Genomic DNA, 144,179 nt, shown 5'->3' on the forward strand with positions numbered 1-144,179 from the left:
CCTGACCAGGAATCGAGCCGTGACCTCCTGGTTCATAGATCTATGCTCAACCACCGGGCAATGCCAGTGGGGCAATGTCCCTCCTTTTAACTTTTAACCACTGGAAGGTGGGGGAAGCAACACTGTGGTATTTCCAAGGCCAAATCACAGGAGGCTGTGTGGCTTCTGCCTTGTGCTCTGGGCACTCCTCCTTAGAGCCCTAGGCCACCATGTCACAAGTCTACCCTGAGCCACCATGCTGTTGGGGCGTCTAACCACATGGACAAACCACGTGTAGGCACGTTTGTAGGTGACCTTGGTCTTCGAGTTCCCCCAACCCCGGCACCATACATGTGAGAAAACAAGCTTCCGCTGAGCCCAGCCCCCAGCGGTCAGGCCCCCAGCCTTTGAGCCTCATCTGTTGAGGCCCCAGAAATTGTGCAGCATGGACAAGCTGGGCGTGCTGTGCCCTTCGGAATTCCTGACCCACAGAATCCATGGGCACAACAAAACGGTGGTCATTCTGTGCCTCTGACTTCGGGGTGTTTTGTTATCTAGCACACTCAATAGAACAACAGCTTGCACACACTTAAGGGCACATGTGCTAGCACGGCTCTATATGCTATAGCTTCATCTTCACTGTAATCTCATGAGGTAGGGGCCATTCTTATCTACATTTTACAATGAAGACAAACCATCCAGTGCTGTATGACCAAGGCGAAGCAGAGCAGTGGCAAATGGTGCGTTTGTGCATTCATCTGAGTAGTGGGAAATTTAAGTATTGTCCCCAGACCACATTTCAACCTTTCTATCCTTTGCAAAATGAACGTTTTAGTGTTTTTATGGACACATGCCATTCACAAATATACCCTCAATTGTACAATGTCTCAGACAACTCCTGGGCACGGCTCCAGACACTCTTGGCACCATCCGTCTCTTATTACGGCTGCTGCCACCAATTCTTTGTGGATTTGGACCCATGGTGCCTCTCCTCAAGCCTGAGCTACATTCCTCATACCTACTGCCCTGGCTTCCCGTTGGCTCCATTCCGGAAACCTACTCAGCAGCCTCACTCGGGCGACCTGAAGTCCCAGAAGAATTAACTCCCTGTAGACCAATGGGCGGGAGAGCTGGTGAAGAAGTTCTTGCCTGTTTTTCTCCACTGAGACAGTCCTGACACTGCGCGGTTGTGACAGTTTCTTGAGGAGGGATCCCATGAGATTAAACAAAACCGCCAATTCAATCGCATCTTTGCAAAGGTCCCCCCTTCCTCCTCTGCCTCACAAAACCATCATCCCTCACTCATCCTGCTCCCGGGCTTGCACTCAAAGCATGTGAGCCTGCCTTCTGGGGACCCAGGCTAAGACATTTAAAATTCAAACAGCATTCAGGTATACTGAGCACTGTAGGAAAGTCCTTCATAAACACTCACAGCACTTTCCCCACACCCTCCTCCCTACCAGGGCTAACCAGTACCAATAGCTTGTATGCAGCCTTCTCGTCTCCTCCAAATGCACATGTGTATAATACATACATACACATATGTATGTTTATATATACATAAACATATGTATCTTTAATGTACATGTATTAAATTATACTATTAGCATTATTCTGGGGTTTATTTTGTTTTATTTTTACTGAGCAATCTACTTTGGATATCTTCCCAGGGCATTTAAATGTGTCAAAGAATAACTCATACATATAGGTAGTGATTCTGCATGCTATTTCGTTATTTCACATGCAAATCCTTTATTCATATGTTAGTGAGTCAGTTGGTAACAATGAGTGGAGAAAGAAAAGCAAAACAATTTGTAAACATATTTTGCAGGGGGGAAGGAAGGGGAGTGTTTTAGCTGGCAGCTGGCAGCGGAGCCAGCGTGGGCATTCTGTACTTGAATAGGCTGACCAGCACGGAAGCAGCACAGTCTCAGTAGTTTGTGGATTCTCCATAAAACCCTCAGAGTTTCATGCTGCAGCCTCAGGACAGGCCGCCTCTGTGGAATGTCTGCCAGGATGTGCAATAGCGCCTCCACCTCAGCCAGGTCTGTGACATTTCCCACAGCAGATGGAATTGTCCACTGTTAGGGACTCAATGCTGCTTGGCCACCGTGCCCTCACCCTGCAGGATGGGAGCTCAGACCCGAGTACAGGGAGAGCAGGCCCAAGAGAGGGGTGAGCTTGGGAAGACTCTGGGCAGCACCCACACCCAGCTCAGGAAGCCCCGTGCTATTGACTTGGTTCCCTTCCCGCACACGGCTTCATAATCAGAAGCAGCAAAACAAAGTTTTGAAATCCAGGTTTGCAGGGGCTCACGAAAGGACCATTGCTCTGGTGGTACTTCCAAGGTCACATCCTCCCTGGTAGATGGAAGGGAGATCTTCAGGCTTCTCCCCTCCTCAGCTTCCTTTGAATTTCAGCCTCTCAGCCTCCACCTGAGTATGGGGCCCCCAAGCCATGCTCTTCCTGCACACCTGTGAAATGTAGGGAAGTTCACGTTGTGTACACACATACATGCACACACCACACACACACACACACGCACACACACACACATCCCACTGGCGTCATTCATTCTGAGGAGTGATGTGGAAAGAGCAGGAAAGAAAATAAGCCTGGCCCCGTCAGGACCACCCCTTGCACAGCCCCAGGAAGCACATTTCCTGACATTCCGCAGGGCTTCTGGAACACGAACATGTCCAAGAATCACCTGGAGGTCTTGTTAAAGGCTGGTTGTGATTCGGTAGGTCTGGGTGGGGCCAGCACGTTTGCATGTCTAACAAGCTCTCCGATGCTGCTGGTCCAGGAACCACACCTTGAGGAGCAAGGTCATAACGCACCACTCAGCTGTCTAACAACAAAGGTCTTTTCACCTGTTTTTGAACTTCACATACAATGCACCATGCAGTACATACTCCTTTCAGTTAACTTGTTTATGAGATTTATCTGGGATACTGCATGTAGCAGCAGTAACTTGTTTCGTTGCTCTATAGTATTCTATATTATGAATATATTATAATTTATTGATCTATTTGCTACTGAGGAATAGTTGGCAATTTCTATGTGGTTTTATTATTAATGCAGAGACACTTTGAGAACCACTGCTCTAGAGAACAAAGGAGGCCTGGGAAGTTCAAGGTTTGTCCCCAGCCAAGACTCCTGACCATGACTCTATGGCCTTCACATTCCAGTGCTCAGGGAGAGAGCACATCGTGCTAAAGATGCCAGCACTGGGTGAGTGAGTCCCTTCCCTGCAGCCCCATCTCTGCTGTGTGGGCCCATGTTCTCGAAGCTTCCTCCCTCCCTTCCTCCCTCCCTTCCTTCCTTCCTTCCTCCTTCCTTCTTTCCTTCTTCTTCCCTCCTTCCTTCCCTTTCTCCTTCCTTCCTTCCTCCCTCCCTCCCTCCTTCCTTCCTTCCTTCCTTCCTTCCTCCTTCCTTCCTTCCTTCCTCCTTCCTTCCTTCCTTCCTTCCTTCCTTCCTTCCTTCCTTCCTTCCATCTTAGTCATTTCTTCTGTGACCCCGCAGGATACTTTGCTTTGGGCCCTGCAGCGTGTCTGAAGACTGCTTTTCCAGGTTAGGCTCCACCATCTCACACATCTTGTAAGGACACAAAGCTTTCAGGAGTTACCTGCCTGCAGGTGGGTGATCCTGAGGTGCACCCACACCCCCTCCAGACTCCATCCCTGAGGCCTCAGTCCCTGACTTCTTACAGAAACTGCCAACTTCCAGTGACATCCTTTGCTTCCCTGTATTGGGAAAATGGAATAATTTCCCATGAATTATCTCATGGGAAGAGCAAAAATAACTGTTGGTCCTTCGTTTCTTGGTTATATTGTCTCACTCTGATAAGAGTCCAATTTTTCATTTCATTGACAGATTGGGGACACTGGCATTAGAACTTGAGGACAGAAGATTCTAGTGAAAGAGGACACGAGATAAGCTTTATTTCTGAACAGGTATAATAACTTTGGCCCATTTGAAACATTAGGTTCACTTATATAAAATTGCTGTTTTTAAAGGTGACAACAGTCATTTCATATGGTTCAACATAATTATATACATCCTAATTGTTTATAGTAAATATTATATGTATTTAATTACATATCTTAATTTCATATATACTAATATGTACTTAATAGCTACTAATTACATATGTATACCATACTTATATATATCCTATATAATAAAGAGCTAATATGCAAATGATTGTCTCACCTCACACCCTCATGACCTCACACCGGGGCAGGGGACCTGAGGCTGAGCCCCCCACCCAGCAGGGCTTGGTGGAGGACCTGAGGCTGTGCCCCCTGCCCTGCAAGGCTTGATGGGGGTGGGGGTGGCCAGGTCTGGGTCTCACATGATTTCGAGGTGCACACAGGTGGGCAGGGACTTGACTCTGGGTCCCATGGTGCACCCTAGACTCCGACAGTAGGGAGATTTTCATATACATTTTACTAATTTTCTTTCTTCTCTGACACTTCTATTATAGAGAAAGGGCAAATAGCAATATTAAAATATTTCCTCTAATTAATTCCCTTTTAATGTGCATGAATTTCATGCATCAGGCCACTAGTCTAATTATAAATGTATTTTAACTATATAGACATATATATTCTATTATATATTATAATTCCATGTATTTATATTGTATGTATTCTAGTTATATATGTTAATTACATATCCTAATTATGTATCTTCCAATTTTAAGCATTTTATTATATATGTGTGTTTGTGATTAGATAAAGATACTATACGTAATAGGATATGTGTAAAATTACAACATATTATTAGAAGTTACGCACACATTCATGGTCAACTGAATTCAAAGTCATACCTGTAAATAAAAATCAGGATATTTTAAAATAGTTTTCTATTTTTCAATTATCGTGGACATACAATATTATATTCATTGCAGGTGTACAACACAGTGATTAGACATTTATGTAATTTACAAAGTGATCGCCCTGATAAGTCTAGTACCCACCCGGCACCATGTATGGTTACTGCAATATTATTGCTATATTCCCCATGCAGTATTTTACATCCCCGGGACAAGAAAATGAGATGTCAATGTTCATCTTTTGTGTGTGCAGCGGCAGATATAGGTGAATTTCTGAGCGCACACCACCACCTTGTGTCTTTTGGGGAAACTACATGTGAGTAGCATAGCATGTTGCCTTAGAACAGCGGTTCTCAACCTTCCTAATGCTGCGGCCCTTTAATACAGTTCCTCATGCTGTGGTGACCCCCAGTTTCACTGTTACAAATTGAACATAATTAAAGCGTAGTGATTAATCACAAAAACAATATGTAATTATATATGTGTTTTCCAATGGTCGTAGGCGACCCCTGTGAAAGGGTCGTTCGACCCCCAAAGGGGTCGCGACCCACAGGTTGAGAACCGCTGCCTTAGAAGAAAGGGACTTGAGGCACTCCTTTATCTATGTAATAAACATTTATTTCACACCTGCTGTAAACTTTGCCCTAGAAGGTTCAGAGTACAGGGCTTTCCAGTCTGAAGCCTCCCTGGAACTCCTCAAGGCACATAAGCTCCTTCCCCCAGGCAAAGAGTGTCAGGGACAAGGAGGCTGAGCAGAGGGAGCTGGAGAGTCCATGTCCCACATAATCAAGCAGCCACTGCTCAGCTCTAGACAGTTGCTCCCAGAGGGGTATATGGGCCTAGTGGTTTTCTTCTAAGAGAAGCCGGAAGTTCAAATGTTGTTGTGCAAATCTCTGATTTTTCAGTAACAAGTAATTCTAATTATTTCTAAATATCATGAGCCAACTTTGAGCATCGACAGGCTCTGCTCTGCTCAGAACGCCCTTCCAGAAAGAACTCCCTGCCAGGCTGAGAAGAGTGTGGTTAACTGAGAGTCACGCGGGCTTCAGCTTCCAAAGGAAGGCGTGCCCTTCCTGGAACAGCCCCCAACCAATAACAGCAAAGCAGCCATACAAGGGCCTGGACATCTGTACCAAGGAGGGCACCTCTAAAGAACAGCATTGGCTCTGGAGTCCCCAAAAGACTGACAGACTCTGTCAGGTCTGCATGGCAGGCTGACAGTTCCCCTTCCCAATCCTTTTTCTCCCCACTTCCTTTCACACAGGTTTCCAATATTTTAGCCTCTGATTCCCCGAGAACCAACATGTAACGTATGGCTAGAATACCACTAAGTGGTTGCCTGAAAAGCATATGTTCAGTCTGAAATGCCCTGCTGGAATGTCTTAGAATAATGATGACAATAGAAATAGAATGTTAGCCAAATGTGTAATTCTAAATTTTCTAGTCAGCACATTAAAAGGGAAGCAAAACAGGTGAAACTTATTTTAAAAATATAGTTTACTTAATACAATACATTTGAAAGTGTCATTTCAGCATGTAATCAACATAAAAATAATTACATATTTTATATTTTCTTCTGTTCTAAGTGTTTGGGACCTGGTATAAATGTTATACTTACTAGTACATCTTAATTTGGACTAGCCATATTTCGAGTGCTTCCAACGAGGAGAGGGAGGTCTCCTAAATATACAGAAATTGAGGAGTGCTGTAGACAAAGGGAAAGGATGGGAATTGCTTTTGCATTTACAGCATGAATTAATTCAAGTGTCTCCTTCTGGAGTCCTGACCAGGTAGCTGCACCACAAGGCCCTTGCCTTTTTTGCTTTTTTTATTGAGATATAACACCCTCCTCTTCATCACAAACATATACCAAACTTACTTTGTGTCCTCAAACTCCTGAAGATATGGGCCCTGACACATGTTGTCCTCCCATTTCTACCTCTGTCACCAGGCAGGACTATCGATGACATTTTTATCTAAGCGGATAACCCATCCCCAGTCTGTCAATGACATAAACAGTGGTCTCTTATCAGAGTAAGTGAGCCAATGTAATCAAGAAAGCAAGGACCAACAATTATTTTTGCTCTTCCCATGTGGGGAGTCACAGCTGGTGTTTGTGGGAGGGAAATGATTCCATTTTCCCATTACATGGGAAGGAAAGGAGGTCAGTGATTTTTGTAAGAAGTCAGGGACTGAGGCATCAGGGATGGCATCTGGAGGGGGTGTGGGTGCACCTCAGGATCAGCTTTGTGTCTTTACAAGACGTGTGAGATGGTGGAGCCTAACCTGAAAAAGCAGTGTTCAGGCACACTGCAGGGTCAAAAGCAAAGTATCCTGAAGGGTCATAGAAGACATAATAAGGAAGGAAGGAAGGAAGGAAGGAAGGAAGGAAGGAAGGAAGGAAGGAAGGAAGGAAGGGAGGGAGGGAGGAAGGAAGGAAAGAAGGAAGGGAGGGAGGGAGGGAGGGAGGAAGGAAGGAAGGAAGGAAGGAAGGAAGGAAGGAAGGAAGGAAGGAAATATATCAATAAACTGTGGTATATTCATAATATACTACAAGTGTTTGTGTCTTTAATGTGTAGCTCTGTGCCTGGTACAAAGTAGACATTAGTGTTCATTGAATAAATAAATAAGGAATAAAGATTACATGCATAGGGAGTATATAAGCTCAAGGAGATATCACAATTACCTGGAATATTAGGAAAGGCTTCCTTCAAGGTGGACTAGGAGTTCTACAAGCTGTGATCAGAGGGAGAGCGTTAGACATAGAAGTCCAGTTTTGAGTGAATAAAACTGCATTCAGCTGCTCTAGTGACTGCAAACACTTTGACAATGTGGCCTGAACACATGTTCTAACTAAAAGACCTCTACTCTGTGCTGGGGAATTTATATTTCATTCTTCAGAACCAAGATGGGGAACAATGGCACATTGGATATACTCAGTGGGGAGTTCACTCATTCAACATTTTAAAATACTTACTGACATCTGCCCTCTACCAAGGCTTGTGCTTAATACTGGGGTAAAACTGTTACGGTCAGAAAACATCCCTGCTTTAGTTGTGAAACTGTAGGATGAGAACCATCTTTGTAGCAGGGACAGGCAAATTCTTTTCACCTGTGTTCTTTACAACAGGCTGATGGAATGGTTATCATTATTAACCTCTCTAAATAGGAAGAGAGAGTGAAGAAATTAAGAAACTAGTTTCACTTAAACACAGCCCAACTGACTAAAAATCCATTGAGGTGTAATGAAGAATGAATTAAAAGCACACATTTAAAATGTAGGCTGGTGGGTTTTGACAAATGTATACATTTGGCACCACCACCACCAAGACATTCCCATCACCTCGAACGTTCCCTTCCCAGTCATTGATCTGACTTGCAGCGTTATTGATTACACTTGTCTTATCAACGGCATCATGCCATGTGTACTCTGGCGTCTTGCTTCTTTGACTCAGCATGGATTTTGTGTTTCATCCATATCAGTGGTTCTCAACCATGGCTGCACATTAGAATCACCTGGGAATCTTTTTAAAATCCTGGTTACTGGGCCTCATCCTCTGGAAATTCTGTTTCTTTGTTACTAATGTTGAGGCCCCACCCCATAACAAAGAGAATTTCCGGAGGATGAGGCCCAGAAATCAGGATTTTAAAAAGATTCCCAAGTGATTCTAATGTGCAGCCAAGGTTGAGAACCACTGCTCTATATTGTGGTGACTACCCCTAGTTCATTTTTATTATTGCTGAATTCAGACTTTTAGGGAGAGAAGACATTCATCAAATAATCACCTAATTATTTTATCACAACAGCATTAAAATAAGGATACCTACAAGTGAAATACATTGTTTGTTGACAATTCAATCAGTACTTAGGGGTATATATACACTAGAGGTGCTGTGTACTGGGTCATGATTTTGTGGAAAATAAACGTTATTCATGGGTACCTTAAAAGACTCCTATATATCCTATGAATGTCTTTAAGTCCCTTATTTTTAAAACTTCACTCCAGATGATGTTCGGAAGTGCTTTTTGTTGGCTCTTTGAGCCTTCCCTTGAGCTGGTAGAAAAAAGAAGTTTGTACGGCGCATGCGCCCCTATCGGGGCGAGCCCCCAGCAACAGCGTCAGCGGCCCGGCCACCTCCACGTAGACGGCGAAAGCGTACTGGTCCCCGACTCGGTACTGCCCGCCAATCCCGGGAGCCGTGGCGGTCACGTGCGCGCCTGCACGCCGGAATGGCCCCGCCCACCTCCTTGAACTCCCGCGAGGAGTCCGGCCTGCGCGGCCCCAGCTCCAGAGAATCTCCCGACGGCCAGGCTGCGCTTGCTCAGTGCGGCCGGTGGGCGGAGCGGAAGATGCGGAGACCGCGGAGTGGGGCCGCCCCACGGGCTGGGTGCCGGAGCTACGCCGTAGGGGCGCGGCGTAGCGGCGGCCCGAGCCGGGAAGACCCATTCTCTTTACGCGGCTGCCGTAAGGAAACTTGTTCCGTCCTCCCTCGGTGCTCCGGAGTCCTGGCCGCGGCCCCCCGGTGCGCCACGGTCGGCGAAGCGCCTCTGCGTCAGGGCCTCGCTCCCCCGCCAGGTGCGGGGCCTCGGCGCCATGGACTCGTCGGCGCTGGAGCGGGACGCCGTGCAGTTCGCGCGGCTGGCGGTGCAGCGCGACCACGAAGGGCGCTATTCGGAGGCGGTGTTTTACTACAAGGTGAGCTGAGGACCGCGGAGTCGGTCGGAGAGGCCGAGGGGCGGGTCCTGTAGCCTCTGCGCTTTACCCTCTCCTCTTCCTGCGCTTTCCTTCTCGGGCACCAGGCACCCCCACGCCCACCGGGGCTCTGCAGGTTTGCCCACAGCGTTGGAGCGACCACCTCTCCGGTTGCAGTCCGGACCGGCAGTGCCCACCCGGGGCTGCCGTGGCCGCAGTAGGAGGTGCGGGCGGTTCGTGGCCGGCTGATTCTATCACTTGGTTCTCACTCTCGGCTCCTGGGCAGTGGTCTCTCATACACACTAAAATCATGCATGTTCGTTGGAGAAAACAAAATAAGTTTTTAAAGAAGAAAACATCTTTTATTCTAGCACTTGATGGTATATTTTTTGTGCTTGCGTTTCGACACGTGTGTGTGCCCTTTTTTTTTTTTTTTTTAAACAAACTTGGATCCTACTGTTGATACTATTTATAACCTGTTCATTTGAACTTTTTCAAATCGTTAAATTTACTTCTGTGATATCTTACCAGAGGCACAGCATTCCATTGTGATTTTTAGCATCGTTCGGGTATTTTAGCATCATAAGTAATGGTTTGGTTAATATCCTTGTCATTCATTCTCTATACATGTCTTTTCTATTTCTTTTGTATAAATTACTCGGGACAGAATTATTAAGTCAGGGTGTGAACTTCCACAGCCCACCGTCTGCTTTCCAGTCTTGAGGGTTTGCAGACACACCCCTCCAGCCCTAGCTGAGCCCTCTTCTTCCTTGTAGCTGTATCTTTATCATAGTGTCACCTTTTTTTTTTTCCTTTTTAAGAAATGTTGTCAGAGAAGTAGTAATTTTTTTCCATAAACGGATATGCTATATCATTAATGTGTGGTTTGCTTTTCTCGGATTAATATTTTATAATCCGTATTTGGAGACTTGTTTTGTTCATAATCATTTCGTTCGGACTTTTTTTTTGGACAATTTCATGAAGGTGATATTTCTTTAAAAGTAGAAATTCTGTGTCTTCTAGTTTTTTGTGAAATAACTGGTAAATATTCATAGATTACAATAGTGCCATATAAAATAGTTTTTTCTAAAGTGAAAGAATATACTATGCAGTGCCTCTTGTTTTGCTATAGGATTTATGTGCATGTCATTAGGAAGAATTTTTTATCTTTGAGAAAGTCAGTGTGGTTGTGCTCCTAGGAACTATATACATAAACTTTATGGGATATTTAGTGCTTATTTTCTTTTCTTTTTTTTTTAAATATATTTTATTGATTTTTTACAGAGAGAAAGGGAGAGAGATAGAGAGTTAGAAACATCGATGAGAGAGAAACATCGATCAGCTGCCTCCTGCACATCTCCTACTGGGGATGTGCCCGCAACCCAGGTACATGCCCTTGACCGGAATCGAACCTGGGACCTTTCAGTCCGCAGGCTGACGCTCTATCCACTGAGCCAAACCGGTTTCGGCTAGTGCTTACTTTCTTAATACTGTTCTATATGGGATTCCTTAGTGTTAATCACTTTCAAATAGAAAAGAAATGAGTAAAATAAAATTGATACCAGCAGTTTTAAAAATTTGCTTCATTTGTTAAGCAAAATAAGTTGAAAATCGCTATTTACATGCAAGATAATTAAAGGGGTAAAATATATATTACATTAATTTATTGAAGTTACGTGTAGCTATAATGTATTTAGATAATGATGTTACATGTGAAGTTATTTTTTTCTCCCCTGAAATAAGTGAGTTACAGAATCTGAGGAAATCGTAGCTTTTGTACCCCCACAGCTTTTAGACTGAATTTCCATTTGGTCAAAATCAATAACTTGTTTGTTACTGATTTTGTTAGTTTTAATGAAACAACTACTGCTCCAATAGCTGGATTCAAAAAGTGATGTTCAGTGGAAGGCTTTATTGGATCCAGACAATTAGCCATGCGGCTTCACGAAGTGTACATGTTTAGGTTACTGCAGAGAAAATGTTGCAGTTTAGAGAAATCTCTCTGGTCTTTCTCAGTGGTAGCATTGGTAACCATCCTTATGTGGTGATGGGAAGAATGGCAGCTCTTCCTCATTAGCCACAGCATAATTGGCTGTGGAAGTTAGGGAATGAATAGCTGAAAGGTGAATCCAGAGTTTCTTAATTAAAATAAGTTGATTTCATGCAGCTGAAACCTGCTTTAAACTGTGACACCATTTGGCAGAATGTATTTTCTGTGGAGAAAGATTTTCTTCCCACTGAGTTATTTAAGCTTTATAATTTCTTGTAATCTTTTCTTGACACTTAGTTTTATCTTATTTTATTGGTTATTAGTGGCCCAGTGCACAAAATTCGTGCATGGGGAGATGGGGTGTCCCTCAGCCCAGCCTGCACCCTCTCCAATCTGGGACTCCTCAGGGGATGTCCGACTGCCAGTTTAGACCCAATCCCACACCAGCAGTTGGACATCCCTCTTGCAATCCGGGACCGCTGGCTCCTAACCGCTCACCTGCCTGCCTGCCTGATCGCCCCTAACCACTCTGCCTGCCGGCCTGATCGCCCCCAACTGCTCCCCCACCGGCCTGCTTGCCCCCAACTGCCCCACCCCCCACCGGCCTGCTCACCCCCAACTGCCTTCCCCTCCTGGCCTGAAACCCCTAACTGCCTCTGCCCCGCCACCATGGCTTTGTCCAAAAGGTCTCCCAGTGTAATTAGCATATTACCCCTTTATTAGTATAGATTGTTATCTGTTCTAATACTTATAAGGCACAGTTCACCATTTTAAGGTATATAATCTTAAGTCTGACCTGTTGCATAAAGAAAACATATAAATCACAGCTATTCTAAGAAAATGTTTATAATCAATCCCTCCTATTTGAGTTGATAAGTTGTCAACAGTATGAGAAAATTAAGAGCATTAAGAACTGAAGAAAGGGTATTGGAGTATTACATAATTCATTTGCTTTATAAGTAAAGTTATTAATATCTTAAGGACATTCTGGTTTTGTCATTCATAGAAACCAATAGTTAAAAAGTAATAAAGAAAATTCAAATTGTAATTTATATATTAGATTCCTTTGAATTCTTATTTTTAGGAAGCTGCACAAGCCTTAATTTATGCTGAGATGGCAGGATCGAGCCTAGAACACATTCAAGAAAAAATAAATGAATATCTGGAAAGAGTTCAGGCTTTACATTCAGCAGGTCAGTAAAAGACTACTAAACTTATCACTCTATTTTTTTTTTCTTCTCTTCCATCACATCTTACTTTTCCCTCTATGTTTCTCTTTCATTTTTATCTTTGAATCTTGATCCTAAGTCTCTTGTTGTTAATTCCTCTTTTGGTAATCACATCTTTAAAAGTCATAATATGTAAATGAATTATTGATCTGTGAAGGAGAACCTTAGAGATAATACAGTTCAATCTCCTAATTTCCTAGAGGTTTAGAAATGGTGAGTTATTTACATTCTGACTGTATCAGTAGCAAAATCAGGATTAGGACCCTGTTAAAGTCTCCTTTTTAAATATCTGTCACATGCCCTCTCCTGGTATTAAATTTAAATGACTACTCCTCTTAAGTGTTTAAAAATATTTTTTTATTGATTTCAGAAAGGGAGGAATAGAAACATCAGTGATAAGAGAGAATTATTGATTGGCTGCCTCCTGCACCTCCCCCTACTGGGGATCGAGCCCACAACCCGGGCATGTGCCCTTGACTAGGAATCGAACCCAGGACACTTCAGTCCACAGGCCAATGCTCTTTCCACTGAGCCAAACCAGATAGGGCTCCTCTTCAGTGTTTAAAGACTTCAGTAGTGGGTTCACAGTCTCTTCTATATCAGTATCCTCAACCTCAAGACCTTAGCTAAATTCTTTTAAACCATATCTTAGAAAAGCGACATGTAGGCAGAAACCTGGAACAGCCTGTATTTATGTTCATAAACAACATGGAAAATTCTTTAAAGCAAGTACACACAGGCTTAATGATCACAGTTTTGTTAGAGGTCAGGTTTTCTGTCAAAATTTGCTGTTCATAGGGTAGAAAAGAAATAATCACCTGTTGACATTTTGTTTTAGAAATGCATTCATCTTACTAAGGACTCTTTAAGTTTAACCCTTTTTCCTGTGGCCCTATGATAAAGTGACAAGCAGCTTAGAGCAGCAATTTATTTTCAATCTTTTTTATCTCATAGCACACATAAACTATTATTAAAATCCAGTGGCACACTAAAAAACATATTATTTTTGCCAATCTGACAAAGAAAAAAGTATAATTTTATTTCATTCACACCGGATAGCTATTGTGTTGACTGTCATTATTTTTTTAATTTGACAACCTAATGAAAACAAGGTATCTAAATAGTCAGGTATTGCATGTTTTAAAAATTCTTGCAGCACACCAGTTGAACAGGTTAATATCACTAGTTTAGAGAAATCTTTACTTATTCAGCCTTTCCTGATAAACTTCATGCTACATTCCACTACTCATTCTGAATAGATAGAAGCAGAAGTTATAAGCACATAGTTAGGATAAAGTAGATTTGATGATTGGATTCCTTGTCATAACAGTCCCTTTAAAGACAAGGTGGTTTAGCCTGGTCAGTGTGGCTCACTGGTAGAACGTCAGCCCACACATTGAAGGGTCTCGGGTTCAATTCCCGATCAAGGGCACATAGCTCAGTTGCAGGTTCGATACCCGGCCCTGGTTGTAGTGATTGTGAGATGCAACCAATCAATGTCTCTCTCTCTCTCACCCCCTTCCTACTTCCCACTGTTCCTTCCACTCTCTTAAAAAAAATCAGTAGAAAGCCCGGTCAGTATGGCGCAATGGTTGAGCATCAATCTAGGAACCAGGAGATCATGGTTCTGTTCTGGGTCAGGGCACATGTCCTGGTTGCAGTCTCTATCCCCAGTAGGGGGCCTGCAGGAGGCAGCCATCAATGATTCTCTCTCATCATTGATGTTTCTATCTCTCTCTCCTTTCCTCTCTGAACTCAATAAAAAAATATATTTTTTTTAAGTCAATGGAAGAACTATCTTTAGGTGAGGATTAACAACATCAAAAAAAAGATAAGGTGGTTTAGTTTAAGACAAGTCCCAGAAATTGTATAAATTAAGGTCCCAAAAATTGTATGTATTAAAATGTGGACTGCCTGTGCATCAGGGCCCTACTTGATAAAAAGTTACATTGATTCATGTATTCAAAATACCTTGCGTTGGTGGTATAGTGGTGAGCATAGCTGCCTTCCAAAATACCTGTAAATTCCAAGAAACTTTTATTTTCCCAACCAAGTAAGTGAAGTTCTTAAATTTATAAATGTGATACTGAGGCACAGAATGAGATAGCCCTTATCTCTTGAAAGAATAAAGCTTTCCAGTGAAACAGAAGTAAAGTTCAAAAGGATTTTTAAAGTATAACATACCTTAATTGTTTTGCTAGCTTTTGGGCCCATTTTATTCAACAAATGAAATGAAATCTGTAAAGCATTAAATGGTTTCCTTAATTATTATTTTATTTTTTTTATTTTTTTTTTTAATATATATTTTATTGATTTTTTACAGAGAGGAAGGGAGAGAGATAGAGAGTTAGAAACATCGATGAGAGAGAAACATCGATCAGCTGCCTCCTGCACATCTCCCACTGGGGATGTGCCCGCAACCCAGGTACATGCCCCTGACCGGAATCGAACCTGGGACCTTTCAGTCCGCAGGCTGACGCTCCATCCACTGAGCCAAACCGGTTTCGGCCTTAATTATTATTTTAAACAGTCATTTATCAAATAAAAGTCTTGTTCAGAAACCCAATTTTTAAAACATAAAATCTGCTGGCAGTGAAGAGATCTTTGAGAGATGAGTTGTGTTTTGGGTGGGGAGAGGTAACACAGTTTGAAATTCACCAGTGTAGAATAAAAACTCAAGACTTGGAATTAAAAGATCTCAGTTGAAGCAGTTTGAACCCAAGTCTTGGTCTCTCACCTTCCTCCCTGAACAACATGAGCTTTAGCACCCACTCCATCTTCTCCACCAACTACCAGACCCTGGGCTCTGTGCAGTCACCCAGCCAGCCATCAGTGTGGCCAGTGTCTATGCAGCCACTGGGGGTTTGGGCTTGCACATCTCCATGTCCCCTGCTCGACCAGCAATGTGTGGCTGCTGGTGGTCTGGGGGCCTAGTAGGTATAGGGGGTGTCTTGAGCAAGGAGACTATGCAATTCCTCAATGACTGCCTGGAGAGGGTAAGGAGTCGAGGTTGATCATCAGAGACTGGAGAAGAAAGGACCCGAAGGCTCAGGTCTTTGCAAGTTCTGTGGACAATGCCCACATTGTTCTGCAGATTGATAATGCCAGTCTTGGTGCTGATGACTTCAGAGTCAAGTTTGAGATGGAGTTGGCCATGCATCCATCTATGGAGAGGAACATCGATGGGCTTTGAAAGATCACTGATGACACCAGTATCACTCGGCTGCAGACAGGGATCGAGGCTCTCAAGGAAGAGCTGCTCTTCATGAAGAACCACGAGGAGGAAGTAAATGGTCTATAAAACCAGACTGCTAACTTTGGGTTGACTATGGAGTTGGATGCCTCCAAATCTCAAGACGCAGCAAGATCATGGCAAGCGGGCATCTGGGCCCAGTATGATGAGCTGGCTTGGAAAAACCAAGAAGAGCTGGACAAGTACTGGTCCCAGCAGATTGAGGAGAGTACCACAGTGGTCACCTTGCAGACCACTGAGGCAGGAATGACTGAGATGACATTCTCAGAGATGAGACATATGGTCCAGGTCTTGGACATCAACCTGGACTCGAGAAATCTGAGCGCCAGTTTGGAGACCATCTTGAGGGAGGTGGAGATGCATTATGCCATGCGGATGGAACAGCTTGACGGGATACTGCTGCACCTGGAGTCAGAGCTGGCTCAGGCCCGGGGCAGAGCAGCAGCGCCAGGTACAAGGGTACAAGGCCCTACTAAACATCAAGGTCAAGCTAGAGGCTGAGATTGCCACCTGCTGGGAGAAGGGGAGGACGTCCATCTTGGTGATGCCCTAGACAACAGCAACACCATGCAATCCAACCAAAAGACCACCACCCCAGGATTATGGATGGCAAAGTGGTGTCTGAGGTCTGTGACATCAAAGTTCTGAGATGTTAAGGCAGAAGTGGGCACCCCTTGGGAGGCAGGAGACCAACAAAAAGTTCAGTGATCATTAATAAATAAACAAACAAAAGATCTAAGTTGAGTCCTTACCCTTCATTTGTAGCTATGAAACCTTAGGTTACATCACTCATTCTCAGCTGGGAGGGATTTTGCCCCTCATGAGACATTTGGCAATGTCTGGAGAGAAATTTAGTTTTTACACTAGGGGAGGTGGGGAGAGTATACTTCTGTCATCTAGTTTGGTAGAGGCCAGAGACCTTGTGAAAAATCCTACAATGCATAGGACAGTCCACAGCAAAGAATTACCCATCGAGAATGTCATTAGTGCCAAGGCTGAGAAACCCTGAACTAGGTATTTTAACATTTTTGAGGTTTGGTATCTTCATTTTATAAATTGGATTCGTACATTATTCAGAGAGGTGTTACTGAGGGTTAAAGTTGTAAAAAAAGATCACCAACGCTAGCCAGTTTGGCTCAGTGGATAGAGCATCAGTCCGTGGACTGAAGGGTCCTGAGTTGGATTCCAGTCAAGGGCACATACCTCAGTTCCAGGCTTGATCCCCTGCCCTGGTCAGGCTTGTGTGGGAGACAACCAATCGATGTTTCTCATATTGATGTTTTTCTCTGTCTCTCCCTCCCACTCTCCCTAAAATTCACTGGAAAAATTATCCTCAGGTAAGGATAAGAAAAAAATCACCATATACCTTTAAGAGACAAAAGGTAAAGCTTTTTAAGAAAGATAACAGCTTTATTGAGATATAATTCACATACCACAAAATTCACCTTCTTATTATCTATAATTCAGTGGGTTTTAGCACAACTCTACCTTGCTAAACATTTTTTTTAAATGAAGGATTATAGAGGTTTGGTAAAGAATGTCTTAAATGTATTAAAATGGTATGTTGTTTCCCAGATAGATATATAGGTAATACTACTTCTATATGACTATTTTCCTATCCTAGTTCAGTCAAAGAGTGCTGATCCTTTGAAATCAAAACATCAGTTGGACTTGGAGCGTGCCCATTTCCTTGTTACACAAGCTTTTGACGAAGATGAAAAGGGGAATGTTGAAGATGCTATAGAATTGTATACTGAAGCCGTAGATCTCTGTCTAAAAACTGTATGTATAGCTACAAGTTAAATTTGGTGGAATTATGCTAAGAAATTTCTCCCTTTACTAGTTAATTTTATTTAACAATTTCTTAAAGAAAAAAATGTGTCATGAATGTAACTAAATTACTCATTAAAAGATGGAGAGTAAAAAATGAATAGTGGATTTTAATATCTCGTTTAAAGTTTTTAACAGCATTAAGATCATCAAGCAATTTTTTTCTAAATTACAGGTAGCTTTTTAACCTCATTACATATAACTAAATTAACTTATTACAGGAAGAATTCACCATCACAAATTTAGAATAAACTCTCCTCCACCTTTTTTTTTCAATTTCATACACTAAAAACAAAGGTAGTGGTTTGGTAGTGCTTTATTAATTTGCAATGTAAAATCTATATGATGAGTTGCTTTTACTTCTCTCTGAGGAGCCCTAGGTGGGATGTGAGCTTTAAAGGGCATCTAGTGCATAAGAGCAGTGTATTTGACAGGAAGATGAGGTGAAGTGGTAGAGAGTGGCCTCAGTATTATTCAGAGCACTGGCTTTTTGTCTAGGGTGTTTTGCTCGGGAGAACCGCCTGATCACTATGGGTATCGGAGACTGGAGGTAAGAGCTGGTCTTCTGAGGTTCCTGCCTTCCATGGCACCAGGTCACACAGTTGTGCTCCAGTTACCACCTGTCCACTTTAAGCGGCCTTAAAGCTTACCTCGATGACAAGTTTCAACACTATTTTAAACAATACCTTTAAGAATAAAAATAAAATGTCTTGGTTTATTCTCTCATAATTTCAAGAAGTGTAATGTGCATGGTTAATTTTTTTGCTTAGAAATATCATGAGTGAAGAAAATTTAAAAATAATTATGCTTCAGAATGTGTATCTCTCTTTCTTTTAAGTCCTATGAAACTGCTGATAAAACTCTGCAAAATAAACTGAAACAGTTGGCTCGACAGGCACTAGATAGGTGAGTTTTGGTCACTTAAGTTCTTTTCCATGGGTGGCAGTGTATTGTGTCACTTAAATGTGACAGATTTATCAAAATGTGTTAGAGTTTATAAAAACAAATCTCCATCTTTTACCTGAGATGTAGAGGAAGTCTATTTTTTTTCTCTGAGTGCATTTACTTCTCTAGTTTCCTGCTTTAAATTTAAAATATAACATTAATCAAGAAATGTTTTCTGTAGCTTTTTCTATATATGAAACAAAAATGATCATGGTATTTGAAATGGAAGACTTCCCTTCTGTTGTGTAATATTAGACTTCCAAAGAAGAGAACTTCCAGAGAGCCTTCTAGAGCTAATAATAAAAATGAAGAAATTGAGAATGAGCCAGTTTGCAGCCATACACATACCCTAGATTATATAATGTAGTAATTCCTTTAACTCTGCTCAAATGTCAACTTTTCAATAAGGCCTGCCCTAACCAATATAAAACTGAATCTCCTTCAATACTTTTACCCTGCGTACTCTATTCTAATATTCTTTTCCATAATTCTTAACACTTTCTAAGACATGAAATTTACCAGTTTGTCATGTTAATGTTTGTGTTCCTTCCAACAGTCATCACTTCAATGCAAGCTCTTGAGCACAGAGAATTTTGTCTGTTTTGTTTAATGATCTAACTGAGCATATAGCAAAAGGTTGGACTTACAGTATGTGCTCAGTAGGCATTTGTTGAAAGAATAAATAGATTTGCACAATAGAATTCTACCCTTGAAGAGTACTATAGACAAAGGAAAAGGGTGGAAATTGCTTTTATAGTTATATTTCATAAAATTGCCTCCTTTTGAGGCTCTGACTAGCTAGCTGTACCACTCCAGTCCTTCTTTTTTTATCAAAGTATAATAGTCATCCCTCCATTTTATTACCATCATCTAGCCTTTAGTTTGTTTTTTTTCAAATTCTTGAAGATATGGACACTTAACACATAGTTATTTTCTCCATTTTGACTTCTTTCACCAGTCTGAATCGTCAATGCCTTTTATTACCTATGCAGCTAACCCATCCAGTATTCTCTAAGTGTATCCCTAAGTGCACTGGAGTGGGTCAATCATGGGCTCCTTTGAGGATCTGTCCAAAATTATGGATCCATTCTCTAAGAAAAATGTACATAAAATTTTTGGCATGAATTTCAGAATTTTCACAAGACTCCTGAAACTATATATGGACCTCAGATTAAGAACTTCTGTTTTTCAGCTTGTTAGTTCTTTGACAAAGTCAAAATTTCCTGGAGGCCTATAATCCAATCCCTGCTAGTGGTTTTATCTCCCACTGCTTCTTATTTGCACTGTTTACAGGGGCTGTGTCCATTCTTTTGAAATTACCGTAACTCACTGCTGTTTCATACATTTGCATATGCTATTCTCTCTACTCCAAATACTTCCTCACTCCCCTAGTGGACTTCTCTGCAGCCCACACATCAATTCAGAAAAAAACATTCCCTGATTCACCCTCTCTTCCCACTTCATTAAGTTAATATCTTCTGTCATGCATTTACTCAAAAGTACTATTTCATGTTAGCATCTGTCACTTTTGATGTAGTTGTCTTTCTTTCCCCACAAAACTATGAACACCTTAAAAGTAGGGATTGTGTTTTATACATTCTTGTATCCCCATTGTATAGTATCTGATATAAATGCTCACTTAATAGAATATTGTTTGCAAAAATACCTTTGGGAGTAGCTTAAGTAGTGAACAGTTGACTAGTTTGTAAGAATTTTATATACTAGGTTTACATTAGGAATGCTTGACTGGTTCTTGAAGTAAATTTTATTTTCTGGAAAGCTTAAATGTGAAAAAAGCTAAACAGTGTTTCTGTACCTCTATTATAGAGCAGAAGCATTGAGTGAGCCTTTAACAAAGCCATTATGCAAAGTCAAGTCAACCAATATTAAACCAAAGCCACCTCCAGCAAGAGCACATTTTCCACTAGGAACTAATCCCTTTTTTGAAAGACCTCAGCAATTTATAAGTCCACAGGCATGCGATGCACAAGGACAGAGATACACGGCAGAAGAAATAGAAGTTCTCAGGTAAATTAGTTTCTCATTCATTGTAATGAACAATTTTATTCTCATTAGGTTTGTTGGGTCATATTCACATCTTATAGTGTATAATGCTATTAATTATATATTGTCATGTGGTCACAACTTTAAATACTTAAAATTTTTCTAATATATTTTAGTATTAGCATTTCTACTAGGTATGTTTTCCTGAAAATCCTAGCATTCTTCAAAATTGAGAACTAGAATTTAGGGAGCAAAATAGATATGTGGCAGACCAATCAATCATCTGTGCAACTTTGTAACCAGATCCCTAATGGGAAAAATAAATTGTTAACTTGAAATAGCAGTCTAGGCCAGGAGTCAGCAAAGGGAAGCCTTGAGCTATGAATAGTTTTTGGATTTTTTTAAGGGTTCTAAAAAAACAACAACAAAAAAAAACGCAGAACAACATATGACAGACCTCATTGCAAAGCCAAAACTATATTCTATTTGGCCCTTTAAAGAAAATGTTTACCAACCCCTGGTCTAGGAAGCCATGTCAGTGTGTGGAAGAGCCTCAAGGGTGTTAAAAAGGCAAACAACAGTGATGTGGAACTCCTTGGTTGCATTCTGAGCCATCCCAGATGGGATAAATCTCTGAGCCAGTTTGGCTGTTCTTCAGTTGGGCTCTGGAAGAGACCTAACTTAGAGTAGTGCGAATCATGTAGTTGCTTATTTTTAATTTCCTAAAATTGAGCCTAAAGGGCTTCTCACGTAGCAGCCACCTGAGGATATTTTTCTTTCTTTTCTTGCTATGGATTTTAATTCTCCTACAAGTCTGGCTCTCTTTGCCTGGCAAATTGCATGTGAAACGAAACAACACAGAGCAGGATGAATAAGGGTGGTTTTGGAATTGAGAGACGGTAAATTATTAACAGTCCGACACTCGGGCTACTCGGCATCCAAAGGTTCTCTTCTTCTGTACACATTTGACATTCCATACTACAACAAAACAACTCTATATTTCTAATAAATGGAGCTATCCTTCATACAAGTGAAAAGTTCTCATCCTCTCAGAAAAAGAATATACACAGTCATAATATCCATCGCTTACTGTATTAACTTTCTTCAAATTCAGTCACAGTCTCCCTGAATATTGGGGACTAAGTGGTGAAGTTACCCTGCAATTACTTCTAAATGAAATGAGGGAAAGAAACAGAAGAAGGAAATAGTAAATGTACTAGTATACAAATAAATATACACAAAACAAGAAAATATGCAAAGCTACTACCAAACACATTTCTTTAACTTTTCAAGAGGCCATACCTGTTATCTATGACACTTAACCACTCCATATTCTCATACCCAGAAAATATGAAGAATATAGTTTCATAGTTATAAATGTCATGTTTTTTAAATCTCAAAATAACCAAGCAGTTGTTTCCTCCCTTTGGACTTAGGATAGAATTCACTTTGTCCCTGGTGTCACAGACACTTTCAGTACTTCTGGTTGGTCCTGTCTTGAGACTATTGTTTTGTTGTAACTCTACTGAATTGAATTAAATCAGTTATTTTCTGGTATTCAACAATTTTGTGAAAAATTTGTCCAAATAAAGATACTGGTTTTGTCCAACGTGAGATTGTAGGTTTAATTTTATTACAGTACCTTACCTTGTCATTTAAATTTTAAGGAGTTTAAGTAAATATGCTAATTTGAACATTTACTTTAGATTTTATTTTCTTGTATTTTTTAGGACAACATCAAAAATAAATGGTGTAGAATATGTTCCTTTCATGGCTATTGACCTGAGAGAACGTTTTGCCTTTCCAATGCCTTTCTGGTAAGTAAGCACTATAGCAATTTTTACTTCCAATATTTTACTTTTTCAGTACTTTTTCCATATTCTGAAGTGTAAATTTATAGTTTTGAATTTAAATTTGTGGTTTAAAAATTTGATTGGAAGAGAAGTGTGGTTATGGGAAGGAGATAGGGGCAGCACAGCAATACCTTTATTACTCTTTTGTCTCCTTTTGCGTAACATTATACTCAGTGCCAAGCACAATTCCTAGCACAAAGTAAGTACTCAGGAAGTATTTGTTGAATTGGTGTTTGATCACAACAAAAATGCAAGTCTAAAAGAACTGAATGGAAAAGTGGAATAGAATGACAATATTGTTTACTAAGAAGATACAATTCAAAAAAGAGTTAATTATGGAAGTGTTAACACAGCCTTCTAGGATAGTGGCAGCTTATGTCAAGAGCCTTAAAAATATTGTTTGGTTCAATCCCAGCTTCTGGTCATCCTAAGGAAATAATTTCGTTAAAGATGTTTATGTATAGCCCTAACCGGTTTGGCTCAGCGGATAGAGCGTCGGCCTGTGGACTCAAGGGTCCCAGGTTCGATTCCGGCCAAGGGCATGTACCTTAGTTGTAGGCACATACCCAGTAGGGAGTGTGCGGGAGGCAGCTGATGGATATTTCTCTCTCATCGATGTTTCTAACTCTCTATCCCTCTCCCTTCCTCTCTGTAAAAAAAATCAATAAAATATATTAAAAAAAAAAGATGTTTATGTATATAAGAGCATTCATCAAAACATTTCATAGCAAAAAGTTATTGAAACAAATATTTAACAATATGGGAGTGATTAAATAATGGTACATTCATTTTATATTAAGTACTAGAGGCCCATTGCACGAAGAGGTTCGTGCGATAGGCCTTCCTTCCCCTGGCTGCCGGCACCAGTTTTCCGCCGCACCCAGGACCCAGGCCTTTGCTCCAACCACAGCAGAGACGCCAAGCCTCGAGGCTTCTCCGCTCCGACTGCAGCGGAGAAGCCAAGCCTCTTTAGTTGTCTTCAGTCTTCAGTGGTCTTCAGTATTCGCTCGGGTGGAGCCTTCAGTCTTCGCTCTGAGCCTGCATATGCAAATTAACCGCCATCTGTGTTGGGTTAATTTGCATGCTCATCCTGATTGGCTGGTGGGCATAGCGGAGTGACACCAATTTGCATGTTTCTCTTTTATTAGTGTATATTATGGTTCCCATAAAAAAATAAGTCCTTGAAAAATGTAGGAAAAATGCTTGCAATCTAGTAAAAAGAAAACTAGAAAAATATACATAACATTCAATTTTTTAAACTTTCATATATTTATGCATCTATAGAAAATGATATAAAGATTATACATCAGAATGTTTAGTTTTTATTTATAGGTAGCAAAATTGTGTGAGTTAACTTTTTAAAATATTTTTATTTTAAAAAAAATTTCTGCAATGCACATATCAGAAAACAGAATTGAATGCTTATTATATACAGAAAATATAAAAGGTCTTAAAAAGAACAAAAGAACTGCTTTCTCATTTTTGGTGTTTTGCTGTTCTTGGATGGGCAGAAGTTAGATATTTCAAAGCCAGTAAGTTATCAACCTAATTTCCTCACTCAGGCAGCCGATGCTAATACTTGATTGGAATCTAAGAAAATCTTATATCTGAGAGGCTTTATAGCATTGAATTTGAGGGCACAGATTCCAGAGCCAAGTTCAGTTTCATGCCCTATGTGATGCTTCACAATTTTTTAAGCTGCCTTAGATTTTAAAACAATATTCGAATCCACCTCATACCATAACAGTAATGATTAAATGAGTTAATAAAATATAAACCACTTAAGAATGGTGCTTGAATTTAAATTTGTAGTTTAAAAATTTGATTGGAAGAGAAGTGTGGCTATGGGAAGGAGGTAGGGCAGCACAGCAATACCTCTGTTACTCTTTTGTCTCCTTTCGTATAGCATTACACACAGTGCCAAGCACAGTTCCTGGCACAAAGTAAGTACTCAGGAATCCTATCTAATAAAAGTAATATGCAAATTAAGCATCACTCTGCGACAAAGATGGCGGTGCCCATAGCGGCTGGGCAGGACCCTGGCGGCATCACCCCAGCAATGTGAGCCCAGCAGGCAAGCAGGGCGCAGGCAGCACCCAGCAGTGCCTGCTGGGCGGTGGTGGTGGCGGCGACCAGAGAGCAGGCAATCAGGGCCGCAGGCAGCACCCAGCAGGGCCTGCTGGGCATCGCCATGACAACTGGGGAGCAGGGTGCAGGCAGCACCCAGCAGGGCCTGCTTGCCCATCCCCGTGGTGTGGAGCAGGCAGGCCCAGCAGAGAGCAGAGAACCATGGGGTGGGCCCAAGCCATCCGTAGCACATCCCCTGAGGGCTCCCGAATTGGAGAGGGTGCAGGTCAGGCTGTGGGACCTCCCTGCCCACCCCCACCCCCTTGTGCACAAATTTTGTGCACTGGGCCTCTAGTATCCTATATAAAGGGGTAATATGCAAATTGACCCTAACAGCAGAACAACTGGAAATGACTGGTCTCCATGACAGACACTGACCACCAGGGGGCAGATGCTCAATGCAGGAGCTGCCCCCTGGTGGTCAGTGCGCTCCCACAGGGGGAGCTCTGCTCAGCCACAAGCCAGGCTGATGGCTGCCAGCACAGTGGTGATGGCGGAAGCCTCTCCCGCCTCCTCAGCAGCACTAAGGATGTCTGACTGCAGTTTAGGCCTGCTCCCCACTGGCAAGTGGACATCCCTGAGGGCTCCGGGCTGCCAAAGGAATGTCTGACTGCCAGCTTGGGCCTGATCCCCCCAGGGAGTGGGCCTAAGCCAGCAGGTGGACATCCCCCGAGGGGACCCAGACTGCGAGAGGGCACAGGCCAGGCTGAGGGGGCCCCCCCCCCACAGTGCACAAATTTGTGTGCACCAGGCCTCTAGTATAATATAATCCTTATTATATAGTGTAGTCCTTATTTTATAGTAAGTGCTATATAATAATGATTAACTGTTAGAAAAAGAATTATTGCATTAAGTACTAAATTATATTACACAGTTTGGCTGTTCATTTCAAATACTTTACAAATGTTTATACCCGTTTGACCAGTAATTTCACTCTAGAAAACTAATTCTAAAAAGGATTTACAAATGTCACAAGATTTGTATAAAAGATTATTCACCGTCTATAATAATAAAAGCATAATATGCTAATTAGACCAGATGTCCTTCCTGACGAAGCCAGGGCTGCGAGGGAAACCCAGGTCCCTGGTGCCTGCCGGAGGCTGGAGGGAAGCCCGGGTCCCAGGTGCCAGAGGGAAGCCAGTGCTGGCAGCCAGGGGAAGGAAGGCGTACTCTTACATGAATTACTCTAATTGTGAAAATGTGAGTCAGTTATTCTAGTATATTTGTGTGTTTTTTAGTGTGAGGTTTCTTTTTTTTAATACTTACTGAGGATATTTTTTCCAATGATTTTCTTTTTCTAAGAGAGTGGAAGGGAGGGTAGAGACAGAGAGAAACATTGATGTGAGAGAGAAACATCAATTGGTTGCTTCCCGCACGTGCCCCAACCTGAGTAGAGCCTGCAACCGAGGTTCGTGCCCTTCATCGGAATTGAACCCACGACCCTTCAGTCTGCTGGCCGATGCTCTAACCACTGAGAAACCTGGCTAGGGCTAAGTTTTCTTTTATTAATTTTTCCTAAACTTGTCTCATGTTTACTGAATGTTTTTCTTAGTGTAAGAACACAACCTGGCATTTTAATAAACCAGTTTGGATAATGCAGTCAGATAAATGCTTCTCTGCTCATAAGTCATCAACTATCACACACTCTCTGGCCTGGCCTCCATGTAATTTCAAATGCTGTTAAAGCCTATCTAAACAGAAAGCAAGCAGACCACATCATCTTATTTCTACTTTAGACTTTAAACTTCAAATTCACCTCCACACACACACACACACAAATATTGTTTAGGAGGAAAGGCAATTAAGGACTGAGTCAGTTGCATAAGAATTGGCTTAATTCCGCAGCTAGTACTCTTTTTAAAAAAATATATATTTTAATTGTTTTTTTACAGAGAGGAAGGGAGAGTTAGAAACATCCATGAGAGAGAAACATCGATCAGCTGCCTCCTGCACACCTCCTAGTGGGAATATGCCCACAACCACGGTACATGCCCTTGACCGGAATTGAACCTGGGATCTTTCAGTCCGTCTGCAGGCTGATGCTCTATCCACTGAGCCAAACCTGTTAGGGTGCAGCCAGTACTCTTAACTATTGGCCTCATTCACTGGCAGGCCAGCTGGAACTCTTTTTTTTTTTTTAAATATATTTGTATTGATTTCAAAGAGGAAGAGAGAAAGAAACATCAATGGTGAGAGAGGATCATTGATCGGCTGCCTCCAGCACACCCCCCCACTGGGGATCAAGCCCACAACCCTGGCATGTGCCCTTGACTAGAATGGAACCCGGACCCTTCAGTCTGCAGGCTGACGCTCTTCACTAAGCCAAACCAGCTAGGGCCCAAGAAATCTTTTGAAACCCAAAGATTTGTTGCCCTTGCTCTAGAAGAAGTTTGAGGAAAGATAATTTTTATTTAGTACTCTATATCAATTTTAGATAAATAATGCACTATATTTTGCCAACACATGGTGAATAGAGGGTAATGGAGGAGAATGGTGGATTTGGCACCATAGACCTGAATTCAAGCACCAGTTCTGGCCTGGCCAGTATGGCTCAGTTGTTGAGTGTCAACCTATGAACCAGGAGGTCACAGTTCAGGAGGCAGCCCATCGATGATTCTCTCTCATCATTATGTCTCTCTCTCCCTCTCCCCCATCCCTCCCTCCTTCCCTCCCTTCCTCTCTCTGAAATAAATAAAAACATTTTAAAAATAGAAAAAGCCAGTTCTGCTATTGCTTAGCTGTTTGGCCAGGGCAAGTTGTTTAATCATTTTAAGCCTTTTCCAAAAATACTTGCTGTAATAGAATTGTTTTTGAGGATTCAATAAGTAATGTATGTAAAGTACTTTAGCATAATGCCTGCCATATGGTTATTATTCAGTAATTAGATACTCTCATTGTTAGCCTTGCAGAAAAGAGTTTGTCAAGACCCAAAAGATCTGTAGTTTCCTAGGTCGTTTTTAATGAATCAGATTATATTGTTGTTAGTGGCTTCATTTTATCAAAACTGAATTTATTGAATATAAACCATATCTTTAAAATAAGCATAAATGCATTTAAATTGCACTTCTGTTTGCAGGTATCTGTGTTTTGTTTTGTTTAATAGGGGTGGATAATCAGATTGACTGGATTCATGGTTAAGTGTAAAGAGCCCGATTTAACCAGAGAATTATTTTAGGATGACGTAAATATAGCTAGGAGCACTATACAAAAAAAATTAGGAAATTTTAATTTTGGTTTTGAATCATTGTTTAAGATTAATTTTATTATTGTTGTTTTTTAATTTTTATTATTACCTCAGTGATAGATTGGGCAAGCTACCATTATCACCTAAACAAAAAGCTATGTTTTCCAAATGGGTACGCCCAGAAGACCTCAGCAACAATCCTACAATGATTTATACTGTGTCCAGTTTCAGCATAAAACAGGTATATGTTTTGTATAATTTTATATGAAAGCTAGCATTTTAAAGTAATTTGGATATAGATTTGACTTTTTTCTTACGTTTTTATTACATATTCAGATGCATGAGTATATTTGGAAAAATTATTCTGCACACTTTGATTTAGACATACTGAGATAATAAAAGTGTGAATAACTATTTTGAGCAGTCACAGAGTTTTATATAGACCCTATTTATGGACACATGCTTGCAGATGAGAAAGTTGAGAATATGAATTTTACCGTTGATAAGATAATAGAAAAGACAGAAATTGGGCTTACTTAAAACACTTCAATGTTGAAACAACAATATGGCTTTATTGCAAACTTTAAGTTTTGCAATGAAATCACAGGCATCTTCCACATTAGTATAAAATAATGATCCTGAAATACTATGATTCAAGAATCTATTATATACATTCTAGAGGTCCGGTGCACGAAATTCATGCATGGGTAGGGTCCGTAGGCCTGACTGGTAATCAGGGCCAATCAGGGCCTTCCTTTGTTCTGCGCTGCCCCCTGGTGGTCACTGCCTGTCATAGCGAACAATCGAACTCCCGAGGGGACAATTTGCACATTAGCCTTTTATTATATAGGATTCATCTTTAGAGGTCATAAACCAACTTTTTAAATGCCTTTAATTTTTTGTCCACATTAAAAGTATGATTCACTTGGTAAAAATGGTGAAGGGATTAAGAAAACACACACACACACATACACAACACAACAGACATAGACAACAGTATGGTGATTACAAGAGGGGAAGGGGAGTGGGGAAAGTTGGAGAGAGTAAAGGGGATATAGATGGTGATGGGAGGAGACTTAGCTTGGGGTATTGAACACACAATACAATATACAGGTGATGTATTACAGAATTGTACCCCCGAAATCTATATAATTTTATTAACCGATGTCACCCCAATACAATTTAAAAATAAAGTAACATTGTAGAAAGAAAAACAGTGGGCATGCCTTTATTTATGCAAGGAATGCATCATCCATATTTAATTATTCTAAATTCATTGAAATAGTTTATTTGGTTTTTCAAGGATTTATTTGAACAAAATTTGAGTTGGCAGTATGGCATTTCTATTTATTTCCTACTCAAGCAGTAAAGATATTTAGTATAAAAAGTCAGGTGCTAGGTGCAATGCTTAAATATTGTGGAAATGTTGATACGTGGATGAATGAAATATACTAATGAATTCTTATTAACAGACAATAGTATCAGATTGTTCCTTTGTTGCATCACTGGCTATTAGTGCAGCTTATGAAAGACGATTTAATAAGAAGTTGATTACCAGGTAAAAATTTATATTTGTTTCTTTAGCCCTTTTCATGTAATTGTCTTAAATAGAAATTTAAAATGTAGACCTTTTTGGCTTAGAAAGTAACAAGAGTGTATCACTCAGAATATTATGGCCCTTATGTGTTAAGCAGATGATTTGTGAATGTGAACAAGTTTGCTAAAACAGTGTAAGAATGTATGTGCATGTAGTTAATATATGAAGAATAAATATGTCTTGAAATAAATGAAATTGGTCAAAGTAAAATTAAGTCATGTTTATAATTTCACTCGCAGTCCAGGTCCCTCAGCCCAGATTGCATGAGGGCACAGGCCAGGCTGAGGGACTCCACTGGGGCATAATGAGGGCCAGAGAGGAATGCGGGAGGTTGGCCAGCTGGGGAGGGACAGCAGGAGGGCTCCAGAGCGTGTCCGGCCCATCTCGTCTCGCTCAGTCCCCATCAGCTGGACCCCAGCAGCAAGCTAACCTACCAGTCGGAGCATCTGCTCCCCTGGTGGTCAGTGTACATCATAACGACCGGTCAACCAGTCAACTATCTGCCCCCTAGTGGTCAGTGCACGTCATAGTAAGCAGTTGAGCAGCCTTAGCATATCATTAGCATATTACACTTTGATTAGTTGAATGGATGACCGGACACTTAGTATGTTAGGCTTTTATTATATAGGATTGTACTGTATGATAGCCACTAGCCACGTGGATATTGAATACTTAAAATAGCTAGTCTGAATTGAGATGGGCTGTGAATGTACAATAAAATGAGTCAGATTTTGAAAACTTAGCACACAAAAATATATGAAATAGGCAAAATATTTTAAATTTTTATATTGTAAAATTATATTTTGGAGATGTTGAGTTAAGTGAAATATATTAAAATTACTCTTTAACATTTAATATAAAATATATGTAATATGAAATAACATTTCTTTTGACTGAAACTGCTTTAGAATGTACAGAAATGTTACTGAAATTTTGGGGGGGTATTTTTTAAATTTTTATTTGCTTAAAATTATTTATTATAAAAATTAAGCTTCAGAATTTTTTCAATACAACTTTTCCTGAGTAGTTTTTGTGTGTTAAATCCTGAAAGTATAAAGGTGAATTAGATACAGACCTTAGTTTCAAGCTATTTGCCATCTTGGATAAGCATCATACATATAAATAATGTGTGAAAGAAAATTGATACTGATTGTTTTTACAAGTATCTTATTGGATAATTTTGTATAACTTTTATCAGTGTTGTTTTAATTTTATCTCTATCAGAGTTGTAGTTTGTTGCCTTAGTTGTGGTTAATTGAAATGCTCTTTACTTCTTGGGGTCAATAGTAGATTATTTTATTTGGCTTAAAATATGTCCTCTTAATAGAAAATTTATTAGAGTATATAATTTAACACTGAGCATTTTCATGAATATTTTGAAATTTATGCCCTGCTGTATGATCTCATAATGTACTTTATTCATTTATTTACATTAAAAAAAAGCACTTTGATTAGGGGGAACTTTTTTTCTAGGCCTACTATAGAAAAATATTCTCGTGTTTATTTTTATCAAATTGCCAAGACAGTAGCACATGTCTATAATATTCTGCATAGTAGTTACGTTGAATATTAATGTTGGTATTTCAATATTTATTTTCTTTACAAAAGCATAATTTACCCTCAGAATAAGGATGGTGAGCCAGAGTATAATCCATGTGGAAAGTATATGGTAAAACTTCACCTCAATGGTGTCCCAAGAAAGGTGAATAATATGTCTGTCCACTCCTATCTCTTCTCTCTCTCTCTCTCTGTCTCTCCCTCCCCCTTCCCTACATTTAAATATTGAATAGGATCATTAAGAAATGTTACTTTTATAAACATTTTAAAAACATGTAAGCATTTTAACATTTCATTGACTTTGAATCTGATATGCATACTGCTATCAGTAACAAATGTTAATAATTTTAAAAAAATAATCATGTCAAGAATAAAGTTTTTTTTTTTAATGGTTTTGGGAAATTTATAGAAAGTTCCAAAAAGTAATTATTTTAGATACAGTGTACATTTCTAGAATCCCTAATAATTTTGATGGTAGATTCATAGTATTTAGCATCTAATTAGCTAAAGGTTATTATCTCACAGGGAGATTAGTGTGAACTTGAATTAAAACATCATATAACATTTTTATTTTTATTTATTTATTTTTTTTAATATATTTCTTTATTGATTTCAGAGAGGAAGGGAGGAGAGAGATAGAATCATCAATGATAAGAGAGAATCATTGATTGGCTACCTCCTGCACGCCCCCTACTGGGGATCAAGCCTGCAACCCAGGCATGTGCCCTTGGCCGGAATCGAACCTGGGACCCTTCAATCCGCAGGCTGACGCTCTATCCACTGAGCCAAGCCGGGCAGGGCCATATAACATTTTTAAATTGATCAGATTCTAGAAATAGGAAACTGTCATTACCTTTAATAATAGGTATACCATGCTTTTTACTTTATCAGTATGAAAGCTGCTTTTTTTTAATAGAAAAGATTTTAAGATATTTTATACCAACTAAGGAAAGTACTGTTATCTTTCCCCAGGTGATAATTGATGACCAGTTACCTGTTGATCATAAGGGAGAATTGCTTTGTTCTTATTCTAACAACAAAAGTGAATTATGGGTTTCTCTCATTGAAAAAGCATATATGAAAGTCATGGGAGGATATGATTTCCCAGGATCCAATTCAGTAAGTAATATGATGATCCAAATACAGACTTACATTATCTTATATAACTATTTCAAATTTGAATGATTATAGATGCTATTTTGTTTAAAGGAAGTGAAAACAGATAACCTCTGAATCATGTTGATCAGTCACTTTACTATGGGAGTATCTATTTTCTTTTATAAGGTTAACACATTGTACAGTAAGTCCTCACTTAATGTCTTCCATAGGTTCTGCAACTTTAAGCAAAATGACATGTAACAATACCAATTTTACTATAGTCTAATTTATATAAATGAGAATTAAGTTCCTACAGCATCTCATCAACAGTAAAATAAAATGGTATTCAAGGGACTGCTGAATAGATTGAATATTGAGGAAAGCCTAAATGTAGGTGTCTGCTGTTATGTTGGGATCTAGGAGCACTTTAATACAGTGTACATTTCCAAAAAGCCTCTTCAGATCAAAGGAGTGTGTCATATTGTCATGGTTCTATATATTTTTGTGATTTGTAAACTCAGATTCAAGGAGTTTTTGTTTGTTAATTTTTCCCAACCTTAACACAACCTGTAAAATCGAGGTATGTGCCAATGTCCTTTAATTCTATGAGGTAAATTACTGGGCTTACACCAGAAATTAGATTAGCATGACTTTCAGCCTTAACACGAATCATATTTTTAGAAAATGTATTTAACCTTTCTTAGCCTCTTTCCCTCTAGAATAATGCCCAACTCTCAGAGCTGTAAAGATTAAATGATAATATATGTGCATATCACTCGTCATGCTACCTGGATAATTTTGTTGCCTTCCTACCCAGCCTCCTTCATTCTTCGGGTGCTTATAATGCTAGTCAAAGAATGTATAGGTCATAGGTAAATGCAATAGTACATTAAAATTTTCTTCCCCACCTACATGCTCAATTGCCCTGTCCTTCAAATATTCTTAGTTTATCTGTCTAATTCATTGCCTGGTAATCTACCCAATGCAACTTAGAGAATGAGAATATATGTAAAACATTAGAAAAGTAACTATGCTATTGTAAGAACTCATTAAATGGTAATTGACTATCATCATTAAAGCAGGTTTTTTTCTGTTATGTGTTTGGGGTTTTCATATTTATTCAGAGAAAGCAGTGAAGATTTTAGGAAAAAGATTGTAAGCTTGTGCTTAAATCCAGGTAGGAATGTGAGTTCTAAGAAGTTTATTACTGATAGGAAAAAAAACACACATTAACTTTGGTTTATTCCTGTCAAAATCATTATATCAAATCAGTAAGATTTAACAACTACCCTGGGGATGTATTTAGAGCTTGAAAAAAAGGTCGACAGTCCTGAAATGTGTTTAATGTTGCAGAATATTGATCTTCATGCACTGACTGGGTGGATACCAGAAAGGATTGCTATGCATTCAGATAGCCAGACTTTCAGTAAGGATAATTCTTTCCGAATGCTTTATCAAAGGTAAACATTTCTCTTTCTCTCTCTCCCTCTCTCTCTTCATAGTAAAAGGTTGTTTTGAAACTTCATACCTTATTTAGAATAGATATTACAAAGACTGCCCTTTTCCATTATTAGGGAAATTGTGTTTTTAGTCGGCTTCACTTAATGTACTTGCTACAACCAGCCCTCAATTATACTCACTGATAGATACACAGTTAACCTGGGTTATAGATAGTCTAAAACATTTGAATCTGGAATATCTTAATATGGGAAAATTTTTTACTTCCTTAGTACTTACCAATTTGAGGGAAGGTGGGAAAAGAGAAGTCTGAGAACATAAAGAGGAAGTTAACTGAAGCCTTAAATGATATGTAGGGGAGGGAGTGGCTGTTGCTCTTCAGTTCATTTCATAGAATCTAGAGCAGCGGATAGATACAGCCCCCTTTACTTCAAAACGCATTGGTAACATATAGGGACTGGAAAACTATAAATAATACACATTCATTAGTGAAACTAAAAAACTCAATGATTGATAATGCATATTACTTTGGAAGAAGTGCATTTGGCATTTTATATCTTCATCTTTATTTGTAAGTCATTTGAAAATTTAGCATTTGTTTCTTTCCTTCATTGATAGCTTTCTATCTGAGAATTAAGTTGTCTAAAACTGGGTGGGGTGGGGGATGTGATAATTTATCTCATAAATTAGACTGTGAAATGGAAATGTAATTCTTGTTAAAGTCCTTCAAAGGGTGTTGGGATTAGCTTATTTTTTAAAAGATTTTAAATTTGTGGAAATTTTCATGGGAACCATTAGACAAAAGGAAAGATGATGTGATCTGAGATTATAAATGTTTTTCCTTTAATCTTTGTCTATTGGGGTGATTCCAGGTTTCACAAAGGGGATGTCCTCATCACTGCATCAACTGGAATGATGACTGAAGCTGAAGGAGAAAAGTGGGGTCTGGTTCCCACACATGCATATGCTGTTTTGGATATTAGAGAGTTCAAGGTTTTACCTTAAATATTTTTCTATTTCTTGTTTGTTAATAAGACATTACAAGGATCCCAAATAATATATTGGACTTTAGAATACTGACAAATCAAGGTTTAGGCAAAGTTTTAAAAGCATATCACCTATTACATTAAACAACTTGATCTGTCATTGGGAATTATAAAAAGATGGGCAATGTAATGACAGTGACAACATAGATATTGGTGACAGCAGAAATACTATATACCTCTTTCTCTTTTCCATGCAAGTAGAAGAGTTGAGGTTTATACACGCCCCCAAGGTTTGGGGCAGCACATTGGTGTTGGCGTCAGTCAGTATTAGACTCTAGAGCAGCAGTCGCCAACCGGTGGTCCGTGAGGTCCGAAAGGTTGGCGACCACTGCTCTAGAGCATAGTAGACATTCGGTACATACTTGAGAAAGGATACCAAAAATAAGATACCTGTGATGAAGAAACATGCCAGTGGGTTTGCAAGTGTTTCTTTCTCTTCCTGGTAGCTGTTGTATGCTTTCAGACCTCTCAGACCCTTTCTCTGTGCTCAGGTGTTGAAATGGTTGACTTCATTATTTTTCAGATTATTGATTATTTTTAACTGAAAAATGGATCTGTCCTATAGATTAGAAAATACAAAGGTTTTTAAGGAAGGATTTTTTTTCCTAATGACTTGGTACCTAAGCTGTCTAGTCACTGGGAAGTTTAACAGTGTCTTTCAATTTCCCCTGCTTAAATTTATAGAAAGAATCAGTGATCAATCAACAATAACCGCTGTGTATCAATAAGACTGATTTTCTTAGTGGCCTGTGGAATTACATGAATTATGAAGGCTACAACATTTAAAAATTTATAGTTTCAAGGCTTTCTAAATCAGCCAGTTTTTGTAGAATTGTCTTCCTTTAAACATGACATAAAAATTGACTACTTAAAGAAAAAAAATAAGAATTTATATGAATTGAATAAACTGAGAGGTTTGTTTATGGCAAATTACATTCTAAAACAAACACAAGCAAAATATTGGGAATAAAAGTCGCTATTAATATGTGTATATATATTGTTAGAACATTTTTTGAGGTAGGTATAATAGGTGACCAATATTGAGGTAGTGGCACAAGATTTAAATTTTAGATAATGAAACAGGCAATATGAAAGTAAGTTTGAGTTTGAGGAAAATTTCTGAGGTGTAATTTACTTTGAATAATAAAACTGTTCTGAATGATCAAAGGAAACTAAACAAATAACATGTTTATGAGAATAATAGGCACCTCTGGTCTGACTTGAAAATAAAACATTTCAAAATCCCTGATTGCCAGTAAAATAAGAATTTTAAATAGCCTTTTAAGTTAAAAATCACACAGCATCAATTCTTCATGGCAGTTATTCTGTAAAGATTGAGGCTCTTTAGAACATGTGTAGATGGAGTAACCTGTGGCCTGGTGACAGGTTTCTTCACTCTTTTCTTCGCTGCTTCAGTCTTCACAGAGATAATCAGTAAAGGAAGAAGCTAAAGAGGATCTGAAAGGAAAGAGTTCAAAGGGATCAGAGAGGGCCTTCCAGGAAATGGAAATGACATGAACAAATGCCTTTAGAGGTGAAATTGAATAAGAATTATTTATGGGATTCTGAGAGGAAAGACTAGACTAGACAAAGATATGTGGGGTATGAAAATGGTGGGGCCAGTGTAGAGTAGGCTCTGAAAGAACAGGAAATACTTGATGCTCTAAGGCAGCACTGCCTGCAATGAAAATGTTCTCTGCTGTGCCATTCTTTAGCTACTAGCTACATGTGGTTCTTGAATACTTAAAATGTGGCTAGTGTGACTAGGAACTGATTTTTAAATTCTATTTAATTTCATTTTAAGTAGTCACTACCATATGAACTGCATAGCTCTAGGGATAGGGAGCCAGTTGCAGTTCTTGATCAGATGTGTGGCATGTGAAAGTGTTAAAGAATATTAATTTCAAATTTATTTGAAGAAAATTGATACGTATTCAAAATGCATCCTCCCTTAGAGAATGATAAAATTTATGAAAATATGATAAAAACTGTTTTGCAACTTTATGTTATCTCCTGGTTTTGTTTTGTTTTTTGTTTTCATTTTAATAGGGGCTGCGATTTATCCAGTTGAAAAATCCCTGGAGTCATTTACGTTGGAAAGGACGATATAGTGAAAATGATGTAAAAAACTGGACCCCAGAGTTGCAAAAATATTTAAACTTCGATCCTAGAACAGCTCAAAAAATAGACAATGGTAAATACATCTCTTTGTAATTTTAATACTATTTGATCTCTAAATAACATGCTTTAATAATGTGAAATGTGTTTAACTGACAAGTCATTTATCATTAAGATATTTTTAGATTAATAAAGATATCTAATTTTTAGGAATATTTTGGATCTCGTGGGATGATCTCTGCCAATATTATGATGTGATTTATTTGAGTTGGAATCCAGGTCTTTTTAAAGAATCAACATGTATTCACAGGTAACTTCTTTGCATATTTCAGAATATGCTTTAAAGTAGTCTTCACATTTTTTATTTAAAATAAAATGATTAATTTAGGAAGACTAGTATTCTCTCTTTTTGTCATTCCCCAAAATGACTATCATGTAATAGTTACTTTCTTTATATATGCTTCTTAGTCATGCCAGAAACTATAAAAACTAAACCTGATAACTTAATTATATCTGAAACACAACACTTCATTATTTCCTTCTTTGTTGACTTGATCTTTTAGTACTTGGGATGCTAAGCAAGGACCTGTGAAAGATGCCTATAGCCTGGCCAACAATCCCCAGTACAAGTTGGAGGTGCAGTGTCCACAAGGGGGCGCTGCAGTTTGGGTTTTGCTTAGTAGACACATAACAGACAAGGTACTGATACCCTTCTTATGATATTCCATATAGAAACTCCTTTAAAAATGGACTGTTGTGAACAAAATATGTAATTTAATCATCAGCCTGTTTTATTTATATGGGTGGCTTGAAAATGGTATTTTCTTAGATAAATGAATATTTTCCTCTAAGGAAATTTATCGTTTGTAATCATACTCTTAGAAGTTTTATTCAGCCGAAACCGGTTTGGCTCAGTGGATAGAGCGTCGGCCTGCGGACTGAAAGGTCCCAGGTTCGATTCCGGTCAAGGGCATGTACCTGGGTTGCGGGCATATCCCCAGTAGGAGACGTGCAGGAGGCAGCTGATCGATGATTCTCTCTCATCGATGTTTCTAACTCTCTATCTCTCTCCCTTCCTCTCTGTAAAATATCAATAAAATATATTTAAAAAAAAAAAAGAAGTTTTATTCAAAGATCGTCTCTGAAGAGCCCTAGCCAAGAGCCCTAGCTGGTTTGGCTCAGTGGATAGAGTGTCAGCCTGCTGACTGAAAGGTCCCAGGTTTGATTCTGGTCAAGGGCACATGCCCGGATCCCCTGTAGGAGGTGTGCAGCTCGATCCCCTGTAGGAGGTGTGCAGTCAGCTGATCGATCAGTGGTTCTCTCTCATCATTGATGAATCTCTCTCTCTCTCTCCCCCTCCCCCCCCCCCTCTCTCTCTCTCTCTCTGAAATCAATAAAAATGTATCTTTTAAAAAAAATCATCTCTGAAGAAAAACATGAGGGAGTTTATGCTGTTAGTGAGGATTTTCGTGTTGATTATATATGCTTTGGGTCTTTAAAATATTAAATTAAAATGTGTTATACGGGGAGTTGGAAATTTGAATCATTAGGCCTGATTCTGTAAAGGGTAACCATATTTTAGTAGCTTTAGAGTCTTTTTTAATATATTTTTGTCATACAATATGGTCAGTCTATTGGAATGACAATTTAATCCAGAAAAATAATTATTTTAATCGCACAAAGTAGCTGAAATAAATTCTTTTAAAATTAGAGTTTTTCTCTTTTTTCCCCCCCATTAAGAGCCTTGAGCCCATTTCCTTAACCATATTGGATTCTTTGTGCTTTTAGGATGATTTTGCAAATAATCGAGAATTTATCACAATGGTTGTATACAAGACTGATGGAAAAAAGGTGTATTATCCAGGTATGTTTAGTAGGCAAACATTCAAACAAACATTAAATTTTTATTGATATGATTAAGTAGAAAATTACATTTTATGGAGGTAATGTACAGGAAAAATTATGCTGATAGATTAATAGAAACCACTCAAATAGATGGTTATTTATGCTACATGTGTTTTGTTTTCATTTGTTTTTAATAGAGTCCTCAGAAATTTGGGAGTTCACATTGCTGTAAGAGTTTTATTTCTAAATCTTAAGTCATATCTTCTTTGTCTGATCAAAAATTCTATGGTTTTCCATGGACTCTTGGATAAAATCCGAGCTCTTTATCCTGCTATATAATTCTGGCCTTAACTTTCCTGTCACCCTTTATCTCATGCACCCTCCTTTCACAGTACCCTCATTGAGGTACTCCTCCTGAACACATTGTGCCCTTGTTGCACAGGCATTTGAAGAGAGCACTGTATAAAATCATCTATGGAGAGGGTTGTAGGTACAGAGATGATCACCCAGGACCTGACCCTTGAATTCTGTCATCCTAAGATTAAGCAAAAGATTTTGAACAGAGTACCTGATGAAATAGTAAGGTTTCGTATAATACAAGAGAAGAAAATATTTCATGAGGGAAAGAATGGCCACTACATCCATTATTGAGAAGAGACATTGGAATTAGCATCATGGCACTCATTGTTGATCTTGACAGGAACAAACTTGGAAGAGAAATAGTGTGGTTTGAGAAAAGACTGTGAAGTAAGGGGCAGTTGTTGACCGTTCTTTCAAGAAGGCTGTGCAAAGAAACGGGCAGTGTTGGGGGAGATGGGATCAGAAGTTGAGGTTTGTTTTGCTTAATCATAGAAGAACATGGCATTCTGCCCCATCACACTGTGTGTGTCATGGCATTGATATTAGCAGTCAGTATCCCTAGATATTCTTGACTGGGCATGGAATATAGTACTCCAATGATAAATGTGTGGTTAAACCAGCCAAATTTTCCATTTTCACATGTTGGTCATTATACAGCCCAAAAAGTGTTGTGAATATGTTCCTAGTGTTACAATGTTACACTGCTTTTGAATTTCAAATATATGTTACCCTTTTTACTTGGATCTGTTTTAACCCTTTGCAGTCCAATGTTATTTTTGGAATTCAAACAATCTGGTCCAAATTAATTGATGGGATTGAATGTTGAACTTTTTAATGTTCTTATTGCTCGACATTGGACCTGCTCCTAGCGCCTGGTCTGTCGAGTCAGCCTCGAGGTTGGACCGAAAAGGGTTAACAATGCTCCCTCTCTTCCACATAGTGATTTTTGCCTTTGCAAGGTATTCCTAGTTTGTAATTTTATTTTTATCATAGCACTCAGATCAATAGAACAGGCCTTACTGTTCCCCTTTTGACAGAAGAGTAAACTGAGATATAGAAAGGTTTAAAACCTTGTCCAAGATCAGAGATAATGCCCATTCTTTTCCTTTTCACACTAGATTACACACCTCTAAGCATTAGAAATCTGTTACCTGTCTGAGATTCTAAAATGTTTTTCTGCCCTAGGCTGTTTGGCTCAGTGGATAGAGCATTGACCTGTGGACTGAAGGGTCCCGGGTTCGATTCCGGTCAAGGGCATATACCTCGGTTGCAGGGGTTGCAGGTTCCTGGCCCTGGTTAGAATGTTTGCGGGAGGCAGCCAATCATTGTGCCTCACATCGGTGTTTTTCTCTCTCTCTCTCCCTCCCTCCCTACCTCCCCCCCTCCCTACCTCCCTCCCTCTTTCTCCCTCTCCCTCTTCCACTCTAAAAAGTCAATGAAAAAATATCCTCAGATGAGGATTTAAAATAAAATGTTTTTCTAATAGATCACATTATAAATAGTGTTCCCAAGTAAGCCAAGTGATATAGCACTGATCTAAAATGACCTATGGTAATGCAGATATATGAAATGATTTTATGTCAGCTTTGATTGATGAAATTAATAAAAGTATGTATCAGGCAGCATTGTAATAGCAAACTATTGGAAATAATCTGAATATTCAGATTGTCTGGATAACTAAATGTGGGTATAGATAAAATGTGTTATATTCATACAATAGAATATTATAGAGGCAGTTTTAAAAGAAATAAACCATATCTAGAACAGCATGGATTTCAAAAACATGTTGAGTGAAAAATAAAGATATAAAACAAAACATACAACCCTTTTTTAAATATATGCTCACAGATAACAATTACCCATTCATTCCTTTGGGGGGGGCGGGGCGGGGCAGGGGGAAGTGGGTGTTAAAGTTTGAAAAGATGTCCCATCATCAACTCCCTCAGAGTGGAATGGAATAAGACTAAGGGTGGTGGTTTAAAGGGACTTTGCTTTATAAGAAAGCTAATATAGAAAAAAATTTTAATTCCGAGTAGTGGGGAATATAGACACATTTTTCATTACTTCTTTGTATCTTTTTAAAAATTTTCTCTAAAGAAAATAAGCAAATCCTGAAGGAAAGCAGCATAGGGCAGAGAGCAGGGATTATCCTATATATCATTGAATGTATTCTAAAAGATTGCTTTTGCTTTATTAGAAACATTATTTTTAAAGTTTCAAATTTATTTATAAAGTTTTTAATTGAAATTGTAATTCTTTAGTAACATTATATTTAGAGATAGAATCAATTAAGGGGATGTCCATTCATTTAAGTATTTTTCCTACCATCAACCATAAAACTTAAATTTAAGTCTCCTTACTGTAAACCCACTGGTTTATTGCAGCTGACCCGCCCCCATACATTGATGGGATTCGAATTAACAGCCCTCATTATTTGACTAAGATAAAGCTGACCACACCTGGGACCCATACCTTTACATTAGTGGTTTCTCAGTATGAAAAACAGAATACAATCCATTACACAGTCCGGGTAAGTAAACCAACATACAGTGACAAAACAATAATATAAAGTATATTATGTGCTCTGCTTTGTAAGTGGGATTATCTACAGAAAAAGTTTATGAAAATTTATGTATTTTTATGTATATGTGTATTTTTATTTTTGTGTGTTTATATGTGTATCAATTCAATATTAAATTATTATGTTTCCTGTATAAAATAATGCTTTTGAAAAGTAATCTTTTAATTTTGCATAACATTTTCAATGAGCATTTTTTTTCCAGAGTAATAGTTTGTTTAGTCCTGAGGTAATGTGGTACATTGGACTAATAAATTTACAGAGCAAGCAATAGAAACTCCTTTAGCCTACATAATACCTTTGCTGACTTGAAAAAGAAGATGCTGAATTTAGTGGAAGGGAATTGATTGCCTATAAACATTGCTCTTACAAGTTGGGAAGATCATTGTAATTTTGTTCTGCATAGATTTGTATGCCAAAGATCAGTAAAGAAATTCACTTAGAATAGATTTTTTTGTGATGAAAGGGACATTGGGGAGCTGCCTTCACTCTTCAGATGCAGAAGACAAGCCCTACAGAAATTGTGATTTGGTCTGAGTCACACACAGTGCCAGAGAAAGTGAATACCAGATCCCCTAGCTTCATTAAACCAGTCTTGATTCCAGGCTGCCTACAGAATATGACTTTTATATGTGTCAACTAATTTATTAGACTTCCAATATATTCTTTTCTCACTTTGGTATTTTTATAAGTATAAATTTTATCAGTACAATAATTTTTTTTTAATCTAGGTATATTCAGCATGCAGCTTTACTTTTTCAAAGATTCCTTCACCGTACACCTTATCAAAGCAGGTAAGAGAAATGTCTCTGGGTCATGATCTCAGAGAAATCTTATAATTCCCTTTTTCTCTTTTTCTGTTTTCATCACATTTAACAATTTCTTATAAAATAAAATAGTCCAGAGCTTGAAAGGAATAAGGGAAATGTAAATAGCCTCTATCCGATCTGAGTTGGAATACAAGATCTTCAGTAAGCAACATTGATTCTGTGGGCAGAAATAAGAAATTGAAAGATTACTATAAACCTTTGTCATTAGGGAAAGCCATGTGGATGAACCTCTTAAATTGAGGGTTGACTTTACAGGGTGGGCTAGATGTATAGAGGATGTGAGGGAGAATTACTGGCAGGGAGAACAACTTGATTTAAAGCTGAAAGATGGAGATAGTGCTTAGTATAGCAAAGTAGCCTGGCTGGAATGAAGAGTGACGTTGACTGTCACTGTAGGTGACAAAGACTGGGGGGAGAGGGTGGGGCCAGAGTGGGGAGTTGCCATCTTTGAGGAGATGGGGGGGGGCGCGGTTTGTGAAGGAGTTTTCTCTTTAACATAGAATTGGAGAATGTGAAGTTTGTTAATGCACAGACTTTGTTTTGTTAGATTCATGGAAAGTGGAGTGGTCAGAGTGCTGGAGGATGTGCAAATTTCCAAGAGACTCATAAAAATAATCCCATTTACCAATTCCATATAGAAAAGACTGGGCCATTACTAATTGAACTAAGAGGACCAAGGTTTGTGATGAGTAACTTTCTTAATGTTATATTAAAAATGAGCTTAGTAGAACAGAATCGGGTTTTGAAACAGACCTATGCATATATGAATGTTTGATTTATGTTAAAGATGCTATTGCGTAAGGGTGGGAAAAGGATACTCTGTTCAATAAATGGTGCTGAAATAATTTGAGTATCCATGTACCAAAATTGGTAATTAAGACCCCTGTCTAATATCAGATTGCAAAATCAGTTCCAGGTGGATTACTATAGGAGATACCTTAATAAAAATATTTTTACATGTGCTACATTAGTGGAAAAAAAGTCTACAGTTTTAAAATAAAAACTTGAACAGGCATGTCATAAAAAAGATAATCCAAATGGCCAGTAAACAATTGTAAGCCAAAAATTTGAAACAACCCAGATGTATATCAGTGGTACTTAAGATTATAAAATAGTCCTACATAACAATGAAAATAAATTATAGCTACCCACTACATGATGGATAAGTTTTAAAAATAATGCTGAAAAACAGAAGCCAAACATAACAATATATATATATTACATGAAGTCAAGAACAGGCAAAATTAAACTTGTTTAAGGATGCATACTTTGATAGTCACACTATATACAAAGCAAGAAAGTGAAAGTTTTGTGGGCACAGGCGTTGTGATGAGAAAGGTGGATACAAGGGACTTCTGTGGTGCTGAGAGGTTCTGTTGATTTAGGTGGTGGTAACCCAGGTGTTTGTTCACTTTACAAACTATGTCATGGTAATATATTTTACAATTTTAAAAGGTTTAAAAACTAGAGAATACAAATTAAAAAATAGTACTAAATAAAACTAGGCTTAATTGTGCCTGCTTTACAAATTCAAAAGAAACTAATTCTAATAGGACTAAGCTACTTTTCACAATCATTTTAAAAACCTTTACCAGTCTTCTAGGTGATATAAGGTATCTAATTACCCTTATGTATTTAATTTCTAGATAGATTGAACATGTAAAATTACTTGACAATGTGTATTTTTTCCTATTTTGCTAATTCATGTCTTGCCCATTTTTCTGTTGGAGTTGTCATGTTTTTCGTAGGGTATATCTGTAAGAACATTAACTCCTTCATATATTTGCAAGTATTTTTCCCAGATAAATAGGAAAAAAAAAAAAAAACATTTTAAAGTAATCAGTCTTTTCTGGTTTATTTTGCTGTGGGCAGGAAATCTCACCCAAATAGTAAGTTAATTTTCACTGTATTTTCTTCTGGTTCTTTTTATGATTTTTATTTTTTACATTATACTTTTAATCCATGTGGAATATATTTTTATATTTGGTGTGAGATGCAATTCAATTTTTTATCACCTCATCATTACTGTGCATCTTGGGCAACTAATTCCTAAATAATACTTCCTTTCCATACTGATTTGGAATGCCATGTCTACCATATGCTAATTACTTTCTTAAATTGAGATTTTTTTTCAGGGTCTTCTCTCTTGTCCCACTTGTTCTGCCTAATACAATGACAGTATTTTTATCATTTCAATTTAACATTATTATCTGGGAGCCTATAGTAAAATGTAGTCTCTTCTAAAGTAAGCTTAATGTATTAATCTTTATGGCTGCAATTTTAAAATAGAAATGGTGTTTTCTATAATTAGTGTAAAAATAGTACGCATGTGTTTCAGTGTAGGAAGCTTCCTCCTGAAGCTTTGGAAAGCCTGTACTTGACTTCAGTAGTACATCTGCACTTTAGGTATGCTTACTTTTAGGTCTGTATTTGAGACTACTTAGCAGTAATTCTGTTTCTTTTTACTGCTAGGCAGTATAGTGTTGGATTTGAAGTTGTAACGGTGTCTGTGGTGGGAGACCCTGGTCCCCATGGCTTTCAGAGGAAATCTAGTGGTGACTACAGGTAAGGTTGGCATTTTGATTATATTTGATTTCTACTTTGCTTATTGTGGCATCATCTTCTGTAAGCCTTGTTTTTATTTTCCCTAAATACAGGTGTGGGTTTTGCTACCTGGAATTAGAAAATATACCTGCTGGGATTTACAATATCATTCCCAGTACATTTTTGCCTAAACAAGACGGACCTTTTTTCTTGGACTTTAATAGTATTATTCCCATCAAGACAACACAGCTTCAGTGATGGGGAAATGGCTGCACTTACTGGATTTTATACTTACCAAACAATCAACTCTTCAAATGAAGACACAAATCTACAGGACACTAAACAGTAAGAACAGAATTAATTCTCTAAAAATGTTACAATGGAATCCGGTGCTCAAGTCGGAGTGCTTAGTGAGAATTGTATATAGACAGAATTGCCATAAATTACTTTAGAAGTACCACTTACATGGTTTTGTGTGTCTGTGAATTGGCTTGCATTTAAAAGGGGCCACAGTGTATTTAAAAAGTGCAGATGATTAAAGTTTATACTCAATCGCACTGTGATATGATTTTGCTAAGAGGGAACTGAGACCAGATGAGAGGGACATAGACTCATTGAATGGAATGGTAGGCTGGTATAATCTGAACTATTTACATTGTCTTTCTGGCAGAGCATGTTGTAAGGTAAAACCTGCTTGTATTGTGACTCTACTGTGCATCTTGGGCAACTAATTACCAAATGAATTATAGTCACCGTTACAGATTTTAATTCTGCATTACTTATGGCTTTAAATGTTTGTTGCCCAGATGTTATGAGAGAATAAAGCTTTAAGAAATACTAATTAGCTTAGCATGAAGGTGCTCATGCTTAAGAGTGAAGGTTGTTAAAGTTAGTACCTGTCTCCCATTGAATCATGTAAAGAGAACTGAAGTATATATACTCGCTGTTGCAGTCATTTTTTATCAGGTTAACGAAAGTAGTAGTCTGAGACATTGAAGACATCACTGTTTAGTTGGTACTTTTTAATTGCTCTCTAGTTGAGTGTTTTTAATGGTAACAGCACTGTGGAGAAAATACATTTGAGTATTTAATATATTTTAATTGGGATTGCATTCGGAGAAATTGCCAAGATACTAATGTCTTGTGTGTAAATTCCCAGTTGTTTACATAAAAATCCATCAGAGCAGAGTTATGCTCAAGATTTTAAAGATCTGAAAATAAGGTGGTATTTTACATCATCTCTTACAATTATCAAACTTATTTTGTATTTGATACCTTTAATTGAAATAAAATGTTTATACTTATGGAAACTGTGTAGTTTAACCTAGAGAAATTAATTATTAAAGGACTTCATCAAGTATGTTCCATGTAAAAGATTAAAGAACTCATTACTTGCTTGAAAATTCATACTTCACAAAAATCTGTTCTTTATCGTTCAGGACAGGGGTAGATTATTATACTAGTGGGAATTCTCTTTGGTAAATATGAGTAATTTTCTATGGCCTTTAATATAAGCATATATGATTTGAACTTCTTGTGTTAAAAAATCTTACAGGATGCAAACTGAATTAAGTTCTAATCTCTGCCCTCAAAAATCTAATGGAGGAGACTTGTTTATGAGCAAGTTAATGGATTATAATGTTGAATTCTATAAGAGAGCTCCAAACACAGTGCTACGGAAGGGAAATTATTCATTTTGGCTAGACCAAATAGAATAGAATCATCTGGGGAGCTTTTAAAAACCCAAGCATACCCCAGCAATTTAATCAATCTCTAGGGCTCAGACCAGAGAAGTATTTAAGCTTTGTAAGAGATCCTAATGTGCAGCAGAAGTTGAGAACCACTTTTCCAATATAACCACCTTGTCCCTAATTGCTCAGATTTGTAGCAGCAAAAGTAGAATTTGAATTCAAACCTTGGTAAATGGGGGCTTAAATTATTAAGATCCATAACTTTAATTGAAAATAAGAACAGATGACCACAGCATTCCATGCTCTTCCTATGGCAAGAAATTTGCCTAGAATAGAAGGTTTAGACAAGATAAGGATTTCTCATTTGAAGTCATAGAAAGTTGTCATTTTCTTAAGTGGTTTTTATTACACTCAAGGTATTAAGACAAGTACAAAATAACCTTGTAATTAAGATACTGTATTAGTCATTAAAAAAGGAGAAAACACTACAGTATGAAGAGATTTACAAATGGCTAAAACATACAAGTTGTGACAGAATTAACGAACAACTTGAAATGGGGTTGCTTTTTTCCTTTTAAAACAAATAAAATACAGTGCTCTTAAATATGTATAGCCTTGAAAACATTAAAGAAAAGCAGTCTTAACGTACTATTAGAATAACAGACTCCATTGCATCTATTTAACAGCCTTTGCCAACACATGCCTACTCCCTTTCCTAGCTTTAAGAGACAGTTTCCTCTAAGAAATACTAGTGTAGCATAACCCTTAAATAATTTTTAAAGTTACAACCTACAGAGAAAGTAACACCTTGTCAATCTAGAATAACAGTGGCAACCATTCGTCACATGCACTTCTCTTAGAATAAGTCCCCTTGGCTGGTAGGATAAGGTTTATGCTATAGAACCTTTTCTTCCCCAACCACAAATCTCTTCCTATGATATGTCCTTGCTACCCTCACCTCCCCGATCCCAACATTGGCATTCACCTTTCCCACCCCAAAAAGTGCAGTTCATGGTAACCTTTATAGAAAATGGTGTTCATGGGTGTTTTAACATACATACTTTTTTTAAAGCCCCTTTCGAACATCAGAGATGATAAAAAATGAATTACGTTCTTGGATTTTTTTTAAGCCTTCACTGGGTCAAAAAGGTATGTTCTGAATATCTGAATTTTGTCTTGCGTTCTGTTTTCATTTAGACGCCCTAAGATATAAAAGGAGAGAACATCTCTATTTTCCCAACTGGGGGTGAGAGAAGCAAGCTGTTGGGCTCAGCTTCCCAGCCCCTTTCTTGCTCGGGTTCTTTTGTGAGAACTAGTTATTGCTTCCATAACACTGTTACAGTTAATGTTCCACAGAGACTGCCCTGGTCACAGCCCACCTGCAGCAACAACTCTGCTCTGAAAACAAACCAGCCCAAGAGCTCTTACCAGAGGAAAAATCTTCAGCCTTAAGGTCTCTGAAACCTCCCTGGTGCAGTTCAGAGTAAACACTTACGATTTGGCATATATTAAAGGGTTATTGGCACAATGTTCTCCAATCAGTTTCTCATATAAATAGTGGTGTGCACTGGGGCCAGGATCTTGGTTGGATCAGCCTATCTGAACCATTTTTATGTCAGCAATAATCCCATCTCGTCCCTTTGCGCACTGGAGGGAGAGCTGCTTCATCCTGTTTGCCAAGGCCTGGCCCTCAGGGGAGGTGCTGCTCTGGCTCTTGCCACCATCACTGCTGCTGTTGCTAAGACTCCGATTGTTGTTGGCTTTGTCACTTGTTTTATTCTCTGCCCCTTCTGCTCTGTCTCCTATAGAAATGTAAAGATTAAGTGAGTGTCGACAATTCCAAGAGTCACTTAGGCCCAAACTAATCAGCCAACTTAACCCTCTAGAATTTCCCAGTGTTGCCCAACACATATATATAACAGAGGGTTCTCCATCATATAAGCTGCTTTTATTCCTCAGAGCGTTTTCTATTTTCCTTATTTTTAGAGATGAAAATTGTCATATTCGTTTAATAGCTGGGAAACAGAAATCTCTAGCATGTGCTTGTCAAGAGGACTGTTGTGATGAGAGACAGATCCCACGCTATGGAGCCGGAAGCCCCCAGAACAGGACTTGGAAACTATCTCAGTGATAAACACCGACAGCACATTCACACAGCCCTGGGGGCTCCAAGACCTGGTCACGGTCTAGAACAAGGTCTAGGACAGTGCAGAGATCTGGCTGCAAAGGCAGAGTCACCCGGGACAGCACTACTGGTGAGAGGGCTGCAACTCACCTCGTTCCACCTCACACTCCGGGGAGGAGGCCCCGCTGCATTCACTGCGAGGGCCTAATACTGGAAACATCACTCCAAACTCTGACAGGGACACAGGGCTGGGAAGATCCAGGCTGCCGGGCCTCACAACTGCAGAAAACTGGTCGGCCATCCCAGATGGGCTCATGGGTCCTGAACTAAAGCTGGACACAGACTGGGTCTCCGAGTCATCTTCAGACACAAAGGTGCTGCAGTTGTCATCTTCAAAGGCCTCAGAGGCCACTAGGATGAGAGAGAACACCAGTCACACAGGTTCTGATAGCAGCCTAATTCCTTAAACACCTCCAGAAGCGTTTGCTGCTGCAGACAGCTAGACATAGCACGGGGACTGCAGAATCCCTGCCACTGTGGGTGCCTAACAAAAGGAACGTGACCCTCCCCAGCATGCACGACCAGACTAACGCAGCTAAAGGGAAGTGGCTGGCAGCTGGGTCCCATGCATGGTCAGTGTCCTGCAGTAATGTCATAGCCTGTGTGCCCTACAAGTTAGTGTCAGTAGACACTGCCTAAAGGTAGAAGATGAATTCAGCCACAGATCAGGGACTTTTCTCCACTCCTGCCCCCCTCCCCCCCCAAAAGATCCACACTTTCACAGGAAGAGGGCTGGCCCTTTGTAAAGGATCCCCAGCAAAGCCAGTCAGACATCAAGGCTTTCCTCCACAACAGAAGCAGGAGCTGCTGGGAAAAACAGCCCTGCTTGGAATACCTGCTGGGACCTTTGCTGTCTTCCAGGTGACTTATCTCAAAAGACACACTCAGAGCCTACCTAGGTCACAGTTTGCTGCAGAAGAAAATTCCTTCCCAGTGCTCTGTAATTTGACTTACTTTTAGACCAGAATAACCAAGGCCCAGAGACATGTCATTGTCATGGTTCGAAAGCCACTTCAGCCTTTAGCTAGTTCCCTCTGCCTGCACATAATCCTGCTTATTAGATTTTTCCTCTTCTCCCCTTTCTTCCTCCCTCATCTTTAAAAACAGCCTTGTGGCATCCCATAGATGATTACCATAAATAAGAAATACTGAAATGTTGGGGGCAAAATGGGCTCAAATCTGACTCCCAATCCTATTTCCACTATTTGTTGTATAGCCTTGGTCAAGTTACTTAACCTCTGAGCTTCACATTCCTCTCCATAGAGGGTAAATGAGATGATGCATATCAAAGTCCTCATATTGTTGATTCTCAGATCATAGTTTCCTCTTCCTTTACTTGGGCCCGGCACTTGAACATTTGTTGGGAAAGGAGCCTGGGAAAGAGCCACTGGGGACCACGGCACAGAAAAGGAAGAGGAATTGTACAAAGACGGTGTTGGAGAGTTTTCATGGTTAACATAAAGGGAGCCACATCAAACCTCTAATACCAGTTTTCCTGGAAAAGGGCTCTCTATGGTCAGACACCAGTGACAGCCACCACTGTGGAATGTTAATTTCATTAATCCTTACCACCACTCTACAGTAGAGAGTAGGTACTACCATACTCCCCATTCTGCAGCTGAAGAAACAGATAAAAGATAAATCCTTGCCTGCATCATGTGCTTGTAATGATGGGAAGGTGAGGATGTGAATCAAACCTAATTCCAGAGCCCTGTTCTTAGCTCTTTCCTGCAGTGCTTCTCAGGCCCTTGTGTGTTGTAGTATGCACTTTGAACCTCAGAGAGGAGTGAACATATGACATTTTCCCAAACTTACTTGACCAGAGAATCCTGATTTTGAGGAACACAGCGTTCCACAAAATGTGGTAAGTCACCAGAAATAGCCCTCGGTCCCACCCAAGTGAGGCTCTTCTGTGATGGGGAAGACGGCCCAAAGCTGACCACACACTTGCATACGAGCCCCCGACTCACCAGAAACAGCATCTGGCTCGGGTTTGCTCTCGGACAGGTCCTCTGCAGATGTGCTGCTGCCCTCAGCGCCCACGCCGCAGCCCCGAGGCCCCATGGCGCTGGAGCGCCGCCGCTCGTGTATCTCGTCTGAGATCATCTCCAGGTTCTTCAGGGCCGTCTTGTACTCGCCTTTTGCCAGGGCCAGTTTGGCCTGCAGGTCGTCCACGGTCTTCTTCAGTTGCTGGTCAGGAGAACAGGAGGCTCAGTAAGTGAAGGCTGCCCCTGCCGGCCTTGGGATGCTTTTGAATGGCAGGTCCAAGCATGTTTTCTGCCCATCACTCCACTCCAAGACATGACCGAGGATCTGATTATTCCTATCAAAGCTGTCCGTGTACCAGATATAAAGCAGCCACTACCACTTCCAACTCCCATCTGGGTAACAAACAAGCTCCATATCCAGAAACTACCACTGGCAGAACAAGCCCAATCAGGGAAACAACAGTGGGTGTCAAATTCACACAGAAGTCCCACATTCTAGCCATTTGGTCCCCAGCACTGTGGTTCTCGAACTTGTACCAGAATGCCCTGGAGGGCTCTTGTATCAGAATACCTTGTTAGAGCGCACACGGCTGGGCTCCATTCACAGTGGGCGTGGGGAACGACCTAGCAATTTGTACTGCTAACAAGTTCCCAAGTGATGCTGATGTTACTGGTCCTAGGAGCATACTGAGAACCACTGCCCAGTACAATATAGAAAGTGACTAATCAGCAGATGCAGAGAACGTCAGAGACCACGCAAGACCATTTAGAGGCCTGAAAACTCAGTAAAGAATGTCTCTCCACTCTCCTCTTGTAGCAAATGAGGTATTTGAAAGTATCACAAAAAGTGGGGCTTTGCATAAAAATCCCATCACCAACAAAACCAAAGGCCACACATACCTCAAGCTGCATGTAGTACTTTGCCTTGAGTTCAAAATAAGGCCTGTGAAAGACAGAAAAAACAAGAGTAACATAACACAGTGAAACTCCATGAGGTGTATGAGGCTAGGTCGTCCACGAGCGGAAGGTGGTGCTCCCAGCTCTGGGGCCTGATGGATACAGATGCCAGTCAGAGGCACTGGGCTCACTCAAGATTTGGGGAATCCACACATGTACACAGGTCCTGGAGCCCCTGCATCCTGGTTCACTTTCCTCTCTGGGGAGGCTGCTTAAGGTCACAGGTTGTGCCCTGCAGCTAATGTGGCCCGGATCTCTCCTAAGGAGGTGGACTCCCCAGGGATGACCAGCAGATAAGACTGGATAAGGGGCTGCCTCAAACACCCTCTTCGAAAAGCTGGGTAAGGGGGAAGCACCAGTCCTCCCCCGACAACACAGCAGAGCCACTGGAAGGACGGGCTCAGGTTGCTCCCCTTGGGCTTTGTCCAGGATAGAAGTATGAGATGGTCTACAGACCCAACCAGGTCATGGGCAAGAGCAAGAACAAGAAATGCAAACATACTAGTCCCCTGGGCTCTTGGTCAGCCAGAAGACCCTGGCTCTTTTTAGTGACTTTACTCTTGATTTGTTCACCTGCCATGAAGCTCTGGGACTGTCTTTGGCTGTTGGGTCTAGGCCAGTGGTCGGCAAACTCGTTCGTCAACAGAGCCAAATAACAGTACAATGATTAAAATTTCCTTTGAGAGCCAAATTTTTTAAACTTAAACTATATAGGTAGGTACATTGTTATTAACTTAATTAGGGTACTCCTAAGGCTTAGGAAGAGCCACAGTCAAGGGGCCAAAGAGCCGCATGACAGCTCATCTCCACTCTGACAGATAAACAGGCCCAGCCAATGGGCCATGGAATGGTTTGCTTTTGAAATTCCTTTTTCTGTGTTCCCCAGGAGCGGCCCCCAACTCAGCATTTGTCCCTCTGGGATAGGAAGCCTGGGCAAGAGGTTCTGGTGAGGCAGGCCCCTGAGTGCAAGGCACATACACGGTTGAGAAGCGGAAGAAGAGACCACCGTATGGCCTCGGACCCTTACGCCCAGACTCACTTGGACTTGTTGATGGCCCTCTTGAGTTTCTTCTCCAGCTGCCGCATGCGGCCCATGGCCGCGTTGTACCTGGCTGCCGTCTCCTTGTGCACCAGCTCGCTCCTTGTCTTGGTGTGCTCTGCCTCCATGACCTTCAAACGACAGAAGAGGTCAACCCAGCCAAGCCCAGAACAGTCCCTTGTTGGGGTATATCATTTTTCTAAAATATCCTTTGAGTAAATTAATGGGCAGGCTGAATTTAACTTCCAACGCGAACAGGATTACTTCATCCTATTTTTCTATTTTGGAAAAGTCTTTGTCAGGACTAAATAGCCAAATTGGCTGTGGCAATGACCAAGAAAGAAAACAAGGAAAAACAAAAATACAATAAAAATGAAGCATTCTCTGATTCAATCAACATCCACTTCCTTCTGCTCAGGCCTCCTGGGTCTAAATAGCTTGAGTTCCTGCTTCCACCTTGGGGCAGGCAAATAGCACCAGTGGGATTTTAGACATCAAAGAACTGGGATACCTAGCAAAGCAGGCATGACAGCATCAGACAAGGCAATTACCCTTGTTGTCCAGGATAATTAGGAAGTGTCAGGAGAAGCTATGAGAGACTGAAGTGAGCATAAAGTCACTGGGTGTCCCGTCTAGCACACCCTCCCAGGTCACCTCTGGCTTTCACTGTCCTGGAGCTCTTTTATGACCCTGTTACGTTATAGAAAGTGGACAGTAATACAGATTATTCTTATTCCTAGAAATGAAGATGAATTCTGTCCTAGTGGAGGTGCATCTGATAATATTAATTACCCTGTAAATATTTACCAATTTTGTATCAGTTTATAAATTTGTTTCTGCATCCCTGGTTTTCTACATGAATGTGTTTGTTGAATTCTTCTTTGAAATAGTTGTAACATCTTACTAGTTCCCTCCTTAGTTAATGAATTAAAACCTTTGACACAGAAACATTTATATTAGTTATGCTTTTACTTTCTTTAAAATGTCTTTTAACAAAGGTTTCGATGCTTGAGATAGTTTTTAAAACAGTAGAATTAAAGCCAGAGAAGGGAGCTGAGCTAACTAAGCTAACATGCAGTGACATCCCTGCTAAAACGACTTCTCAACCAAGACCAAAGGGCGAGGAGAATCCTTTCTCTTTGCTTCTAACACCAGTGATTTCACAAAGAAATAAGATGCACTAAAAACATCCCGTACTCAGACACACTCTTGTCTTACATCTTAGGCGCTCGGGATTTACTGGTGTAACCTTAATGAGAACTCAAAACCCAAGCTTATCAGACAGAACACAACATATTGGGGTGAGCTGTTCCATTACAAAAGATTTCAATGCAGGGTTCACATTTAAGGAATTAAGTATTTTAAATTGACATAGAAAAGCTATGATTGGGAGCTACTGCACAGGGTTTCCTGTACAGAGAAGCAGGGTTCTCACCAGCTGCACACAGTGCCCTTGTCTATTTCAGCCCTTAATCTAAAGGCCTTTTCTAAAATTAATCACTCAGAATGTTCCAAGCCCTTGGAAATATTACCAGTGAAGACTGAGGTGGCAGCAGCATGTCGCTGGGCCCTGCTTCACCCCCATCAGACCACATCACCATGTCCTGTCCCAATCTCCCCCGCCCGGCACACAGCCTCAGCGCTCAGAAGAGACCTCTCCAGCCGCCAGGAATAGGTAACCAAGGAAGCCCTCCCTCGGGCATGGAGTAGGGCATGAGCTGTATGCTGGGGGGGGGGGGGGGGGGGGGCGGGGGGGGGAAGGTAGCACGGGAAGTCACTATGAAAATTGCAGCCATGGGGAAGAGACACAAGGAATCGGCTAACAAAGCAGTTCCTTCAGGCCTCAGGCACCAGCAGGCTGCGCTGAGCCAGGCACGTGCAACTCACCATGGCCAGGTCTCCCAGGGCCACCCTTGCCCCCTTGAAGCCCAGGCTGATAGTGAACCCGCCTCCATCTCTGTACCACACTCTTCAGTTTACCACCATCACATTCAGTTCAGAGCTGCCCACACCGACTACGCAGAGACCACCCCCTGGGCAGCCAACCTCTCCGGGTGTGCACACGCCAGCAGCCGTGGCCATCATTCCAGGCAGAGTGGGTCGGACTGCAGGATGGCAGTGGCGGCTCAGGGGGGCTTGCCAGCAGGGCTGCACTTGAGAGGGGCCTTCAGTGTGTGACACTCGGGATGACAGATGCGAAGGGAGGAAGCATTCGGGCTGAAGTGGGCTTTACGCAGGCTGCCCTGCTGTCCGTCCTTGCATCCAGCCACAGCCCACTGCCCCCTTTACCATCTCCACCGGAGGAGCATTAAGGTGGGAGGAGGGGCGGGGCACGCTCGGCGTCCCACCTCCTTTCTCAGAGCCCGAAGGCTCCCCAAGGAAGTAACTGTCCAACATGCACAGTCTTGGCCTCCTTCCCGATGGTTTAGTACTTTCTCAACCCGGGGGGAACCCTGTCCTGGGGAGGACCCACAGGTTCTCTTCCCTTCTGGTTGCATCTGCCTCAGCCTGCTGGGCTAAGAGGCCAGGCACTCCTGGGGTTCCCAAAACCTACACACCCTCTGGGCCTGCCCCAGCACTGACCACCGCCAGTGCCCAGTGGACCTGAGCAGTCAGAACTGGTACTGGACGAGCCTCTAGGACACTTACAGCCTGAAGCCCTGGGCAGGCAAGAGGGCAGCGGGCACTGGAGAAAAAGGCCTGCCGGGCTGGCTCCCTCCTAGGAGGCCCAGGGCAGACAGGCACCTGGGACCCCAAGGCCCCAGAGAGCCTGTCACAGTCACCCAAAGGAGATCCTCAAACAGCTGGAATTCCCACAGACACTGAGCAGTGTGCCAGCCGGGCTGGGCACAGCTTCCTCACCGGGTTCCATGCCAGCAGGATGGCCTGAACTGACCAGTAGACATCCACCTAGCTCCTCATGTTCCAGCCTTCCCCTCTCCAAACCCCGAGACATTCCATCCTTGCTTATATCCCCAACATCCTGTCTCAAAGACCAGCATCCTCTCCCCGGGGAAGGCAGCTTTCTTGTTTCCTCAGAACCGTGGCTCATCCAGGCTGTTTTCTGATTCTTACTACACCCCTGGGTGAGGGGGGGCCCAGAAGGTGGCTTCTCTCCACCATATGGGAGGGGGCAGTACGTACCCGTCAGGAAAGCTGGCCTGGACAGCTCCCCATGTGCCATCCAGGCCTCAGATCCACGCGCCCAGGCCACCTGCCCACCAGGACCGGAAGGGGAGGCTGACTGCGGCCTTCCCTCTGCTGCAGCTGCCAGTTCATAAACACGTCCTGCCTCCCCATTTCTAAGCCACACTTTCCTCCTCTACACTGAGTAGCCAGATTAGTATGACCACCCCATCAGTACTTCCTGGACACTTCCAAAAATACTGAATACTGAAAACTTCCTAAGCAAATACTCCCAAGGTTTTATTATTATTATTTGCATAACTAATTCACTTCATTGTACTGATGGGGTGGTCATAATAATCTGGCCACTCAGTGGATTTCTACCTGGTCTCTTCTGGCAGACATGAGAAAAGCCAATCCTCCCAGATGCCAGGCCTCCTCTCCCAGAGGGTGAAAGGCTATCACCTTCCCATAAAGATGCTTCAAGGCCCAAAGAGACCAAGCTGGAGGGGCTGCTGCTGCCCAAGGCTCCAGTGGCCACTGCTGCTTGCAGCTGCCCAGGCCCTCCTAGCCCAGCACTGAGCAGAGAACCTTTCCTTGTCCGTCTGTGGCATTGCATGTGGCCTCCCAGAGAACACGGGGGCTCCTGGCTCACTCACAGCCTCCCAGCACGCTGGCTTCAGCCATGGCTCCAAGTGTGGCTGCTCAATATCACCATACGTCTGAGGGGTACAAAGGGGACACACTGACGGCCTCGGGCAAGGAACGTGGGGACCCCAGTGTTCTCCCACTGTGCCTGGGGTGGGGATCAGGTAGCCCAAACCACTGCCACTCCCTCAAGGCAGCCCTGGACCTGAGTCTGGATCTTTCTCTAGACCAGCGATGGCGAACCTTTTGGGCTCGGCGTGTCAGCATTTTGAAAAACCCTAACTTAACTCTGGTGCCGTGTCACATATAGAAATTTTTTGATATTTGCAACCATAGTAAAACAAAGATGTATATTTTTGATATTTATTTATATATTTAAATGCCACTTAAAGAAAAATCAACCAAAAAAATGAGTTCGCGTGTCACCTCTGACACGCGTGTCATAGGTTCGCCATCACTGCTCTAGACCCTTGATTAGTACTTTCTGTAGAAGAGGATGGCACGACGCACCCTTCTCCTAGAGAAACAGGCTCCCCAGAGTATCCACAGGTCAGACAAGGCAGGAGGCATATTCCAGACCCTTCCTGGTCTCCATCAAACACTATTCGGCAAGCCGAGCGTGCCAGGCCCCCGAAGCTCTGGGAGTAGGCGGCAGGAGCTCCACGTGGGAAGATGCTAAACCCAGAGGGAGGCTTGCAGCCAAGCCACACACAGCGCAGCTGCCTGTCCATCAGATTCAGGGAGCACAGCCCCTGTAGGCTGAGTTTCTCCGTGACCCAGGGGTGCGGCCGGGCAAAGCTTTGCCACCAGCTCTGTCTCTTGCTGGAGTCCGTTGCAAACTCTCCCTCTCCCTCAGCAGTTCAAGGAGCAGCACTTCAGGCCTGTGCCCCTGGGAAGGAATCTGGGAAGAGGACCAGCAGCCCAGAGGGAAACCCTGGCCTGGGACCCAGGCACCTGTCCACCTGCAGTGGTGACCCCCACAACCAAGGAACCTTCAGTGGCCGCAGGAGGACGCACATCAGGAGCCCTATGTCACAGGGGCGGCCAGAGAAGTCTGGTCCAGCCCCACAAGTCGCTCACGGCACCATCCCAAGAAGCACCATTCCCACCGGGGATGGAGTTGAGTAATATGGTTGTCCTGGAGACGCCTCCTTGTGGTACCAGCCACTCACCATCCACTGGGGCCCCGGGACTTACTAAGGAAAAAAAAGGCAGAAACATGTTTTGTTCTTTTTTTTTTAAAGAGCAGATCAAGTGATTTCTGACACTGTTTCTTCTGGCTAGTTTGCATCTTCGGTGGGGGTGGAAAAAGGGCAAGAAGGAAAGGCGAGCCCTGGCCCGTTTGGTTCAGTGGATAGAGTGTCGGCCTGCGGACTGATGGGTCCCAGGTTCGATTCCAGTCAAGGGCACAGGCCTGGGTTGTGGGCTCAACCCCTAGTGTGGGGTGTGCAGGAGGCAGCCGACCAATGATTCTCATTGATGTTTCTATCTCTCTCCCTCTCCGTTCCTCTCTGAAATCAATAAAAATATTTTTTTTTAAAAAGAAAAAGAAGGAAAGGCGACCTCCAGCAAATATCTTGGAAGGAGCTAGAGAGAGAGCAAGCGCGGGAGGGAGGAGGGAGGAGAGAGAGAGAGGGAGAGACCGACCATTTCACATCTTTCAGGCTGTGGCTTGTAAATTTCCAAGATTTCCAACCTCCCCTTTGGGTTTTCATCAGCTGACCCAAGAAAGTTCCAGCCTGTGTTTGGCTCTCTGAGCATCATGTCCACTAGGGGGCAGGAGGCCCAAGGCTACAGAGGCCCAGCCAGCTTTTATTTAAGGAAACACAAGGCCATCTTTAATTATCAGGTCCCCCTGGGCTTGAACCACTGTGACAAGTGACATTGAAAAGGGAGAGGCTGCTGGCATTAACTCCTGGCTTTTTCTATTCCTGCCCTGTGACGCTCAGAGAGCGATTTTAGGCCACATGCCTGGGAGTCTGTTTCCTCTGCTTGGGGAAACAGCACACGCAGAACTCACCAGAACCAGGGGCCAGTCGGCATCGGACAGACAAGAAATAATGTGAGAGACGCCCCCACACACACCCACGGGCACACAGACGCTGACAGACAGGGACACCCAGGTCACGCTCCCCCGGCACACGGCTGTGACTCACCCTCTGGGTGGCGTGATTCAGCATCTCCTGCCAGGCCGAGTCGAACTGCCGCTTGTCGTCCTCGAGCAGCCGCTGCTCGGCCAGGGAGATGGTCTCCTTGGCGGCGCGCAGCACCTCCGTGGCCCTCTGGAAGTCCTGCGTGGCTTTCTGCGCTTCCAGCTGAGCCTGGTGAGGAAGGACCCTCGTGAGCCCTCGGGAAATGGCAGGGCTCCTGCTGGCCCATCACAGCCTCCCAAAGAGGAGGCTGGGAACAGGCCTGGCCCCCGCAGGTCCTTGTCAATGTCGGATGGGTCGGTGAATGGACAATTTTCACAGCCCAGAGCCCAGCAGACCAGATAAACATGCCAAGTTCCGGTCAGAGTCAGAGGTGGCAAGCCAGCCCCTCGGATGACAGGCATGGCCACCAATGGCCTGTCATGGGGTTATTTGCTAATGATGCCAAGGGAGATGCCGTGGTCCCCAACCCCATCCCCGCCCAGATCCGGGGCTCAATTCACAGCATGTCAGAGCAGAAAGTTCCCCAGAGGGTGGGAACCGTGGTCAGAGACGCAGACCTTCCCAGGCCCCCAAAGCTGGTGAGAAGCAGCTGTGACCGGACCCCGTGAGTCCCACCCCGTGCTGTCACTCAGCCAGACAGGCCCCCACCCAATTCACACCCACTTGCAGGGAATGTCAAGTGGAAGAATCTACAGACAAGGCAGCCGACCACGCTGGGCTACCACCAGCCACATGTGGCTTCAAGCATTAGAAATGTCTTCAATCCAAACGGAGTGTAAAACACCCCAATTGTGAAGACTTGTTGCTACAAAAAAAGAATAACCATCGCCTTCCTAACCATGTGGATGCCATGATGAAATGACAATATTTTGGATACACTGGGTTAAACAAAATAAAGTATACTGTTTCTATTTACTTTTTTTTTTTTAAACTGGGGATACCAGAAAGTGTGAAATGACATGGTTGACTCTCATTCTGTTTTCTTGTAGACTAGCTATGCCTCCTTCAAGAGAGGACCATGTGATCGCATCGGAAATCAACAACACACCCTCGGGTCCCCACTCTCGCAGGCAGAGCATGGGCAAGACACTGCCAAATGCTGCCCCGCTCAGTCAACCAGATCTGCATGCCAGTTACATCACTTTAGGAGATACCCACAGGGCAGTCCCTGGGACTGCGAAGGGGAACAACGGGGTTCCCACAAGTGGTCAAAGCCTCACATGACTTAGGGGAAGTCTTCAGAGACCACAGGCTGAGGACACTTTTCGAGACGGTTATGTGGAGCCCATCAGCCCCAGGCAAGGAACAGCTCTGTGACCCCCTGGGCGCCACACTCCATCACTCACTGCACACAGACTGGGCACCACACCTGCCCTTCCAGGCGTTGGCAATGTGGTCAGGGAGCTGACACCCCGCCATAACGAGGCGCCATGGGACGGAGGGAAACGTGTAGTGAGGGGATGCGAAGGGGAAACTTTCCAGTAGAGGAATCGAGGGGACTTCCCTCAAGGAGGATGGTCCTGAGCTGAGGACTGAAGATGAGGGTGATTTGAAAAGGGGGGTGGGGGACCGAAGAGGAAACAGAGTGTCTGTAGGAGACTTGACAAAGCAATTTCAGAAAAGAACCAGGAGGAAAGGCCTTGAATGAATGCCAAGCTATAGCTTCCACCAGTGGCCCAGAGACCTGCCTGCTGTGGACACCTGTGCGCCCTGGACCACACATCCACGCAGGTGGCCTCAGCCACACGGTGGGGACAAGGGGCCTGCTCTCCATAGAACTGACCAACCCACCGAGGAGTGACAAGACAGGGCGACGTTCTGCAACACAACTCACTGCTCCAGACCCCGTGCCTCCGGGCCCATCCATGGTTCTCCCCCAGGAGGGCAGCCCTCCTGGGGCCCTCCATTCACCCGGATGTGATGGGGGCAAGGGGGGAGCATGGGGACCCATCACTTAAGAGCTGCCCCCACCCTGCACCACCAACTGCCTACAGGCTCAAACCAACACCAGCCACAATGATGCATCCCACGGGATTCTAGCATTTTCTAAGAATCGATTTGAATGTGTTCTTAAGGAAATTTTAGTATTTCAGTTCATCGACATTCAGTTCATCCCCAGGTCTCCCTGCCTGAATTACGAAGCTCTTCTTTCCTCAAATAAAAAGAGAGATGCCCTCGTGGGCACCTTTAGAAGCGTGGCTTGAAGAAGCAGCCCTCTAGGTTGCTCAGTGAAAAAAAATAAAGAGGCGTGGCTGCCGTGCCCGGGCCGGCACCTCCTCGCCCACTGCCACGCATCTGATGAGCTCAAGTGAGGGAACCAAGTCTCTACAAAGAGGGGAGGGAGGAAGCCCAGCTACAGGGGCCTTGCAGAACATGCTCTTCAAGTTCCTACTGAATTTTCGAAGTTTCCAAAGGTTCCTTCCTTCCTGCATGGCGGTGTCAGAATTATGCTGATCTTGTCATAGCGTGAATACTACTAATACGAAGGTTCGGTCTGTGCTGAACCCACAGACTCTCCCCATCACTTACCTACTTATTCATTCAAGTAAGTGCTGGGCATGTATTCTGCACCACTGTCCATTCTCTCCACCCTCCTTGGTAACAGGAATGTCTCCGGGTGAGGCAACGTCCCTGCTGAAGACCCATTTCCCAGCTGCCACTCAGCTGGTGTCCCTGTCACTTTTGGCTAATGAGATAGACATGAACGCTGAGCGGGACTTCCAGGAGGGCCCCTTGTCTCTCCATGTGAGATGTGAATACAATGGCTGGTGCTTCAACAGCTATTTTGGACCATGAGGTAACTCTCTTAAGGATGTAAAACTGTAAGTTAGGCCTCTGCCCTGGACTGCCTACCTCCTGACTTTTCACATGACAGAACAAAATAAGTCTCATGCTTAAGCCAGTGTTGTTTGGGGGTTTTCTGTTCTATTCTGCCAAACCTAAACCTAAATGATAACACTTCTTTCCTCCACACAGCTGGGCTGTTCTGCAAACCTGACAGAAGTGACTGCAGCAGCCAGTGCAGACTGGTCAAATCCTGGCCATAGAAACTCAGGCGGCATCCAAGAGTCTGACCGAGGAGGACTCGGCTCCGAGACTGTGTCCCAGGGTCATCGTGGACACACAGCCTGGACAATCAGAGGCCAACTGAGCAATCCCCCGAGGAGCTGGCTGTCTGGTTCTCCCCATCTTGTGAAAGATGGTGCCCAGAAATCTTTTTTGCAACCAACCAGGTGTTACCTTCCGACTCTAGCAAAGGACCCAGCCCTCGTAGGAATACATTATTTGAATAAGGGCCTCCACGCACATGCACAGGCTCCCTGGTAATTAGCCCACTCGCAGCAGAGAAGCCCAGTTAGCAACGTGAAGGGCTGGGGCTCCGCTGAGAACAGTACCAGAGGTTGAGCTGTAAGACGCAACCCAGGAAAAATCCTAAATATCCTCATGACTCATGGACACTAATGGCCTTCATGGAAACAGCTCTACGGAGAGAATGTTAAGAGGCTGCCCATGAATGAATTTGATAAGCGACCTTCTTTAGCCACTGGCCCAGGCCAGCTGTGACTGTGAGGCACTCGGAAACACGTGAGTGTTCCATCCAGTGTCGTCAAGGGGGTGGAGGGTGGGGGTAAGAGAGATCTGCCTTTGTCCAGGCTGCCAGACGGGAAAGACTGCAGTCATGGCCGCCTGACTCAACTTCCACTCCAACCCGCAATCGGTGTCAGGAAGGAACAAGAGCATCTGGACATTTGCAACAAAGGTTCAACATAGAAGGAAGTTTAATGCCTTCGTTTGTGAAAGAAGGGCCCAGAGAGGGAAGGCAACGTGCTGAGTGCCACACAGCTACTTGGGGGCTGGCCAAAGCCAGGGAACCAGAGCCCCTGACCCCTGGTTGGGCTATTTCCGCTCTACCGTGGTGCGGTGCCTGCCGGCCTGGGTCACTCTGGCAATGACATAACCAGGGGACAAGTGGATTGCTGCCTCCCACCTGTGACTCAGGTGGCACCGAGCCGCCTAGGGTGTCACTAGCACACCAGCCAGTTAGCTACGGAAACGGAAAAGGAGATGGGGTCTTGTCACCTGGCTGCCCAAAGCCCCACCCGAGCTGGGGGCTCCAGGTCCCAGAGAGCACCCACAAGACGAGACACAGTTAATGCCTGACTACGAACCGACGTAAATGTGGACACAGATGATCACAAAGAAAATCACAGCAGCTACGGCTGGAGTATTTATTCTGAGTCAGATCCTGTATCTAAGGTGTTCTGAGTACAGTGCCTCGTTTAAATCTCAAAGTTACCCTCTGAGGTCAGTCCAATTATCATCCCTACTTTCTGAAAGGTTACATGCATTGCCCAAGATCACCCAGCCACCAAAGGTGGGGCCAAGATCCAAACCCTGACCCAGAGCTTCCTGCTAAACTTCTATCAATTACCACAAACTCCTGGCAAAGAGGCAGTGGTCAAGCTATGTTTGCTCTCACCTCTTCACCTAACGAAGGCCACACTGGCCACTGTTAAATGTGTGTGTGGGCGGGGGGGGGGGGGGGGTTCGCAGGGAGAAAAGAAAAGATGCCACTACCAAGGAGAGCAGGGGGTTCTCTCCACAGAGTAGGGTGGACGGAGGGGGCTCCTGTAAGAGCTGAGCTCAGTCAGTCAGGAGCCAGGGAGCGCAGTGGGGTCTAGATGCTGGTCCTGCGTGCTCTCTGAGCCCAACCTCCCCTCCCCAGCACTGTTTCCTCATCTGCTTGTGGATCAATGGCCCCCACTCACAGGGAGTGAGGAGGCTGAATGAGACACAGGGAGGCAGGGGCCACATTCCTCCATCCCATTCAGGGCACAGGCCCAAGGAGAGCTTCCCCACTTATTGGTACCTGAGGCCCAGAGGCATTCTCTGGCTTACTCAGGAAGGAGTGAGCTCAATTTGCATGCACTCCCAGTGCTTGATGGGAACAATTATGGAGCAACAGAGGCTTCCAGAAACCCCTGGACACTAGGGCATGAAATGGAAGATGGGACTACCCGCCTCCCTTGTAAAGAGAACCAGCAAGTCACCAGCCTGGGGTGAAGCGGAAGCTGCCCGAGTGAGGTCAGCAGTGGCCCTTCCACGTCCACGTCCACGTCCACGTCCACGTCCACGTCCACGTCCACGTCCACGTGGGGCAGCGCAGCACTGAGGAAGCACAGGCAGGCCTGGCTGCTCCTGCAGGGGAAGTGCTCTGGCTGGGATGCCCCCCCACCAAGGGGACAGGACAAGGTCCCTGCTGCACTGGGCAACCACTGGTGGGAAGCCCCGTCCTTGCTTTAAAATATACACACTCACACACTCACACACACACACACTCACACACATACACAAACTCACACACACACATACATACACACACTCACACACACAAACACACACACATACACACACACACACATACACACTCACACTCACATACACACACACACACTCTCAAACACACACACACACACACGCATACACACACATACACACACACACACTCAAACTCACACACTCTCACACACACACACACTCACACACACACATACTCACACACACATACACACTCTCACACACACACACACTCTCAAACTCACACACTCACACACACACTCACACACTCACACTCACACACTCACACTCACACACACACACACACACACACACACTCAAACTCACACACTCACTCACTCTCACACTCACACACACTCACACACATACACACACTCACACACACACATATACACACACTCACACACACTCACACTCACACACACACACACACACACATTCTGTCCTTGCCTCTTTATGTTGCTGCTGTAAAGAACCCATCCCCCAGCTAGAAGCTCATGAAGAAAAGTCCCAGATTCCTTTCCAAGCATCGAAGATCAAACCCTGGAAAGCGCGATCCAAACCCTGCTGGTCTCAGGGAGGGAGGGTGTGTGACATGAACATCAAAGTGGACAGACAGATGCATCTGTTCTCACTGTTACTCAAGCTCGTTTTCTGTGTTCAGAACAATCCTAGGAATCGGCACTTGCCAGAGTCTGAGACGTTCAATTCTAAAAACGTCTCATCCTTCCACGCCCCTTTCAAACCGCCCTGTGAGGTTCACTGAAGGGCAGCCAGAGGCAGGTACCAGCTATTGGCCCTGTGGATGTTTAGGACACAGACATCTTAACCAGAAGCATTTTCTAGAGAGAATTCCCCTGAGCCCATTTAGTTCCATGATCACTTTTCATGTCCAGGGCTCCTCACTTTTTTCATTCTTAATCAGTCAAAATTATTTCCATTAGCATCAGTTGTTTTCTGTTTCAAATCCATCTGAGCAATTGAACAGTTTTGTCCATATCAATTTTCTAATTAGAGCTTGTGCCATTGCGTTTTTCATTATTTCTATTAAACTCAACTTTCCTGGACCAATTGTTTGCAGATCAAAGAATTTGTTGAATGGATGGGTCATCGATTTTTACTCAGTCTCAAATGTTACCATGTACAGTTTGAGCCATTACCAGTTAACATTAAACTGTACACTATACAACATACTAAGCAATGTAAAATATTAAATAGAAGACCCGTGTATTTCTCCTTAGAGAAATATGACAAAACTCCGAGTGATTTTAACAGATGTCACACAGGGCCTAAAGTTGTTCTAGTGGACAGGCCACAAGGTTCCTTAATGCACTGTAATGTCAAAAGAGCCTCAAGGGATTAAGGGGGGGGGTAGTCAAGGTCACGGTCAAATACTTCTATTCTGTCCTGGGGTTGAAGATGAGCTGCTTAAAAACAAAAATTAGTCCCGCTGGCGTGGCTCAGTGGTTGAGCTGTCAACTTATGAACCCAGAGGTCACAGTTTGATTCCCGGTCAGGGCACATGCCTGGGTTTGGGGCTCGATCCCCAGTGTGGGGTGTGCAGGAGGCAGCCAATCAGTGATTCTCTCTCATCATTTTTTTTTAAATATATTTTATTGATTTTTTACAGAGAGGAAGGGAGAGAGATAGAGAGTTAGAAACATCGATGAGAGAGAAACACCAATCAGCTGCTTCCTGCACATCTCCTACTGGAGATGTGCCCGCAACCAAGGTACATGCCCTTGACCGGAATCGAACCTGGGACCTTTCAGTCTGCAGGCTGACGCTCTATCCACTGAGCCAAACCGGTTTCGGCTCTCATCATTGATGTTTCTATCTCTCTCCCTCTCCCTCTCCCTTCCTCTCTGAAATATATATATACATATATATTTATATTTATACTTATAAAAATATATATAAATATATACATATAAATGTTTTTAATTGGGTGCCAGAGCTGGAAATAGCATCTCCCTCCTCCCAGCCACAGCCGCGGAGGCGAGGACCTGAAGGCCTGATTCGGCAACGTGCTCTCACGTCCCAGTCTCTCCTTCCCTCCAGGGGAGGGGCCAGCTGCCCGGCCGGCCCTCGCCCTGGTCCTGCCTCTGAAGGCACCTGGGGACTGTGAGCAGAGCTGCCAACATTTCCACAGAGATGGCCCCACCAGGACCATGTGACAAACAGGCCCCCTTTCAAGGACCCCAGCTCTTCACACACCACAGTGCCAACGAGAGACCTCCAGTGCTCTGGACAGACGGGCATCGACTGAGCAGGACAACTGGCCACTGTGAGGCAGCACCCTGCATCCGAAGAACCGGGCATATTCCTGGCACCAACAATGACCGTTGTCTTGGGTCTATAACCTTGAACAAGTCACTGGACTGCGCAGGTCGGAATGCCAAGGCCTCTGTGAACTCCCAGGGAGCCTGCGTTCCAGCTGGAAGACGCATCATTACAGCAGGTCCTACCAGGCCACAGCCCACAATGCAGCGTCCGGCTTCCACCTGTGCAAACGGTCCATCAGCAGGCGAGTTAACCACTGGGCTATTCTGCTTTGCTATCGTCTCTATTGTTGTATATGTCTGCAAATTTTCCCTAATTAAACCTTCCAAAATTCCTTCTTGATGTACTTTTTAAAAAGTTTAGGATTTGAGAGAAACACTGATTTTTTGCTGTTGTTGTTGTTCCACTTATTCACACATCCATGGGTTGATGCTTGTATGTATCCTGACCAGGGATCGAACCCACAACCTTGTGGCAGGATGACGCTCTAACCCAGCGGTCGCCAACCTTTCGGACCTCACGGACCAGGTCCGAGGACCACTGGTTGGCGACCGCTGCTCTAGCCAACTGAGCTACCCGGCCAGTTCATGGACGTCTTGGTCAGCTATCACGCTGCTGTTTCTCTGGCATAGCTGCTTCCTTAAACGCGAACCTATGCACTGGGTTGAGCGATAGCGTAATGTGAGGGAAAGGGAGGTCTGCACTACTTGTCAGCTCAAAATAGACCAGCCGTTTCTAATCAAATGCAATCATAAGAAAACACATTTTTTTAAACAGCTGGAGAAATGTGAAAAAAGACTGGTTACTAGATATTAGACAGACTATTAATTTTGTCAGTTGTGAAAATGTGACCTTTTAAAAGGCTCTTCTCTGTTAGAGATAAATACTAAAGTGTTTATGGGTGAAGTAATATGATATCAAGGATTAAGAAAAAATAAGAAAAATGAAAAAACAGGGTGAGTGGGTAGATAAAACATGATTGGCAAGATATTAGCAATTGCTGGGCTGGTGATATGCTCACTGATTATTCTACTTTTGTGTGTCCTTGAACAAAAAGTGGTAAGGAGCCGAAACCGGTTTGGCTCAGTGGATAGAGCCTCGGCCTGCGGACTGAAGGGTCCCGGGTTCGATTCCGGTCAAGGGCATGTGCCTGGGTTGCGGGCACATCCCCAGTAGGAGATGTGCAGGAGGCAGCTGATCGATGTTTCTCTCTCATCGATGTTTCTGACTATCTCTCTCCCTTCCTCTCTGTAAAATATCAATAAAATATATTTAAAAAAAAAAAAGTGGTAAGGAAATTTTTTTCTCAGCCTATGGTTTATGCTATCACTTTTGCTATTTACCTGCCAGAGTCACAAAACTCTCAAGAAAATGCTACTCACTAAAAGATTAGGGAATCCAAAGATATTTGTTGATCATATCGTCTAAATAAATAAACAAACAAACAAACAAACAACATACAAACAAACAAAATACCTGCAGGATTGCCCACGAAGGGTAGTAAACAGTCAAATGCTAGCCAAGCGAGAGTCGCCTTTACAAGACTGGCAGGGCCGCCATCCCTCAAAGCCATCTTGCCCACATGCGATCTTTAAACAGGACCCATCCAAACTGGGGCGGGGGATGGGGGCAACATTGGCCCCCCAACATCCTGCTTGTGGCCAAACCCCTCCGGCTGTCCACAAGTTCTCATCTCTTCTGCTAAGATTTACAGCCCTCAGATCTTCCTCTGTCTCTAGCAGAGACAAGAAAAAAATACACCCACTCACAATGATCAAGCACATTATCACCATGGAGCCCTCTTCTTTTCTTTTCTTTTCTTTTCTTTTCTTTTAAACAATCTTTATTGTTGAAAGTATTATATATGTCGCCCTTTCCCCCATTGACCCCTTCTAGCCCACTCTTGCCTGGCCCCCATCTACCCCCACTACCCACCCCCCAGGCCTTCACCACCCTATGGTCTGTGTCCTTGGGTTATGCGTACATGCATACAAGGTCTTTGATCACATCCCACCCACCCTCCCCTGCCTTCCTTCTCCACCCCTCACCACAGAGCACTTTCAAAGGAGGGCAGAAACCAAACTGCAGGCCCTGCCCCTCCCCTGCACTGAACTTCTATGGAGGGAGGAAGGAGGGAGGGAGGGAGGGAGGGAGGATGAGGGGCACTGGGGCAGGGGTGCTCATTAAATCCCTACTGAGCGCCAGGTATTCACCTATGAAATCTAGCCGAGAGCCCTGCTGGCAAGTACTGCTGTGCCCCTTTAACACACAAAGAAACTGAGGTTAAGAAACTAGTCCCTAGGCCAGAAGGAAAGGAGACCGAGGCTCAAAGCCAGACCCCATGACTCTGGAGAGGGAAAGCACCAACCAGGACGCTCATTATTCCACTTCTCCAAGGTGACACGTAAACAGTAAGTCTCCAATCCCGGCGAGAGCCACAGGACCCCTGGGCACCCACAGTGCCATCTGCACGCCCCCTCTGCCGGGACCTCTGGCCAAGATGTTCTCCCTGAAAAGCATCCAGAGGCCTGACAAGCCCTGCCCAGCCTCTCCGCACCCCGCAGCGCTGGACCAAGGAGCAAACGGGCTCCAAGGAAACTGCGACCGGCTTTCCCAGCATCAGCTCTTTCCTGGACTGTTTTAAATGCTTTCTGTCTCTCAGCTTCCAACCCCACAGGCCCAACTTCAACTCCACCGGCATCCATTCTGCTTCACACGACTGCATTTGGGACACCTGGTCACCTTTCTAAAGTGCGTCTCTGATGATGTCACTCCCGTGCCTAACACTTCCCCGACGCCCAACAAACCTACAGCACAGCCGGGGTTCGCACTCACCAGCACCATCCACCCAGTGAGACCCAACCACTCACCGTTCCTTCAGCATTCCTCCCTCAACACACACCCTTCCTCCTCCCCACCTAGCGAACTCCTCCTCATCCTTGCCAACCCATCTCAAACACCCCATCTTTGGTGAATTCTTTTTCTACGACAGCATGCTGGACTCATTTGCTGAACAATCATCATCTTCTTCCTTATGACACGTCAATGGCCAAAAAAACAAAAGAAAGTTCTGGCCATCCCTCAGCCTCTTCTTTGGTGTGAACAGTCCTGTTCCTCTGGAACTTACAGGTTTTCCCCTTTTCTGAACTTCCATCGGTCCGTCTCCCAGCACCTGACAGAGACCTCGTTCAGAGACCGCGTCACACTGCCCAGCCGTGGTTGAGCACATGAGAGTTTGCAGAACGAAAGCTTCTTGAGGACAGGAACTGTGGTTTATCCTTGAGCACCCACACGCCCAGCACTGATGAGCACATGTCCCTTCCCCAAGCCACTCTCCCGGGAACTGTTATCCTCTCCATCCCGGCTCCACGGGCCATTTTGCTAAGGAAGGCCCTGCTCATGCTCCTCTGACATAGGAGAACTAATTAAGGGTCTGTGGTTGGCTGGGCCATGAGCCAGCCACCATTCCCCAAACAATAATGGCCTCCACTCCTTCAAATCCCATGCAGAGCAGTAAGAACCTAATCTAAGGTTATGGGGACAGCCAGTGTCAGAGGGAGACAGCATTCAGCATGTCACAGGGAGGCTAGCTCTGGATTCTGAGAAAGGGGGCAGCCGGAGCATCCATCCGTCCTCGCCACCTGCCCGCTAATGGGACACACCGCGTGCCACTTTCACGGGCTAACCCCATGCTCTGCTGGTCTCCATTTGGAAACTGCTGTCGAACATGATTTTTAAAATGGGTTCAAAGTCACTGACATTCCTCATGCCCCTGAGACAAGAAAATCTCAGGAGAAATGATGGGAGTCTCCACCTGTGGCCCCTTCCCTCCCAGGCTGGGACCCACAAACGGCGCTTATCACTCGGAGAGCTTCCTTCGATCGGCCAGGATGGGTCTGCCGCCAGCCAGCGCCTCGAACACCTGCTTGGCTCCACTCCCAAGACGCTGCCATTAACAGAGGCAGAGCGCACACCCAGTCTAGACAGAGTGACTTTAGCTGACACTACCTCGCTCTGCAGCTTGGAGTGGCTGGTTGGGAAGGGGGCTCTCAAGGCTTTCTACCTGGGAGAGACCCACAAAAGAGACGTGAAATCAGAAGGAGAAGGAACAGTAGGACAACTCGACCCCAGGGCCACAAACACGTGCTAGATGGCAAGAGACAGCTGGTCAGTCCCCCCGGCCCAGGGCCCTCTAAGTTGGTGCTACAGCAAAAGGCCCAGCATCCACAGCCTCTCCTTCCTGAAAAACGCAGGGAGTTTCCTTAAAGCAGCATCATCCTAGCGACCCTGGGAGCCTTACAGGAGCAGGGACCATGCGAGTGAAATTTTAATTCCCAAAACCTCCCCTGGTGGCCTGTACACTGCAGAGGTCGAAGAAATATGTGTTTAATTAAGAGACAGCTAGAGAGCAAATGATACGCCACAAACAACTCCCTGTGGTCGATCATTTTAATGCACTTTGCTAATTTTTTCTTCTGTGGCTCACAGAATCAGATAAATCTCTCTCCGGGAGCATTTATCCTTGGAAATGCCCATTTATAATGTGAAAACTCACCTGAATGATGCCTTAATTGTATACACTAGATGGTGCGGTGTGAGTGCCACTCTTTCCAGATGGGAATAATTCCCCTTCCGCTCTCCCTCACACACACCCTCCCCCCCGACCCCCAAGATGAATGATACATAACCCAGGTCCCAGTGGGTCTTTGGGAAATTCGTCCCTGGGTAAAATTCCACCCTCTCTGAGCTCACGGGACCAAGTACTTACTGCAGTAGTTTGCCATGTTATAAGAGAGTGTATGTGGAAAAACACTTTGACACCTGCCCAACATATGAGCATGTTGACACGTCTCTTGAATTATTTTACTATTCACTCGGTCTCCTCAACAAGATAGCAAACTCCACGAAGGCAGTGACCATGTTTTGTACACCATGAGCCTCCACCACCGTGGTGGGGAGGAACCTGCACCTGGAAACATGTTATTCCAAGCCCATCATCTGCCAGGGGCCTGGCTGCCCCTCCCCGGCTTCCCCAGGTTTCGGGCTTGCCTGGGCCATTCGTCGCCTGGCTCACTGAAGCGCAGCCAAAGGAGCGACTGATTCACTGAGATGCCAAACCCCCTCCTCCGACCCAGCTTTGGCCTCTAGGTCAACCTGACTTAATTTTAACTGCCACCTGCAAGAAGATCTCCAAAGGATTCCAAGGTCAGGGGGACGCAGATGCAAATGAAGGCTCAATATAAATAAGAGTTGGCACAGCACACCTCGCTGCCTGGCACAGTAGATGAAAAAGCTGAGGGATCCATCACAATGCAAGTGCAAAGACGTCAAACAAGGCTGAAGCCAGCAGACCCTGGCCTAAGAGTGACAGGGCTCAAGAGCGCACACACCCAGGCCCCTCCGTCCACTGGAGTTGGCGCCATGTCAAGCTACCCAGGGGTCTCTGAAAAAGACAGGAATAGCCATGTGACAGAGCCAGGGCAGCAGCTGGGCTCCCAGCCTAGAGAGGCAAAGTTGGCGCTAGCTGGCCTGGCAAGGGCTCTTCATGTGAGCCAGGGCTTTTGGCAAATCCCCTCCTTCCCACCAGGTATTGCCACGCAAAGTAGGTCTGAGGACTTGGGCCTCTCCCAGCTCTAGGGGACCAGGAACAAATTGCAGTCAATGGAAGGAACTAAGAAAAGGAAAGGATTAGACCAGCCCCATGGAAGAGTCTAAACATCGCAAGCCTATGTATAACCCTCCCAATTCCAAGCATCCCTCCTTTCTCCAAGCATTCGTTTCCCTTTTACCACACACCATGCATGTGAAAATTTGCAAAGGATCAGAGGCCATTTCTGCCCGCCAGGAGCTCAGACTCCACAGGTGGGTTCCTTCGCCCCAGGCGGCCCCAAGCGTAGAGGTTAGAACACAGGCTCGGGGCTGCCTGGGTCAAATCCTGGGCAGGCCACTCAGTAGAATGATGATCCAAGCACCTTATTTCACTTCTCTGTGCTTCAGTTTCCTCATCTGCAAAATGAAGGGAAGAGCAAATGCTACCTCATGGGGTTGCTTTGAGAAGTCAACAAGGCCAAGTGCTAAAACAGGCATAGGGTACACAGAATAAGTGTCAGCTGTTACATAAGCAAGCATTATGCAGTGTTAGCTCATGGTTATTAAGCCACAGGACATGGGTGACTTTTAAGGGAAGCTGATGAATACCCTAAACTCGTGATTATAATTTATGCACCCATGTGCACACACGCGTGTTTTCAGAGATGACATCCATAACTTCCGTCAAATTCTCCAGGAAGCAAAGCTGAAGACAAGCTTAGCGAGGGAAGGGCAATGCCGAGTCTGTAGATGTTACACTGGCCTGCGTCTTCACTTTAATCAGGCCAAGGTCGAAGCTAAGTAGTGCCGTCCAACAGAACTTTCTGCAATAATGGAAACATTCTCTATGTGCGCTGTCCCAAAATAGTAGCCATCAGCCCCGTCTGGCTACTGAGCATTTAAATGTGGCTGGTGACACTGAGGCACTGAACTTTTCCTTTTACTTTGTTGTATTAACTTATATTTAAGCAGTCACATGTGGCTGGTGGCTACAGTTCTGAACATCACAGAATTAGTCAGTCTGGGAGGAAAATATCACGAAAAGAACAGAATATTCAGTGATGCAGAACGTTCCGCGATGTACTCAGAAGTGAGTGCAACAGCAAGATGCACCCAGCAGATCTGAGTACTGGGGGGCGGACGGGAGGGTGCACACTGGTGCGCATCACAGAGGCGTGAGGTGCCAAAGGATGAGAGAGGCTGGCCAGACTGTGCTTGACACTAGAGACAGAAGAAGTGCTGTAGTCGTCAGGGTTCTTCAGAGAAACAGAACCAACGGGATGCACATATATACAGAGATTTCATTTAAGAAATCAGCTCATGTGATTAGTGAGGTTGGCAAGTCCAAAATCTGAACAGGGAGTGGTCAGCAGGCTAGAGACCGAGAGAAGCGTCGAGGCTGCAGTTCACGTCCAAAGGCTGTGCAGGGCAGAATTCCCTCTTACTCGGGGCAGGGCAGTCTTTTGATCTATTCAGGCCTTCAAATGACTGGGTCAGGCCCGCCCACACTATGGAGGGCAATCTGCTTTACTCGAAACCACCAGTTTAAATGCAAACCTCATCCAATAAACATCCTCAAAGAAACATTCAGAATAATGTTTGACTACATGCCTGTGGCCCAACCAAGCTGACCAATAAAATTAGTCACATCTACTAAAGTTTTTGAGCAAGACTATCAGTAGAATGACTTCGGCAAGATTCGGCTGGGGGGCGTGAGGGATAGGGAGGGGGCACTAGAAAACAGGAATACCAACTGAAAGGCTATTTCAATAGTCCAGGCAAGGCATGAGGGCTTGCACCAAAGAAGTGGCAAAGGGAAATGAGTCATTTACTTAGCATTTATTAAAAGAAAGTAGGAATGGATTCTGTGACAAAACACACACACACACCTTTATGGGAAGCTAGCATTTCCTTAGTTCTCCAGCACAATGTAAGGGAAAGGAAGTTTCCACACCCCATAAAAGAGGAGGAGGTAATGTAGCAGGCAGATACGGGGTTTGCTGTGCTTGTCTACTCCAAGAAGTCCTCCTATGCCTGCTCTGTGGGGCACAAATGCCCGTCTCTCTTTCCGACTCAGAGCCTTTCTAGAAGACAGAGAGGCCACACTACAGATGTGGCAGAGTTGTTTAGCTGACTCCCCATATCCATTCTCCCCTTCAGCCTTAGAAACAATTCTGCTAGCTAAAAAAAAAAAACAACCAACAACAAGCTGCACTGGCCGGTGCTGCTAAGTAGTTAGAGCATTGCCCATGCACCGAAGAATTGTGGGTTCAATTCCCAGTCAAGGGCACATACCTGGATTGCAGATTCGGGGAGGCAACCAATCGATGTGTCTCTCTCACATTGATGTTTCCCTCTCTCTCTCTCTCCCTGCCCTCTTCCTTCCCTCCACTCTCTAAAAGTCAATAGAAAAAATATCCTTGGGTGAGGATGAAAAAAAAAATACTAAAAAAAATCTTTAAGCCAAGCCTCCCTTGTAGTTATCCATGATTATGTGACTAGATTCTGGCAATGAAACAAGCAGGGACTTCCACAGACTCTTTAACACAGAAGAAGCATATGCCCCTGCCCCTTCCTTCCTCTTTTCCTGAAATACAGATGGGATGGCAGGAGCTCCTGGAGCTATCTCGGACCATGAGGTGACCTTGAGGAGGGGACTCACATACTAAGATGAAGAAGTAATAAGCCACGGGGTCTCGGATAACAATTGAGTCACAGCACCAGCCTTGACTGCCTAATTCAGGTCTTTTTTTTAGGTGAGAGAAGGGAGCCTTATGTGTTTAGACCACTGTTTTTGAGTCGTCTGTTACTTGCAACCAGATGCAATTCCTAGTGGAATACAAGATGAAACCACTCTTTTGTGCACAAGGCAATGTGAATTTCAGGCTGTAAAACTTCATCTGTATAGTTTCTTATGGTCTTGGGTGTTGGGACGGGGAACATATATAAACTAGCATAGTGCCTTATACCTTACTAGTGGCCCGGTGCATGAATTTGTGCACATGGAAAGGAAATTAATTAGGAGAAATATTTTAATATTGCTCTTCACCCTTTCTCTATACTAGAAGTGCCAATAGTTGGTCTTCAGATACATTCTGTCAATGACACCCGCTTCTTTTGACTTCAGAGGTATGTTGTGCCAACAGTTGGTCTTCAGACATAGTCTGTTGATGACGCGCTTTCTTTCAGCTTCAGAATGTCAACAAAAACAACCAAATTCATGATTGGCAATGACAGATCGAAACACGCGTGTGCAATTGGCCCCGAGAGCTTTTTATATATTGCACATGTGCAAGTCAACATTTATTTTTAAATCATCAGTGCGTGTCATATGTACCAGCCAGTCGGCCGGTCAGTCGGTTCGTCAGTCCGATGGTCAGTCACTTAGCCTTTTATATATGTAGATGATTTCCTTCCAACAGCTGCTCACTGAAGAGCCCACTACAGATGCCCTCGCCCACCCAGGTGGAACGCCCAAGTCAGGGTGGAAACAGACCTCCTGGTATTCTGGTATAAAGAGAATCTTCACTCAGATGGCCTGAGCCTGAGATTAAGAGACTTAAATTCAAAGAATAGGACAATCTTAGAAGAGCTCGGGACACCACAATTGTTAGAAATAGCAAAGGCCCAACACCTCTGCAGGATGGTGCTTTGCCAAAAGGGATGGGGAATGCACCTGAGGGTGGATACAAATTGATGAACACACGGTATCTCTTCCTTACTTCATTTAAACCGTCTCCTCAAAGGGAGGCTTCCTAAACAAAGCCCACAGGTGCCCACACTGAAGCAAAGAAATGCTCTTTCCTCAGGGAGAATGTACGTTCTCCAGTGCCTACAAAATTTCAAATGGAAAAATGAATAAACAAAGCAGCCCAGGATCACATTAACTAAGAAAGGCACTCAAGACTGGGGTTAGAGGAGAAAGCTGGAAGGAGGCAGACGCCAGGCAATGTCTGCACAAGTCAGTGGAAAAACAGCTGAGGAACCCACATTCCAGAAGTTTCCTGAGAAGAGGCCCAGTTGACGTGTCCTCCCATGGAACCCTCCAGAATTCTGTCCGGAGCTGACCTGCTCTCAGCAATCAAGCTCTTGGGGGTTAGGGAGGAACAGACTCAGCCGCTGAGCTTAGAAACCCCATTTCTTCCTAGGAAAGCCAGGCTTAGGAGTACCTAGAACAGGTGTGTGAGCATATAGAGTGCTTTTCGGTTGTACTGAACACCCCCACGGATGCCCTCACTGTACTTGCCCAAGGCTACGGCTGAAGAACGGTAATGCAGGGACCAGAACCCTCCACAGCTCCACAGGCTATGAATTCAGAATCCCTGAGAAGGGGCAGCTGACTCCAAAACTACCTTCTCCATCTGGCTGATGACTCAACACCCCAACTTCCCCCCTTTGTAGTACATAAAAATACAGGACTCCCAGTTAAATCTGACTTTCGGGTAAATAACAAATTTGTTTTACTTAAGTATTTCCCTACTCTTGCATGAAACAGAGTTATACTTTAAAACATGATCTGAAATTCACGTTCAACTGGGTGGCCGGCACTCTGTCTGCTGACCCCACCTTTGGCTTAAACTCCACAAGAACATTCTACTGCACAGAAATGAAACTCTGTCTCTGGCCTGGACTTCTGGGTATTGCCCTCTTGGTGCCATGGGTGTGGTTCCTTCACACACCTGTCAAGAGCTGGACATGAGCCCTAGCCAGTTTGGCTCAGTGAATAGAGTGTCGGCCTGCAGACTCAAGGGTCCCAGGTTCGATTCCGGTCAAGAGCACATGCCCAGGTTGCAGGCTTCATCCCCAGTAGGGGGCATGCAGGAGGCAGCCAATCAATGATTCTCTCTCATCATTGATGTTTCTATCTCTTTCTCCTTCCCCCTTCCTCTCTGAAATCAATAAAAAACATATTTTTTTTAAAAAAAAAGAAAGAGCTGGACATGAGCATCAGGATAGAAACAGCAGATGGCAAACCATGGGAATGTTTGCTTTTTGGGTTTTTGTCGTTTTGTTTTGTTTTTCAGCAGAACCAAAGTTTACTGGGAGCATCCGTGCGAATTAAAGTCCATCAGTTCATGTGTAGGTCCCACACGGCCATAAGCCAGGTGGGCGCAGGGACGTGCTCTCCCGTCAGGAACCCGTTGTGTGCTGGGGAGAAGGGCGTAGGGCCATGGGGATGTTTTTAGAGCATACGTACTTGAACATCCAGAGTAAAGCTCTGAGATATAACAGTCAGCTACTCCTCAGAGTAAACAAGTCCATCGGATCTTAAGGGTAGATTTTCATAGAAGGGACGGGGGGGGGGGGGGGGGCAAAATATGAAGTCACACAGGGAGGGATGGGAGGTGGGAGGGGAAAAGAAAGGAAAGCAGGGGGCGGGCGGGGGGGGCGGCGCAGGGGAGATCCCCAAGGCGAGGAAAGGGAATGGAAAGTAAACCAAACATGCTCCGGAGAAATCTTACCATTGGGCCAGGGCCCAAACCTTGCTGCCTGGCAACAAAACGCCTACCCATGTTGACAAAACTGGTAGCCACATACATCTCCTACTCTGATTTTCTCATCCGAAAAATCAGTCACCCGCCCCCTCCTTTCCAGGGGGTGCCCGTGGTTTACAACGTGGGGAGGAAGGAAGGGGTGATCTATGTCAACGCAATAATTTCACTGAAGGCAGATGGCAGGGAGGGGAGGAAGCAAGAAACAACCCCATCCAGCTCGGCCTCTAACTGCTAAACTGCAGTGACAAACCCCATCTGTTAGCTTCGGGCAGCATGTCGCCTAGCAAGTGACACTTCCTGGGAGTCAGCGGTGCCTCCGTGAAAAGCAAAGGGGACAGGGAGAGGGGAACCGTCCCTGGCAAAGCTCCCAACCGACAAGGTCATGGTGGGTAGCATGCTTACTACTGCCTGGGTGAGGCCCTGCATGTGAGCAGTGCCCCATTCCGGGCCTTCTGCCACCTGCCAGTCAGGTAAGGGTCCAATGCAAGGGGCCCACAGAACCACCAGGAGAGGAAACCTCAAGATCAACAAGGCTCCCTGCTCCGCTCCAGCAGGACTCGGAGGCAGAGCCAGACAAGCAGGAGCTGAGTGACTCCAAAGGAGGTGGGGGGGTGAGGGGGGTGTCCTTCCGACTGAAGCCTCAAGACCTACTCTAGCCAGCAACCTGGGTCAGAAGCTCCCCTCTCCACGCAGATTCAAGATTCTAGGCTCCACACTGCGGCGGCTCCTTCCCCCCAGTCTCCAACCAAGACTGCAGGCAGGATGCGTGCGGCCCTGCAGGCGAGGGAGAGTTCATGGCCGTCTCCCTTCTTGCTGTAAATCACTAGGCTCTCTGCTCTGCGACAGGTGCCCCGTCCCTCCGCTGCTTGCCCTTGCCGTGGGCAGCCGGGATGACGCAGTTCCCAGGAACCGGCCGGTGGCCACCCAGCGGGAATACGATCGGGGCCCCCAGGATGGACGTCACTGACCCAACCTCCTGACCCGAGTCCCACGGCGAGAGCTGCCTCCCAGGCAGGAGAGCGGCTCAGCAGAAGTCGAAGTGACCGGGAAGAAGGGAGGCAGGACGGAGCTGCACTGGCCCCAGAACAAGACAGAGGGCCATGAGGGGGAGAAGCCTGAAAGGGCCCCCAATTACTTAGAGCAAGAGCCTCCCAGTTCCCCCAGGGCAGGAAAGGCAGGGAACTAAGTGCACAGATGAGCCCAAAATCTTCCTTTAGCCCAACCAGTCAACTGTTTCTCCTGCCCGTTCCCTACGATGTGTCAGAGGGTAGGGAAGGCTTTGCAACAGTCACCAAGTGCCTCCTACGTGCCAGGCACCAGGCAGCAGCCAGAACCGGGTAGATGCAGGTTCAAACCCTTGCTCCTCTCCTCACGAGATCTGTGATGTGGACGCGTTACTTTTCCTCCCGAGCCTCAGTTACTACCCCCCGCTCCGTATGACGACGGTAATGCCACCTTGCCCTGCCGCTGTGAGGAGTAGATGAGATAATGCACACAAGGGGCCTAACTACTGCTGACCTGGGCACCTAGTAGGTCCTCAATAAATGAGGATGTGGGGAGCCCCCGGAATAACTCAACTTCTCTAAACCTCAGTTTCCTCTTCTGCAAAAAAAAAAAAGAAGTGCCTCTCTCATGCACTAAAGCACGTAGAAAAGTGCATGGTTTACAACGAGTGTTAAAATGACTCCTTTTCCTCCTCCCTCCGTCCTTAATCTCTGACTCCTGTCCCTCCATACACTCTCCTCCGTACTCTTCACTCCCAACTCCCCACCTGCAGCCGCCCTGAAATTCCCAGTGAGGAAACCGTCACACGTTCAACACTCAGGAGAGCCAACTCACCACCGTCTCCCAAAGCCGATCCCCAGCCTCTCTGTTTCCTAACTGGCTGCTCAGGCTCTTCAGGTCCAAGCCTCGGGGTTCCCTCTGAGCCTTTCTCGGCGGCTGGCTAACCACTAAGTGTGCCAGTCTTCGTACTCTCTCGGATGAGGCGCACCCCACAGAGGTGTGTGTACAGGCCTGACGGCTTAGCTTCAGCTCCAAGCCTCGGGGTTCCCTCTGAGCCTTTCTCGGTGGCTGGCTAGCCACTAAGCGTGCCGGTCTTCGTACTCTCTCGGATGAGGCGCACCCCACAGAGGTGTGTGTACAGGCCTGACTGCTTAGCCCAGTAGCTGAGGCAGATGCAGCCAGAAGGGCCCAAGTAACAGTCTCTGGGCTCAAGACTACTTTCCTCATCTGTAACGCGGGGACAAAAGGGGGAGACAAATGGCATCCCCTACACAGAGCAGTACCCATGCTGCCTAACACACAGGTCTCAAAAGATGGGGCCAGATTAAGGTAAGGACAGGACACTGGTCGCTGATGCCCAATCAACTTGACAAACACAACATGAGCCCCATGTGCCAGAGCCCACCGTGGCTGCTCTGCAGCTTCTCAAGCCAGTCTGGAGGCCGGGCGGGGCTGCCAGGTGCTCCTGCAACTGGCCACAGGCCACGCCGTTCCTTCCCTAGCTGGTCCCCCAGCCCGGCTCCCTTCCCGCAGCCCTGGTCACCTTCATGCTGTCTTCTCCCTCCCATCTCAGCCCTGTCCTGTGTACCCAGACTCTCTCCGTGCTTTGGGGCTCAGGCGTGCTGCTCTTCCCCAAGCGTTACACACACACACGCACACACACACACTGATCTCGCTCCACTGGCTTCTTCCACATGCCATCAACCATGCCATGTGGCCCAGTTCTCTAACCAATGAGCTCACTGGGCTCATTACTTGGTGAATACAATTGGTCGGTCCTCATTACTCATGCATTCCATATCTGCGACTTTGTCTACTTGCTAAAATGTATTTGTCAACTCAAAATCAATATTTATGGTGCATTCTGGGCCATTTCCGGACGCACACAGAGTAGCGAACACCTTGAGTCACTCAACGTGCACACTCCCAGCTGAGGTCTCCCGAGGTGGCACTGCCTCCTCCCTCCAGCTCTCACACTCAGCAAACAACTGTCCATCTCACAGGCTAGCTAGGGCCATGTTTTCCCCATTTTTGTTGGTGATCAGGTATTTAAATTGGCCCCCAAGCCTAGTGCTGAAGTGCTGTCCAGTGTTCCTCAGCCCGAGAAGGCTGTGATGCCCCTTACAGAGAAAACACTCCTTTCAGATAAACTGCATTCAGGCATGAGTCACAGTGCTGCTGGCCATGAATTCGATGTTCATGAGGCAACAACAGGGTACATCCAGGAAAGGGGAGAGGAAATTTGCAGATCCGCACTGGAGGCCGCCCCAGTTCGTGTAAAAATGAAGTCTACAGCACATGATGAAACCTTGGAAACGTGGCTAAATCTGTGGACTCCATTTGACATCGACGCCGGAGAGGTCATGACCAATTAAAAATGGATGGTAGGCAAGTCTGTGAGGCTGAACGCCAAAGAAATTTATGAACATGTCGCCCAGGGTCAGGAAAATGTTCAACCCTTCTCGGCTAATGTTTTATTATAAAGAACCTGGGCCTCTCAGTCCCCCCTTACGGAGGGTCTTCTGCAAACAAAACCGATCTAGAATTTCCCAGCACAGGAAGAGGCAGCACTCCGTTCTTCTGTGATGAACATAGGAATTCGGGGGACTGCCTGATGCACGTGACCTAACCCATGTCACGGGAAGCACGACTCCGCATCCATTTGGGGGCCTCGCCACATTAGCTGTTTGGGCTTAGAGCGCTTTAGATCCGTCAAAAAGTCAGTCAGCTATTTCCTCAGCATCAGTTTTTGATCCTCTGGCATGTTTTATCCTCACAAGGACTAAGTCCGTATGGACGCAACCTGCCTGGGACCACCTTCTGTCCCCAGTCTATCTTCCCTATCCTCACCCAGCCTGCACAGGTTTGCTTCTTCTTCCCAGGGGTTTTTACTGTGTTTTGTTTGTTTGTTTGTTTTTAAGGCAGCAGATCCACCAGGGAGACATAATACTTGACAAAAAATACATCTGAAATAATAATAACTTACTTTCTTTTCCTTTGATCCCAATGTTTCACATGTATTAATTTAATACAACGGTAAGTTGTAAAAATGGCTATAATACTTTGCAGGCAGAGCTTATGGTTTCCCACCTTTTTTAATTTTTTTTTTTTAATTAATTTCAGAGAGGAAGGGAGAGGGAGAGAGAGAGATAGAAGCATCAATGATAAGAGAGAATCACTGATTGGCTGCCTCCTGCACACCCCACACTGGGGATCAAGCCCACAACCCGGGCATGTGCCCAGACCGGGAATTAAACCATGGCTTCTTGGTTCATAGGTCGACACTCAGCCACTGAGCCACGCCAGCTGGGCTGTTTCCCACCTCTTGACTTTGGACTGGCCGTGTGCCTTACTCCTCCCAAAGGGACAAATGGGATGCAAGCAGCGGCCTGGAATCCCCACAGGAAGAAGGCCCCCTGGCCTGCGAGATGAGACACGTGTGGTCCAGTCACCCCTGACGCCTCAGCTCACAACCAGCCAACTGCTTGATGGATAAAACCATCCAAGATCAGCCAGCCTCCAGCCAACCCACCAAGCGACTGTAGATGCATGAGATCAGCCAGTCAGGAAAACTACCCAGCAAAATCATGAGCTAACGAAGTGCTGTAAGCCCCTAAGTTTGAAGTGGTTTGTTCCATAGCAAAAGCTAGAACTGACACACAACTCCACTTTACAGATGAAGAAACTGAGGCACAGAGATTAAGCAACCTGCTGAGGTCCCACTGCTATTAAGCGGTGAATTAGAATTCAAAGGCAGGCAGGCATTCTGGCTCCAGGGGCTAAGTATTGCTGATTGCCCTACAGCTAAGTCATTCTACAAATTTCAATGTTTCCCCGCTCACTTCCCCAAAGAAGTCAGGATGGAACATGAACATGCATGGCCCGTAAACCCCAAACAGGCAACTTTCAGCACCGGATAACCCTCTGCTGCTCTCCAGATTTGCAACGCACTTCTCACAGCTCCAACCAGTTAAAAATAACAAGAGCTGCCCCAATGTCCATTTAAAGACGAGTGAGGAAGGCCCTGGCTGAGCAGCTCAGTTCGTTAGAGCATCGTTCCAATATGCCAAGGTTGCAGGTTCAATCCCCAGTCAGGTCACATACAAGAAATAACCCATGAACTAATGAATACGTGGAACAACAATCAATCCCTCTCTCTCCCCCCGCCCCTTCCTCTCTCTCTAAAATCAATAAATAAAAAGTTTAAAGATGAGTGAGTAAACAAAATGTGGCCCACATATACAGTGGAATATTCTTCAGCCTGAAAAGGGAATGAAAACCTAACATGTGCTACGATACGGGTGAACCTTGAGGACATGATGCTAAGTGAAATGAGCCAGTCACGGAAAGACAGATAGTGCAGGACCCCACGTACATGGGTGCCTGGAGGAGTCAGGCTCATAGAGACGGAAAGCAGAATGGTGGCGGCCAAGGGCTGAGGGAAAGGAGAAATGGTAAGTCACTATTTCATGATTACCGAGGTTCAGTTTCGGAAAATGAGAAAGTTCTGGAGACGGATGGCGGGGAGGGCTACACAGCAATATGAATGTCCTTCGTGCTACTGCACTGCACACTGAAAAAAAGGCAAATCTTGCATACAGTTTACCACAATCTTTTGTAAAGGAAAACAATTCCAAGGGTTGGGCCTGGCAGGGATAAAATGCAAGCCCAGGGCCACTGTTTGACCAGACAGAACCCAGGGAGCAAAATGAGCAAGAAACACTCCACTGTTCAGGTTTCCCAAGTCCCACGGCTCCACCCCCTCGTCACAATGTCCCTGGCCACACACTGAAGGCCAGATGGGCCGGCAGATACAGCAAAGCCACCTTAAAAACAAGCTCCGGCTCAAGGAAAAAACCCTCAGATAAATCAAAGCCAGCTCCCTGCCCCCAGCTCAGCCCAGAAAAGAAAAAGCAGACATCTTCTACATCCTCCTGGCAGGATGTAGCCTGGGTTTTCTCAAAACCACAGGGCTGGGCCTGACTCACTTAGTAGGAAAATGAGTTGACACCAGGAATAATAAAGTCGATGCACATTTTGATGGGGAGATAGAATTTCTACAGGCCGGACAGTTACAAATCTTTGTAAACTCTTTACGGAAAGCCAAGCTGTTAGGAGAAGTTTCTCCCTTTGTTAAGTCTCCACCGTTCCACTGAGCCTCTGGCTGGATGGACATGGTCATCCCAGACATATAATAAAACCACCCTGCAGTATAATCTTTAGTTAAAAAAACAAACAAACAAGAGCTATACATCAACTGTTAACAGAGGGTATGGGGGCTTATTTTCTTTTTTGTTTATTTTCGATATTTCCTACCACATTTTTTTTTAAATGAAGCCAAAACCTAAGCTCACGCAGGGATTCCATGGCCAAACACTCTCCCATGAAGTCCTAAGGACGACCTCAAGAGAGCCAAGGCTGGTCCGTGACCATAGAGTCCCACGGACGAGGATGCGGAGGCTCTGGGAACGCACTGGAAGGAGATGCTCTGAAGGCCTCTGAGAGGCCATCCCTGCTCCACAGCCAGAGGGGTCTGTCCACATAGAAAGGAAGGGGGCGGAGCAAGACCAGAGGAAGAAAACAGGAAGCCCCACCCCTTCACCATCAGGAAGGTCCCGCTGGTGCAGACAGACGGCCACCTGGCCCAAGCCCAGACAGCCCCCATCCACGGCGATGAGATGTGACATCCGCACCCAGCCTGGGCCTCTGAGCATCCTTCCAGTTCCTCGGCTACAGACCAACAAGAGCCCTTGGGGCCGAGGGGCAGGGGTCAGTCTGAGACCTCTCCGCCCTTCTTCCTGCCCCGCCTGCAGAGGCAGGACTTGAAGGGGCGGGCGTGCAGGCACCGGGCTGGGCAGGAGGCCCCAGCATTCATCTTGAGCTCTGCCAGTGGACAGTGGTCAGTCGCAGGCCGCCGGGGGCTGGCTGTTATGTGATCAGACCTGATGGCTCAGCGCCCTGTCCACAGGACTCAGTGACTGTCCTGATCACTTATGCTCACCAACCAAGACAAGGGCTGAGAGAAAGGAGCAGGGGGCCGGGGCCAGTGTCAGGGCTCTTCTCCTTCCCCGGCCACATGCCTGGCCATGGGGGGCCGAGCGGTGGCACAGGGACACCCCGCATCTCAGCGGTAGCCATCCACGGGAGACACACTCTGAAAGCAGAGTCCCTGTGGCCCCAGCAATCGCCTGACCGCAGCTCCCCCCTGCTGCCCCTTTTCTCATCTTGGTGCCTCAGCTGCCTGTTTGGGCTCTCAGGACAAAGAACCAGTATTTCAAGGGAGGCAAACGGCTAATTGCTCCCACACCGGGAGGAGAGGGATGGAGTATTCGCCTGCTGCCCGACAGGCGGTCACTAGGAGGGCAGAGCAGGAGCCTGATGTTCTGGACACATCCTCTCCTCCGCCTGAGCTGGCCCTGCTGCCTGGCAAGGGGACCTGGGCGCCAACTCTGGCGGCAAGGCGGCGCCCACTCACAGGGTCATCCAAGTGTCAGCACCCACCCTCTATGAAGAGTACCAAGAGCTGGGTGAAGGCAGACTGGGGGGGTATGGAGGGGGGGTGATAAGAGACTGACTCCACATGCAGCTGATGACAAAGTCATGGCTGTTCTCCATCACACAGGACTGACTCGCGCTTCTAACTTTCAGGGGAGACACAGAAGTCAGAAGGCGCACCCCAACGCCAGCTGGGATGAGCAGAGGCCGGGAGAGGGCATGCGGGGCTACCTTACCTGCCTCGCCACCCTCCGCGCCTCCCAGTAGGGCTTCGAGTCTTCCACGGCTTTGCCGATCTTCTTCAACAGCTCGTCCAGTTTCACCGTGGCTTCAACCAGAACAGAGCGGAACTTCTGCCGAGCATCCTGCAGCCGGGGGAGACGGAGGAAGCACAGTTCAGGCTTAAGAAGGAATCTGAAAAAATCTGCCTGACCTCCCCACAAACACCAAGGACGGACCTCGCACAACCTACAAGCACCCACTACCTTCACAGGACAGTGTCTACAGCAGCGCCATCCAAAGAACTCTGCGTTGCTGGAGGTGTTCTAGCATCGGCACTGTCCCGCGCGGCAGCCACCTGCCACATGTGAATACTCAGCACTTGAAATTGGCTGGTGAGCCCTGGCTGGGTAGCTCAGTTGGTTTAGAGCAGTGATGGCGAACCTTTTGAGCCCGGCGTGTCAGCATTTTGAAAAACCCTAACGTAACTCTGGTGCCATGTCACATATAGAAATTTTTTGATATTTGCAACCATAGTAAAACGAAGACATATTTTTGATATTTATTTTATATATTTAGATGCCATTTAACAAGAAAAATCAACCAAAAAAATGAGTTCGTGTGTCACCTCTGACACGCGTGTCACAGGTTCGCCATCACTAGTTTAGAGCGTCATCCTGATACACCAAGGTTGTGGGTTCGATCCCCGTCAGGGCACAGACAATAATCAACCAATGAATGCATAAATAAGTAGAACAACAAATCGATGTCTCTCTAAGTAATCAAAAAATAAATTTAAGAAGAAAAAATGTTTATATTTTAAAAATTTAATTGGCTGGTAAGATTGAGGAAATACATTTTATTTAATCTTAATTAAATATACTTAATTTTTTTAGAGGGGGGGAAGGAGGAGAGAGAGAGAGAGAGAGAGAGAGAGAGAGACACATCAATGTGAGAAACATTGATCAATTGAACCCATAACCTGGGCATGTGCCCTGACCAGGAATCTAACCAGTGACCTCCTGGTGCACGGGACGAAGCCCAGCCAACTGAGTGAGCCACACCGGCCAGGGCTATATTTAAATTTTAAAAATCACTGTGGCTAGTGACTACTGTATCAGACAGCACAGGCTAGATGAAAAGGCTCTGTCTCCTCAAGGGAAGATGTCCAGTCGGCCGCCCCAGTAGCTTAGCCCATAATGATGGCACCATTTCCTACCCTACCACGGAGTCCTCAATCATATGACGTGGTCAAGACGAAACACCGAGCCCCGCCGGCGTGGCTCAGTGGTTGGGCATCGACCTATGAACCAGAAGGTCACAGGGCACATGCCCAGGTTGCAGGCTCGATCCCCAGTGTGGGACTTGCAGGAGGCAGCCGATCAGTGATTGTCTCTCACCATTGATGTTTCTATCTCTCTCTCCCTCTCCCTTCCTTTCTGAAATCAATAAAAATATATTAAAAAAAAGATGAAACACTGAGAGCAAACTGCCCACATGCCAGACCCTGTGCTGGGCCTTGGGCTTGGCCCCTGCCTCCAGGGCACTTCCAATTTGGTGGGTAAAGTCAGGCACTTACAGCCCAGTCCAGAAGGCGGTGCCAGGATGGTGGGGTACAGGTGCCATGGAACCCAGCAGGGGAGACCCTCACTAGGCCAGGTAAGGCAGAACCCTCCCGGAGGGGGGATATCGGCACAGACACCTAAAGCATGAATGGGCCCTGGGGAGGGGAGAGGAAATACTGAGTCCCAAGCAGGCAGCAGCGCCCTCAGCCAGAGAGGAGAGGGAGAACACGGTGTTTTCAAGAAAGGGAAGGAAGCAGAAAGTCTGGAATGTGGAGAATGGCAAGAGATAGGGCGGCCACCCATCCTGGAGGCAGCCACTATCAGGGTGGTGAAGGCCTGGGGCGGGCCGGGCGGGAACCAGGCAGAGGGGGGCAATGTTGAGAGGATTACAATGGCATCTGTAATACTCTCAACAATAAAGATTTAAAAAATAAAAATAAAAGCTGGGCCTCGGTAAGAGTTTGGAAGGAGTAGGCAAGTGGGCCATACCAGGCTTAACCACAGGGTAAAAGTTGAGGAACCAGACCTGTGGACATCACAGGAGGGCAAATTTAAAAAAAAAAGAAATTTAGTCCCATGTCTAGGACATACTGGAGGTCAGGTCAATATCTCACAGACCCCACATGCCCTCTCCTCCTTTTCCCTTTGGCATTTGCCTGATGCAGCCACGCGTTGGGTGTGGGGGTGCGGAGGGGGTATGTATGTGTGTGTGTGTGTGTGTGTGTGTGTGTGTGTGGGTGTGTGTGTGGGCGGGCATGTGAGGGTGTGGGGGTGTGAGTATGTGTACGCATGCACACACATGCCTCTGAGAAAGGGGAAATGGATACTCAGAGAAGAAGGAACAACGCATGACCACCAGCCATGGGGCTGCCCCAAGACCAACAACCTCCTGCTGGTAAAACACGAGGTTCCACTGGCTGCAAAGCACCTGCCTCACAAGTAACTACCTGAAAGCTATTTCTAAACAGTAGATGGTAGGGGCTTGGTGGGCCAATGGGATGGCTCCTGGGGGTAAAGGAGACTCCAGTCACTTCTCACTCCAACCCCCTCTGTCATGTTGTGCCAGACACTTCTGACATCGGCCTTGGTCCCTTCCCCCAGCCCCGTGTCATCACCAGGATTTTTTCTACCTCTCCCCTAGCTGGCCAGGCCCACAGTCAGATCATCTGTCAACACCGGGCCCCCATTCCCACCTGGCAACCACTCGCTCGAAGGGGAGTCGAAGACGCCCCTGAGAGAGAGACTGCCCTTTCCGTCCCCACCCCCTGTGCCCGAATCACACCGGCCTGCTTCACTCACTCAGGCTCCCTGCCAACTCCTGGAGGCTTCTGATTTGCCAAGAGCTATTCTGGTCACTAATGCATATAACCCACCAACCCTGTCCTCCTAAGACAGGAGGCTGCACGGCACAGATGGACCATGTACTGAGTGGCAGACACTATCGTAAAGGCTCAATTCCACCCATCTGTGTGATCGCTAGCAACCTTATCAGGTCGGTACAATCGGTGAGATAAGTACTGAGGCGCCAGTATACACACTGTGCAACAGACCCCCTACTGGGAAGGCCACCCAAAGAAAGTGTCATCTAAGTCGGGCCTTGAAGGAAGGGCCTTTCACCAGGTAGCGACTGAGGGACCAGCCTGAGCACAGGATGGCAGGTGGGAGGTCTGAGGAGGCTGCAGCCAGGAAGGGCCTGTGCGCCACATTAGGCATCTGAACTTGATGCCATGCACAATGGGAGACGGTGGGTTTTTTACAGCCAGTCTCAACTCACTTTCCACGTACCCTCTCTGAGAAATGACTGAAGAGTGCGTTCTGCCACGAGAAGTAAAAGTAATCATCCTTTACTAGATGGCTCCATTGCCAGCAGCACTTACATAGCTGCAATGATGTCAGCATCAGATACTGGCTACACAGGAACTCTGCTGGGAGGAAAGGGGATGGGAAAGTGGGTGTGTGGTGGGGCAGAGGGCGGAAAGAGTCTCAAATCTCACCTTCCGTAGTGGGATGTTGGTAGACAATAAGTAAAACTGAAAACTCAAGAAATAGCCACACGAAGTCTACTATTTATAATCACAGAAGTGAATAACTACATACATAATCAGCTAAAACGTGTTAAACTGATCTATTGAATTGCCTCTAAGGGAGAAAAAAATGGAGGTCGGGGTAGGAGAATAGAATACCAGTGGGGTGCCCAGCCAGTGTGGTTCAATGGTTGAGCACTGACCTATGAACCAGGAGGTCACAGTTTTGATTCCCAGCTGCAGGCTCAATCCCCAACAGGGGGCATGCAGGAGGCAGCCGATCAGTGATCCTCTCTCATCACTGATGTTTCTCTCTCTCCCTCCCTCTCCCTCCCTCTCTCTGAAATCAATAAAAACATTTTTAAAAAGAAAAGAATGCTAGTGGGGTTTTTGTTTGTTTGTCTTTTTTTTTTTTATTTGTTTCTATTGTGGCAGAATACCACATGGATTTGTAAGCAGATCTGGGTTTTACCAAAGAGTGAACCAGGCTCCTCAGGGGATTCTGGGGGGCGATTAAGGGACCACCAGGCTGGTTAAGTGTGTTACCATCAAAGGGATTGAACCCAAGAGACTTGATGTGAGGTCAGCATCTCCCTCCGTAAACAGGCTGTGTTGCCAGGGACGATGATGTATGACTGGCTGGCATCCAACCACAAACAAGCCTATTCATCCGAGATGTGTTAAAAGCTCAACACAAAGCCAGCCTTCTCCCTGACGAGACAGAGCGGACCCAGTCCTTCCACCGCTCCACAGAGGACCAGAGCGACTCCAGTGACAATTCTCCACAAATACTGGGCTTGGGGACCCACAGACCAAAACCTTGCCTGCCTGTCTCACCGAACAGCCCTGATTTCCTGGGCCTCCCCCTGGTCCCAGGAGTAGTCGGTGACCCAGGCCTGGCCGGTTGGTTGTGGATACTCCCAGCCTCAGTGATAGCTGAGGGAGGACATCAGAACCAATGACCCGTCGGTACCAAGGAGACTTCACTCTGGGACTTCGGAAACGGTTAGAAAGAGGAAATTTCTCCCCCGAGGAGGCTTAGTGATTGGAATGAAAGCCTGCAGCAGATGGCAACCATCTTGGCACCATGAGGGGAGAGCCTGATCGAAGGGGGGGAAGGGATGGGGGGGGAGATAAGGAGGAAGGGAGGGAGTGTTGTGGGGGGGGGGGTCCCCAATGACCTAATGCTTCCCAGTTTAACCACCTTCCCTGGAGCCAAACCAGCACGTACACCCCCAACTGTCACCACTGATTTATGTTAAGTTTAAGAGAATTGGAACTGGATTTCTGTCACTTGCGATCATATTAAGTCATAAAAAATTATTGAAAAATAGGCCTGGGAGAACCAAGATGGCGGCATAGGTTAACGCTGGAGTTTGCTGCTTTGAACAACTACTTCAAAAGTGAAACTAAAAGACGGAAGGGACATCACCCAGAACCACAGGAACGCTGGCTGAGTGGAAGTCCTACAACTAGGAGGAAAGAGAAACGCATACGGACACTCAGAGGAGGCGCAGTGCTGAAGTCAAATTCTGAGGTGCGGAGTGCGCGGAGCGGGCTGGCGGCGGAGGGCATGGTTGGCGTTTTCAATCGGGAGGGAGTCGCAGACTCTGAGCTCCAGATACAGGCGAGTCTTTAGGGACCCAGACTCAAACGGGAGAAGCGGGACTGTCTGGCTTCGGTCAGAGCGAGTGCAGCTTTCTCTCCGAGCTTTGCAGCGGATGCTGGGACTCAGAGAGGCAGAGCCCCTGGGGACAGGACTGAGAGCTGCCATAACTGCTCTCTCCGGCCCACCCTGTTGATCCTGTGCGACCCGCCCCGCCCAAGCCCTGCACAGAGGCATTTGCCGGATAGCCTCAGGCAAAGGCTAGATTAGCACCTACCTAGAGGACAGAAGTTCTCTCACTGCAGACACAGCTGATTCTCACAGCCACTTGGCCTGGAGGTCAAACCCTCCCTGGATTTAGCTACAACAATCAAGATTTAACTATAAGACTGCGAACAAAGACCACTAGGGGGTGCACCAAGGAAGCATAACAAAATGCAGAGACAAAGAAACAGGACAAAATTGTCAATGGAAGATATAGAGTTCAGAACCGCACTTTTAAGGTCTCTCAAGAAATGTTTAGAAGCCGCCGATAAACTTAATGAGATCTACAAGAAAACTAATGAGACCCTCGATGTTATATTGGGGAACCAACTAGAAATTAAGCATACACGGACTGAAATAACGAATATTATACAGACTCCCGACAGCAGACCAGAGGAGCGCAAGAATCAAGTCAATGATTTGAAATGCGAGGAAGCAAAAAACACCCAACCAGAAAAGCAAAATGAAAAAAGAATCCAAAAATGCGAGGATAGTGTAAGGAGCCTCTGGGACAGCTTCAAGCGTACCAACATCAGAATTATAGGGGTGCCAGAAGACGAGAGAGAGCAAGATATTGAAAACCTATTTGAAGAAATAATGACAGAAAACTTCCCCCACCTGGTGAAAGAAATGGACTTACAGGTCCAAGAAGCGCAGAGAACCCCAAACAAAAGGAATCCAAAGAGGACCACACCAAGACACATCATAATTAAAATGCCAAGAGCAAAAGATAAAGAGAGAATCTTAAAAACAGCAAGAGAAAGAAACTCAGTTACCTACAAGGGAATACCCATACGACTGTCAGCTGATTTCTCAACAGTAACTTTGCAGGCCAGAAGGGAGTGGCAAGAAATATTCAAAGTGATGAATACCAAGAACCTACAACCAAGATTACTTTATCCAGCAAAGCTATCATTCAGAATTGAAGGTCAGATAAAGAGCTTCACAGATAAGGAAAAGCTAAAGGAGTTCATCACCACCAAACCAGGATTATATGAAATGCTGAAAGGTATCCTTTAAGAAGAGGAAGAGGAAGAAAAAGGTAAAGATAGAAATTATGAACAACAAATATGCATCTATCAACAAGTGAATCTAAGAATCAAGTGAATAAATAATCCGATGAACAGAATGAACTGGTGATTGTAATAGAATCAGGGACATAGAAAGGGAATGGACTGACTATTCTTGGGGGGTAAAGGGGTGTGGGAGATGCGGGAAGAGACTGGACAAAAATCATGCACCTAGGGATGAGGACAGTGGGTGGGGAGTGAGGGCGGAGGGTGGGGCGGGAACTGGGAGGAGGGGAGTTATGGGGGGCAAAAAAGAGGAACAAATGTAATAATCTGAACAATAAAGATTTAATTAAAAAAATAAAAAATTAAAAAAGAAAAAAAAAGAAAAATAGGCCTAAGGTAGTCATATTCATATAGACGGGAGGGGAGGATCAATCTACAGTCTGTACTTAAATACGGATAGCTGATGGAGGGCGCTGCCCCCGACCACACAGCATGTGTACAAGGAGCAGAGCCCAGGGAATGGGACTCAGCCTAACTCGCATAAAACTTTTCCTTAAATCAGGGGTCCTCAAACTACGGCCCGCAGGCCACATGCAAATACAAATATTGTATCTGTTCCCGTTTTATTTTTTCACTTCAAAATAAGATATGTGCAGTGTGCATGGGAATTTGCTCATAGTTTTTTTTTTAAACTATAGTCCGGCCCTCCAACGGTCTGAGGGACAGTGAACTGGCCCCCCGTTTAAAAAGTTTGAGGACCCCTGCCTTAAAACCATCTGAACGCCAGCTGGCCGCACCCGAAAGCCAGTTTGTCTCCACTGATCCTGTGCTCTTTGCCTTATTTCCTGGTTCTGAGAAAAGATGACCGTGGTCCTTTGTCCCCTACAATTGCAGGCAAGTGTGGCTCCCACTGTCAGAGCGGAGGTTGCTTGCAGGGGTGTCCAGGGAGGCGAGAAAGCCGTTTTCTCTACAGTAAATGACCCATGGAGGAAGCAGTCAGAAGTCCAAACGCATCTCGGGGGAACGAGCAGACCCCACCCGTCTAGGAAAACAAGCTGTTCACCGGCTGGTTTCTTACATCGGCACTTGAAGGAGTTCTAAAAGGGCTCCCTCTGCTCGGACGAGGCCTCAGATCTTCAAATCTGAAACCTGTGTCATCCATTCGCTGACGCAGTCTGACGGCAATTTATTCAAGCGAAGGGCTGCGGACGGTGTGAATGTGTCCGTGTGTCACAAGCACAGGCCCGTATCAGATAAGAACTCCGGCTAAGCCAAGCCAGCCAGCACCGGAGAGCCTGGGACACAGGGCCCGATTGTCAGGGTCCTGTTTCCTGGCCAACCCGCTCCCCTAAACCTCCATTATCTCGCCTGCGAGCTGAAAATGACAGCCTTCCCACTTCTCAAAAGTGCCCCCAGAACCCAGGGAGATTAAGACGGGATGTCAGTTTTTAAAAATAACTGGCCTACAAATTAAAGATGACACCACGCTTCAAAAGATCCTTAGTAATGCCATTTATAAATACACCGCGTTCAGAGCGGAGAGCCAGGTTCCACAGGCATCTGCACCTCACAGCAACCCGCCAGACTGGCTCGGCCAGAATGACCCTTCCCAGTCTACAGATGGGAGGACAGGAGCCCTGGGGGCCGAGTGCTGCTTGGCCTGAAGTCACACGCAAATGTCACACTCAGGCAGAAGTGCAGGCCTTTAGTCTTTTAGTCCGATGTGCCTTTCACTTCTCCAGTGGTTCTCCAAGTGTGGTCCAGGAGACCCTGGGGTGGGGGCTGTCCCTGAGACCTTTTCTGGGAGTCAATTTTCATAATCAAATTAGACTTATCTGCCTTTTCCACCTTCATTCTCTCATGAGTGTTCAATGGAGTTTTCCAGAGACTCCTTGATAGGGGACATCGAAAGCGATGGGACGCAGAAGCTGACACAAAAATCCAGCTCTTCTACTGGGCCAGACATGAGAAGGCTTGCAAAAATCACCGACAATTACATTCTTGTCATGAATTTTTTTATGTGAGGAAATAGTTATTTTTTATAAAATATATTAATGTTAACATGTAATTAGTTTATGATTTTTGTGGTTTTTTAAATATTTTTTATTGATTTTAAAGAAAGAGAACGGGGGAAGGGAAGAGAGAGAAACTTGGATCAGTTGTCCAGGGATGGAACCTACAACCTGGGTTCGTGCCCTGATCGGGAATTGAACTCGAACCGGTGACCTTTGGTTTGTGGGACAATCAATGCTCAGCCAACTGAGCCACACCTACCAGGGCGGTTTATAAATTTTTTTGAAATTAATAATATTTATTTATGTACTTACTTATTTATTCCATTGTGGGGGGGGGGGTTTGGGGGGGGCGGTTTATGGTTTTTAAAAATAAATTAATACAAGTTTTTGAGATTTCTTACTTTTAATTTTTAACATGACAAATATAGGTATTGCTCACAAAGCAAAAGCTCTCTGAGGTACTCAGCGATTATAAGAATGTAAAAGGGGACCGGAGGCAGGAAGGCATACCTGCCCCATCCGGCCTGCCCTGCAGACACCCTTCTCATACAGAAACACCTGCATATTTTCACTAACCGTGAAGCGGTTATTACTTCTCAGATCCTTCTTTAAAGCCACCGCTGGTGCAACCCTGCCTTCATAGCGCCTTCTGCACTTCCTGGCGTTTGCTTCGCTAATCTCCTCTTTAAGAAGGGAATGGCCCGTCCCGGCTCAGAACTGCCCACCGAGAAGGGAATCTGCTACAACGTGATAAGCTGAACAATAAATCCACTGGCAGCAACCAGCATTGCTTTCCTAGTCCCATGCTGTGCTGTGATGAGTAGGGCACTTCCATTCGTACATACCTTCAATAAAACTCTTGCTTTAAAAATGCATTTCCCTTTCTTGGTTTTCCACTTACCGTTATAAATTCTCCTTTCCAAACTGAAGTAAGAGTGTGAATTAATTTAAAGAGAAACAGGGAATAAATAGTACATACAGAAAACTAGGATAAGGCAAAAATTACAACAGCAGCCAGAGAATGACCAGTTAAGAACCATAAAGCCCGTTAGAGGGACATCATAGAATCCTATATAATAAAAAGGCAATATGCAAATTGACCAAACGACAGAATGACTGGTTGCTATGACACACACTGACCACCAGAGGCAGACGCTCACCACAGGAGATGCCTCTTGGTGGTCAGTGTGCTCCCACAGGGGGAGCGCCGCTCAGCCAGAAGCCAGGCTGACACAGCGGATGATGGGAGCCTCTCTGGCCTCCGCAGCAGTGCTAAGGACATCCAACTGCCAGCGCTAAGGATGTCTGACCCCTGAGGGGTCCCGGACTGCAAAAGGGCACAGGCTGGGCTGAGGGACCCCCACCCACCCCCTCCGTGCACAAATGTCGTGCACCGGGCCTCTAGTTATACGATAAAAGGCGCCACTGGAAACATTTGGACTTGCCGACCAGTTCTGAGATACCTGAAATGTTCTGAAGTTTACGACAAATCATGTTTTCTTCTCACCCCTTCAACCTATTCTTTAGAAGCACCGTGGCAGCTACTAAAACACACAAAGGATTCACCTTGAACAGAGCTGGGTGAACAGGGAGTAAGGCTCCCCAGCCTGATAGAACTCTGCAGGAATAGGAATGTTCTCCACCTGTGTGGTCCAATGGAGAGGCCTCCGGCCACATGTGGCTCCATGAAAACTGGAAATGTGGCTAGTGCAAATACCACGTTTTATTAAATTTTAACTTTTTAAATGAAATGTAAATAGCCGCATGGGGTTAGTGGTTGCCATATTGGACAGCACAGGTCTGGCTCCTGGACCCTGGGTCTCGCTTGGCTGCCCCCCTGAAAGCTCACGCAAGGCTCCTGGACGCTGGGTCTCGCTTGGCTGCCCCCCTGAAAGCTCACGCAAGGCTCCTGGACCCTGGGTCTCGCTTGGCTGCCCCCCTGAAAGCTCACACAGGCTCCTGGGGTCCTCCAGCTGCCTCCTCTCCCTGCCTCTGCCAGTTTTCCTCCCACAGCCCCAGCTCGGGAGCGGCTTTCCTGGCCCCGTGAGAGGGGAGCCAGGACAGTGCAATTCCACCTTCAGGAATTTTGCAGCAGAGGCAGAATCGGAAAGAACATACCAGGGTACAGCCAACGCCAAGGGAGCCAAACCTGAGAGGCAGAGAGCCAGGAGGCAGCCGAGGCGGGGGGATGGGGGGAGGACAGAGGACACCGGGAGCTGTGAAGCTCGTCCCACCGGGGGCCACCACACTCCCGATCGCTGCGCGAGCCCCATTCCACATCAGCAATGTCCATCCATCCACCCAGAAGACCCTGGTTAAAACAGCTCCGAAGATTAGAAACTTCATGGAAAAGAAAAAAAGGGGAAGAAAATGCTAGGCCCTTCAAACTGAGAGACCTCAGAATCACTGCTGGAGAGCAGGTGCCTGAGTCCCTTCCCCTTCTGACTCCTTTTTCCCACCTCAAGCCCCAGTCCTGTAGCAGGGGCCCCCTGGGGTGCTCGCCAAAGCCGCCACTTCCTTCTGTGGGGACCGTCCATGCATCCGGCAGAACCTTGCAGCCACGTTTCTGATACAAGACACTCAGGGAAGAGAAGTGAGGAGCCCAGAGGAGGGAGTGACAGAGACACAGGGCAGAGAGAGAAGGAGGCAGCTGAGAGAGCAGCAGGAGGCAGCAGAGGAGGGGAGATTATCTGGGTGCCTGACTGATCCGGAAATCAGATAGTGGTGTAACCTATCGATCAAACCAGGGCACTTTCCAGACTGAGGAGGGGCCCTATTAATAATTACACCGTGCCCTAGCCGGTTTGGCTCAGTGGACAGAGCACTGGCCTGCGGACCGAAGGGTTCCAGGTTTGGTCCCAGGTTCAATTCTGGTCAAGGGCACATGCCTGGGTTGCAGGTTCAGTCCAACGGGCAGGAGGCAGCCAATCAATGATTCCCTCTCATCACTGATGTTTCTATCTCCCTCTTCCTCTCCCTTCCTCTCTGAAATTAATAAAAATATTTTTATTGGGACAACAGGCTTAAACCAAGATTGTTAAGGCAACTGGGACACGTTGGAGAAGAGCCCAAGTCCCCTCCCTATGCTTAAGGCCCAATGATGCTTCCCTCCCTTGAGTTCCATGACAGGCTCCTTTAATCTCTCAGAAAACCCTCCTTTTACTTAAGTGGTGGTGGGACAAAGGATTGGGGGTCCCAATCCCAGCTGTAGACCCAGGGGCAGCCCCTGTGCAGCTCGGCGGACTTGGTGACAAGGCCAGATCCTGTTTTCTCTTTCCACAGCACCTCACTGTCCGTCTTGGCTGTGACCCAACAAGGGGTTCCTTCCACCAAGAGGGAAAAGGCAGTCAAGAGCGTTTCCTGTTGTCAGTTTCCCTTTTCTGGGGTTAACAAAGGTCTTGGGGCTCTTTTTCAGGCCTGTGTGGAACTGAGTTCCTCCTGGGCAGAGGCCTCTCTGGTTTCAAACTCTGACTTGACTGTAAAATATTCCCAGATAGCCCTAACCGGTTGGCTCAGTGGATAGAGCCTCGACCTGCGGACTGAAGGGTCCCAGGTTCGATTCCAGTCAAGGGCATGCACTTCGGCTGCGGGCACATCCCCAGTAGGGGGCGTGCAGGAGGCAGCTGACGAATGTTTCTCTCTCATCATGTTTCTCTCTATCCCTCTCCCTTCCTCTCTGTAAAAAATCAATAAAATATATTTTTAAAAAATATTCCCAGATAAGCATGTGAGCACCCAGGCCCATCCCCCAGGACATCGCAGCCCGCCCCAGCGGGCCCGCCAGGCTGGGCCACACGCTCCCTTTGAAGCGATGGCCAATGTCAAGATTCCATGGCCAAGATTCCACTGCCAGTTGGAGGCTAAGGCAAGGCAATTGGCAGATCTGGGAATGGGGAAAAGACTTTAAAAAAAATTTTTTTTTAATTTAAAATAATTTCAGACTTGGGAAAAAATGAGGGTGAGATGCAGACATGGTGCTCCTTTAACCTAAAAGAGAAATACTTCAGTGCACATTTCCTAAAGATAAGGGCATTCTCTTACAGGGCCTGGCACAAGAACCAAAATCAGAACATCATGTTCATCCAAGGCTATCAACCTGAGGTAAGGCTTTATTCAAATTATCAACTGTCCCACTGATGTCTTTTTTTAATAAAGGGGGGGAAATTGTTTAAGGGGCCCAGGATCCAACCCAGGACCCACACCTTGCACATAGTTGTCATCTCTCTCTCGTCTCCTTTACTGTGGAATGGTTCTTTAGTCTTTCTTTGTCTTTCATGGCCTTGATGTTTTTTAATAATACGAGCCAGTTATTGTGTAGAATGTCTGTCAATTTGGAAAAGACTCATTTTCAAGTCAACCTTTTTGTTGCTGTTACATAGGAATGAGCCACCAGAATGGAATTTAATATATAGAGACAAAGGTCCAAACCCATAAACCTCTTAAATCTTCAGGCACAAGGGTCAATCCTAAGAGGCCCTAGAGGAGGGGGTAAAGTTACATAACCCTACACACACACACACGCATACACACACATACACACATATATACACATACATGCACATACACACATATACACACATGCACGCACGCACATACACACATACACACACGCACGTGCACATACACACACGCACATACACACACATACACATATACACACACGCGCACACACATACACATATACACACGCACGCACACATAGACACGCACGCACACACACATTTCGGCTAGAAAGACTGACAGGACCCAATGCTTTTTCATTTATGGCCACACATGTTTTTCAACCCCCGGGATTCTCTGTGTAAGAGGAGGCAGAACTGCTGAACCAGGGCTTTATACTAAGTTCAACCACCAGGGAATGGTTTCATGTTTACACCGAGAAGCGGAGCCTATTTCCTCAACTCCAAGACGCACTTTTCCCCAACAATTCTTAGGCATTAGATTTTAGATGGATTATACAATTGATTGGCACGTTTACCAGGATAATGTTTCGACCACCACCCACGCTGTTACACAATACAAGGTCCATTTCATAACCTGACATGAGCTTTAGAATCAGGGCGTGATGGGGAGTTCAGGGCCCAGCCTTGGAAAGCTCCAGAGATGATTTAGCTGGAAGCTCGCATCCACCCACCACATTCCAGGCCAGCTGGCTGTCTGGCTCCTGCTGGCTTTTGGATAACCTTCCTCCTGACTGCAGCTAATCAGGAGAGAGAAAGGAGGGCACAGGATGCAGAAGAACCAAAGTCAAAGCCCTTTGCTGTAACTTTAGAGACATGAAAAGAACGATCAGAAGAAATAGCTAAAAATGTTAACAGTGGTTGCTTTCCGGCGTAGAACTGGGGGTGGGAAGAAATTAGACAGAGGACTTTCATTTGTGTCATTAAAACTTCTCTGGGGCTTTAAAAAAACAAAAAAACAAAACTACTATGGGCAAGCATTGCTTCACTAAAAACAAAATCTTAAGCAAGTGCAGCCTAGACTGACCTTCTGCATTTTCCATATCACCAGGACTGGGGGTGACTCGTAATTCATTTGGCATGAGGCTAAATTAAAGTCAAAATCTCAGTCGTACAATATCAGGGCTGGACAAGGCTTTGCCCCTCGCTGAGCTCAGATGCTCCTCCCATTTCACAGAGTAGGTAACTGAAACTTCAGGAGGTCAGTCTCTCTCCCAAGGATGTATACCTGGTGAGTGTCAGGGCAGGGGTCGAAAACCTGGTCCCCTAAGCCCTAGACCAGCATTCTTCCATCTCACAAGCCTCAGCGGGGACCTCAATATGTGCACACATTCCCAAACCACCTACGGGCATGGGCTCCAGCCTCAGATCCTGGATTCAAATCCTGCCTCTCCACCCACTGGGCATGTGACCTGGGAGAACTGACTCCATCTTTCAGTGCCTCCATTTCTCATCAATGTCCTCAAGAGCTGTTGTGAGAACTGAGAGCAATGCTTAGCATATAATAAGCTTCCAGTAAAAAGAGACTTTTATGTAGGAGCCATCCTATATAATAAAGCAACAATATGCAAATTAACCCTCACACCCTCACAAGATGGCTGCTTACAACCATGCCGGCAGGGGGGTTAGTGAGGGACAACCAAACAAGTGAACAGCAGGACAACCAAACAAGTGAATAGCAGCGTGGCCAGGCCAGCGGGGAGGTGGGGGTGGGGGGGGGACGTGAGGGATGACCAAGCTGGCAAGGCAGAAGCAGTTAGGGTTGACCAGGCTGGCGGGGGGGGGGGGGGCAGTTAGGGGCAACCAGGCTGGCAGAGGGGGAGAAGTTAGGGGTGACCAGGCAGGCCGGCAGGCAGGCAGGTGAGCAATTAGGAGCTAGCAGTCCAGGATTGTGAGAGGGATGTCCGACTGCCGATTTAAGCCTGATACCTGGGATCGGGCCTAAACCAGCAGTCAGACATCCCCCAAGGGGTCCCGGATTGGAGAGGGTGCAGGCTGAGCTGAGGGGACCCCCCCCCCAATCCCTGCACAAATTTCATGCACCGGGCCTCTAGTTATCCAATAAAGAGCAAAGGGCAGAAAGGAAAGGACCACCATGTGTTGAATGTTTTATGCCAAGTACTGGGCCAGGCACTTTACACTTTATTTAATCCTTAACAGCCCTGCACGATAGGTATTGCTCTCCCCTTTTTAGAGAGAAGGAAATGACAACCCAGAAAAGCTCAGCACCGTGCCATGACTGCACGGCTGGTGAAGAAGCAGGAGAGAGCTCAGATCCAGCTCTCCTGAACTCAAAGTCCATGCTTGCTACCATCACATGCTTTGGCACTTAAGTCTCTATTGGCTCCAAAATAAGTTTTCCTACTTATTTTTTTTTTTAGCTCCACATTCCATAGAGTTAAAGTGTGGTTTGCTTTAACAAGTTCCAACCTGGGGAGTAGATGCAATTTCTAGCCAATGCATGCGATACCAAGATTCCATTTCCCCAGCGGAGATGTTAACAAAACCAGCGGCATGTTAAGAGCTGCCCAAAGAGCTCTAGAACCTTCCCCTGAATTTATAAAGGGTCGGCCTAGCTACTGCACCTTGGGCTCTAGGTTCCACTAATTTTTTTCTAATAGGCATTAAAGCCGTGGCATCATTTTTCTCTCAGACAAAATGTTAAAGAAGTGGGCAAAGCGGCAAAGAATTCCCTATCACACACCCCTCAGCTCTGCTAAGCACTGGCTCCCTCTTGCTTTTTTTATTGTTGCTGGCTTGTTTAAGGGTCACTGGGAGTTCTAACCAAAGTCCTTGCTTTGCTGGCTGGTTAACCATTAAAGCAACGAGAAGGCATTGTGAAACGTGGTTGTTTATTAAGTGAATGAAACAGACGTCCCGCGGGCCTCAAAACGAGTCACTGCGCCCACATCTCGGCCACGAGTGTGGCAGCTTTCCAGGGGGGCCCAACATTCTTTGGCATGACTGCCATCGAGAGATGGAGACTGTCTCCTCCTCTTGAACCTGGGTGAGCTCAGGATGCTTGGACCAAGAGCCTATGACAGGGGTGCTACTATGGGACTTCCAAGGCTCAGACAGAAAAGGCCGAGGTGTGTCCACCTGGTCATCTCGGGATGCTCACAGTGGGGGAAGCTGGACCCCATGTGGAGGTCAGAGTGCCTGAGACCTCCTGCTGGAAAGGTCAGATGTAAGCACTCGGGTTGACAACCCCAGCTGAGCTCCCAGCCAAGAGCCAGCATCCACAGCCAGACACAGACATGGGCCTCCTCGGACGTCCAGTCAAGCCTTCAGATGACCACAGCCCCAGCTGACATCTGACCCAACTGCATCAGAGACCCCCGTAAGCAAGAGCCGCCCAGCTGAGCCCTCTCCAAATTCCGGCCCCACAAATCACGGACAAAATAAAGCAGCGGTTTGAAGCTGTGACGTTTTGGTGTAACCTGCTAGGTAGAAATAGTAACCAGAGCAATAAAAAGGATAGCACCCATTTCATCTCTTCTTCCAATAAAACCAAAAAGCGGGGAAGAAAAGAGGACATCACATCTGCAGACTCCAAATCTCTCAGGATGAAGCCAGGCCCTTTTGCAAGGCTGGCGACAAAGGGGCAGGGTGGGTGAAGACAACCAAACGCCACCCATCACGCTGTGGTTCAGTCTGATGCCAAATGGCGAAAGAGTCTCCTGAGTGGGCTGGGCTGCGGTTATAACAGCGGATGTTTCTCTCATTGTCTCCCCGCTAACAGCTTCTTTCTGTCACAGCAAACATTCAAAATCTCTCTCAGATAATCCAGCAAAACACAGCAAAGGAAAAACCAGGCAAGAAGAGGACAAAACGTTTCCCTTAAGGAGATGAAGAGCTCTCTAAGAGCCGCTCTGCAAGGGATCATGAAACCCTCGGTTAAGATGCTTTGCACAAAAGCGACAGCCTTTACTGTTGAAACATCTGTGTGGCCACAGGCAGATGAAGCAACTCTCAGAGAGGAGGGCGGGGCAGAGGTAACTGGGATGCCCGCCAAAGGATGAGGTTCAATGGGTGTTTACCTGAGCCGGCCGAACACACACATGCATACGCTGCTACGGGAGAGGTCTCCACAATCAGCGCTCAGAAGGCAAAACAACAGCTCAAGCTGCCCAAGCGCCCGTCAGGCGAGGAGCGGGTAAAAAAGCTGGGGCACGTTTACCCAATGGAACGCTACTTGGCCGTGAAAAGAAGGAAATCTCACCTTCTGCGACAGCATGGAGGGACCTGGAGAGCATTATGCCAGGTGAAATACGCCAGTCAGAGAAAGACAAATACCATATGATTTCACTTACATGTAGAATCTAATGAACAAACAAAGAAAATAGAAACAGACTCACAGATATAGAAAACAGACTGATAGCTGTTAGAGGGGAGGGGGCTGGCGGGAAAAGGTGAAAGGATTAAGCAAAACAAACAAACAACAAAAAACACAGACAACAGTACGGTGACTACCAGAGGGAAATCGGGGTGGGGAGAGGTAGAAGGGGTAAAGGGGGGTAAATGGTGATGGAAGGAGACTGGAGTTGGGGGGGTGAACACACAATACAACATACAGATGATGTATGATAGAACTGTACACCTCAAACCTGTATAATTTATTAACCAGTGTCACTCCAATAAATTCTATTAAAAAATTTTTTTAAATAAAGAAAAAGAACAGCTCAATACTAAAGGCTACAATCCACAGGATCCCACAGCTCCCTACTGCCCAGGGGGTTTGAAGATTCCATCACCCCCAGGATAGCAACAAGTCCATCAACCCCACAGCCAATCTCCTTTCGATGTGAGGACACCCGAGGACACCCCGGTAGGAGGGGAGGCATCTTTGGGAAACCTGGGGCACAGTCAGGTCACTGTACAAAAGCCTGCTTTACTACAACAGCAAGTGCCTATGTTCCCATGATGGGCTCCGGCTGAGGGGCCGGGAAAGTCGGTGTATTATCTCATTGGCCTTTAGAGCTTAAGAGGAAGACACACTGATTTTTTTTTAAGGCAAAAGGGTCAATATTAGACACCAGATAGCTATTTCAATGGTCTACTCAACAGCCCATACTGATAACGTTTTGCTAATGTGGCTACAAGTGAATGAGAGTGTGCAAGAGAGCCTGTATGTGCCCACAGGTCTATCCATTAGAAATGATGCAAGTCCTCAAACTCACACATTCGTAATATTTGAAATGCTTTCCACTGTTACATCTCGGTGATGGTTTGTGTGTGCGTATTTCATAAATGAGGGTTTCTTGGCTGCCGACAATCCTAAAATGCCTTTAAGGCACTTTTCATCCCTCCATGAATGACCACAAGGAGAGCTTAACAACAGAGCCATTCACTACGCAAGCCCACCAACCTCAGGATTTATCTTCAATTAAAGCAGGGACTACCCATCAGAAAAATGTTTCCCACCAGCCTTCATAGTTCCCAAAATTCCTTTCACAGAAATTTATTTCTTTGGCTCAGAAAGACATCTTTTTACAATAATGCTTCATTCTCTCCACCCCCATTCCCTGCCTATGAAAATGACAAAATATGGTCACTGTAAATAATTGAGAAAACATCAAGAAATGAAAAATTACAATCACCAGCATTCCTAGCAACTAGCAATCACCACTTGTAACATCTGAGGGTGCATTTTTCCAGAGTCGCGCTTCTCAAAACTATGTGGGAATACGGGCCCCCACCCCCGCCCACTGAGAATCAACGCTTCTGTAGAATACAATAAAAATCAACTAGAAAAGTGAAATGTCACTGGGAAAGCCAGGCAATGTCACTTTTTTTTTGAATTTTTAAACTCTTACTCTCAATTTCTGTATTTACTTCACCTTATTTGGTAACAAGCAGTTCACTGCTTGTGGACCACACTATAAATCCCTGTGTCCTAGACCTTTTCTGGCTCATAGGCACATACTCTCTCACTGGACACATGGTCTTATACACACACTACATAGAGTTTTACATACACTTTACAGTTTTATTACCTAATCTTTCCTCCACTAAGTCGACCATGACCATTTGTCCCTATTCACACCTGCCATTCTTTTTCAATGAGAAAGGCCACGATTACAATGCCAGCATCGCCAAGCAGGGCAGACGCTTAGACCTCCGTAAGTGAGGGACTTTGGGCAGGGGAAGGACACAGGTGGTACTTTCCAAATGTCACAACTGCTGTGCCCAGGGGCGGCCCTGCCTCACAACAGCCCGGGGACTAATGCGATTTCAGAGCCGGCCCTGGAAAAGAGGGACCCGTCTGTTTTCCAGGACACTGTAGGACGAAGCCAAGAGTCCACAAGGGCTCTTGATTCTAAGCAAAAACTAACATCCGTTTATTCCGACAATCATCGTACCCCTGTGTGCAGACACTGAAGGAGATGCTGTGGACAAAAGATGGGGAGGCCAAGCCCCTCCCTCCAGAGGCCAGATCCTGCGGGGTAGCCAGACAGGTAAACAAAGGACCATACCACAGCCTGATGAGCACACAGCAGAGGGAGGTAAGGGTGGTAGGAAGTGCATGAGACAGGCAGTGCTGGGTAAGACAGCCTGGGGGCCCCACGCCCCAGAGATCCTGATTCTGGGTGGGGCCCAGGATGCTCTAATTCTAGCAAGTTCCTGTCTGTCGTGCTAAGGCTGCTGGTGCAGGACCACACACTTTGATGGCACTGCTCTAGAGTGGCAGTTCACAGCCAGGGGCAATTCTGCACCCCGGGGCACTTGCAAGACTGGGGGCATGCTTGATTGTCACAACTGGGGAGGAGAGGTGCTGTTATTGGCATTTAGGGAGATGCTGCCATGATGCACAAGACAAGCCCCATAAAACAAAGAATTATCCGGCCCACAATGTCTATAGAGCTCAAGTTGAGTAACTGCTCTGGAGCAAGACACTTGAACTCTATGCCTCAGTTTTGTTATCAGCAAAACGGGGATGATAAACATCTCCTAAAGGTGTTCTCAAGTGTGTAGGAAAGGGCCTGGCACACAGTAGGCACTCATTATTACCATTAGCCGTCATTACTGTTGAAGGGCAGTTAGGAGACAAAAACAGGCAGGAATGACATTCCAGGATGGAGACAAAACCCTTCCTGCAAGCACCCACCACACTGCAGCCCTCACCGCTCTGCTCCAGTAACAGCAATAATGTATGGTAGCTTTCTATGCACCATCATGGGGAAGAAGAAACAGGCCCAGAGACATGAAGCAATCTGCCAAGGTCACACAGCCATGAAGGGGCAATCTGTTGCTATTCATCCACTCAAATATCTACTGGGCACCTATTAAGTGCCAGGCAACTCCCAGGAGAAGACAGGCCCTAACGAAGCAGGGGTCACCGGAGACAAACCAATTTGCAGAGCCCAACAGACCAGCCACAGGGCAAAGCCCTGTTGCTCCACTGAATGCAAAGTCCATGCCCCCGTCACCCTGGCCTGCACAAGCCCTCTCTCGGCCTCTTGCCCAGTGCCAGTCACTAACAACAAACAACAACATCACAGCAGGGCCTGGGAAGGAGAGCAGAGCCATCGCCAGCCCCCGTGGCCGGCCTGGCTCCAATGGACATCTCGCCGGAGCCTGTTCTGCATCTGCACCCAGCGGGCCTCGGCGCTCCCTGCCAGCCCCACCCCCAGGAGACCTCTCCTTCACCCAGCTGCGCAACCATCCCAGCGCCCTTCACACAGCCCTCCTCTTGTCCTCCAGCCACCCAGGGATGTGGACAAGAGTCACGACCCCCCATCTCATAGATGACAAGACTCACACCTAGGGACCACGTTCCCATAAAAGTCAGCCAACCTCGGATTCCAACTCAACGCCATCGTATGTCACCTGATGCCAAGACCCTACTCCCACCCCTTCCCCGTGGTTTTGGCTTTTATTTTTTGTTTTTCCCTTTTTGACTATAAAGTAGTACAAATTCTATGCAATGATTCAGAAAATAGAGGAAAGTATAGAAACATAAATGTCACTCATGTCCCCTCCCAGAAATACCTGGTGTGTAATCTTTCCCAGGCACTGTCATGAATACAGACATATTTTAAAGAAGAGCACCAGACTGCTGCTCCTCTGCAATCTGCTCTTTCCCATTCAGACGCCTTTCTCTGTTAATAACAGCCTGTGTCATCATTTTAAGGCCTAGATTCTATCAACCACTGCGTGTGCACTGTATTCGTTTATTTAACCAAACCCCTACTGAGAGTCATTCGGATTTCTACTTTCCCAACATTTTTAAACAATGCTGCAATGAACATTATCAGACCTATATCCTTGCCCAGTTATTCCCTTAGGATACATTCTTACAAGTGCAACTGCTGGGTCAAAAGTTACCGTCCCTTGCCCTGGCTGGCGCTGCTCAGTGGTTAGAGTGTTGGCCCGCACACCGAAGTGTCATGGGTTCATCCCTGGTCAAGGGCATGTGCCTGGATTGTAGGTTCAGTCTGGCTCTGGTTGGGACACATGTGGGAGGCAGCCAATCGATGTGTCTCTCTCACATCAATGTCTGTCTGTCTCTCTCTCTCTCTCTCTCTCTCTCCTCCCTCCCTAACTCCCACTCTCTCTAAAAATCAATGGAAAAATATCCTCGGGTGAGAATAGTTACTATTTCTTGACATCCCAGCAGTGGTGGGGCAGGGCTGTACCTGAAGCAGGAATCCCGAAGCCCTACCCTGCTGATGGCCAAACTTCAGGTCAGGGCTGTGGGGAAGGCAGCAGCCCCGGCCCGGATCACAGAGGCACCCCATGAAGACCTCAGGGGCGTCTGTCTCTACCGCCGGCCAATGGCCAGAGCCCCAGCAACACAGGCCAAGCTGCAGGTGACGTCCGCAGTGTCAGCTCTCGCGCCTCCACTTCGAGGCCACCTGGGATGTTAATGGACCTGCCAAAGGCTGGGGTCTCCAGGCCTCCACTCCGTGCCTCCTAGTCCACAAGCCCCACCCTGGCTTCCCGAGGGGCCCTGCGCGGCCCTCTCACTCCTAACCACATGCTCCATCCCAGAAGTCAGCAAGCTCGGCCAGGGCACGGGTTGTGTCTGAGGTTCTCTCGAGGGACCCACACAGGACTCAGCCCACAGGACGGGCTGTGTGTTTGTGACATGAAGGCCCCTAGGCCACCGTTCACTTGAACCAGATCTCACCTGGGTACAAAGAGGTCAGAGCCCCTCCCACCCAGACTGGGCAGTTTCAAGGAACAGTTATTCCTCACTTCCCCTCATCCATGTATCACTTCACGCTCTCTACAGCGGTTCTCAACCTGTGGGCTGCGACCCCTTTGGCGGTCGCACGACCCTTTCACAGGGGTCGCCTAAGACCATCCTGCATATCAGATATTTACATCACGATTCATAACAGTAGCAACATTACAGTTAGGAAGTAGCAACGAAAATAATTTTATGGTTGGGTCACAACATGAGGAACTGTATTTAAAGGGCCAGAAGGTTGAGAACCACTGCTCTAGTACTTTCTCCAAAACAAGTCTTATAGGGCCTTCCCCCAGCACACATCCAGTCATGCACACTACACACACACACACACACACCACACACCACACACCACACACCACACACCACACACTACACACACCACACACTACACACACACTGCAAACAATATATACCACACACATACCGCACGTACCACATACACACCACCCACACGACCCACAAACCACATACATACAACACACACACAATACATGCATCCCACACCTCACGGGCCTTAAAGGCCAAGGTGCTAAGATGTGACAACATGATCTTTTCAGGAAAGAATTTCTCTCTTCCCCTGACTTGTGTTAATATTCATTGGAGAGAGGCCCTCCCAATCCACCCCTCCCTTTGCTTTCCCACCTCCGAGTTTCCAAGCTCAAAACTGTATTTTTAAGCCCTGACCGGTTTGGCTCAGTGGATAGAGCGTCGGCCTGCGGACTGAAGGGTTCCGGGTTCGATTCTGGTCAAGGGCATGTACCTTGGTTGCGAGTACACCCCCAGTGGAGGGTGTGCAGGAGGCAGCTGATCGATGTTTCTCTCTCATCGATGTTTCTAATTCTCTATCCCTCTCCCTTCCTCTCTGTAAAAATCAATAATTTTTTTTTAAAAAAACTGTATTTTTAAGAGAAAATGTCTGCTGGTGTCTGGAAGGGGAAAGGCAGATTCTGGGCACAGGCCTTAGGAAAGTTTGGGGAACACACAAGTCCAGCATCCGAGGAGGGCAGAGCACGAACATTCACCACTAACAACTCCCCTCCAGGGAAGGGCAGGCTGGGAAAGGCCGCTTTTGATCCCTGGGAGCCAGGGAAGCCGGATGTGGGTCACCAGGCCTGTGTCCTTCCTCTTCCTCGTCCTCCTCTCCCTCCTCACCTGAATGACCCATTTCTCTCTCGGAATCTCTCCTCCTCTTCTGTCCATCGCTTCCCCACCCCCAGCACACCAGTTAGTTCCCCCTTTGCTTGGTCCTCAACCTGGTCGCACCTTCAGCTTAGCAATGGCCAATCCCTCTGGCTGGAATGTTCTTCCCCACATGGCCCGCAGGCTCACTCTCTCCAGACGTGCTTTCAGGGAAGTCTTTCTCACCCCCTACATAGAACACTCAGCCCCTCCTCCGTGCCCTCTCCCCGCAACGCCCACACGGCCCAGGCCCCTCCTGACTTTTCCTCCTTAGCACCTATCACCATGTGACTACTGTGGGGTTCACTGTTAACTGCACCTCCTCCCTCCACAGTGTAAGACAGCTCTGTCCATTCTCTTCACTGCTTTCTCTCCCGTCACCTAAAACTGCCCTTAGCGCACAGTAGGTGCTCAATAAATACTCAAGCATGTATCTGTGGGAAAACGCGCTTACTTTCTTAATCTGAAACATCAGGCTTATATCCAAGGGCCCCTCTGGTTAAAAGGTTATTCCCTTCAACAGTTTGAAAGGCTGGCCCTCCCGATAGCAATCAGAGTGCAAAGGGGACACAGCTCTGTTCAAACAAGGTCAGAGGCAAAGTGAGGTTGCAGGAAGAGGCAGCCATCCAACTGGCGACATGCAGGTGGCTGGCATCCAGAGGCCTCCTGGTAACCTCCGATTTAAAGAGGAGGAGGAAGAGGAGGAGGGGGGGGGGAGGAGGAGGAGGAGGAGGAGGAGGAGGAGGAGGAGGAGGAGGAGGAGGAGGCCCTAAAGGTGAACCCAGGCCTGCACCTCGGCCTATGGCTGCCCAGAGACAACCAAGCCACGCTCTGTGAGCAAAGCAGCAGCCACCACAAACCTGGTCACCAAGTCACTTTAATCAGAGTCAGACAAAGTCAGGAGGAGTGCTAGGCACTCCAGGTAATATTCAAAAAGTAAAGGCAAGCCCTGACTGGTTTGGCTCAGTGGACAGAGTGTCGGCCTGCAGACTGAAAGGTCCCGGGTTCGATTCCGGTCAAGGGCATGTACCTTGGTTGTGGGCACATCCCCAGTGGGACGTGTGCAGGAGGCAGCTGATCAATGTTTCTCTCGTCAATGTTTCTAACTATCCCTCTCCCTTCCTCTCTGTAAAAAATTCATAAAATATATTTTAAAAAAAGAGTAATGGTAAAGGAAATGTGGACAGCGTGAGACCTCCTCCAGGGGCTTCGGAATCATTTCAGGCCAATCCTCATTCTTACAGATTCCACACTCATTACGATTTACTCATGATTCCACATCAACATTCGTGTGCTTCTGCACTCATCATGGACGTGCACGGAGCGGACATGCCAGAGTCACCCAATGCGCATGCTCCCAGCCGAGGTCAAGCAAAGACCCTCTGCCTCTGCTTCCAGCTCTCACACCGTGAACAGTAACCTTCCCGCGGTCCATTTAGTGCCGCCGTTTCTGTGTTTTTTGTTGGTGATCCTGCTGTTTAAACCGGCCTGCAAGCCTAGCGCTAACGTGCTGTCCGGTGCCCCGCAGCCCAAGGAGGCTGTGACGGTCACAGAGAACTCGGTGTTAAACAGGCTTCATCCAGCCATGAGTCTGTGGCAGCCGTGGGCAAACTACGGCCCGCAGGCCGGATTCGGCCCGTTTGAAATGAATAAAACTAAAAAAAAAAAAAAAAAAAGACCGTACCCTTTTATGTAATGGTGTTTACTTTGAATTTATATTAGTTCACACAAACACTCCATCCATGCTTTGGTTCCGGCCCTCCGGTCCAGTTTAAGAACCCATTGTGGCCCTCGAGTCAAAAAGTTTGCCCACCCCTGGTCTGTGGTCTTGCCCATGAGTTCAATTAATGAATCAAGAACATACATGATGTACAGCGCTTTAAACGGAAACACACATAAAACAAGGTTATGTGTCGATCTGTCGACAAAAACGTGACCAGAGACACAGGAACCGAAGGTGGGGGAGGGTCCTGCGAACGCCTGGTCACATCTCCCCTCTGGGAGCAATGGTTCAGGACTCACTGAGTCACTGTCCACAGCTACTTCACAGAAAACTACCACCACGCCTGGGCGGGAGGGTGGCCGGGGAGAGGCCACTGGGGGAAAAAGGAGACGTATGTAATACTACATGTAACACTTTAAACAATAAAGAATTTTCCCTCTCCCTTCCTCTCTGTAAAAAAATCAATAAAGTATATTTTTTAAAAGAATTTAAAAAATAAATAAAAATTAAAAACTGGGGTACATTAAAAAAAGAAAACAACTACCACGAATAACAAGAATCAACTGTGTATCTAAACGCTCTGCTTCCTGTCCCACATCCTCCGGCACCCGCCCTGCGCCACCCCCGCCGCTCCTGCCATCTGCTCCTCTTTGCACAGGGACTCAGCTGCCGCTTCTGCTCAGCTATCTAGCGGCGCCTCCTCTCTCACAGCCTGTCACCTCCCTCTTCTATTGTAGTTCCTTTCATCAGGAATTATCAGCCACCTCTCCTCGCCACACCCCCAACCGAAATGTAAACTCCCTGAGGGCAAGACCTCTGTCTGGCTCACCCACCTGTCTGCAGTGGCCCAAAAAGTGCCCGACACAAGGCTGGGGCCCAGGGCTTGACTGAAGGAGGACAGCCCACCGCAGACACAGGGCGACACCCAGCTCCCCGCGGGCTCTGGGAGCTCGATGAGCATCCACACGGCTGCACTGGGACCCAACCCCTCTGCTCCTTTGGGAGACTCACAGGAAACGCCTGTTAGCCCCGGGCTGCCTGGGCCTCACGGAGCTAGAGTGGCCGGTCCAAACCGGGATGTGCTGTAGGTGCAAAATATGCACAAGATGCTGACGTTCATACCAAAATATCTGTAAAATACCTCACGGGCTTTTACTACTTTTTAAAATATATTTCTTGCCGAAACCGGTTTGGCTCAGTGGATAGAGCATGGGCCTGCGGACTGAAAGGTCCCAGGTTCGATTCCGGTCAGGGGCATGTACCTGGGTTGCGGGCACATCCCCAGTGGGGGTTGTGCAGGAGGCAGCTGATCGATGTTTCTCTCTCATGGATGTTTCTAACTCTCTATCTCTCTCCCTTCCTCTCTGTAAAAAATCAATAAAATATATTTTTTTAAAAAATAATAATAAATAGATAGATAAATAAATAAAATATATTTCTTTATTGATTTCAGAGAGGAAGGGAGAAGGAGAGATAGAAACATCAATGACGAGAGAGAATCATTGATTGGCTGCCTCCTGCACACCCCCCACTGGGGATCGAGCCCACAACCCAGGCATGTGCCCTTGGCCAGAATCGAACCTGGGACCCTTCAGTCTGCAGGCCGACACTCTGTCCACTGAGCCAAGCCGGCTAGGGCTGGCTTTTACTACTGATGCCATGTTAAAAGTATGCTATCCGGAACATTCTCGGTTAAATGGGATAAAGTCCCTTCCAGCTGTTTGTTTTTACTTTTTGATGTGGCTCCTAGGGACGGGTTCCTTGCTTACAGAGCCGGCGTTATATTTCTGGGTCCATCCTGGTTCTAATAATACCATGAAAAGGTCAGCCAGCGACACAGGCCAGCTCCGGCCACCTCGCCTCGCTGCTGCCAAGCGCCCTCCAGAGCAGGGCAGGAAACACCGGCCCGAGGCTTCCCGTGGCACACACACCTGAGTGCGCTCAGAGACAGGAGGCGGAAATCGGGGCTAAAAGGAGTTCAACCCATGGAACCATTTTACCCCCAGCAGGTAAGCGTGCGCAAGCACAACAGTGGCGGGCATCGAGCAGGCCTCCAAATACAAGCGCTATTTCCAACTCGTCTGTTCACACCTGGGACGGGGGCTATGGGAGCTGGAGGGATATGGGCAATGGCGTGGCTCCCTAACGCCACTGAACCAAGAGGGCACTGCGCCTCGCGTCCCCATCTGAAGAGGCAGCCGCCGCCTCCCCTCCTTCCAACGCCGTGCTGCCACTCGAACTTCCTATGATGGTGGAGGTGCTCTCTGCTCCGTCCAACACAGGGGCTACTGGGCTCTTAACGTGTGGCTACCGTGCCTGAGGAACTGCATTCTTAATCTCATGTCAACTCATTTAATTTCAATTCAAATAGCCACATGTGGTGGGATTGGACAGCACAACATTAGCCTATTGTAACAGGACAGAAAGAGAAAAGCTTGTAAAAACACTTTCTAACACTATAGAAGTGGTAGGGCTTTGGGTGTTGTTTCATGAACTACAAATCTGAGATGGTGAGAGATTTCAATCGCCCAACGAAGAGACCCGATTCGTCCTAAGTGCAAAGAATTTAAATAAACACTCGGATTTTACTCCACTTGGGGGAGAAGCGCAGCCAGTGTTCACAGAGGGGTTAACCCTTCACACACAGCTCAGCAGACAGGCTTTAATCCCCACTCCCACATCCAGGGCCTCGGCACGGCAGGCAGGCTGAAGTCGAGGCTGCCAGTGTATTGCTGGTAGATTACCTTCCTACCGCCTGCACCCTCACTTTTAGGGACCAGATGCTTCCTGCCCTCTCCACTGACCTTCCCTGCTATTTCTCCTGCTACAGAACAGCCAGGAGCTCTCTGCGCTCCTTCAGATCTGACACCATTCACAGGCTCCCGGATACAGGCGGGGTCATTCAGATCTGCTGATGGATGGTAAAACCAACCACTACTGAAAAGGCAGGGGGACCAATCGGTAACTGTAAAGAATGCTAACCTGGCCCTAGCTGGTCTGGCTCAGCGGATAGAGTGTCAGCCTGCGGCGGACCAAGGGTCCCTCCGTTCAATCCCAGCCAAGGGCCCGTATCTGGGTGGCAGGCTCTTCCCCGCTGCCCAGGCCCTGGTCAGGGCTCCTGCAGGAGGCAACCAATCAAGGTGAGATGATGTTTCTCTGTCTCTCCCTCCCTCTTCCACTCTTTTTAAAAGTGGTTCTCAACCTTCCTCCTGCCGCGACCCTGTAATACAGTTCCTTATGTTGTGGTGACCCCTAATTTCATTGTTACAAATTGAACATAATTAAAGCATAGTGATTCATCACAAAAACAATATGTAATTATATATGTGTTTTCCGATGGTCTTAGGCGACCCCTGCGAAAGGGTCGTTCGACCCCCAAAGGGGTCGCGACCCACAGGTTGAGAACCGCTGCTTTAAAAGATCAATGGAAAAAATATCCTCGGGTGAGGATTAACAACAGCAACAAAAAGAGTGCTAAGCTGTTTACACTCGGGTTGGGAGATGTACGTGAAATTCAAATGAGTTCTGGTCTCTCAAGCTACTTCCCGGCAGAAAAGCCCTTCCCAGCCTAAACAGCTTTTCCTCACCATTCAGATGATTATATTCTACACACAAGCCGACAATCCAGAGGTGAGCAGGAATGTCGAAAGGGGGTGAATTCTTAGAGCAGGAAAGTAAAAAAAAAAAAGGTTTAAATCTGAGGAAACACGTTTCCAAGTACAGTGTAAGAACCACCCGAAGGTACTGCAGAGACTTGGTGAGCCCCTTTATGCTGCTCCACTAAAGAGGTCAGCTCATTCCCCCTCAGGTCTGTAGCTCTTCCCCAGACACATTAACTTTAGGGCTTACGCCTGTGTAAAGCCCTTGGTTTGGGCCCCACGGAGCTTCCATGATGAAAAACAACATGTGAAATTAGATCCATGTGTGTTCCACCCACAAGCTGGGCTCAGTGGTGTAGTTGATTCTGTCAGACAGCAGGCTATTGCTCAACTCCGAGGAGGGCACGCCAGCAACCACCCTCCAGCCACTAAAACAAAATTAACCATTCTGGTGTCACTTCAGCAAGGGACAGGGGCCCGCTTTCTGTACCTCAAGTTCAGTCTCCCGTCGGTTGATGTCATCCGTGGACTGATTTAACTTCTCCAGTTCTCCCTAAGGAAGGACAGAGGGAGAAAAAAAGATTTAAGGGACTGTCTTTTGTTTCCAGTATGACTCAGCCCATTGCCTGCAAAATTACTCCAGCACCATTTGTGGGAAGAGGGACGAGTCAGTATTAACTCTCAAGGAAAATAGTTGAGCCTTGGCCGGAAGAGCAAATGCATGTCAGCAATTCTGAAAACTTTATCTTGATCTGCAATGTCAGAAAGTCCCAGAAATTTGTCTTTTCTTAGAAGGTCAAATAGTTACTCCAGGTTTGTGCCTTCAGGTAAATCCACCTGTTACAATGGTTTTGGAGCCGAATCAAAACAGTACCTTCTTGCTTTGCAGCAAGAACTTTGCAGAAAAGACAAGAAAAGAAAATAAGGCCAAGCCACAAGTATAAACCCAGTGAAATGTTTTCAAAATCAAGGGCACCATTCTGACGTTAACTCATCGGCGGTTGAGTATTTTTCTATAAAGATGAAAATCTTTTCTTTTCAAACTGCCAATTATTCAATCTCCCTAGGTATTTTTTTTTAACGAGCTTAAAAACAATACCTTTAAACATTTACAAAATGAAATTCTGTAAAAAGTAACCAGCATGAAGTTAACTCATTTTACTCTGCAAACAAAGGATCTTGTTAACAAAATTCCCCTACCCAGAAAACATGGTAGTAGTAGTTCACACTGACAATTTTAATAAGATTTCTAATGCAAACATTTCCCACCTGATCTTTACCTGGCTAATCTGCCAAAACAATTCATTTAAATAGAGACAGCTGAGTTAAATGAGCTTTTAATTGATCTGCGCACTGAAAAACCAATAAGGGCTTCAGGAACTGAAAGATAAGTAAAATCTTTTAAGTAAAGCAGTGTATTTTTAAGAACGACTTAGGCAAAGGGTAGAAAAAACGGTCCTGGCAACGGGATTTGCTGTGCGTTTTGCCTGGCGGGTGAAGAGGTTAAGCTGTCGCTCCTAGATGGAAGCTTGGAAATCGGTTTTTAATCATCCCCCTTAGAAATGGAGGTGCGGAGGGCCGGGCCAATCCCCTCGCCTTCTCCCCGCGTCTGCTTTGCGCATCAGTTGTTCCCGATTCCTGTTCACACTCAACCTCACAGCAAGGAAAGGCTGGGTTTTAAACCTTCGAGGCCAAGTGCAAGGCTGCGTCCGCGGGGACAATCCACCCTTCGGTTTGGGAACAATGAGCCAAAGGAGGAAGATGGCTCGGCCCGGCACCTGCGCCAGGTGAAGGCAGACTCGGAACGCGGGGCACCGAGCCAGCCCGGGCAGCAGGGCGGACAACGCCCACCTGGCGGCCGGCCTCTCCTCCGCGGCCAGGAGGCCCTGCCATGCACGCGGCGCCCGGAGCTTGGCGGGGGACCCCGAGACCCGCATGGCGCCCCCGCCCCCTTTTCCCTTTGTTGCACATCCGCGGCACCGCTGGGCACGCTGCGGCGACCCCGGGGTCCTGCCGGGGGTCTGCGGGGATCCCCGCAATCTAGCCAGGCCGCATTCACGCGGACACTGCAGCTCCCCAAGAGCCGGTGAAACCCGGGGTTCAGACCCACTCTCCCTGCCCGCAGACCGCAGGCACCGGGGGCTGCGAGGCAGCTGCAGGTGGAGACGCCGACCTCCGCGGCGGCCCTCGCGGGGTCGGGATCCGGGGCGCCCCCCGCGCGCCCTACCTGGATGCGGGGGTCCACCTCTTCTTCCTCCTCCAGCTCTTGCTCCATCCCCTCTTCCTCCTCTTCCTCCTCCTCCTCCTCCTCCTCCAAGTCCCGGGCGGACGCCGGGAGCTCAGCCGGCTCCTCCGAGAGGCTCCGCTTCAGCGCCGCGTCCATGCGGGCAGCCGGCACGCGAACCAGGCCGCGGGGCTTCGGAGCGTCGGCTGCCACCGCCACCGGGCTCGCCCGCCGCCGCTCCTCCGCTGCCGCCCGCCCGCTCGGGAGCCGCCGCCGCAGACCCCGGGAGGCGCCGCTCGCCGCTGCGGGTCCCTCGGCCGAGGCGGAGCGGAGGAAGTGGGCGCGGCCGCCCCCTGTCGGCAGCGGCGGTCAGCGCAGCGGCGCCCGCTCCGCCCCCGTCCCGCCCGGCCGCCCTCCGCGCGGCTCTGCCTGTTCCCCCTCCAGCCCGGGACCCGGGTCGCCGTCACAAAAACCCCAGCTCCCTGGACGCCTCCAGCGTGGGAGACAGGGGGCCCTCGCCCCGCTTGACTTAGCAGCCCGAATGCATCACAGACCACCCCACGTTGGGCGCCTAATTTCGGGCCAGCTTTCTCCCCCGCCGTCTAAGGAAATGGACTGTGGGAGGAAAGTTTGGGGTATTTCCACTCCCTGAAGTCACCTTTAGAAGCCTGTACCCAGTGGCCCTGGACTAGTTTCAAGACTCACTCAAACCTCTGTCTGGAGGCGCCCAAAGCACGTTTCTCCTCTTGGGTGAACCTTGGTGATTGTATCTGCTTGGAGATTTCACCAGAAAGGGGAACAGAAACATATGCTCCCATCCACACAGAAGTACAAGGGGGCAGCCCCCCCCCCCCCCCCATGCGTGCATTCCTGTCCCCAAGCTGTGGCCCCCGCAGGCAGCGCCACACCCAGACACCTGTGCTTTCACGGGTGTGGGATGGTCCTACCTGAGTAGCCAGGAAGCATGGAAAATCATGGACCAGGGATGCGGGTGGGTGGGTACAGCCTTTGCAGGGAGGTGGTAAGTGTAACCAACCCCTGTCAACGGGCGCACTCTAGCCAAGGATTCATGAACTGGCAAGGTTTCCTGCCCACCCAGAGCAAGCAGGTAGTCACAGCTTCCCCGGCCAACTCAACATCACAAAAGGCCAAAGATCGAAAGGGCATGTCTGTGCTGTTATAAAATGTCAGGACCTCTGTGATGTCAGGGGGGCACAGGATGAGATGAGCTTAGCAAAGCAGGAAGGGCATTGCCAACTGGCCCCTGCTAATGTCTCCTCCGCTACTGAAATGCAGAACGTGCCCACGTTTCACACAGAGGCTTGTGGCCCATCAGCTGTGTGAGTTTGGAGGCCGAGCTTGCGTGAGAAAGGACTTGTTTCTGAGGGCCTAGCACTAACGCCACCTTGGAAAACCTGCTCCTGGCATTCTCTCAGAAGCTAACATGGGGAGTTATTCCCTGGGCAAGGGTACCACCCTCCAGAGGCTGGCACTGTGGTCCGCTGGCAAAGATTCGTCCTAGCTCCCGGAGGTAAGGCAGGCGCATGCCATAGGTTTGTTTCTGAAAAGGCCACACCTATTCACTGTTCTTTAAATCAGTGGAGAGTTAGTGAAGGACGTTCTGAAGTTCCTTGATGTTCCAGTGCTGGATGAAGGTAGGAACCAGATGACCATTATGGGTTCCTTTGGAACGAGAGCCACCAATGTCACTCTGGTGGCTTGGAATTGAGCCTATAACTGAGCAGGGACATCCTAGCTGTGAATAACCCAAGAGAGGTGGAAAACCATTCATCCCAATAATGTTCTGAAGTTAAAATATGAAAAATAAATAAACCACAGCAGTATTATATATTTTCTGTTGGTACATACATATGCACATGAATGGATAGAAAAAGGTCTGGAAGGAAGGATTCATATCCAACAAAGGCGGTTTCATACCATACCCCTAGAAAAAAAGGATACGGAGGGGCTCAAGATTGGCTAGGATGGGGGGGGGGGGGCAGTCAAAAGGAACTTTTAATCTCTCAATAATGTTTTCATTTTTTACAAGGAAGATGTATTTATGATTATTTGTGTGATTTAAAAATAAATTTAAAACAATACATATTGTATTAGTTTTCCACTGTTGTATAACAGTACCACAAACTTAGCAGATTAAAACAATACTCATTCATTATCTCACAGTTCTGTAGGTCTGAAGTTCATGCGCGGGGTGACTAGGTTCTCTGCTCAGGGTATCCCAGGTTGAATCAGGGTGTTGTCCAGGCTGCAATCCTTTCTGGAGGCTCAGAGGAAGAAATCCTGTTCAGCTCATTTGGGTTATTGGCTGAATTCAGTTCCTTGTGGTTGTAGGACTGAGGTCCCCGTTTGCTTGCCAGGGGTCAGTCTCAGCTGTGAAGGCTGCCTGCATTCCTTGCCATATGGCTTCCTTCACCTTTAAAGCCAGCAATAGAGAATCTCACTTGTGTTCAATTGAATGAAAATGCACTCTTCAATCTATTCTTCAGGAGGAGCCCTTAAAAAAAAAAATATATATATATATATATATATATATATTAATGATTTTTTACAGAGAGGAAGGGAGAGGGATAGAGAGTTAGAAACATCGATGAGAGAGAAACATCAAACAGCTGCCTCCTGCACACCCCCCAGTGCGGATGTGCCCGCAACCAAGGTACATGCCCTTTACCGGATTCAAACCTGGGACCCTTCAGTCCACAGGCCGGCACTAGCCACTGAGCCAAACCAGTTAGGGCCGGAGGAGGAGACCTTTTAAGGGTTCACTTGATTAGCTCAGACACCCCCAGAAGAGTCTCCCATTCTTAAAGCCAACTATGCAATATACATAACCTAATCATGGGAGTGACTATCCCATCGTATCCACAAGTTCCCCAAATTATACAGGAATATGCATACCAGAGAGCAGGAAATGGGTCACTCATAATTCTGCCTACTGCACATAGTAAGAAGGGAAGCCATGTAAGTGGCTTGTAAGCCCAGCAAAGGCTTGATATTTGCCGAAACCGGTTTGGCTCAGTGGATAGAGCGTCGGCTTGCGGACTGAGGGGTCCCGGGTTTGATTCCGGTCAGGGGCATGTGCCTGGGTTGCGGGCACATCCCCAGTGGGAGATGTGCAGGAGGCAGCTGATCGATGTTTCTCTCTCATCGATGTTTCTAACTCTATCTCTCTCCCTTCCTCTCTGTAAAAAATCAATAAAATATATTTAAAAAAAAAAAAAAGGCTTGATATTTATTTTAGCTGGTGTACTGAGCTGGAGTAGTGGCTCCAAAGGTATGGGCTGGAGGCCCCTGAATGTCCCTGAGACCTTGCAGGAGGCCCATGAGATCAAAACGACTTTCACACTAATACTTGGGTATTTGCTCTTTTCACTGTCATTCTCTCATGAATGCACATTCGAGTTTTCCAGAAGCAGACAACCTGGATTCACAACAAACTGAATGCAGGATATATACGAGCTGTCTTCTATTTGGGGAACCATTTCATTTTTCATTTTGAAAGCTATTTTTCATAAACATATAACATTATGTTAACATCAAACAATACATAAATGTATTGCTGTTATTTTAGATACATTAATAAAAATTATTTTTTAAAATTCTGTTTTAATGTCTATATAGTATCCACTGGTAGATGTAACCACGTAAACTAAACAACAGCTCCTGGAGAGCTCCAATCGTTTAAACAAATATAAAAGGGTTCTGGCACCAAAAAGTGTGAGAGCCACCGATTGAGAGGAAATGGTTCTCTAGGTCTCTTATCCTTTTTTATTTGCGTTTAAAGTTCCACTTCCTCCTTCATTCAAAAGAGGCATCCCCCGACCCGAGACCCCTGCTGGCCACTGGTAGAATATTATAGGCACCATACATTTTTGCCCATTTTAAAAGGCTTCAAGTATAATTTAACAGTTTGTATTGATGTTAGAGAGAGAAAGGAAGGGAGAGAGAGAAACCTCGATTTGTCGTTCCACTCATTTATTCATTCATTGGTTGATTCCTGCCTGTGCCCTGACCAGAGATGGAACCCACAACCTTGGCATATCTGGACGACACTCTAACCAACCGAGCAACCTGGCCAGGGACGAACAATTTTAAACGAATGAGGAGATGGCTAAGTAAGGTGCTGCTCCTGTGGCATCACTTTGGCTATTTCCTCGAATCTCTGTTTTGTCAATTCCTATGAAGAAGGCGCCACCCAGTTATAATGTTGCTTCTTTGGAGAAGAGGGTGGCTTCATGAGGCTCTGTCTGTGATGTGGTTTCCAGGCTCCCCCTCCCCTGTGCCAGGCTCTGAGTGGCTCCCAGGGGCTCAGGACACACCTGCTTCAAAGCTGCAATGTCTTGGCCAGGGCCTGACCACGGGGTGCCCGGTGTGGGCAAGGTGTGGCTGACACCTTCACAAAAACCTTGAGGCCTGCTTTGCTTGGAACCCACACGCCCTGTTCAGTTTATTTTTACTACCTCCTTGCAGTTTGTTTACGCCCTGACACTGGCGGGAAATAGACTGCGTGCTTCTTCTCTGCCCACCACTTCCTCAAGCTGAAAGTGAATCTTCTCAGGTGGAAGTCACAGCCTCCCGGCTTCCCCCTCGCCATGTAAACAGTGGGCTGCAAGCTGGAAGCAGGAGGCAAAGGCCATCTGCAGGAGGGGCCTAGGTTTACATATTCCTCTGTCACGGCCCTTGCTTGGCATGTTCTGGTTTCTCTCGTGGGATTAAAATCAGCCTCTCCTTTGCACAGATGTCACACACCTACAGTCCAAGCCTCCTCCTCCCTGACTTACACAGCAAGCAGGTCGCCAGCAAAGAGACACCTGTCCTTGTGTGGCCCACCCATGCCCGTGGTGAGTGTCGGGGAGGTCTCTATTTCTGTATGTGTGGAGGGGGGAACCTGGATTTGTTTAAGAAACACAGAAAATCCTGCCCTGCCCGAGTCCTCGTGAACAGAGGCCTCACGTGCTCCGCAGTCTTTTTTGTGAGAAGAGAAACCAAAGAGGTGAAAACCCGGGAGCGGAAGCCTGAGAGGAAGTGAGCGGATCTGCTGACCTCAGAGCACTGGGGTTGCGTTTAGGGCCGGAAGAGGGGTAGTGCCGGCCAGACGTGGGTGAGGGACCCTCTGTAAGAGCACAGAAGTCATCCCACTTTCTGCCTGCAAGGGCCGGATGGTTTGCCAGAGACGTTGATACTGAGCCTTGAATAATAAACAGAATTTTCTCAAACAAGGAAGGAAGATTTTGCCAAAGAAAGGAAGAAAGGGCTTCCCAGATTGGAAACAACATGAGGAAATCATGGAGGGGATAAACAGGTCAGGAAGGAGGAGGGAGATCATTTGGACTCAAGGCACAGGAAGGGACTGAGGAAAGTGGAAGGAGCAGGGATGAAGCCTAACGTTTGGGGCAGGTCCTCCAGGGCTAAAAACTCTGGACTATAGACCAGAGAAAGCGAGGCACCATTCATTCATTCATCTGTTCATCACTCATCTAACAAACATTGACTCAGCACTTAGCATGCTTTAGGCATTGTACCAGATGTCAGGGGTGCCATTATGAACAAAAGACACAGACTCCCTGCTGTCAGGGAGCTTACATTCTAGTAGGAGGAGACAATAAAGGAATAAATGTATAATATGTCAGGGCGATCAGTGCTAAGGGCAAAAACGAAGCAGGAAATGAACAGAGTGAGGAGGTGTGGAGGCGCTATTGTGGCTACAGCGAAGGCCTGTCTGGAAGGGCACTTTCAGCTAAGACTGGAAAGAAATGAGAGAGCAAACCACACATACCTTTGGGAGAAGAGCACTCCGGCCAAGGAAGCAGCATGTGCAAAGGTCCTGAGGTGGGAATGTGCGCCAAGTGTTGGCGAGAAAGCAAGCCCGGTGTGGGTAGGGCAGAGTCAGCTAGGGAGAGAGCAAGGGAGATGAAATCAGAGGCCTGCAGGTGGGTAGGCCAGGGAGGACCTCCAGGCCATGGTAAGGAGTTTGGGTCTTATCTGATGAGTGATCATGTAATCACTCTGGCGAGAGGGTGGGAACTTGACCAGAGGGACACTGAGGAGCTGGGGCAGGGGAGACACAGGAGATCAGTCAGGCTGGTGGTCTAGTGGGGGGAGTATGAGGAATGCCTCTTCTGGATGCTTCTCCTTTCTCAGGGAAACCATGAGCCAGGTCATCAGCTGAAAGTAACGAGGCACGGAGGGCACTGGAGCGGCACTGGCCGCCAGAGGAGAGAGATGGTGCCCAGTAGCTATCCAGGCTGCACTGGGGACCGACTTGTGGTCTGAGCTCCTCAGGGAGACCAGTCAGTAAGTACGAGTGGTTTTTCCTACCCAAGCTCAGCTGCTGGTTAAATGCGAGATTTAACTAGAGTTGGGAAAATGCCAAGGTCTCGCAAGGGTGAGGGAGAGGGGTGAGGGCATTGAGGGTGAGTGCCGGTGCCACTATTTTAACAATGGACCACGCACTCTAAACTGGATCAGGTGGGAAGTGCGGGCCTGAGGGGGTAAGGAGGGAGGGCTTGTTGAAATAGTTCCCGGAAGCGAGGATGAATCCCTGAATCAAGGGATGGAGAGATGGGAATGAATCTGAGATTCTGTGGATGCTGGTGATTGGTCTGGAGGGAGGCAGGGGAGGAGCAAAGCCGATCCCGGGGCTTCTAGTTTGAGTGACTGGACATACCAGTAATTGGGGTCTACGCTATAGACGTTTTGGTTGGAAAGATAATCAATTCGGCTTTAGAACACACTGATTTTACATGAAAACCCTGAAAGCTCAACTGTCTGTTGTATTTGGAAATAGTGACCAAGGTTATCCACGGGTCAAACAACACTCTTTGGGAGGCCACAATACAGGCCTCAGCCAGTGTGTGACAGTTCATCTGGTCTCTGAGGACCACTTAGTTTTTATTTTGACGTTTGGTGGCCTCTAGGGAACCAAGACCCAGTGGCAATCTCTTCTCGTGGTGGGGCCCCCGGAGCGTCACAGTGACAAGGATTACCCCTGAACGGGGGTCAAATCCCAGCCATACTATTTATGAGCTGGCTTTGGACAAACTATTTATTCTCTCTGAACCTCACCTGCAAAATAAGGACAATAACACCAGCATCTCCCTGTCAGAGACATTATGAAGGTTAAATAAAGTGATATTTATAGGACGACTAGGCCATAACAAAAGTCTACTTCATGGTGGTTCCCTGTTCTTGTCCTTCTCTGCCCCATGTCTTAAACCTAAGGGACTCAGGTATCTATAATAATAAAAGCATAATATGCTAATTAGACTGGCCATCCTTCCAGATGTCCTTCTGGACAACCTTCCGGACGAAGCCGGGGCTGCAAGGGGAGCCAAGGTCCTGGATGCCAGATGGAAGGCGGTGCCAGCAGCCGGGGGAAGGAAGGCCTACTCTTGCACAAATTTTGTGCATCGGGCCTCTAGTTTTACATAAGAGTTTTGGGTTTTGTTTTTTTACTGTCTCTTAAGGTGAAATTTGCAAGCTGAAAGTGGCCAGCAATATTAATACATTTTTGAGCACCTACTACATGCACTATCCCAGGTGCCAATTTGAGGGCCCAAAACATGGAGATGACAAATTCATTGTGTCTTCCTGCTTGTGGAGACTACTTCCACCAAAATTGTGCCCCAAGACCACAACCACATAAATTAAGGCTCTTTCTGTCAAACATCAATGGCATTTAAATGAGGATTTCCTGCAACACCAATGTAAGAGAGAAAAAACAAACCTGCATCTGTTTGTTAACCCCTGTGAGAATAGAAACTGATCTTGTGGACGAAGAAGGAAATGAAGCTGTGTTCACACCACATCCTGGTAGCAGTGACTGAAATTGACCATCAGCATCTTCTCGTGGCCCACCTGTCAGCTTTACATGGTGCCTTCGGCCAGAGGCGGCACCCTACCAACTACTGGCTGGATCAGACCCGGGGGCCTGTGTTGCCTGGTTAGACATTTGAGCCAGCAGTTAAAACTCGGGCTTTACAACAGGAAAATTCAGGCTTCTCCGCTTGGCAAGAGTCCAGAGGAGCTGCGGGGAGCAGCTGACCCCTGGAGGAAGTGCATGCTCCCGCAAGCGAGCCTCAGAGCCCTGTTGTCAAAACCACTTACCCAGCGAATTCCCTCCTTGCCTCAGCACCCCGTGAGAAGCTGGTTCCCTCTGCCCTCTTCTCACTTTCCCTCTCTTCCCACCGGCTCCAAAGAATCGTGGCGTGTGACAAGATGGAAGAGAATTGTAGAGCAGACCTCGAACCCTTCAACAATACTTCTTGACCCCAGATGACCGGTCTTCAGAACTGAATGACCCACAGAAGCCAGTTCTTTGAAAGGGATCAGAGCCTCCACATTAACGAGGCGTCTGTTTAATTCTATGATCCAGTGACATCAGTGTGTTGCCCAATTGTCGCGCACTGTGGCCTCTCCCCTCTAATGAGAGCCTTTATTTGTCTCTTAAATTGAATTAAACTCAACTCTCTTGACTCAGATGAATGACAGGTCAGAGTACTTAGAGAACCCAGGAGAGAGACTTCCGATATTCATCTGTGGTCTTAGAGGACCTGCAGGATAAATGGTGCTGGAACCCTAGCGACACGAAAGGAGGGTTCCATACACCACAAACCAGTGAGCATAGCAGACTGCAGACGTGCTTCTAGAATGGACTTTAAAGGGGAAAGGGCATTTCTGCCCTGGAAGAAAAATGATTCATCATTGTGTAACCAAGGCTGGGTTAACCAAGAACAAATCATGTCAGCCTTGCCCTCGCTTATTTATTCCACAGATTTATTAGTCTAGCCAGGGAAGGAAATACACAACACAGGAGATCTTCATTGTTCAAAGATCACTAGCAGAGAAAAAGGCCACATAAATCAATCCACTTAAAAGGAAACCAAAATTTCACATGAAATCGTGATTAAAGGCTTTTCCTGAGATTTACCCTGAAAAACAAAACTTAAAATTGGGGAAATAAGCGACTTTTGTTGTATTTTAAAAACTGTTTAGTTGGCAAATATTTACTGAGCATCTATTATGGGAGAGCCGCTGGCGAGGAAGATGGAAGATACAGCAGTGAACAAATGAGACAAAATCCCTGCCCTCGTTGGGGGTTATCGTCTAAGGAAGGACAGGGAAAAAAAAGTAAATACATAAACAAGCAAAGTAGTTGTAGCTAGTGATATCAATAGTTGCTTTGAAGAAAAAAAAAAGTAAGGTAACCAAACAAAGAAGGCTGAGGCAGGGAGGGTCCTGCCTTAGATGGGAGGTGGAGAAGGCCTCTAGGAAAGTGACATTGGAGCTGAGATTTGGTGACGAGAAGGAATCAGGCAGCCACACTTCACAGGAAAGTGTGATCTGGATAGCAGAGACCCCAAAGACACGACCAGCGAGTGAGCAAGGGGGACAGAGTGTTGAAATGAGATACGAGACTTCGGCACAGACCAGATTCTGTGGTGCCCCGGGAAAGAGTTTGGATTTTTATGAATGGGCTGAGAGCCAATGGAAGGATTGAAGCTGAGGGATGACACCATCTGACACAAATGTTTACAAGATGAGCATGGCTGCTCTGTAGAAATGGGACGGCCATGAAGGCAGAGTGGGAGCAGGAACCCCAGGGAGGAGGCTGTCCCAGGGCCCCAGCCAGCCATGCGGCCACCTGGGCTAAGTGGTGGGGAGGAGATGGAGTGGAGTTGATTGGGATGTATTTTGAAGATAGACCCAACAAAACCTGCTATTCCATTAGAGGTGGAGTGGGTGGAGTCAGAGGCATCAAACGTGACTATAGATTTTGACTTGAGAATGATACCACCATTTACTGAGTGACGTCGGGAAGACTTGAGAAACAGGTGTGGAATCAAGAGGTATGACTTTGGACACTTAAGCCTATGAAACACTCAAGTGGACATGTCAAGTACAAAAATATACACCTGCCTAGCCAGGTGGCTCGGTCAGTTGGAGCACCATCCCATGCACTGAAAGGCAGGTTCCATTCCTGGTCAGGGCACATAACCTAGGTTTCCGGTTCAGTCCCCAGTCAGTGCACAGATGGGAGGCAACCGATGGATGTTTCTCTCTCATATAGATACTTCTCTCTCTTTCCCTTCTTCTCTCTCTAAAATCAATAAGCATATCCTCAGGTGAGGATTTTAAAAAGTACACCCACAGGCCAAGTCTATCGATATACATTTGAGCGTCAACTGCATGTAGATGGTGTTTCAAGCCAAGGGACTGGATGGGATCATTTAGAAAAGGGCAAATGCTGAAGGGAAGAGAACCAGGACCAAGCTCCGGGCAACCAACATTCAGAGGTTGGGCCTTAGACAAGAAGCCAGGTAAGAGTAGTGCCACCAGCTCACTCTAAGAGTAGCAACAACCACCACAAATATGATCAATCCACTATCATATTGGAGGGTCTGCGGGCATATTCTTTCTGATAAAATTATAGGGTCATATAATAGGAAATTATTCAGTTATGATTTGACTTTCACAGCAAAAATCATAAACAGTATAACTTTGGCAAAAAGATTTGAGGCATTTATTTTACCCCCTCTGAGGTTAACATCATTCTTCTATGCAGTATCTTTCTGGTCTTCATCCTCACAGGTTTTCTCAGGTCTAACACTGCCATTTCCTCATTTGTCAATGGCTTTGCCAATAATGAGGGCCTTTCCCCAAAACTGCTTTCCTAATCTTGAAATCTTGCCTGTTTTGCAAGACCAACAATTTCACTTTGCCATCAATTTTTGTTACTTGCGTCGTACTTGCATTATGTTGTTGCAGCCTGATAACTGTAGAGAGAATAATGAACAAGACGTTGGCCCAAAAGACAGGTAGAAACTTGGTTGGTTTGTTTTTTAAATATACTTTTATTGATGTCAGAGAGGAAGAGAGAGGGAGAGAGAGATAGAAACATCAATGATGAGGGAGACTCATTGATCGGCTGCCTCCTGCACGCCCCTCACTGGGGATGGAGCCTGAAACCTGGGCATGTGCCCTGACTGGGAATCGAATCGTGATCTCCTGGCCCATAGGTCAACGCTCAACCAGTGAGCCACGCTGGCCGGGTGAAACATGGTTTTAAAAGGAAGGTGTGTGTGGTCAGTTTATTAGTGATTTGAATTTTGTGTCATGGTTATGTTAGTTGCCCATAGTGGGCACATGGGTTGAAGTAAATAAAGGGTGACTTTTCCTCTTAACCTCCCTCGCCCCCAAACAAGCAGAAAAACAACCAACCAAACAAACAACTGAGGGGCTCCAGGCCAACCTGAATGCTGGAAAGAGCCAGCCAAGTGAAGACCTGGGGGACGTGTGTTCCTGCCAGAGACAGCAGCGGGGACTGAGAGAGGAAGGAGCTAGGTAGGGGGGTTTGAAGCCCAGTGTTTCAATTATCTAAGACCCGGAGGCCTAAGGTAACGACCATTTTCTCTCTCACAATTCTCTGCAATGTCTGCATCAGGCAGTCCTCTGCTCCGTGCGACTCCAGCTGGCCGCTACAAGACGCAGTCAGCACCTCAGGCCGGGCTCTTCTGAGACTAGGACCAGAATTGCTCCTCTCCTCCCTCTCCGAGTGGCTTTTGCTTTCTCACAGCACGGGGCCTGGGTTCACAAAGTATAGGATACTTACTGTCTGGTCCTTTACAGAAAAGCGTGCTGACCCCAGGGCTAAGTCATGACGTACCTGATAAATCTTGTTGAGGGATTTCAATTTTATTCTTTTTTGTTTGTTTGTTTTTAATCCTCACCCCAGGATATTTTCCCATTGGTTTTTAGAGAGAGTGGAAGTGGGGAGGAGAGGCATAGAGAGAGAAACATGGATTGGTTGCCTCCTGCACGTGCCCTGAGCCTGCAACCAGGGCCTGTGCCCGGACCAGGAATGGAACTGTGACCTCCAGGTTCATAGGTCGATGCTCAACCACTGAGCCACGCCTGCCGGGCTAGATAACAGGATATTAAGATTAAGTGCTCCCTTGAGGGTACTTCCCAGTGGTCTGAAAAGAGGCATTTCAAAAATGTGTTAACCTAGATACACACAAAAAATGGGCAGGACTTGCTTAAAGCAGAGATAACCTTTCACTGGGGAAGTTATAGGCCTGAGGATGACTACCCACCAGGACCTGCCCAGTGAGAAAAGTATGATCAGACCACCCTGTGGGGTCACCTTCAGTGAGATTTACTATGGAGCCCCCCCATCGCCCCCTCTTTTTTGTCAGCTTCAGAAAATAGACAGCACTGAAGCCAGAGGCCAGGAAGCAGTATCTCCAGGGAGATGGTGAGGAGAGAGCCCTCGGCTAGGCTAAAGCCAGGAGTAATAGAGGCCGGGAAGTCAGTGGAAGAGCTTTAAAGAGTGGCTGGTAAGACAGATGGGAGCTGGGAAGCTGGCTTCAGGACCTGAAAAGAACATTTCAAGCTGGAAGGAGTGGTCCATGTGCTTAATGCCACACAGGTAAGCGACCATCCAATTCAGCGATTACAAAATCTCTCTGAACACTTGACCAGAGCAATTTCAGTGAGGAGGGGACTCACCATAGGCCGGAGGGGTTTGAGGAAAACATTGGATGTGGGCAAATGGAGACAGAAAATCTAGAGAGACCTCTTTTGAGTAGTGTTGCTGCAAAGTGAACGGGTGAAAACCACAGAAGTCCACAGCAGGCTCAAGGCCTTTAAAGTCTCTTTCGATCCTGAGAAGCTTTGACTCCATGAAGCACCTACTATGTGCCAGCTCATTACTTGTCTGCAACGCTGATGAGAAATTTCTTCACGATGGTTCATTGGGAGGTTGGATGGGGCACAACAGAAATCCATACCAATAACTTCACACACACACACACACACACACACACACACACACACACACACACAGAGACACACACACATGCACAATGAAAAAGGACGATCGCAGCCCCAGAGACCAGTGTAGATGTCCAACCGGGTTCCCTCCATGTCGTAGGAAGACCTGCAAACCCACCAAGCCAGCAGTTTCGTTTCTGCTGGGTGTGCACAGAGCTCTTCCTTCCACGCTTTCCCAAGGAAGCTTGTTCATGCAAACCTCTGAAATTTGCTGCCAAATATAAAAGCGCGACCCAAAGACTAAGCAGATTCCGGTAATCAGGACACAAATGGATCTTGTACGAAGGCCACAAAGTAACATTTCTGTTTCACATGCTTGTTATTTTTTTCTAGAAAACATTTAGTTTCTCCTGACAAACATCTAGGACAAAACATTCACACTCATGCATACATTGCTTATTGTTGCTTTATACATTTAAAAAAATATTTTAATTGATTTTTTAATATATATATTTTTTATTGATTTCAGAGAGGAAGGGAGAGGGAGAGATAGAAACATCAATGATGAGATAGAATCATTGATTGGCTGCCTCCTGCATGCCCTCCATTGGGGATTGAGCCCACAACCCAGGCATGTGCCCTTGACTGGAATTGATCCCAGGACCCTTCAGTCCACAAGCTGACACTCTATCCACTGTGCCAAACCGGCTAGGGCTTAACTGATTTTTTAGAGAGAGAAAGGGAGAGGATAGAAAGATAGAAACATTGATGATCCATCAGCTGCCTCCTGTACACCCATTATAAGGGATAGAACCTGCAGCCAAAGTACATGCACTTGACTGGAATTGAACCCAGGACCCTTCAGTCCATAGGCCAATGCTCTATCCACCGAGCCATATGAGTTAGGACTGCTTTGTAAATTTAGTTACAGACTGTAAGGAAGACCTGGAGATCTTTTTTTTTTTTTTTTTAAGTCTACTTCTACTCCCTGATGATCTTCAAAGAGATGATCAGACTCCGAAGTCTGAGCTTTGAACCATTTGCAATCCTGTTTTGAGAGGTGCGGGCTGACCTGTTAGGTTGCCTGACTTCCTGGATCTATAACATCATGTATAGAAAAATCATCACAGGAGCCAGATTTCTGTCTGCCCAGGAGCTGGCTCAGAAGCCACCTGCTCCTTACAAAGCTGTGTGGCCCTGAGCGAGTCCTTAGCCCCTGGGAGGCACGGTTGGACATTTGTCAACTGGTGACACTAGATCTAATTTGCTGTTATGTATTAAATGAGCTAATGTAAGTAAAAGTCTGTGTATGTATTCTGAGTACAATAAATGGTAGCTTAGTGGTCGTGGACGGGTAGCTCAGTTAGTTAGAGCATCATCCCAATATGCCAAGGTTGGGGGCTCAATCCCTGGTCAGGGCACATAAGAGAATCAACCAATGAATGCATAAATGAGTGGAACAACAGATCGACAAATCAATGTTTCTCTCTCTCTCTCTCTCTCTCTCTCTCTCTCTCTCTCCCCTCCCCCCCTTCCTTTCTCTCTCTCAAATCAATAAACAAATTTTTTTTTTAAAAAAGTGATCTTGCTGCTTTGGAAATCCTGTAGTTGGCAGTAATTATAAGCAAATAACTTCATGAGTCAGAGGCTTTAGAAGGTCATCTGTTGACATGAAGTATCTCCCATAAGTGGCACCCAGGGCTCCTTGCTAAGCCCCCAACCTTTCATCTCTCTGTCCCCAAGTTCTCAGCAGTCATCTAGACTTCTCTGGTTGCGCCAATGAGGAGAAACTTCTACCCTTGCCTGCTCTAGTTTTGACATCATCACCGTGGGAACAGCAGCAACTGCAGTCCTGGTTTGGACTAGTTTGAATGCTCCCCAAGCCCCACGCCTCTGGGTCCGCCTCCTGAAAGGCTGATGCAGAGTGAGACAGGGCTGGGATGGCCATCTTTGCGGCCTGCCCCCAGCTAGTGGAGCACACCTCCGACAGGAACACACAGGAGCTAGAAGGTCAGGCTCCGGTGAAGGGGCTCCTGGCGTTGGCCCTGACCGCCCGGGTGTAAGCGGCTGAGTATTCCATCTTCCTGATGCAAAGGGACAGCTGCAGAAGTTATGTCAGGCCTTGGGGATATTTCTGTTTAAACAGATGTTGTTTGTGTCTTTTGAGGAGAGTAAGGAGGATAGCTTTTAATTACCACACATGAATAGTCACCAATGCTTTCTGTGTCCTACACCAGGTCTCCTCAGCTTGTCTGGGTTTTAATATTTTTTATTGATTGATTGATTTTTAGAGAGAGGAAGGGGGAGAGAAAGAGATAGAGAGACATCAATTTGTTATTCCACTCACCCATGCATTCGCTAATTGCTTCTTGCTTGTGCCCTGACCAGAGATCGAGCCCTCAGCCTTGGTGTATCAGGATGATGCTCCATCCACCCGAGCTACCCCACTGGCTTCTCTGGGATTTTAGCCGAGGCCGGGTGAACCGTCCCTATGCACACTGGCAGCACCCACCTTCAGCCTGTGGAGTCCCTCAAGTTTTCCACGCCAGGGTTTTGTTGAAGCTTTGGTAGTCCACTCAGCCCTCACACAGGCAGCCCGGAGCACAGAGAGGGCTGTGGAGCTAACACCCCCAGGACAACTCCCAGCCTCTGGGTCTTCACAGCTACAGTTCAGGGGTCATTTGAGCAGTCCTCAGTGGGGCCCCAGCAAGAGTGAGCCCAATTGGCAACAGATCTAAATAGATACTTTTGGAAAGAAGACAGAAGGAAGGCCAAGAGACATATGAAAACATGCTCGAAGTCACTAATTATCCGAGAGATGCAAATCAAAACAACAATACAGAACCAGTTCACACCTGTCAGAATGGCTATCATCAACAAATCAACAAATGACAAGTGCTGGTGAGGATGCAGAGAAAAAGGAACCCTCCTTCACTGCTGGTGGGAATGCAGACTGGTGCAGCCACTGTGGAGAACAGTATGGCATTTCCTAAAAAATTTAAAAATGGAATTGCCATTTGACCCAGTGATCCCACTTCTAGGCATATATCCCAAGAAACTAGAAACACCAATCAGAAATGATATATGCACCCCTATGTTCATAGCAACACAATTCACCATAGCTAAGATTTGGAAACAGCCTAAGTGCCCATCAGAAGACGAGTGGAAGAATAAAGCCAGCAGGAAGAGACAGCATGAGGAACCAGATAGCTTCTTTACCTGGTTCACTGACCATTCTGATGCAGGTGCAGATGAGTTGGGAGAAGTCATCAAAGATGACATTTGGCCAAATCCATTACAGTACTACTTGGTTCCTGACATGGATGATGAAGAAGGGGAAGGAGAAGAAGATGACGATGTTGATGAAGAAGAGGAAGGGTTGGGAGATATTGATGAAGAAGGGGATGAGGATGAAGGTGAAGAAGATGAAGATGATGATGAGGGGGAAGAAAGAGAGGAAGATGAAGGAGAAGATGACTAATGAACACTGATGGATTCCAACCTTTTTTAATTTTCTCCAGTCCCCGGGAGCAAGTTGCAGTCTTTTTTCTTTTTCTTTTTTCTCCCCCTCTTGTGCTCAGTCGCCCTGTTTTTGAGGTCTCTTTTCTCTCCTTTACACCATGGTTCTCACCTTATTTGGGGTGGAGGTACCTTGAGCAGAATACAGTGGGAAAAGAATCTTTGCCCCTTTCTGTTCCAAATTCATTTTTATCCCTTCCTGTCTCAAGAAAAACTTAATGGAATCAACACCACCGTGCTCTGTGGGAAAAAAGAAAAACCTTCTGCTCCCTTAGCTCTGCTGGGAGCTGGAGGTGGCTAGGCCCCTGGGTAGTAGTGCATAGAATTCTAGCTTTTCTCCTCCTTTCTCTGTATATTGGGCTCAGAGATTACACTGTGTCTCTATGTGAATATGGACAGTTAGCATTTACCAACATGTATCTGTCTACTTTCTCTTGTTTAAAAAAAGGAAAAAAAAATTTTTAAAAAGGGGGGTTATAGAAGGTCAACAAAGGGTGGGTTTGAGATGTTTGGGTGGGTTAAGTGGGCATTTTGACAACATGGATTCTCCTTTGGAATGTTTAATTGTGATGTTTAATGGACATCCTTGCAGTCTAAGATGACACTTTTAAAATAAAATTCTCTCCTAAAGATGAAAAAAAAAGAAGATGAGTGGATTAAAAACTGTGGTACATCTACACAATGGAATACTATGCTGTGTTCAAAAAGAAGGAATTCTTACCATTTGCAACAGCATGGATGGAGAGCATTATGCTAAGTGAAATAAGCCAGTCAGAGAAAGATAAATATCACATGATCTCACTCACTTGTGGAATATAATGAACAACATAAACTGATGAACAAAAACAGATTCAGAGACAGAGAAGCATCGATCAGACCGTCAAACCTCAGAGGGAAGGTAGGGGAGGGTGGGGGTAAGGGGGAAAGATCAACCAAAGGACTTGTATGCAAGCATATAAGCCTGACCAATGGACACAGACACCAGGGGGGTGAGGGCATGAGTGAGGAGGGTTGGGGGTAATGGGGGGATGAGGACACATATGTAATACTTTAATCAATAAAGAAATTTAAAAACAAACAAACAAAGAGTGAGCCCAATTGCCCCCAACAATAACCAGTGAATTAACACACCTTTTACTGGCTTCTCCCCCTTCCTCTCCCCACTCCCCCACTTCTGCATTCCAGGTTCTCCTCCCAAAAGGCGACTGTGCCTGGCCTGTGTGGCTCAATGGTTGAGTGTCGACCTTTGAACCAGGAAGTCAAGGTTCAATTCCTGGTCAGGGCACATGCCCAGGTTGCGGGCTTGATCTCCAGTGTGGGGAGTGCAGGAGGCAGCCGATCAATGGTTATCTCTCATGATCAATGTTTCTCTCTCTCTCTTCCCCTCTCCCTTCTTCTCTGAAATCAATAAAAATATATTTTTTTTAAAAAAAATGATTTAAAAAAAAGGCGATCTGTGCCCAAGACCCAAGTCTCTGCCTGAGGTTTTGTTCTGGGGAAAACCTAAACTAAGACATGCATCAGCGAGCATGATGGGAGGCTTTGTGTGTGTTTTGTTTTGTTTTGCTTTGTTGTTGGACATTCAGAAATAAAGCTGCTCCTTTGCTGAACAAGAACAAATAGGGAACCCGCCCCTGTTGGGAAGGAGAGCTGTCCCCGAAGCTGAGCAGTGGGAACTCCGTCCTGGTTATCATCACACACCTGAGCCCCGAAGCTGACCGTAGAGACGGCTGGCGTCGGGATGGCCGGGCGACCCTGGGTGTGGACGCATTTCTTATTCCCAGACCCAGTGCTGTGAGCTGGAGGCGGCATGTGTGAATGGGAAAAGGGTGTGTTGAGACAAAGGCACAGGTTCAAAGCAAATCACTGTGGCCTGGGACGCCGACTGAGCTTACAGAGCCCGAGAACCAGGTGGGCAAGGCAGACCGAACAGGGGGAATGCATTTGCTGCAGGAGCCGGGTGCCGGCCAAGGCGAAAGCTTCCAGCTCTCCAGGCTTGGTGTGAGGGGCCTGCCCCTGCGTGGAACAATGCCCCACATCCCAGCAGGTCTGACGACACCTGGCCTGGCTGTGGGTCTCCTTGGGTGGGAGGAAAAGAAAAAGAAGAGGAGACGGGTACACAGCAGGGGGCCCAGTAAGGACACCTGCACCCCAAGGCACAGTTTCAACCCACAGAAAGGAAGAGCAGAACAAAAGGCCACCCTCGGCCAAGGGGGGTTTCCAACATCAACAATCACCTTCCTTCCTTCCTGCCGATTTTCCGAGGCGGCGTGTTCTCATTGGGATGTGTGGGCGTACAGGCAAAATGCGGGTGTAGTATTTCTGGGGAAAGCAATACTTCTCCAGGTGCTGCAGTGGCAGAACCATTGTAATTCCACAAGGAAGCGGGGTGACCAGCTACCGTGCCAAGGCTGCACAGTGAATACTGTAGAATAAATCAGATTCTCCTGCAATGGAGAGGGCAGATTAGAACCCGCCAATGAATTGGTAAATAAGACTATATCCTAAGAAACCCAAAACACCAATCAGAAAGAATATATTCACCCCTATGTTCATAGCAGCACAATTTACAATAGCTAAGATCTGGAAACAGCCCAAGTGCCCATAGCAGATGAGTGGATAAAAAAGCTGTGGTACATCTACACAATGGAATACTACATGGCAGTGAAAAAGAAGGAACTCTTACCATTTGCAACAGCATGGATGGACCTGGAGAGTATTATGCTAAGTGAAATAAGCAGGTCAGAGAAAGATAAATATCACATGATCTCACTCATCGTGGAATATAATGAACAACATCAACTGATGAACAAAATAAATCCAGAGACATAGAACCACAAAACAGACTGATAAATTTGAGAGGGAAGATGAGGGTGGGGGTAGGGTGGGGGTGAGTAGGGGGAGAGATTAACCAGGGAACTTATATGCATAGCCCATGGACACAGACAATGGCGTGGTTGAGGGTTTGGGAGGGGTGGGTGCAAGGTGGAGAGCGTCAATGGAAAAACAATGAAAGAACAAACAAAGGGGACATCTGTAATACTTCCAACAATAAAGATAAACTTAAAAAAATAATCTTGACAATACTTCAAATGATTGTACTATCCAAACCTGGAGAAATTCTATCCTACTCCCCATGAAACCAAACCAGAAAGCCCACCTGAGGCCTCTCAAACGGTAGGTTTTAATCTGTGACACTGTCATTTCTAGATGACTGTTGGTAGCTTTGGGTCAATAATCGTAATGATCAGATGGCCCTATTACTGTTGATCATCACAGCTGTTCTTTTGCCAGGACAGGATGCAGTTTCTTGATAAAGGACATACCCGTTCATCTTGGCTAAAATCCTAGCCTTGTAATTCCTAGTCTCAGAGTGGCTCCTTTGCAATGTTAATTCCAATCACCGCTGGATGTGCTGACCTTAGGGGTTTAACTGCCAAGACCAAAGAATGAAACTCACCGAGTACATTGAAAACCTCCTCAGCACCATGTGAAAATTTAATTTTTTTAGAAAGTGAGGATCACAGCCCTGACCAGTGTTCTCGGTGGTTAGAGTGTCAGCCCCTGCAACCGAATGCTCACTGGTTCGATTCCTGTCAAGGGCATGTACCTGGGTTGCAGGTTCGATAGGGGCACATGTGGGGGAGGAGGGGGAGAGGGGATAATTGACATATCTTGCTCACATCGATGTTTCTCTCTCCACTCTCTAAAAATCCCCCCCCCCTTTCCACTCTCTAAAAATCAAGGAAAAAATATCCTCAGGTGAGGATTAACAACATTAAAAAAAGTGAGGGTCACAGAGGTGACTGCTTTTATAGAACAATTCAACATACACCTTCCCATGCTTGTTTCAATCAGCAGTAGCTGTTTGCATGGAAGCCATTCTCTCTGGATTATCATCACTGAGCAGGAAACCGGGAGGCTGCGTTGTCCAACACAGTAGCCACCTGTGGTCTCTGAGCCAGTCTGACGCGGGGTGCGCCGTGAGCATACGACTTCCGGTTTTGAGGATTTAGCATAAACAAAGGATGTAGAACATCTCATTAGTAATTTTTTAGATTGACTGCATGCTGAAATTATAATACTTTGGACATATTGGGTTAAAAAAAAATATTACTAAACTTTTTTGTCACCTGTTTCTTTTCTTCCTTTGAGAGAGAGAGAGAGAGAGAGAGAGAGAGAGAGAGAGAGAGAGAGAGATTGGTTGGTTGCCTCCCATATATGCCCCAACCGGGTATTCATTCTGCCACTCTTGGGGGTACAGGATGAGGCTCCAACCAACTGAGCCACACCAGCCGGGGCTCTTTTATGCTGTAATATGTCTGCTAGAAAACTGGGAAGCACAGACGTGCGGCTCCCACCGAATTTCTATTGAACAGCACGGCCGTAGCTGGTCCACTCAGCAGAGGGCTGGGCAAGCTGTTGGAAGGGGCTCAGGAGGCCTGTCTTGCAGTTCCAGCAAAGCAAGTGCAGTTCCCCGCCACCCCCCCCCCTCCCCCCGCCGGAGCACGTGCTTGGGGAGGTTCATTTGTGGGGGCTGCTGGGGGTAACTTGGGAGGGAGGCGCTATAACCCTTCCAGCCTCAGTGAGTTTTTCTGTCCCACAGTAACTGGAAATTGTTGGCTGACATTTCCTTGCATTTCAGAAACGGTATGGAGCGTACAGCTCCCAGTGCCTCTCCGTTGCCCCGTCAAACAGCCTTGTTGTGTACTTTACATATCATGAGATTCATAGTTCAATGAGTTTTCCTACATTTACATAATTGTGCAACCATCACCGTAATTCAGTGCCAGGACAATTTCATCATCCCGAACATTTCCCTCATGCTTGTTCAGACTCACTCTCTGTTCCCAGCAGCCACTAGGAAACCTCTGATCTGTTTTCTAGGTCTATGGTTTTTGCCTTTTTTTAAAGAGTTTCATGTCAATGGGTTCATACATGTGGCCTTTGTGCCTGGCTTCTTTCACTTGGCACTCATCCATGTTCACTGCGTTTCGCCTGCTGGTCCCAATTGCTCGCGACTTTTAGAGGAAACAAAACTGGGTGGAAGGAAATTCGGGAAATTCCTCAGTAACTCGGTCTGAGCTCAGAAAGGTGCCAAGGGCACCTAAACGCACACTGACAGGTCATGGCCATGCTTCTAGGAGGCTGCTGATCTCTTTCCTCCCGTTTTACAAAGAAAATGGCCCATGTTGGCAAAAAAGTATTATTTTCCCATTTTACCTTCCTGTTCTTGTCTACAAACTTACATACTTGATACACTATTGTCCTCACAGTGTAGATTAAAATGTGCTATTCCGTGCCCTGGCTGGTTTGGCTCAGTGGATAAAGCGTCAGCCTGAGGGTCCCGGGCTCAATTCTGGTCAAGGGTGCAGTCCCCGGATTGCGGGCTTGATCCCTAGTATGGGGGTGCAGGAGGCAGCCAACCGATAATTCTCTCTCATTATTGATGTTTCTTCCTCTCTAAAAACAATAAAAATCTGTTTAAAAATAAATAAATAAAATGTGCTATTCCATATTTCCCTTCCTTTAGTATTTTTTTTTTGTTTCATGTAGTCAATGGCATTTATTTTAATTTTTAATGTATTTTTTATTGTTGATAGTATTACAGATATCTTCTGTCCCCTTCCCCCCACTTTCCCTCCTCATCCCATCTCCTACTCACCCCCCAGGTCTTCACTACTCTATTGCCTGTGTCCATGGGCTATGTATATAACCCTTTCTTTACTATTTAGTACTTTTAAAAATAATGATGATACATTTCTCTCTGACATCCATACTCTCTCACCTGAAAACTGAGCAGATATTACTGCTTTTCATGGAATTTAACACTGACAGTCATTCTTTCATCTAACGAAGTGCAAGCTGTTACGGCTCTACTTACATTGAAATCTAACCAGATGAATCTAACATCCCACAGTCTTAAGATTTTGCATTGCAGGTCATGGTGTTGGTTTAATTAACAGACAACAGCAAAAGAAAAACACTCGAGCAACTACATTTTTTTTTTTTTTTTTTGCTAATGAGCAGATACTGAAATAATGAAGATCTTCTGACACACCCCTCCCCCAAATCACTGAGTTTACCCATAATAACATGTGGACTTTGAAGAGTGGGTGGTTAGCATTTCTGATAAACACACTTGGAAAGACTAAGTCACACACAAGTTGCTACAGGAACCACCCGTGAAAATCGCAGAGGGGGTGGGTGTGGAGGGGGAAGTTGATTCAGTCTGGTCAGACCTCTTCTAGTCACATTTTTAATCAAATAAAGTCAAAACTAATGTCTCTCTTGCATTTTATGGACAGGGGTATTGTACTGTGGGGTGCAGAGCAGATTTCTGTGGATGACCTGCTGCTCTCCCATGCTGCCGGCAGTATTGGAATAAATGCTCATGTATGATTCAACCCTGTCTCTGCTGAATTGGCTCAAGTAGTGACAGGCAGCCCAAACCCCTTCATTGACTGGTTACAAGTTCACCAGCCCCCTCACCCAAGGAGGGGCAGAGGAGGTGTGTCCGCACAGGCTCTGCGGAGGGTGGGGGTGGGGGGGTGGTCCCCAGCAGGCCTGAGGCCCAGTTGTCCTCAGAGGGAGTCTCTCATTAACTTACCCCTGGTGGCTTTTCTCTCTTCCCTATCTCATTTCTCCACTTTGCTTCCTGGGATCACTTCCCAAATATATACTCCTTACTCCAACATCTACCAAAATTTTAGGTAAGTATAGACTTTGAAGGGATTTTATTACTACTTTTTGGCAGAAATTTTTGGGTCATTCTTTTTTTTTTTTTTTTTTTAGCCTTGTCAAAACAAGGCCACCAAAACTTTGGTTGCCCCCCCCCCCCCCAAAAAAAAATGGGAGATGATCTGGGTCATTGTTAAGAAAGCCTAGAGAAAAGAAACAAAAAATATGAGAATTATACCAACTGGTGGATCTGCACTCAAGTGGTCTCACTGGGGTTATTGTGGCTCAGGAATTATGTTGCAAACACACTGCCGCTGGACTGTGGGCCAGGAAGCCGGACTCTGCTAACACTTCACACACACGAACTGATTTAATCCTCACAAGACCCCCAAGAGGTGAATAGTCTGATTGCCCTCGGTTTACAGAGGAGGAGATGGGAAGGTTAAAGCAATGTGGCCCAAGTCAGCTGGAAAAGGCAGATTCCAGCCCAGGCAGCTGGTTCTGGATTCTCAGAGCAGAGCCTCTGACAGCCCTGAGAGTGTGAGGGGCCTGTGATGAATGCTCGCTGCATTTGGCAGTTACCACATGCAGAGAAAGGAAAGATGGTCTGCATAATGTTTGAAGACTTTGAGCCATGAACCTCTGTGGGGTCTGCTGAAGTCCATGGATTCTTTCCCAGAATAATGTGTTTTTTAAAAGTACATGTTTTTATTGGCTTTTTAGAGAGAGAGAGAGAGAGAGGGAGAGAGAGAGAGAAAGAGAAAGGGAGGGGAGAAAGAGACAGAAACATCAAAATCGACTGTTTTGGGGACTGAGCCTGCAACCCAGGCATGCACCCACCCTGGCCAGGAATCGAACCAGTGACCTCTTGGTGCGTGGGTTGATGTTCAAACAACAGAGCCAGGCCCAGAATATTGTTTCTAAGTGCATAAAAGAAAATACATGGGAAGACAAAGGGAAATAATCACACTGAAATGCATTTATAAACGTGCTCCCAAAAACTGTGATATATTTATCATTCATCTATGGGGGCAGCTGCACATTGGAATGGGCTTCCTAATGCGTCGATTTCACTGTGACAGGCGTGGGCTGAGCTGCCCACGTGGCTGGATGGTTTCAGGAGGGACACCAGGGGGTGGCTTCAGAAAACTGAACTCAAGCCCTCTCCCCTCCAAGTCACCCTTTTCCTGCATTAACTTTCCCAAACACAGGTTTGATTGTATTTCTCACCAGTTCTAAACCTTTCAGTGCCCACCCTCTGTTGTCCCCAGAGTCAAGTCCAGGATGCCCCGGAGGACATTCAAGGCCTGTGTGAGCTGACAACAATCTGTGGGTGCAGGTGCTCAGCTGAGGCACTGAGGGCTCCATTTGGTTGACTTTGATTCCAAGTCCCAGGAGAACCCTCCTCCCACCTCCCCCGGGCAGCTGGATGCTAAATACAGGGCACTGGGCAGGACTCTGCCTCCCAGTAAACAGTTCAGATAAGTAATTATTCCACAGCCTATCCATTTTCTAATCTTTCTCCAAAGTTTTTTCAGGGATGATTCATTCTGTGAAGTGAAACAGCTGGTTGGGCTTTTCCATAATGTCCTTTTGTGTGTGTTATTGTTTCCATGATTCTTTTGTTGCTGCTGACACTTTATCATCCCTGACATGTGACTTCCTTCTTGTCCCAGCTGTCTTTTGTCTTTTGTCTCCTTTGACTAAGGGGGGGGGGGCCCTCAGCCTGGGCCCCAGTCCTCTCTTCTATTTCAGTTTGATCTACTTTTTAAAACAATATTTTTAATTAATTTTTAGAGAGAGGAAGGAAGAGGAAGAGAGAAAGAGAAACATTGATGTGAGAGCGAAACATCAATTAGCTGGCTCCTGCGTGCCCCTTACCAGGGATAGAGCCTGCAACCCAGGCATGTTCCCCGACTGGGAACTGAACCGGCACCCTTGCGGTACATGGGACCACACCCAATCAACTGAGCCACACCGGCCAGGGCTGATCTCCTTTTTTAAAGTTTTTACTGTGGTGGGTGGAAAGAGCGTGGGTCTCTGAGTCCAGCAGAGCTGATTGCTCGGCTACTCAATGCTATACAATCGTGTGCAAATAGTATGACCTCTCCTAGCCTCAATGTACTCATCAGTAAAAATGGGAACAAACATATCCATTTTCCAGGATTTTGTGAGAACTAAATGAGGATAGGTCTGTGGAAGAACTTTGCATAGTATCTGGCTCGGGGTGGATACTCAATCTCTGTGAATTTTCCTTTCCTCCTTCCTACTAGAGAGAGAGAGAGTACCTAGTTCTGCGGCCTGAATACCTGGGTTGCTGTTGGTGTCTAATGGAGAGCCAGTCACAACGAAATTTGCAGATGACCACTCCCCCCAGGGGGTAGGTTCTGGGCCTTTTGCCTCAGTCTCAATAGCTCCTACCCAGAAAGGGGTGTGGCTTCTAGTAGGGATTCCACAAATGTCTGTTGAATGAAAGAATGAATAAATAGCCAAAGGAACGAGTGAATACATTCTTCCAGAATGATAAAGGATTTGAGAAGAATAAGTAATGTCAAATTAATCAGATAATTTGTAATACGTGAAGCATCTTCACAAATCTCTGACCCCCACACCTCTGACACTGTCGAGTAGCAAGCTGGTCATGGAAGTCTGCACACTGTGGTGCGGGCAGTGCCGAAGGTGGCGAGGCCTTGAGGAAGTTAAGCATCCCATAATGCAAGAGCAGATGGGCGCAGCAAATCACTCACTTGCGAGAGTTGTTAGGGTAATCGGGCGACAGCGGCGAAGGCGTGACGAGGAGTTGCCTGGTAATTACTATTGTTTCAGCATAAATACATGTGTGTGTGTGTTTCTGGCAAGTAATTGCTGTTTCTGGGTTGCAGCAGCAGGTCTGACTGTGGAGCTGTCTCGGAGGAATGACTTCAGATGACTAAGCTCGGCTTCACACCACCAGATGGCCTGCCCTGTCACTGTCTCTGGCCTCAGCAGCAGCCTCCCAGCCTGCCTCCCGCTTCCCTGGTTGCTCCATCACAGTCCCTTCTCCACACCACCGTCACCGGGACCGGGACCTTTCCAAACCATGACTCAGACCTTATGAGCCTCGCTACATAACACTTCCATTCCTATTTCCATTAGGAGAGAAAATCAATGCCTCACCCTGGCCCGTGTGACTCAGTTGGTTGGGCATGGTACCATGCCCTTCCTAAGCCACAAGGCTGCCAATTCAATTCCTGGTCCCAGAACATGCCTGGGTTGCAGGCTCTATCCCTGGTGAGGGGTGTGCAGGAGACAGCCAATTGATATTTTGCTCTCACATTGATATTTCTCTCTCTCTCTCTCCTTTCTCTCTCTTTCTCTCTAAAAATCAATATATATATATACTCATATACTTTTTAAATTTAAATATATATATTTTAAGAATGCAATGCTTCCCCTTCACAAGTCTGGCTCTTCCTCCTCACTCAGCTCTCAGATCCTTTCATTCCCCAGAATGTCCTTCCCTGACTTTCTGAGCTGCACTAGCTCTCCCTTCCTCTCTGCTTCTCTCCACTCTTACTGCTTCATGTTACTTAGGACTCCCTAAAATCACTTATTCATTCTTTTACTTAGGGCTGTTTTTGTCAAATTTTCCTTCCCCTGATGGAATATAGGGCTCAAGGGTTTATATCCCTCTGGTTCACCACTCTATCCTTAGCACAAAGTAGCCATAATAGGTGCTCAATGACTATCGGTTCGGTGAATAAGTAAATCAAGTCTGTCGCACTAAGAATAAGCAAGCTCGTGGAGCAGCTCTGTCAACTTCCCAGCACCCTTTGCTAGGAGATGGAGGTGGCATCGTTCCTGCAAGGTGGAGAGAGTGTCGGGAGGAGGCGCCCACAGGCTGCCACAGTCCTCCCAGGAACATCACCCAATTGTGCCCAGCAGTCCTTTGGGAATTCCGGAGCCACCTGATAACCCTCAAGCTGCTGACGAACCCACGGCTCCAGAATCCTAGGCCAAGGCCCAGAAAATGAATTTGTGTGGTACTTGTCATCATAGCTGACCTGAACACCGATCCAGATTCCCGTACTGGACTTCATCAGTCCTCTTTGTTAAGAGTAATGGTGGGGTTCAGGAACAGTTCAGTCGCAGTGAACATGGACTCTGGATGGCTAAACAAAATGGGAATTGGCTGGAAAGCTATCAGAGCTCACAGTTCCGAGAAGGAGGGACTGGCATGATTAAGCCAAGGAAGTAAGGAAATGCAGGGCAGAGCAGGTGAACGATGGGGACGCGGAGGCAAGCCAAGAACGTCACGGGGGCAGGAAACCCAGCCTGTTTCCAGGCACCTGAGGTGGGCCCCTGCCTTCTCTCTTCCGTTCCTTTCAGGACTGAGAAAGGGCAAACTTGTCTGAAGCAGGATATGCACAGATTAAGGAAGCAGCACCCCCGCCAGCTCTGCCTGTTGAAAAATGAAGAGGTGACGGTAACGTCTTTGTCATCCGCCTGCAAAGGACCTGATCAGACCAGGCCAACGCCAAAGGGCAACGTGGCCCCAGCAAGTCTGGGCCTGCCAGCCTGGCAGCAAGGCCGTGTCACAGATGCCTTCAGGGACCAGCAGGGCAGGAAAATGTGTGAAGCCAGCTGGTGCAGGACGGCCTGGAGGGAAGCTTCCTGTGCCAAAGTGGAGATCTTAGGTGCCCCACCCTAATGTATTTGTGATATGATAATATGGTTTCTCGGCTCTGGCTGGGTAGCTCAGTTTGTTGGAGCATCATCCCGATACACCAAGGTTGCGGGTTCAATCCCCAGTCAGGGCACATATAAGAAGTAACCAATGAATGCATAAGTAAGTGGAAAAACAAATCAATGCTTCTCTCTCTCTCTCTCTCTCTCAAAATCAATCAATCAAATTTTTTTTTTAAAAAAGATAATGTGGCCCTGACGGGTTTGGCTCAGTGGATAGAGCGTCGGCCTGTGGACTGAAGGGTCCCAGGTTCGATTCCAGTCAAGGGCATGTGGGGGGTGTTCAGGAGGCAGTTGATCAATATTTCTCTCTCATTGATGTTTCTAACTCTCTGTCCCTCTCCCTTCCTCTCTGTAAGAAATCAATAAAATATATTTTAAAAAAAGATAATGTGGTT

At 46.0% G+C, this 144,179-nt stretch overlaps 2 protein-coding genes and 1 pseudogene across 5 annotated transcripts; 2 read left to right on the plus strand and 1 right to left on the minus strand.

Moving 5' to 3' along the window:
* The first annotated feature begins 9,147 nt into the window (after positions 1 to 9,147).
* CAPN7 (calpain 7) lies at positions 9,148 to 53,660 on the plus strand. 3 transcript variants are annotated; one of them, XM_081105479.1, is made up of 21 exons: positions 9,148 to 9,516; positions 12,588 to 12,696; positions 17,610 to 17,767; positions 18,654 to 18,721; positions 20,588 to 20,788; positions 22,495 to 22,581; positions 28,043 to 28,169; positions 29,401 to 29,486; positions 31,134 to 31,227; positions 32,055 to 32,201; positions 33,534 to 33,640; positions 34,511 to 34,631; positions 36,734 to 36,878; positions 37,013 to 37,112; positions 37,366 to 37,501; positions 38,591 to 38,666; positions 41,392 to 41,537; positions 42,317 to 42,379; positions 42,963 to 43,093; positions 44,888 to 44,980; positions 45,073 to 46,326. In XM_081105479.1, the coding sequence occupies exons 1-21, from the start codon at positions 9,415 to 9,417 to the stop codon at positions 45,215 to 45,217; spliced, it is 2,442 nt and encodes an 813-aa protein (XP_080961605.1). In that variant the 5' UTR covers positions 9,148 to 9,414; the 3' UTR covers positions 45,218 to 46,326. The 3 variants fall into 3 exon arrangements, 2 of the variants coding, with proteins under 2 accessions (XP_080961605.1, XP_080961606.1); XR_013996767.1 differs by lacking the exons at positions 38,591 to 38,666; positions 41,392 to 41,537 and adding an exon at positions 52,667 to 53,660 and having other exon boundaries at positions 45,073 to 45,304; XM_081105480.1 differs by lacking the exons at positions 38,591 to 38,666; positions 41,392 to 41,537.
* Positions 15,487 to 16,641, plus strand: LOC308530093 (keratin, type I cytoskeletal 18-like; annotated as a pseudogene). The gene has a single exon. The product of its transcript is annotated as a keratin, type I cytoskeletal 18-like (transcript).
* On the minus strand, positions 47,028 to 116,371 carry SH3BP5 (SH3 domain binding protein 5). The gene is made up of 9 exons (XM_081105482.1): positions 116,068 to 116,371; positions 114,331 to 114,393; positions 85,208 to 85,336; positions 58,750 to 58,914; positions 52,820 to 52,950; positions 51,724 to 51,766; positions 50,806 to 51,025; positions 48,926 to 49,186; positions 47,028 to 48,452 (listed from the first exon to the last, which is right to left on the minus strand). The coding sequence occupies exons 1-9, from the start codon at positions 116,221 to 116,223 to the stop codon at positions 48,241 to 48,243; spliced, it is 1,380 nt and encodes a 459-aa protein (XP_080961608.1). The 5' UTR covers positions 116,224 to 116,371; the 3' UTR covers positions 47,028 to 48,240.
* Positions 116,372 to 144,179: the final 27,808 nt, after the last annotated feature.

Source organism: Myotis nattereri, assembly GCF_964212035.1.
Source record: "Myotis nattereri genome assembly, chromosome: 14".
In the NCBI taxonomy this organism is placed as follows: domain Eukaryota; kingdom Metazoa; phylum Chordata; class Mammalia; order Chiroptera; family Vespertilionidae; genus Myotis; species Myotis nattereri.

Excerpts from the sequence above, each read along its gene's own strand:
- CAPN7 (XM_081105479.1), top strand. The coding sequence starts at position 9,415 with ATGGACTCGTCGGCGCTGGAGCGGGACGCCGTGCAGTTCGCGCGGCTG. Across the intron at positions 12,697-17,609 it reads TCAGGCTTTACATTCAGCAG|TTCAGTCAAAGAGTGCTGAT; the intron begins GTCAGTAAAAGA and ends TTCCTATCCTAG. Across the intron at positions 37,113-37,365 it reads GAATCAACATGTATTCACAG|TACTTGGGATGCTAAGCAAG; the intron begins GTAACTTCTTTG and ends TTGATCTTTTAG.
- SH3BP5 (XM_081105482.1), bottom strand. The coding sequence starts at position 116,223 with ATGGACGCGGCGCTGAAGCGGAGCCTCTCGGAGGAGCCGGCTGAGCTC. Across the intron at positions 114,394-116,067 it reads AGGTGGACCCCCGCATCCAG|GGAGAACTGGAGAAGTTAAA; the intron begins GTAGGGCGCGCG and ends GTCCTTCCTTAG. Across the intron at positions 51,767-52,819 it reads AGGGCCATCAACAAGTCCAA|GCCTTATTTTGAACTCAAGG; the intron begins GTGAGTCTGGGC and ends TGTCTTTCACAG.